Source organism: Salminus brasiliensis, chromosome 15 (assembly GCF_030463535.1).
Source record: "Salminus brasiliensis chromosome 15, fSalBra1.hap2, whole genome shotgun sequence".
NCBI lineage: Eukaryota > Metazoa > Chordata > Actinopteri > Characiformes > Bryconidae > Salminus > Salminus brasiliensis.
Genome location: NC_132892.1, coordinates 7,072,550 through 7,216,728, shown reverse-complemented (window position 1 = coordinate 7,216,728; position 144,179 = coordinate 7,072,550). Strand labels below are relative to the sequence as shown.

Sequence of the window (144,179 nt, the reverse complement as noted above, 5' to 3'; positions counted from 1 at the left end):
CAGCAGCGTTCAGCATGAATACCATGAAAAAAGGAAAGTGACAAAGAACTCTAAGAAACCAGGACTATATAATGATGAAGGCCTGTTTGTAGCTGATTTAATCTTCATTTGTGGCAGCAGAGTACTCAAATTAAATATACAGAGTGAATATAAATGTTTAATTTAATCTGAGCACACCTTCTCTATTCATCTATTATGCTTTCAAAAATGACCTTGAAACACTCGATGATACATTCCAGAACTGGGCTGTCTTTAGCTTTGAAGGTATCACATATAGCATCGTTGTATTTTTCTGTGCCTCACTCTGTTAAAAGGTAAGTCACCACAGTCTACATTCGCTGAGTCACTGCCTCTATTGCCACGGCAACCAGAGCAGGATTTCTATCTGAGATGGATATGGAAATCTCAGGAGCTTCTACAACAGCTAAGACCCAGCTGTGATATTTCTGGCAGCAGCTTTGCATCATTCTCTGTGTTAGATACAGGCTAAATTTAGCAGTCATCCCCATCATGACCTGTTTTATGTCTTTTCTGAATATACTGCAAATATGATTTGCTTTTAATAAAGTGGGCGGTTTCTTTTTTAAGCTTGCACTTGCAAGCAGTAAAAACAGCATGTGTTATGTTTTGGATGCTTTTTTTTGGGACAACCACTGCACTGCCATCCTGGGGGTGACTAGCTAAACAAGCACCAGACCAACACTATACCAGAAAAAATAACATAGACCAGCATAAAGCAGAGCTGAGAGAGGTACAACTGATTTAGTATGAATAGCTGCTCGAAAATGTGCCTACATTGATTAAATGTCGGCTACACTTTACATTTTGTGAAGAAATTAAAAAACTAATGTTATCCTATTTCACTATGGACAAAGCTACCAGGTTTACACTCACAGACTACACCCATCTTTCTTATGAAAATTTAGTGACAAACTGTCACCTTTGTTTACTTTCTTTGCATTTATGACCAGATTTTTCTTTTACATTAAACATAATGCTTCACTTCCAACTTGCAGTGCACTCCTTGCAATTACAACACACAACTGTCTTGAGGGCAGACCATTTATAATGTAAATAGCAGGGGTGGCAAATCAGGCAATGCACTGGATAATTTTTGCTAAACAAGAAAACTCTGTCTGGTTATGCAACTTTCTGACAGTAGGTGGTGCAAATGAATAAATGCAGATTCACTGAGGAAGAATATTGGAGGAAATTGTTGCACTACACTGATGTTTCCCAGCTGTAGTTTATATGCACTGCTTTTACACCAATTTTAAAAGAATGCATACATTATTAAGAAGGTACAGCATTGGGTCAGGTTTGTTTTCATGTTGTATATGGTTTAAATTGGCTAAAAAGTATTATTATTTCAAACAAGAAACATTTGCAGTAGGTCAAATGGGCATGCAAAGCCACAGTCTGTTGATTTGGTAATGGCTTCTGGTGATTATGTTTGCAAGGTTAACATTTGCAATTAACCAAGGCCAGTGTACAGGTTTAAAGAGTAAGAGTAGTGTAACTGAGGAAGTATTTTGTACTTTTTGAGCACTTTTTATTTTCTTACATAAAACTAAGCAAAACAAACAAAGCAATAAAAACAAAACAAGAACTAAAACTCTGCAAACTGCAGTCTTCAACACAACAGTAAGCATGTTCTCAAATAATAATTATATTTTTCCATTGCACACCACAAAACATTCACATTGGATTATATTGCCCACTCTGCATTTGAAATAATATAAACCTGTAAAGTGATGTTAAAAGAAATTTAATGAGAGTAAATGAACTTTGTACATAGTCCTTCTTGAAGAACTGTTTGCGTGTTAAGAGACAAAGGCTCTTAGCTGGTTTGCGGTGAGGTGTGTATTTACAGTAAACTGCATTCCAGCAGTATTAGTAGATGTTTAAGCAACACTTTCTTGTGATCCTAGAGATTGGGAGAATCCATTATCATCAATGGCACCAGCAGGGTATTATATAAAAATGTCTAGCATCATGATATTCACATTGATTGTTACACACATATCACTGTATGTCTGTTCTACCCAGGGTCAATATTTATTTTTTGCATTGTATTAGGAATGCAAATGTGTCACAAAGTAGTAAATGAGATTGTATTAAATATATTATTGTAAATATGGAGATCTGAATGGTTTGGACAATGTCTTTAACTGTTCCTTTACTGTTGTTCATTATCTTTGAGAAGTGTGGAGCCAACTTCTGTAGGCTGAATAGGCATACATACAGTATGTAAAGGAATTTTTCTTGCTCCTGGGTCTGGCCCTACAGGAAGCGTAAGTCATGCTTTTAGCCACTCCTAAAGGATATACTTTACATATGCATTTGTACAAATGCACAAGCTAGAAAAGCTGAGACACTTGGCTCTGAAAGTGGAAGAAGCATTTGGACTGATGCAGTAAAGTAATATTACTTTAACAAGTTGTTTTATGTACCAAGCAACTTGGACTCAGGTTGTTTAGAAGGCAGGGACAAAACAAAATGGTCAAATAACATTCAGTTTTAAAGAATTAAACTTTTCTGGCAATGATTTAATTGTACAAGCTTTAAATGATTAAGCCCCTCTGGCATCTTGCACATTATAAAAGGGATGTGGCTTAAACTGAAAACTTATATTAATAATGATAATTGTTAAAACATTAAGTATTTGAAAATACAATTCGTGTAAAATACAGGTAATCTAATGTAATCTAATCTAACCTACAGGGTACCTTGAAAAAAACAATGTTTTGAAACAGTGCTAATCAAAATGTAAGTTAGATATCAGTCTAACTTATTGGCCCATTGAAAAAACCCAGAAACAATTTGTTAGCAGTTGTACAATGTGTTTTGGAACCTAGACTGTCGTCACAGCACTCTTTAGTAAAGCCTGTTGTAGTGGGCACATTGTAGGGAACACTGTAGCACTGCATCAGATTTTTTAATTCTCTCCCTGGAAAAGCAATCCAATATGTCTTTATTCACTCGGAAGAGCAACTAAATGATTTTAGGGAGTTTTTTCATCAGAAAAGCACCTGTAGGATACATCAGGTTTATCCTATTGTACCGATGCCTATCCTAGGGCATCTGTACAGCACTACTGCATGATAGGAACACAACAGCTAAACACTAAACAGCATTGCATCCCACTTTCTATACTGGAACACTGTCAAGTAGGGGGCAGCACAGAGGGCACTTCAGAATGACCCATAGAAGGGCACCATGCTAGATACATTATAAAATTTTGGTGCACATCATCAAAATTCATTGCAAGAAGCAAGATTTTAAGCAGCCGACAGATTTATTAAACCTTAGCAGACACATGATCATCAGGGCAATTAATATGTCATGTTTGTCTTGTTTTTGCCACTCTAAAGGCAATTGCAATACTTTTAACCCCTTGTCACTGAAAGGAATATTCATTCCATGTGGTTAAATAAATACTGTAGCGGTAAATGAGTGTTAAAGGGCGGCCATGGTTAGACAAGCTGCCTTATGACCAGAAGGTTGCTGGTGCCCCTAACTGACAAGACATGACTGAAGTGCCTTGAGCAAGGCATCTAACCCCCAACTAGTCCTTGGGTGCTGTAGCTAGAGCTGCCCATCACTCCTGGCATGTGTGTGTGTGCTTGTGCTCACTAGTGTGTGTGTATGTGGGTGCTCACGGATAAGTTAACACACAACTATACAGCCATTACACAGCCACAATCTTTATTCTTAAAAATTAAGCTGCCTGTTTTTGATACTGTGTCCTTAAGACCTGATTATTTATTTCTTAAATTATATCTATTCTGACAGGCAATGTTGTTTTGTTTTGGACTAAAATACTCATTATAACATGAATTAGAGAGGCTAATCTACTAAAACAGCTTTAGGCTAAATATACAGTATATATTTTTTATTTATTTATGATTTATTATTATTTATTTATTTGAAATAATTTATATATGTTATTTAAGTTTCTTGTTTCTTATTAGTTTTTATCTTGTTTTATTTCATGACTCCTGACCGCCAGAGGGTAGCAAAGACCGCGACACACACAATCTTTTGGAGCTTGTGCATTTCCTCCAACCCCGCTATTCTCATTTTCTGTGTTCTTCAAAGCAGATACAGACTCCTCTGGACATGCCTTGCTGGCCGGCCAAGCTATGGCTTTGCGTTTCTTCTGTGAGGAGCCTCCTTGCCCTCATCCCACAGGGCAGATCTGCTCCCCCAGCTTTTGCTCGTAGCAGTGTTGTGTTTAGTGTTAAATTTAGCTAATTTTGCTATAAATTATAGTGTAAAAAAACTACATGGGTTTGGACATTGCCCTCTTTTACACCTCTGTTTTACTTGTGTACTTGTATAGGGGACAACAGTGTGTAAAGTTTACAATTTTGCTTACAAATACCAAACTCTCATTACTTAACTATGCTAAGGTAAATCGTTTTTATAACTACCAACTCAATAAATGTTTTCTTTGGCACTTTTTCCACAGTGCTCTGCATTTGAAATGTGGGCTTCACTTACATGTATTTCTGAGTGAAAATAAATGTTCGATTAATACGATTTCTCTAAAGTGTAGACAATCCTTTAGCCTGGAACCAAGAGTAAGACACTCTTCCCAACTTCCAGAAGCCTTCCACACATGGACAGCGAGAATATATGAAAACTGTCACATTTTATACAGTTGTGAATCTCTTAACCATTCTTCCTGAAAGAATAACAGATCAGACCATTGTCTTCAAAATAATGATTTAATGGATAGTTCCTTAAAGAAATGCTTTTGTTATTAACATGTAAGCATAAAGAACCATACACGAGTAGTATAAATGATCTTTACATAATGTAGATAATTACATGACCAGTGCCAATTAAAGATTTTTCCTGGAACTGTACATTCAAGCCAAATACTATTTCAGACCCTTTAATTTACTATGTAGTCTGGCAACATAGGCAGACTACAAGGCATAGACATTTAACAAGTACTTTCCCTAAATCATGTATTCAACACATAGAGTTGATGGAATTGGCCCACTGTTATTATCACTGCAAGCTATACTTGCTTACAATATAACCCATTACTGTGCTGCTTGTGACGTATGCCAGGCAGTCAAGAGTTGCTTCATAACATTTTCATTTTTTTATCAATAATTTCCTTTTAAAAAGAAATGAAGTGAAATCGGACACCAGTTTAAAAAAAAATAAAAAAAAGTATATATATATATATGTGTGTGTGTGTGGTTTAGCACAGTCCAGTAAAACATTAACCATTTATCAAGTAATCACAAACTGAAGTTTCTCTGTTATTAGCCACTGTTGTGTGTAAGTACACACATTTCATATTTATTTGTAAGAGAAGAGTTGGTAGTATAATTGATACATCAACTGATTGGAAAAATGAAAAAAGTAGTGAGAGTTCCAAAACAAAAAAAGTGTAATAATGTGTTGTAATGTAAATAATTCCCATTGTTCAAGGGAGTGGCCAAAATCAACAATTTGCTCATTTTTAAAAATAATGCAACATCATGTCAAGTCATGGAGAGTCTAATGAACGTATGTGTATAACTGTCATGATTTTAAACAGAGGATTTATTTGAATATGCAAACCACAATAACACTCTGACATAGAGGGGTCACATTCATGTTCACCAAAAAAATAAAAATAGATCTTTCAATAAACTTTAGACAGTGTAGCACCACTTTTAACAGTTTTTAACAGTAGATTTTTTTAATTCGAAAATTCATATCCATATTCGTATAAAGTAATAATTGCTGTTTGCTGCAAACCAGTCACAAATTCTGTAAATCAACAACATGCAACGTATTATTTGTTAGTCTTCTTCACAGCCTTCTGACTCTTCTTTTGACATTGTAGGAGTGTTTTATTTTCCACTTGAGCCAGCTAATCTAAAATAATTAGAGTATATTATTTTGCTTGTAAGATCAGTATTTCTTATTTCTAAAAGCTACAGCTTATAGTGATCCTCAAGTGTTGTTAGTAGTCATTCTACTGACCTTTAGTGGTAGTTAGCCTCAAAAGCCTCACTTAAATTTCATTTGCCTGGAAACTGAACAAAAAGTACATGATACAGAACATTTCTAGCCAGTGCCCCTTTTCCCCTTTTCCCTCTTCCTCATCTTTTCATGTGTCTTTGTTGAATGCTGACACTGATGCCCCAAATGTGTATTCTATGCTGCATATTGTAGAAAAATGTCTACATAGTGTTGCCCGTACCCCACCCCTCTTCCGGGGCGCAACACCTTGCGTGTTCGTTTTGTGGAAAGAGTCGCAGACGAGTGGAGTGAAGTTAGAAGCAAACCAAAGTATTTATTTAAGAATGCTGGATCCAGGAGAACAAATGCATTAAAGACAGTGTATCAACCATCCCAAAGCAAAGTTCTGACCCCGTTCTCATCTGACTCCACGTCTATACCCCAAATGACGTGAAACCTGCCGATGAGGCGTTTCTACAGATTAGTCTATGTGAATATGCAAGATGGCACATGTTAGTACTCAGATTCACGTGTCTGACTCCACCATCATGCTTGACCTTGACTATGTTTTGTATTTTCTCAAAGCTGGACAGTGCAGCATTCTCTATGTGTGTGCGAGGCAGCTGCAGGTTAGGGAGTTACCCACACAGAGAGAAGGCCGCTTTGTCCGACCCTATCAGCATCCCCTCTACCCACACAGAGAGAAGGCCGCTCCGTCCGACCCTATCAGCATCCCCTCCATATCACTTCAGTTCAAACAAAGTACACCAGTCCCAATTGGGGCCAACACGATGGTCCATGACAGTGACTTCAGACACATGGAGTGGCCTCACTTGTCATGCTGATGTATAGTTTTAATAACGCAAATGTCTTTAAGCATGAATCACCCGCCTTTACCATAGAACTCCATATGTTACATGTTAATGTGTCTCAGGAGTCCATGTCATGTGAGTTAGTAGGCCATACAATGTAATAAGGTTATAATATGTCTTATGAGTAAATATCATGTAAGTTAGTAAGTGGGTGAGTAATATGCCATGCAAAGTGACTCTATATGTCGCACACCAATACGTGTTACAAGTGGGTATTATGTGGGTTAGAAACAAGCTATACATTGTTAGCTATGTGTGTAAGCCTACATGATATAAGTATCGGATAATCATTTGTATAGATGCATATAAAATACAAGGTTTCACACAATGATTATGTAGTTGTTAATACTAAGTTGAGTAATCATTATTTAAGGATGATTTGTCAACAAACACAAGGTATAATAAACATTTTACTACAACAATATCCACTACAGTACTACTGATCAGAAAGACACAAATATGGTTATTTAGTTCATTATTGGCAGCTGGGACATAGGACACAGCAGCATTCATGATATTACGTTTGTGCGCACACACGCACACGCTCATGCACATACACAAAAACACATGCGTGTACAAAAGTAATACCATGAATGCTGCTTTGTCCTATGTCCCAGCTGCCAATATATATATATATATATATATATATATATATATATATATATATATATATATATATATATATATATGAATACTTCCTGCACAAAATGAGTCATGCTTACTGTGCTCATAAATAAGAACTGATATCTGTGACATCAAGGCACACACTATTTTAAGAATAAAGCTTCATCATTACTCAACAGCTTCACCACACAGATACCGGCACAATGCTCACCTCATATCTCTCAACAACCAGACACTTTTAACGATGGCAATCACTGTGGGAAATGTGTATGTGCTGAGCTGAATCTGCTGCTGCAGCAATATTAAGCTTTGACCTTGAAGCATGAGATGATCAGCCATAGATCATTTGTGTTGCCTGGGAAACAGTATGTCATTGTGCTAGCAGTCTATCTGCACCAAGAAAATCTCTAAAGCAAAACAATAAGCATTCTGTTCCTTAAAAACAAAGTCTTAAGATTATACATTGTGGCGTATATATACAAAATTAGTAAGCAGATATTTCTGTTCATTACAATTACACACATGGACAAAATTGCTGGTACCCCTCTGTTAATGAAAGAAATAACTAGAATCTGACAAAAGCAATAATAAATGCTATGGAAATTAACCAATGAGTCAGAGATTGCTTTTCAATCATGCTTCAACAGAATTATACATAAAAAAAAACTCATTAAACAGGCCTGGACAGAAGTGATGGTACCCTTTATATGGTACCCCTTAATATTTTGTTGCACAACCTTTTGAGACAATCACTGCAATCAAACGATTCCTGTAACTGTCAATGAGACTTCTGCACCTCTCAGCGGGTATTTTGGCCCACTCCTCAAGAACAAACTGCTCCAGTTGTCTCAGGTTTGAAGGGTGCCTTTTCCAGACTGCATGTTTCAGCTCCTTTCAAAGATGCTCAATAGGATTTAGGTCAGGGCTCATAGAAGGCCACTTCAGAACAGTCCAATGTTTTCCTATTAGCTACTCTTAGGTGTTTTTAGCTGTGTGTTTTGGGTCATTATCCTGTTGCAAGACCCATGACCTGTGACTGAGACCAAGCTTTCTGACACTGGGCATTTCTCTCTATAATCCCTTGATAGTCTTGAGATTTCATTGGATCTTAAATTTCTAAATAATATGTGCAACTGTAGTCACAGGAAAATCAAGCTGCTTGGAGATGGTCTTATAACCTTTACATTTAACATGTTGGTCTATAATTTTATTTCTAATCTCCTGAGACAACGCTTTCCTTCACTTTCTCTGGTCCATGTTGAGTGTGGTACACACCATTTCACCAAACAGCACAGTGACTACCTGTAGCCCTATATATAGGCTCACTGACCGATTACAAGATTGTAGACACCTGTGATGCTAATTAGTGGACACACCTTGATTTAACATGTGCCTTTGGTCACATTATTTTCAGGGGTATCATCTTTTTTGTCCAGGCCTGTTTAATGATTTTACTTTTTAAAATAATTCTTTTGAAGCATGGTTCAAAATCAATGTCGGATTTTCATTTGTTCATTTTCATAGAATTCTTATTTATTATTACTTTTGTCAGATTCAAGTTATTTCTGTGACCATTGTGGGGTTTTATTTCATTAACCCAGGGGTACCAACAATTTTGTCCATGTGTGTAACTGCTGCATGCGTGAGTCTATAGATACCAACACAATGCGTCTTGAAATCTGTAGTACCATTTCATATGCAGGTGCAAGACACAGTACGTAAACACCCTTTGGAAATACCTGCATTGATTATTAATAAAATGTGAAAAGTGCAAAAGGTAAGACGATTGCTACAAAGGGAAATGGGGAGAGTCTTCAGGTTATTGAGTTAGAGTTCACAATTTTTCTAGCCTGCACTATATAGGTTTTCTCACAGTTTATTTAAGAGACTTATTTGTCTGGAATTGTGCCTTCAATACAAACCATACTGCTTATTTTAGTAACTAGAGTAAAATCAATACAGTGCAAACTTACTTTTTTTGCAACTGTAAACATGTGTAAATGTTTATGTAAAAAAGTCTGCATTGCCAGTGATCAATTAATTACCTTACTGCAAAATAGGTTGGATGGAAATCATTTGTGCAAAACAAAAACAATGAAATTATTTGCTATGAATAAATTAAGACTTTGTGTGGTTCAACTTGAAATATATATGGAACAGACAGATGTCAAATTAAAAACTTTATTTTTGTTTTGTTTAGCATGTGCATATAACTACAATTTCTGAAAATACATTTAAATATATAATGACTAATTCTTGATATGATATACAACAATATACATTACAGTGCAGTACATTATGAAATATATTGCAATGCATTTAATGTATACCTGATAATTAAAAACTGTTTAAAAATACAACATTCAATTAATGAATTTTTGGATGTCATACTTTAGGTCAAACACTTTAGTATCTCAATTTGGCATTCAGCATGTAACAAAAAAGTAAAACAGTATGGCAACATAAGCTCCCAGAGCCAAAAATTATTTAAATGCATAATTTCTTCTCTAACATTTGGTTACTACACCTGCCGATTTAGCCCAGCAGAACACCACACTGGCAATCACACATTGCAGAATGATAACTTGTGAAATGTTGAACATAAACTCTAGCTGAAAATGAACATGAACTCTCTCAGTGAGTGTAACCCTTACCTCACAACACATTCATTAAAGCAAAGGGACGCGTAACCAAGTATAAGAAAATAAGAAATGAATGCAACTCATTTTTGTAAGTAGCTAGTAAGCAACCAAATTGTCTCTCCTACTCCATATTTTAGTGAATGTATTCTTATTGTTACCAGTTAACCCAGTCAGTAACATTTCTTTTAGGACTGTTGCACTTCATCTTCTTTCAACTTTAACTGTTGATTATACCTGTGACAGATAGAAAGGGTCATTAACATCTTAATCAATTCGGTAAATAATTCTGTGAAGAAAAAAGAAAAAAAAAAAAAGAAAAAAAAGAAAAGTGAATTGCTATAATGACTCATATTGAGTGACTGGTGTTGGAGAAACAGAAAGCTGAATAATTTATTTTTTAGTGGTATTGAGACTATCCCAATTGCTAAGCTAGCCTTAGATTAGCTAACATTTAAGCAGAAACTGTCTCATTTTATCTTTCTATATTTCAGACACCAGGTTTTGCTTTCTCAGACACAAGTTTTTGTCAACACTTGTGTCTGTAGCTCAGCACTTATTCAACAGAGCTATCTGATAGCTGAGCTACAGACACAAGTGTTGAAGACAAAAACTTGTGTCTGAGAAAGCAAAATCTGGTGATTGAAATATAGAAAGGTGAAATGAGACAGGTTCTGCTTAAATGAGGATTTAATGAAGTTGCCTGTTCAGTTACACACAGTGTCAGGGGAAGGTGTCTCTAAAGTTAAAAGTAAAGTAAAAGTAAAGCAATATATGCATGGTCACCTCCAGATTCGGAAGAGCTGAATGGTTCCACACATGCCCAAGAAGAAGTTCACTGCAAAGAGTGCCCAGTTCTTGGGAATGATCACCAAGCAGTACCTTGACCAAATGAAGCCTGAAAGAAAATCACATCAATAAGGACAACAGTTGTTTTACATACCATTTCTAAAAAAAAAAAAAAAAAAAAATAAAAAAAAAAAAAAAAAAAGCAGAGTAAACAATATTTTGCACTTTGTCATAAGAGAAAAGTAGGAAATACATCTGATTTCCAGTGGGGAAATAAAATGAACACACTTGTTCAGAAGAAGGGCACCACTGCTCCAATTTGTCAATATTTTGGTTTTGAGCATTACTTCACTATGAGGCTACCTGGGCCAACCTCAAAGTTACCCTACATGGCGGCATGCAAGTTTCCACAGCCCACCACTGGAGTGACTATATCGTTATAGCCCTCATCATTACAAGCTGTGGCCAAGAACAGAAGAAATCAGTTTGATGAAACTTGACAATTTAACCACTCCAGGTCCTCGTACATAAATGGACATTGAAGATCCATGGTACTATGTGGTTGAGCTATTTATGAGTGCAAGTTGTCAAGTGCATGAACAGAAATACCAAAATGACATACAAAGCAACTGTTCAATGCAGATGCCAAAATAGATCAGCATTGCATTTTGGTTTGCATGACTGCTATCAGGTAAATGTTTTCAGGTATATAAGCAAATCCATATCAAATTAATGGGAACAATGACAGAAAAATAAGTTGTTGTTTTTTAGCATGGTTCACATAACATACCGTATGATAGAGAGAAGGGTGAAAAAGGCCATTGGCAGTCTTGTCTTGCTCATTACTCAGGAGATTTTATTTCTTGGACTCATTTCAAGTTCTTTTTCTGGCCACATGAGCCTCATGTATATGTCTTTAACTGAACAGCAGTAACCTTGGTCAAGCTATAATTATTGAAACTATGACAATAGGATTACATAAGGGTTTAAGTAACCTGGTCTTCTGTTCAAGTGCACATGTATACACACATACATATTATGCAGTCTCAAGCACCCTCAGTCTCCCCCAATGCCCAGAATATATCTTAGTATAATACCTGTGGCTGTAATGACGCATGACTGGGAGAGGCTCAGCTTCTCTGGGGGGCGTGTCATATCAGAAAAACCAGCAACAACTAAGCCCTTCAGAAGGATGAGAAAGGTAAGGATTAGGAAAAAGGAGAGGGTGAAAGTAACGGACAATGCAAAAAAACAAGTATGGAATCACCCAGCATCTACTATGAGAACTTAAATTTTCCTCCTGGTAAACACCTATGCTGTGCCATAAGTGTGCTTAATAAGCTTTGAAGAGAGAAGTAACTGCTCATTTTATTGCTACGTAACCTAACAGATGCCCTTTCAGATTTAAACACAGGTCCCATTATCCACTTGGACTATCCACACTACAATAACAGCAGCAAGCCCTAATGGTATAGCAAGTTGTCCAGCAAAAATATTAAGTATCAAAACCTACAACAACTTAAACCAAACAATCAGTAGCTCTCATACATCATTACCCTCTGAACAACTTCTCCTTATTTTGTAACCCCTGTGGTTTCGCAGAACCCTAAAACTGGCCAGTGTCAGCAGTATGACAGAAAGCACTCTGAATAGTAGGGGGTTTCGACTAGACCCTGGGAGGTATGATACCAGGGTTTATGGCATGGTAAAATTGTAGCCTTCATCTGGCTGAACACTCTGGGAGTTGAAGTGCTGTTGTCACAGACATGAGCATGAAGAGGTGACTGACAGGGTCTCTGACCAGATACTAATTACTTGTTATTGACCACTAATTACTGTGGACCTTGGCCTGCATTTTTGAAAGGCCAGGTTTTTGTTGTAAGCATGTGAAGTTCTTTTAGACTCCACACAACAGTAATTTATTCTCATTTTGCACTAAACCCTTGTACATTACTTTATTAAGGTGGCATTAGCAGCTTTTTCATCTGATGCAAGACCATGTCAGCTGCCTCTTACGCTCCCCATCACACTTCTCAAGTTTCAAGTTTATTTGTCATTTGCGCAACATGTCAGGACAATTTATGCATCAAAATGCTTGTGGTGAGGCTCAGGTTGATACTCTACAGAAGGACAATAATATGTTAAGTATGCATATAGTTAAGTTATATAAAAATTATATTAAATAAATAAATACAAAATACAGAATATACAAAGATATAGAAAGGAGGGATCTGTAGAAATTTTCCGATGTGTACATTTATGAGACAGGTATAGTCTGAGAGAAAGTGGAGCTAAATATAAACATGTATGTTTATGTCTATTCCTGTTGTATAAAGTGACTTAGTGATGTTGTCCATAGCAGTGATATACAAAGTATTAATAATAAAGTATCTGAGTGCAGTGGTGTTGGTAAAAGGTTCACAGCTTGTTCAGGAACCTGATGGCTTGTGGGTAAAAACTGTTCATTAGCCGGTTTGTTCTGGCCTGGATGCTGCGGTACCTCCTGCCTGATGGCAGTAAGGTGAACAGGCCGTGTGCTGGGTGGCTACAGTCCAACTGGATCTTCTGGTTTTTTCTCAGGCAGCGGGACCGGTGGAGGTCCTGCAGGTCTGGAAGTTTGCTGCCTATGATGGACTCCGCTGTCCTCACCACTCTCTGCAGGGCCTTGCGGTCGTAGGCAGTACAGCTGCCGTACCAGACAGTGATGCAGGCCATGAGGATGCTCTCTATGGTGCATCTGTAGAAGTTGGTGAGGATGTCGGGAGGCAGACCAAACTTCCTGAGCCTTCTCAGGCAGAAGAGGCGCCAACGGGCAGACCTCACTGCTTTGTTGGTGTGGAGTGACCAGGAGAGGTCATCGGTGAGGTGTACCCCGAGGAACCCAACACTGCTGACCCTCTCCACTTCAGCTCCATTGATGTATAAGGGAGAGTGACCACCCCTCTGTAGCTTCCTGTAGTCCATGATCATCTTCTTAGTTTTGCTGATGTTGAGACTGAGGTTATTGTGGTGGCACCACTCTGACCTCGTCTCTGTAGGCAGTCTCGACTCCATCTGTGATGAGGCCTAGGATGGTGGTGTCATCAACAAACATGAAGATGATGTTGGATGTGTGTCTGGCTACACAGTCATGTGCAAACAGGAAATACAAGAGGGGGCTGAGGACACAGCCTTGAGGAGCCCCTGTGCTCAGAGTCAGCATGAAAGAGAAGCTGTTTCCTGCTCTCACCACCTGGGGTCTACATGTTATGAAGTCCAGGACCCAGTTGCACAGATGAGAGTTCAAACCAAAGTCTGTGAGCTTGGGGATGAGTTTAGCTGGGATGATTGTGTTGAATGCTGAGCTGTAATGTATGAACAGCATTCTCACATAGGTGTTCTTCCTGTCCAAGTGTGTGAGAGCAGCGTGCACTTCTACCACATTTCCAGCAGATTTTAAACATCATGGAGGTGAAATTGCAAAAACTCTAGAATTTTCTAAATGCTATAACTCCAGGGTCTATCCAACATCAGTGAAGAAAGTATTCAGATAAGAACTAAGCAGGCAGCATTTGACCTCAATCAACATACAATATACATATATTTTGCACAAAGATGAAGAAGATTCAGCTAAGCTTCATATACTGCAGACCTAATATCTGCAAGAGACACTACGATGTTAGCAATGGGACAGCCCTAGAGGAACTCGCTTGGGAAAAGTGGCATCATTGGTTGAAGGACACCTTTGTGACCTGTAGGTTATTCAGAAATGTTGTACATCAGAAGGGCACAGAGACATATCTGCTCGATCATTATTTAAGTAATTTATTAACGTAAGCCCATACTCTGTCAGCTTCTACCAGGAATCTGATTAAAATGAATCAGAGTAATAGTGAGGTAACTTGGATCCCTGCATGTCCATCTAGAGCAGTATTTTCCAATCCATTCCTTATTTTCCAATATTCAAATGCTCCTACAGGGCATTCATTCATTGGATTAGGGTTGAATCTAAACTCTGCAGGGCAGTAGACCAAGACGAGGGTTAGCCAAATGGCCACATATGAATGAACAAAATCCATCCAGCCAGGAACAGGCTTATGGAGTCAGGAATATAGAGATTAAAACAAAGAGAAATATCTAATTTGTCCATATGCTGTCTAAAAAAGTAGTTAGTACACATTAGTAATCACCTCACAGAAGACTTATGAAACGCTACAAAATATCTATGCATTACACAAATCAAATTTTGCCACAAAAAGTAATCACTGGGTAAGTATCACCCTTCACTATGACTACTTTCTACTGGCATCATACCTTGTCCTTTCATAGCCCAGCATGTAAGGAGTAGAGGTTCGCTTAAACGTGTGCAGTTACACTTTAACATTATTATCCAGTCTAAAGTTTGCATGCATGTGAGAAAAGGGAGGAAAAAGAAAGGGACATACACCAACCTGTCAGTTTTCCATTAAACAACAAGTAAGACGCTTACCCATTTAAAAACAGGAGCCCAAAAGAAAACCGTCTTTGGCCCTAAAAGAACACAGCAGACCTTTTCATTAGAACATGTAGGTGGCCACCAAAGTATTTAAACATTTTAACAATTCTCTTCTCAAAATCGTCTATAATAAGAACCTTTTTCATGCACGTGGCCCTTTAGTAATTTACTCTACGTCATATTTGAAGGTTCCTTTGAAGTACTATGTGTTACTGACACATACTGACTATGTGTTAAAGACAACCCTAACATACATATAAGAAAAAGTGAACCCTTTGGAATTGCCTAGATGTCTGCACCAATTACTGACAAAACAGGGTCTGATCATTATCAAAGTCACAAATATACACTAATGCAATCTAACAAAACTAATAACATTGGAAGTGTGAGTTTCACAGATGCTTACTGACAAATCTCCTTTACTCAAGAATGATTGGCTAGGGTGAATCACACTTTATTTCAAACAATTTTCAAAAGATCTCAGAGATGTTTTTGAGACACCCAAAGTTTGAAAAGGCTACAAATTAAAACAAATATTACTTACATAAACCTCGACCAAATTATGTTGGTACAGATTCACATCAAGTCCTGTTTCATATCAAATCAATCAGTTTGTGCACTTCACACAGCAAGGGAAATTACCACAGACACTTTTACAGTTACAGACAGGTCTTAAGGACACGAAATGCAAAGGGGTGGGGTGGGGTGTTAAAGCTGGTGGGAAAAAAAAGCAACAGACGCAGAACAGAAGCAATTCCAGGTTGCAGGAATGATTTGGGGAGAAGACAAGGAGGTAAAGAGCAGTTTGTGTGTGTAAAATGTTATGATTAAATAATGTTAAAATAGAAGTTTTCAATTTCAAGAATTGAAATGCCATTTTTATTATTACACAATCGTAGTGAAGTAAGTAAAGCAGTTAACGGTTGCCTACTAGAGGAACAGAATTATTTTTGCATCATTGAAGATGGGACACACACGAACCTTGGGTTAACTGGCAAGTTTAACCATAACAGTAATGATTCCCCAAATCTTGAGGCAGCACTGCAGTGAAACCATACAGACTAAGCAGCTGTCCGTCATGTGAACCGAGTGTGTGGATAAAACAGTTACAGTTTGTAAACGCTGAGCCACGAGAGCCATAAGGCAACACGGCCACACGTCTTTACATAGATTTACACATGTGGACATTTGGTCTTTATTTTAACAGTACTGAGATATGAAGGTAATAGAACCAAACAAATAAAAACGTCAAATGTCCTTAAAAACTAATCCAGTTATAATTATTATTGGACAAGGTTAAACATGAGAATTAGTCCTTTTAGCATTAAATTGTATTTCTCCTTTTTAAAATAGGAAAATAGGAATTTTGACCAGAGGTGCCTATTTTTGCATGCCACTGCATGTATATGTATCAACATTATTTTTAATGAATATTAATCAGTATATTTGGTGCCAACAAAGAAGTGGGCGTGACCGTGTATTTGGAACCTGCTACATCTCACATGATGAATGAGGTCATTTTGACGTTAGCGACACGACGCCTTTTGATATCCACCTCAGCTGAAACAATAAGCTAACATATGGTAATATAAGCTGATGAAAGCGCGTGCCATAAACAACATGCCAAGAGGTGTAACAGCCGGTGTAAATCTCACTCACAAACTTTCCTAGACGATCTACTTCCGACGGCTCTGAAGAGTTAGCTAGCTAAAGATATAACCTAGCTACAGTTCTTAAGAAAACAGGATGTTTGCGGCTTGCCTTAGTTTATCTCAATTTGCTTTTCATACTGATGCAAAACAAGCTAGCTAAACTACACACCTCAGCCTAGTCAGAAAGCTAGTTAACTGAATAAGCAACGTCGACTTTCCTGCGTTTTAAACGCAGCCAGGTGCGCACATACCTCATAGCTGTTGAAGATGTGGTTAACTTACCTGCAGGGTGATTGTACAGAGGTCTTAGCTTGGGCGGCAACATTAGCTCGATCCTATCCAGCGTCCTGTGATATGTAGCCCTCAAACTGCTGGAATAATACCGGCGCTGGTGCAGTCGGAGGCAGAGTTTAGTGCAACTCATGGCGGTTCTGTCAGTCTAAACGTGCAACACTTTTACCAACTTTCAGTGGAGACAGTCTGCCAGCAGTGCCGGGTCATATCTTCACACCGTCTCCCCACCCTCCGACACAACCTATCACAACGTCCGAAGAGTGCGCGCACGCCCATAAAATCGCCACAATTTCCAAGAGCAACAGCTTAATAAAGGCGAAGTCCCTCAATTTATTATTTCTGCATGATAAAAAAAATCAACTTCAAGTTACACAAATTAACTTAATACTGAAATTGCTTCTGACAGCTAATTTACATAAAACCATGATGTAAAATAAATAAACACAAAAAATACATTGCCTGATGCCTGGAGTTTGTTTTACAACAGTTTTGCGATTCGGGGTTGAACTTTAAATATTTTTTTCCGAAGTTAAACCGCGCTTTTTATTTACAATCAAAATGACATATGAAACAAAGCTTTCACTTTTAAACACATACGATAACGTAAAACAAAATGTTTTGGACCGTTAGCAGCTTGTAACACGTTGCATCTGGACGTTCAGGGAACATTTTCATTTTTAAAACTATTATTTTAAGAATTAATATTATTTTATTAAGAATTCAGTGGATAGTTTCTAGTATAGTGTACTATAGCCCACCAGCAGATGGCGCTGTTGCGCCTAAAACATGCAGCCGTTTTGCTCTTCCGTTTCTGAGTTAGGAGACAGAAGGAAGTGAACTATTCATAAAGTGGTTAAACCGGTGCTTTGGGGAGTCGCTCGACAGGAGTGTCTGTATCAGCGTACTTCGTAACTTTACAGGAGTTGGCCAGGCGCTTCATGGACCGATGTAAGTGCATATTTTATCTGCGTGTTAGAAGTGGTGAAAATAAACTCTTAAGTCCGAAAATGTCATGTCTGCCTTAGTTAAACTAGGACACCGTAATATCTGAATATCTGTTGTGTGAGGTATGGAAGCCAATTGCTATTAGTTAGGGAAAGCAAAAATATATTGTTACTCATATCTAAGTATATACTTTATAGGTTCCCTAAACACAGTGCTACTACTTTAATAATGATAGCTTCTTTTTATGTTTGGTTTACAGGGGAGGACTGGGAATTGTATTACAGTTTTTAAGTCACAGATTGGATATTTGTTCAGCTTAGCAAAAATAGGAGACAAATATTGCTTTTCAATAACAAATGTATGTCAAGAAGAGCTGTGTATTTGCAAGAACCTGGCAATATGATGCAATTACAATACAGGTGTTATAATTCAATATATTGCGATATTGTAAGCAAAGTGAAAAACATGCCATAGTATAAAAACACAAACAAAAATTGTATTTTTATGCCCTGATAAGAGTGGGATCTGAGGACGGAGTACAATCTACACAAAACTGTATATTTGAGAATCAATACAGTATTGCAAAACATATTATTGATCTGTTGCTATTGTCATATATCCCACTATGTCAATTATTGGTCTCATATTTACCTGTTGATACTCAGTGTACTTGGCTTAAATATTTTTGAGAATAGCTTTAGCTTTCAGTATGAACGTTTTTTTTGTTCTACTGCTTCATTTGTATTAGTGCCTTTTATTTTGACATGGACTGTGATTTTGCGGTTGAGTGGAGCAATTGCCTTGCTCACGCTCATTTTTTTTTCTGCACTCACATCAGATTGATGTCTCTGCAGATATGTTGTTGGATGGTTCTTGTGGCGCAATGTTTACAAATCGTAATGGTTTCATCCACACACTCAGGCTGCATGTTTTTGTTTCAGTGTATAATGTATATTAAGTAAAGTAATAAAGTGTATTACTGTATAAAGTAACAGCAGCAGTAAAACTGTATTTCACATTGTTATGGTTAAACTTTGGCAATTAATTCTGTCATATGGAATATAAAATATTATTGGCACTGTAATGTCATGGGTTGTACTGCTGAATGTAGAATCTCTAGCAACGTAGTAACCTTTAACATCCAGGCGATTTTGCTATGACAGTTAAAAGTTTTAAACTTGTACAAGTACTACTTGTACTTGTACCTCTGTCATGGAGATGGTGAACTTTGATATAATGGATGTCTTTTGAACAACTAGCATTGCTGTGGCAGTGATTGCTTTCACTTACTTTCTATGGCAAGAATATCTGGTCAAGCAAGAAATCCCCTGGCATTGCTGTGCCAGTAAAGTCAACTGTGGGAAATATAAGAAGCATGTTTGCTCCTACGAAGTGTAACTTGAATCAAAACGGTGATCAAAAGATAAACATACAGTAAGAATATGAAGCTCCCATCAAAAGACACTTGCATCTTTGCATGCTATTGAGTATTTTGAATAGCCCTAGTGACCAGTCCTGGTGACCAGTCCTGTCACTGATACCACTGCAAAACATGTAGAATATAGAGGCACAGTTGAGTCTGTACAGAAAGTGCTACAGTAATATCAGGATTTGCTAGAAGAAATGGATGGATAATGACAGACCTAGGATTAATCTCCTAGAATGATAGTCACTGTTTATCTGTTTGTGTAGTTCCAGGGATGTCAGGCAGATGCCGAAGTTAGATGTCGAAGTTCCGCCAGCCCCCATGTTGGATTTTTCAGTTTTAAGGAAGGTGGTGCTTTGAATCCTACACATGCAAAGCATATACCTGCCACTTAACCACAAAATACAACACTATAATAACTAAAAAAATTCAAAAACAAAAACAAATCATAAAAATGTTGTGCTGATGATTTGATCCAAAGAGAATTTGATATCTGTATAGTTATATATAGAATATTTAATGTAGTATGTATCTTTTATGTTCCTGTTGACTTCAGTGAGGCCAATCTCTCTGTCTGCCTGTGTATCTTAGGTGTCCAACTGACATTTGATAAAGTAGCATTCCATTTAATTAAGCAATGTTACTAATGTATAAAAAAAGTTGGGTAGGGTTTATGTACCACAGTTTTAGTTCTCTGAATGTGAGTAAAGTGATCTGTACGTCACATTTCCTGTGTCTTTTACAGTAAAAGTAATTGTGTGAAGTACCGTGTATGTTCATTTCCTGTAGAGTCAAATGTGTAAAACTGGGCACTTCCACTGCTGTTCCTGTCTGTCGTGTGGCCAATCTCTAATGGGGGCAACAGTTATGCTCGAAAATGAAGTATGGTAATAGGATGTGGTATTACACAACTTCATGTACTTGTTCATTTTAGGTAATATTACTGGAGTACCTGGAAAGTACTGGGTAGAAACTGAGCTCTCAGACCAAAACAATGACTTTCCAATAAAATTTCCTGAAACTGAGTACTTGTGATAATGACGTGTGAGTGGGGAATACCAGGAAGTCAGCTAGTTTCAGTTTTGCTAAATTAAAGCATGTCAAATCTGCACTAAAGCAGACTATATGATATATCAGCTGCAAAATTCTTCACCTGGGTCATAAATACAAGTTTTCTGATTCTGTAAAAAGCAGCTCAAAGTAGCATCACACAATATGTATGATGGTGCATCTCCCCATAAAAGCTACCAGCAGTAGGTAGATGCCTACATTCATGTGAAACTATGATGTCAGTTTCGATTCTGCAGAATTATTTCCCAAACAAAATAAAAGGGTATTCAGGTTAAAGGTCAAAGCTAAAGTGCAAACTTGTTTGTTGAATGTAGGCATATTTCTTCACATATGCTGACTACAGGGACATTTCTGCAGTGTAGCAGTATTCTGATCCTATAGCAGCCCCTGCTGATGCAGCACAGGATTGAATTACGGTATACAGCTGGAAACAACCAGCTTTTGCATTAAATCTTAACTCTCTAAATAAGGCAATGAAACACGGTTATCCCTTTCCCCTGAATGCTTGGTGCCTGATTCAACGGCTACCTGTCACGCTTACATTATGTCTTATCTCAGATATCATCATAACATAATAACTAAAGCTAAGTCACTGCTTCTTCTTCAAGGCATCATGCAAGGAAAGCAAAACTACTGGCCTCCACCATTGGTGTTTTGTTTTTTTTTAATGTGAAGAATGAAAATATTAAATTAGTTCATGCTTCATGCACATTAGTTCATGCACTTGGATTTTTGCTATTCTTTAATTGTCAACATTTGCCATATTAATGTTGATGGGACAGGGCATATTATTTTTCTGTTCCAACCAATTTGTGTACAATTTTAATTACAGATTTGCTGAACCAAGAAATCTTCAACATATAAAACATACAAAGATTAGAACTGAAAACCCTAGTAGACTAGCAGCCTATTCAAAAGTGGACAATATTAAGTATATTGCATACTGCATTACAAAATGTAAATATTGATAGTAAGTTATTTTTGTAACTTACAAAAAAACGATAAACTCGTTATTTATTCCGTTTGTATGATCTATTATATAATTTAAAAAATGCTTTTAACTGAGTATGTCCTTTAATTCCAATATAAATGGATTATCTCATAATCAAAATTTTATAGATCCAAGTCAACAACAAAAATGTTACTGTTCATGCCACATGGCTGTTGGCCATGCTTTTTCCTCTTATCACTCTAAAAAGCAATGTCGGTTTGCTGGTGGGGTGGAGCTGAGGACCCAGTGTTTCCTCTGATTGTGTCAGCTGCCCGGTGATGTCGCATTTGCAGCAGTTTGAAAAGAGGTGGTGGCTGGCTTCACATGTATTGGAGGACACAAGTTCTTACTCTCCTAGTGTCTGAAACATGGCTAGTGCTAGGGGAGCTAAGAACGGGTGGCTTAATTAAAGAAAAAATTTGATTAAACAAATTTTACAAAAACAAAAAAAGTTACTGTGAAAAAAGAAATGAATTGACAGTTAATAATATTTGACTTCAGACTGAATATTTGTATAATTAATATCTGTAGCTTCAGTAATTCAAAAACCCATTTCACTATCTCTTGTCACAGGTTATTTCCAACTGTGCAAGCAATCATGTGATGAACAGTGAGGCATTTATAAGTGACTAACATGATACAGTAAGTTACTTTTAGGGACAGTTATAATTTGATCCTAAGGCTTTTTCCTGGGTTGCCCCACGCATTTCCAAACCCCCCCAACCCCCCCATCGGTGGGTTAGCTTCTGCCTTTTTGCTTTGTTACTCTACCTATCATAAATGTGCATGTGATTTAACAGTGGAATTGTCAGGGGATCCCCAGTTCTAGTATTTTCACAAACAAAAATAAATAAATAAATGCAAAATGAGATGCATTTATTTTACACAGTAAAAAAACTTTAATTTTAGTTCCAATTTCAGTGTTAGAAAAACAACTGTTCTTATCTGAAAGCTAGGAAAGGATCTGGACTTTAAGATCTAAATGAAATGACAGTAATTTTGTAAGACAAACTGGATACTACTTCTTTTTACTGTGGTCATAATAATGAAGATAATCAATAATGATTTAATATGGTCAATGACATGGCCTACGCAGGGATGGCAGCCAGCACACTTTTATGTCCCATGTATATATTTGTGTCTGATACTTAATATATGTCTCTAATATTCACTGATGATCTTGTTGTGGTAACACTGCAATTTCCCTTGCCATCAATAAAGTTATATCTATGTATCAGTATATCTTTTGTGCTGCACTTTCTAAATCTGTGTGCAGAAACTGGTGTGTGTAGAAAACCTGTATTTCCAACTGTAACAGCTGGGGCATTTTATATAGAAGCTTGATTCTGTCATTCTCAGGGTCTGACTAACTGTTACAAAAGTATTAGTTTAATAATGACGTAGGGCATAATGATTATGGGGGGGTTTTGTAATTATACTATTTTGCCCTTTTTGACAACCATGTATGTATATCGGTTCGTGGTATCAGTGTTTGTGTTTACGGGATTGATTAACTGGCATACGCGTGACTGGGATTTCCCTTGTAATCACCAGGGAACCGTAATTCCAGATGCCTGAAATCACGTTGACTCATCTTTTAGTTTTGCTTTTAGGGTAGCTATATAGACTCCAGCATGGTCTCCCCATGCACTTTAGAAGGAACTGCTCCTCGAGAGATGAACATGATGCTGGATTATACACTTTTCTTTAGCCTGCTTACGCTGGGTATGTAGGCTGTGATTTTATGTGGATCAACCGTATCAAATTCATAGAACTGGCAACCTTTTCTACTTTTTCCTGCTCATTGAAGCCTTTTCATATATTATGGTAGTTAAAGAGTTAACCTGTTATGTGCTGGTTCTGTGTTCAACAGCTTGCTCTGCTGGGATTGTGACTGAAAGCAATGTAAACGCGCGGTTTGGTGAATCTGCGTCTGTCTCCTGCTCGCTGCCCAACGCTGCTGGAGTAAAGCAAGTCACCTGGCAGCGCCTCGGTCAAGACGAATCCGTCCACACAATGGCCACCTTTAGCGACAACTTTAGAAAGCAAGTGGCCGATCAGTACGCGGGTAAAGTGGAGCTGACGTTGGCGATGCTAAATGCTACAACTATCACGATAAGGAACGTAACATTCGCGGACGAGGGCTGCTACATATGTACTTTCAACGTGTATCCGTCCGGAACAGAACGGGAGAAAGCATGTCTCAGTGTTCACGGTAAGCACTTATTGTACTTGTAAGCATAGCTGGTCACTAAGAAAACCAGGATGTGTTGGGCGTTTTGGCTATTATTAAAAGATCTTAGCTTGTGCTTTTTTTGATGCTGGCGTTCTGAATTATTTCTGGTCTAAGCGTGTTTGAACAGGGGGGTTACGCCGTAGGCGTTCTTTTTTTTCCACAATAAAAGTCCTGTCAAAAAAAAAAAAAAAAGTTTGTACTGATGTTTGGACGTATACTGTTGATATATGAAATGGAACATCGAAATAGCATAAATATGCAATCGAAATAGCATAAATTTGCCTAACTGTAGTAGCATTAGGGCATTGTAATGTATTATTAAAGTTAATGGTCATGTTGGTGTAATTTACGATATTGTTTGTTGGAGCGGATGTGACGCATGTGGGCTTTTCCACATATCTATTAAAATCTTTCAGTTTAACACAAAACACAATTTATTTCTGTTATTACTGGTAATTTTATAAAATATCAGATTTAGTGTAGTATATTCAGACTTTTTTTTACATGAGCATGTAGGGGTGTCTTGACAGGGATTAAGCCTAGTCCTGGACTACACAGCACTTTAAATGGAAAGGAAAATGTAGTCAACTATGAAGCTAAATCCTTGTCCTAGAAATCTGCCCATAAAAGCATAAACTGTTGCTCTGCTATGTTGTAAATAACCCTCAATATATTTTCGAGTTTAAATAAAGGTTGATTGATAAATCAAAACTGTATGAAAGAAAGGAAAGGAACGCAAGTGACACAACAGTGATTTTCACTGCACCTGCAGTCGATTGTATGGTCAGATTATAACTGTGGGTCCTCCAGTGGAAAAAGTCTAGGACACATTAATGTATGACTGGAGTGGGCCCTGATGGCTAATTTATGCATTCTAGGGAGAAACACCAGCAGTTATGTGTAGCATTTTTTCATTCCTAAAGAGGAATGAGAGGAACTTTGCTAGAAATTCCTGTTACAGTAGATAAGATGAACTCCTTTATCTCTATCAGAAACATTTGCAAAAGACAGAAACAAATGTTTGCAGTTTGTAATACTATACCTTTTTCTATGCAGGTTTATCAGAAATGACAACATCAAAGGCTGATTCTACTGAGAAGAAAGTGGTCTCATGCATAGCTACTGGTAAACCTGCTCCAGAGGTCCATTGGAAGTGCGCAGGCAAGAACATAAGTGGTTACTCAACTACCACAATGAGTAATAATAATGAGGGCACAGTGACCACTACAAGCAACCTAACATTGGGACCAACACTGTCACAGTGCGATGGGAAACCTGTGGAATGTGTTGCTCAAAGTGGGAATATGGAGAAGCGTCAACACATTTATATAACAGACAAGATATCAAATACTACAGGTACAAGATTTTACAGGTTCACAGTTTTTACTGTGAAAGACTATATTTCATCTAAGCTCACTATTTAAATCCAGTCTATGTAGACACAAAAGTAAGAACTTGGTTTGTTTGTTTTTTTTTCTCAGAGAGTGTGCCATCCAGGCGTTACCTTGCTTCTGGTCTTGCTGTGATCATCGCCATAAGTAGTGCCATTTGCATTGCCATTGTTTTACTTCGGAAGAGAAAGGGTGAGTAGCATGGCTTTTTGGTAAAAAATCTTTAAAAAAGTGTTTTTATTCCTTCTCTCGATAAGCCCATCTAATACAAAGTAGGACAGAGCACAGCTGTAGTCAAGGTATCATAAAATCTTCAATTTATTGTGAAGCCTCTTTTTCAACGAAGCCTTGATGTGTCTAACTTAAAGTAAACTAAATTGACAATAAAGCAGACTTGTAAGAAAAGTGTAATTGGATATCTTAAACATCTGCATGTCAAGGTCACACTTGTAAAGATTGGATAGAGCGGTGATGGCATCAGGCTGTGCGATTGTGTTTAAGATGCTGAAGCAATTTCAAAGCAGCTGTCTTGGCGTTGCGGTGTGGTGCGACAGATAACGCCACTACCTGTCACTTAGTTACAACACCATGTGGGAGACTAGGGTTCGATTCCCGGCCTGGGTGACTGTGCTGCGCTACACCAATAAGAGTCCTTGGGCCAGACTCCTAACACTACATTGGCCCACCTCTGTGATATGAATAACCTTGTATGTCGCTCTGGATAAGAGCGTCTACTAAATGCCGTAAATGTAAATGTAAATGTCTTTGTTGCCCAGAATCATTACTTTCATAACAGCTTCTGCCTAGCCTCATATTCTCTCATCAGTAGTAGTTTGTGTCTGTAAGAAATGATTGCTTCAGAAAGGAATAACTATTTCAATACTATTAGATATCATCAACTGCAGAAATGTTTAATATTATTTTTTAGCAAATATGCTTAGGAAATTACAACCTTTCTAATTCAGTAGTTCAGAATCTTGTATATAAATACATTAAGTTAGTTGACACACTTGGCTCTAGTGACAGTCTAGCTCATATGTTGTCTTTTTCTTGAAAGATCATGTTGGAAGGAAACTGTTCAAAATGTTTTAAGAAACAAGGAAAACGGAACCTGGGTTCTTCAAATCCAGTCCTGGAGGGCAAGTGTCCAGCACTGTTTGCCAATTTCCCCACCTAAACACACCTGGATCAAATTGTTTGTTGTTTGCCAGGAGTAATGGGTTTATCTTAGCAGAGAAATCGGCAAACCACACTGGACACTGGCCCTCCTGGACTGGATTTGAAGAACTCTGCACTAACTCTTTGTTATAGTTATAGTCAGTGTGTAATGTAATGTCAGTGTTTTGCCTTCTTGTTCTGTAATGTAGTAGACAACATTCTAATAGATGTTTTCTTTATGTTTGCAGAATGTGGAAAAGAGAATATTAATACAATGGCCTAACACCCCTGGACCTTTTTGAAGATCTGCATCCTTCATTTGCCATTGCACTTTAACTTGTTAGTTTTTTTTCTAATACAGTTTTATAAGCTATTTTTTTTTAACTGGCTCAGTCACCTTTAGCAAGATTGAGCAGGGTATCGTCAGTAGTCTAATAGCATTCAGTACATTGCATCAATGACATACTTTATGCTTGTTCAATGTCTCTTTTTTTTAATGTACAGTTATATTTTATTTATTAAGAGTAGCCTGTTTTCAATTAGTAACTTATTTTCTTTCCGTATTTATAATTTAATACATGTGTTTTTTGATTTTTTTTAAATAGTCATTTCACATTTCTGCTGTTCTACTAAATGTTTTTGCATTAATGTTCTACATTTTACATACACCTAAATGTAAATGTTTGATGTTTTCTAGAATGTTTATGCACTGATGTATTTAATGTATAAGTGAAGCATGCTTAATTGTGTCCTTTCTTTATTTGAAGTTACTGGCTGTGTTGGTGTGCTGTCTAATTCTGTTGTTACTGATTGATATTGTGTCCTCATTAATTGTTGGTATCCTAAATGAAGATTAGCAAAACAGCTGAAGAGTTGTCTTTTGGTGATGAAACATAATTAAGTGCATGTAATACATGCCACATGTTATGTAAGGCAACCTGTACTGTCCAAAAGAGTTTGTACATCCTCCTTTTGTTTCAAATGTGCAAATCCATCTCAGTTTATTAAGTAGCCAGATAACAGTTTGGACATTGGTGATAAGTTTCAATTACAGAATCTTACAACTTTAAATATGCATTATAATTATATGTTTATTTACACAAACACACACTGTTAACAAACTACTATGCACAGAAAGTTACAGATGCTATGTACTTGCAAATTCTTGAAATTTGTTTCAGGCCATCAGTATTTCTTGGGTGCGTACTCCTCTTCAAATCATGCCACACAATACCTTTATTGGGTTGAAGTCCGTATATGCCCATTCCTGACATGGCCATTCCAAAACGCACATTTTATTGTCATTCAACCATTTTTTAGTTGATTTACTTGTGTGCTTTGGGTCATCTTTTAAAAACATTTAGTATTACTAACTAGTACACATTTGGGACACATCCTTCCTGTTACATTTCCGGTGTTATGCTAGTACTAAGCTAATGGTGGAGACCTTTTTTTTTTCAAAACATGTTTAGTGCATGTAACTTTACATTGTATGATCTAGTTTTCAGTGAATACGTTACTTCATGCCCAAATCTGCATGACGAATTGGTTATTAAAGCAGCATTATGTGACAATTATGTGATAAATGTATAATATATAATTGCTACTGGGCTCCCTGTACAGCTGCGGACTGTAGTTCGCTTTTACACCACTGCTGTGTTCATGGATATTTCACAATAGTCAATGTGCACTGGGGAAACTTTCAGGTTAATGCGACCATTGTTCTGTTGACAAAAAAACTTTTTTTTTTATTTTAGCAAGGAAAATACTTTTTAAAGTAATAATTTTTTCCCCTGGTATTGCTGTAAATGAGCATAATAATAATATGCAATTAATGGGACAGAATTAAATCTAGCTTTGTAGTTAATATGAACCACATTAAGACCACAAGCTGAATGGTCTACACAGCTGGGTTAGATTAATGAAATGAATAGTAGCTCTCTATTACAGCAAAGTTAACTGCTTTAGGCCAGTTTTAATTATAATAAACATATAAAAAATAAGCTCAGCTACCAATTTGATTTTCCATCAGTCTTGTAATTTAATTTAACTTAAGTTTATTTTGTAGCCACATGCATGTGCTCTGTAAGTTTCTTTTTCAGAGTGGTCTGATGAGAGGAAGTGGCCCCTGCGTGACGGAATCATTTGAGTCTGCTATTTCAAGTCACTTGTTGCTTGAAGCAGGCACGCTATGCAGACCTCTTATGCTGTTGCTTTGTTCTTGTTCTTGCTCACTTTCTGTAGAACTTTATCTACAGATCAAGACATAGGTAAGTTCTGCTCATTCACATATTTCCTTTGAATACATTGGACAATAGTATATTTGAAACATGCTCACAAATTAAGGCTCATGTTTGTTTTGTTGTTTGACTATGATTAATTAATTTATTTTGCTCTACTTTAGTGAATGTGAAATATTCAAGAGATCCAGTAAGTGCAATGAAGGGACAGTCTTTGACTCTGAAGTGCACAGTGGAATACAATGAAGATCTGTGTGGAGGCCTCCAAACCATGTGGTGTTTTTTGTCAGAAGACCTTTGTCAGCCACTCATCAACCCTGACAAATACTTGCTTCATGTCAATGAGACTAAAATGCTTGAAAAAACTGGATTCAGACACCAGGATGTATTTATTACATTTAAGCACCTGCTTCCCAACAACACTGGAACTTATCAGTGTAATGGGAAATGTGCACCATCTGGAGCTTCAGCCATGGGACGTTACATGAACATTACTGTAACAGGTATGAACTTTTTAGGGTCACTCTTTTTAGGGTAAATTAGCATAATGTGGGACTTTTTTCACTTTTATTCAGGAATGTATTGCAAATATAAAGTCAATACATTAAATTGATCAGCAAACTGCATCTTCAAATGTGAGACAATTCTGTTCCAAATGTGGGACACTACAAAAAATTATGTTAAAAGATCTAAATCACATTAGTTTATGTAGCAAACTTCAGTTCTTCAGTTTTAACAAGATTAAATGTGAAATTCCATGTTCAGTAGTTTTGCTACAAAAATATTATTACAAAAACTACACTCATAGGTCTGAATGGCACATGTTAAAACGGACAATAAAAGCAGTTTTTATTGTGGCATACATCTTTTTGACTGTTTTTCACATTTTGATAGTTGAATTTGGCAGCTGACCTCAATTAAAAGCTATGTTTTTTTCTTGTCTTAGGTTGCCATTTTGGAATATCTTTGCATGATAGTGTCAACTGTAAAAAACCTCCTTTGTTTACATTCAGTAGCCTTTTCTATCATATATGTCATGCAGAGAAAGCATATTCCATTAGAAGACCTTGTAAATCCATTAGAAATAATAAATTAGAAGACTAAAACTATTAAGACATTTTAAAAATTAGGCAAATTATACTGGGCCACTCAAATCATGGTTCTTTAAAGAACCGTCATTTGAAAGCTTTCTTTAGGCAATCAAAAGTGGTTCCACTATCACTCCAAGGAATCCATTATTTTTTAAGGGTATAACAAAACATTTTATGCAATATATCAGCTGCAATAATCAATATATGTCATATAATTATCAATAATGTCATAATTATTTTAGTATAATTAAAATATATATATATATTTAATATAATTATGCTCAGCCAATCTGCAATGTTTTTCATGTATGTAATTCCTTGAATAATAAAAGTTATGGTGTTACATGTAACTATAGAGCTGTAATTAGAAGTTTATTTTGGTTAATTAGATGATTCATATATCATAATTACATTTAACATTACGTTTGTTTTTTTTTTTTAATGATTTTATTCGAAGTATACTAGACGATATGTAATTTACCATTTATCACAGAAAACAATGCTACAGTAGAATGTAGACTGTAGGAATATGATATGATATATACCCCTGTTTGTGTCATACCTTCAAGTCAGAATAAAAAAACGGTACAGTAATATTTCGGTACAGGTCAAACAACGATTCTTTTTTTATATTCCCTACTTTAGTGATGTGTTATTCTGATAAATATAAGTGTAAGATCTGGTCGTCCGAATCCAGCAAACATGCTCATCATCAGCTTTTCCGCACGTCCTGATTTTGCGAATCGGTCAAATACTTCCATCTATCGGCGAAATATTGCTTTTGCCACGTTTTAAGGTTGACCGGGAAATTCGAATCAGAAACTGGCGAATAAATAGACAATAGGCAAGACACAGAAACACACAGGCACATTTGTTTAGCAACAGAAAGAAAACAGACCATACAGCAGTTCTAGTTTGATCTACGTGGACTGCAATTTTTTTTTTTTACCTTCAAATGTTTCTTTAAATTTGTGGAATCCTCTGACAGAACATTTACAGCTGGTATGCCTAATTTCTACTGGACAGTGATATTGTTTTCATTTTTGCCTGTTATCAGTTGTTTGTTTACTTACTCAGATAAGGCAATGTGTAACAAATGCCATGTCTGCTTCACAGAAAACAACTACTTGAACAACATCAGCCCGAATAGGAGTGGTCGAAGCACTGCAAATATAATTCTTCTGATACTCAGTGGCTTAATTTTTTCCTGAATCCATTAAATGTGACCTCTGCATTGGAGACATCAAGGAAGCTCTTTCTTGCAACACCAAAGACGATTTCATGTTATAGCTACCCAAGAAAAGTACAGATAGAGTACTACGAAATTCACAAAATAACTAATTCTTACTATAAAAACATGGGAAATTGAATGTTCCAGCTGGTGTTTGTTTCTAAATGAACTGTGAATGTGTGTATAATCACAGGGGTTAGCGCACAAGCAATAAACAATGGATCAAGACTTCAGGATCTGTGAAGAGATCTGGATAAAAACGATAAAAATAGTTTTTCATTAAATGTGTACATATACTAGAGTTCAGTTCAAACTAAATCCTTTAGAAATGTCCAATATTTTTATTAACAAATGTATGTATTAAAAATGTCTTTGAAACAGATGATGTCACAAAGCTGCTTTACAGAGATCTATGTCTAAGCCCCAAGTGAAACTCCCTCAGTATGAGAGATAGAAGCCTTGAGAGGAACCAAAACCAAACGGGGAATCCATCCTTATCTGGTCAACACCAGATAGCAAAACAAATAACAGTGAATTCATGAAGTTATCTAATGGGGAATACAGATTAGCTCTATTATGGCCATGTTCATATGAATGTGTAAAGAAGAACTCAGTGTGATTTGGTATGTTAACAGTAATGTATTTTTTTTTACTTGTGAGAGCAGTGGAATGACAGCACTGATCTCAGTTCATGACAGGAGATGAGATCACTCATCTCAGGGACAAGGCCATTTAGTGGATTACATGTCAACAGCAGAGTTTTGTAATCAATACAGAATTTGGCAGCCAATTATTTTTTTTATGAAATGGTAAAACTTTCTAGCTTTTGTAAAGACTGTAGCTGCTGCATTCTGGACTAACTAAAACTTGTTTATCATGCACACTGTGCAATGTTGTTGCTGTTGTTTTTGTGTAGGGCTTTTTACAACAGACAGCTTAAAGAAACAGTAAGAATATCCTTAAGGTGGTATAAAAAGTGACCTTAAGACTTCACAGAGTCGTGCAATTGTAGGCAAAGATTGTTTTTACAAAAGGAAGATTAAAACACAGGCACTGTAGCACAAAAAAGAGGTCCAATAAATAAGCCTGTTAAGTGTTACAAGTAAAGGACAATAAATAATGTTGAACGTATATAGGATGTGACATATGATGAACATGGTAGCAGTGGTAGCTCAGCGGTTAGTGGTGTCTCCGGGCTATTGATGGCAGGGTTGTGGGTTCGATACCCACGCTCGGCAAGCTGCCACTGTTGGGCCCTTGAGCAAGGCTGTTCACCCTCTCTGCTCCCCAGGCACGTGTGCTCACTCTCCACTTTGTGTGAATTTATTTTATTATTATTTTAGTGTTGGTCTGGTGCTGGTTTAGCTTGCCATCCCCAGGATGCCAGTGCTGGTTGTCCAGCATAACAGCATCTAAAGCATAACAGATTTTTCTGGTGACTAGCCATGAAAATAATTTGTAAATAAATGTGACTTCGTTCGCCTGAACCTATCTGTAACAATACTGAGACTCAGGGGTGCATTCCTATGTGTTGTATGTGTGTGCCAAGTACTGGTCGATCACTGCACAGATGGGTTAAAGGCGGCAAAATTCCATCTGTGTCACAAAAATGTCACAAATGGCGTAAATGGTTGTCTTGTCTTGTCAAAAGAAGTCCAGTAAGATATTATTTTCATGGTGGAACATTTAAAAGCATGTAGTTTATGAGAATCCAAGCAGGCTGTGATTGTACACTACTCATTCAATGTCAATAATGTAACAACAAACTTAATTTCAGTTATAATTAATATTAGGCAAGGTTAGAGGAGATTACTAAATGTAGAATTTGGTCATTGTAGCAGGGTGAATGACACGTACAAAAGAAAGTTACAAAGAAAACAAAAAGATTTAGCATGTCATGCACATTTGAGATATACACCTTTATCGAAGTGCAAAAAAACTCTGACCTTCAAAACAGGAAACGTCAAACCACATAACAAAGCACCCCTGAGCGGATGCTGTAAGAATGAGTTTTCCACATTGTCTCAGTTGTTTTGGTACAGATTCGTTCAGGTGAATGAAGTCACCAGGAAAATCGACATATGTTATGCTTTAGATGCTGTTTTGCTGGACAACCAGCACTGGCATCCTGGGGATGGCCAGCTAAACCAGCACCAGACCAACACTTAAATAATAATGAAATAAATACTCACCGAGCCCCTGCAATTATGCTAGCAGATAAGTCATTCAACACAGTGCTGCTCACCTGAAGTTGGGAGCCAAGGTTGCTAAGCCTGAAGCTGCTTCTGCCTGTCCTGGCACAGGGCAGAGGCATTAACAAATTATTTAGTATAAAACAGCTGCTGAAAACCTAAAAGCCTGCATATCAGCTGAAAGAGAAGTTAAATGTGATGGTAGCAGGTTAATTTGCACCATTTACAGATGACACCCACATTTCTCCTGTCTTTGTTTTCTTTCTTTGTATTTCTGGTGACTGGATTTTTCTTTTAAATGCAAAATGATGCTTCACTCCCAACTTCCAGTGCTCTGCTCACAAGTACAGTTTGAACCTCAGTTCATTTAAATAGAAAGAGGGAGGGGAAATCAGGCAGTGCCAAACAAGATGACTTGATGCAAAAGTACTTATTCATTTAGTACTGCTAAAAGTCCCTAAATGTTTTTAACTTGCTAGGGCCTCTAAACTTTCTGTTGGTGATCATGAGACTAGAGCTGGTAGATCACATGAGCCCACAGAAAAAGGCTTTGCTTGACAGCACTCACTGGCCAACACACAGAACAAGGGGAATGTCCAAGGAGCTCAGTGCAGATGTGAGAAGGATTATTGTAGATTTACACAACTGCTGATTTTAAGATCATCATAATTTTACTTAATGGGAGTTCATAGGAGGTGTAAGTCAGGAACAACTAGAGAATGCCCAAAGCACAGACCTACCATAAACTAGAAGCTGCATGGAACACCAGTATCACTATCTACAGTTAATTGAGTTTTACACTGCCATGTGAGTCTGCTGTCCAAGAAAGAAGCCCATGCTTCAGAATTAACACCTTCAAGCTCAACTAAAGTGGATAAAATATTGAAGGAGAAATACTGCCCAAGAATTCTTCAGCATTACAATAACAGTTGTGTCCATGCCAGGAAATAGGAGTACAGCCAGGGATTTTGGGCCCCATGAAAAGATATTACACTGGGCTCCACAACTCTAACAATTCTACAAGCAACTACTCAACGAATTTTAGGGCCCCTGTCACAGGCCCATTCTAACACTCCCTTCCCTACCACCTTCACCCCATAATTCTGCCAGAAGCTTGTTGAAGGCTAACAAATGTGTCTGCCCAACTTGCAACCAAATTATATGTGGGCTATATGTATATTGTCTGTCCTGAGTTGTTTTCAGATTCCATTGGGGTTCCAGTGGCATGGCACTTCATGTCTTGGCTCCCCTCACACAGAATATGTGCTTTTTCCACTCCCATGTAGTGTATGTCTGCTTGGCTTTATCATCAGAGGTTGGAGGTTTGGAGTATAAAGCAGCATACTTGGCCTCACTCTGTCTGAGTGGGCAAGATGGCCCTAATCTCCCCCCATTTCTTGGCACAATGTTAGCTGACTTAACAGCATTGGCAATTTAGTTTCGTTACATTTTAAACTCGCCTTCTGCAGCGCCACTCACAGCTGTTTTTGACAAATGATTTTGTGCTGTGTTTGAAAGATTGTGGGACACTAAGGGTACTGAAGGATACTTCAGTTTAGTTTCTTGAAGGATGCACTTCTTGACTAAATTTAAAGCGTCTGTCAAGTCAAGTCAGATTTATTTGTATAGCACTTTTTACAACTGTTGTCATCACAAAGCAGCTTTACATAAATAGTGGTTAATAAAAGACAGAGACAAAGAAGAAAGAAGAAATAACGTAAGACATGATGACAGGACAATCGCCAGCCTTCCTCTGCTGCTTCTTTGTTGATGGCAAGATGCTGATGACCAGTACTTGTTGTGGTTCTCTCTTTATGTCCAAACAAACATTTCTAACCTCCAACTATTTGTTAATACCATTAGTGATTGTTAATAGTCCTTGTGTACTGCTGATGCACACTGTGAAGGTGATGTAAACAAAATTAGCCTACTTTAGAAATCACACAGCAGGTTGAAAATTGGCATTGACTGTTTCATTTCTGATACATTAATTAGTAGTCACAAAAAGTATAACTTAATTTTCTTCCATAAGCAGTGCATCCAGTAGCTGTCTTTTTTAAAACAATGTTTCTTTAATGCTGAAACTGGTAAATAAATTTATCTGCATTGTACTTTATAAGAAGCAGTTCTTATAAACACACACACTTCCACAGCAACATGAGATATAGTAATTAGAAATTCCACCAGATTTTCTCATAGTGGTAGTAATGGGAACAAGGTATATCCATGCTATTGCCATTTAGAAATATAGGATTAAAGAAACATTAATCAGTATTCAGGAAACACAACCTCTAGCTTTTAAGTAAGTGATCACAACACGCAACACACACGATTTTCTTTACTCTTTCCGTCTTCCATTACCAGCCATGAAGAAAGTAATCAAAGTAATCAGCAAAAGTTTGGAAATTTGAATGACCATCACTGTGCATTAATTTTCAAATCCTAATTTACTTCCATTGCCATAGACTAACTAAAGTTTTTTTTCACCAATCGCTTTGTTCTTTAAAAAATACCATTTGATTATTTTTTTCAGTTTTTAGCGTTTAGTTAAGTTCTTAAAATACATTAAAAGACCGGTAATGTACTGCTGGTTATTAGTTTCAAGACATAAGCTAATTGTGAGTGGCATGGGGTCGAAAAGAAAATAGATACACGGGCTACAATCACGGCATCCAGAGCTCCCTTAACACCATGACAACCGCAGCACCTGCCCGCTGGAATCCATGTCCGCCGCCTCGTTACCACATGCCAGCAAACGGCGTTGCTGCTGCCAGTAGCTTGTAGTCAACAGCGCTTGTGGTCTTCTGAGACAATATGATCTTCCCATCTTTTGAGTGAAGACGCTTGACTTGTTTTTAATCCATGCAGCTCTTGCTCAGAGAAGGTGTAGGCATTTTGTTTGCATTTCTTCTGAAGACATGTGAAAATCGCAGAATGCCAAATAATAATGAGAATGACAAAGGTGTTCTAAGTGGTTGTGCGAGTCATGGGAATTAAACATGAGGGCTGTATCGTGTGTTAAAGGCGCTCTAATACGTCATTATCTTTTGGAGCGAACATCATCTAAAATCCTGTGTGCCACACCAACAGCCCTCTACCCCCTAAACGTCTTCTGTTTGTAAAATGAAATGCATCTAATGTTTTTTTGCCGGTGTTCTGTTTTTTGCTGTTAAGACAATTTCAAGATTAATCGTTACTAATCGTTATTATACAAGAAGACGTAACATGTCGCGCCCGTACTGCTGCGCGTGCACGCGAAAGGGGAGACGGATTCTGGCGGCGAGTCAGAATTCGGCACAACACCTGCGCCTACGAGTATTGGAATTCGATCGCACTAGCGGCAGAACAGAACCGCTGCATCCAACCCAAAAATGAAAATGTGCTTAGCTAATGCGGTCAGCTGAGGCAGGTGATAAATTTAAGTACGAGGACGCTCGTGTGTGTGTGTGTTTGTGTGTGTGCGGGTGCGCGCAAAGCGTATTGTAACGTGTGCATGAGAGAGAGAGAGACAGAGCGAGCGAGCGAGGGAGAAAGAGAGAGAGAGAGAGAGCTAAAGCGTACAGGGCGCTCGCGCTGCATCTCATGGCGCGGATCCATGCGGCAGTATGAGGCTCTTGGACGGACGGTGAATATCAGCATTCCTCATGTAAAATAGAAGCTACTCTTCGCCACACGAGGGAAATTTTGTTTTAAAGAGAAATATCTGAATTGGAAGGCTTCGAGAATAACAGGTAAGGAACCTGCTAATAGACGCGTGGTCACACTCCTTCATCTGAACGTAATTCTGCTTATTTCATCAGTCTCCACCAGCCTGAATGAAATGGAAGATCAGGAAATAATATGAAAGAGGGGCTGCAAAGTTTCCATACAGCAGTTGTTCGTGTGGTAATTCGCTTAGGCTAAATTGTATTCGACAAGGTGAATTGTAATCAGTACCCAGAAGTACTAAAAACATTGTATTGCAAACGAAGATGAATTGGGTTGAAAATTAGTACATTACTTCCTACTAACATCTGATATGGATCATGGATTTGTGTTTATGGATTTTTGTCTACATGCAGGTTTTAGAACTTACACACATGGTGGAGCTTCATCCATTTGCACAGATTGGCTGGAGTTGACTTGGGTAGTGCTGCAGTGGTGATATGAGTTTTCTTCACCTGTGATGGTTATGTAAACAAAGCTCTCCCTGAATCAGCTGTCGAGTTTAGGTGGAGTGTACATCAGACATCCTTCCCTGCAAACCCTGATATCCTGGCATAGCCTCCAGTTGGAGAATTTCCACCTACCTATGCAGACTATGTGTAGGTGAGTGTGTGCAGCTGAAAGAGAAATGCAGATTAGGGAAGGTTGGAGGTTTTGTTTTTTTGGTTTCTGTGTATTATCAGGAGGATAATACACAGGAAGAATAAGTGTGGACAACACTATTAGAATGTGATAAGAGTCTTTCTGCTCTGCGTATCCACTTGGGCATAAATGTGTTTACAGTGTATATAGTACTGCTCAGAGTGGATGTATTTACACATCTCACAGTGTGCCAATGGATCTGCAGCCTAGCTTCTAATAAACAAGGGTTAATGTGGCTTCATGTCTTTGGGGGTTTTAATAAAATCATATTCCTGGTGCTTCATCTCAGTAATGAAAATGTCCTAGAGACATTAAGGCCATGCTGCTGAAGCAGCTGATTACAAGTTGGTGAGTCACAAAAGGAGGGGTATAAGCACTGCAGAGTGAATTCAGAACCACTGCCCATAAACTCTGCAGCAGTAGTTTAGTTTAGCACCTCAGTGTCCTAGGTTAGATTGGACACACAGCCTAATAGAAACCAACTGGCAAGAGCTAAGGCATCCGTCAAGTAATTTCATTAGGGAATTTTGAGTGCGTTTTGCTTTTGTTTTTTTTTTAACACGTTTTTGGGGAAGGGGCATATTGAGACTACTGGCTTTGGTAGTCACCCCATAAGGCAGAGGTGGAAGATAGAAATTAAATCAGCATTGTGCAGAATGTTTAACTTAACATAACAGCTTCAAAAGCATTGTGCTGCTTCGCTGACTTTAATAGGGAGAATAGAATCTCTATCAATGCCACTCAGGGCTAGGCATGCTGCATACAGCACTTTGTAACTTTAGAGAAGCAAGCAGGACAAAGCTTGTGAGCACTGCTGCATAACCATGAGTCAAATTCCGGATATCACCTTCTTTAGAAATGCGTAAGTAAGCTATATCTTTTAGGGTGGCTCAAAAATATTGTACATAGTGATATCAAACAAACTGACAAGACACATACTCTTACTCATTGTGATACAACTAGAGTATCAAAATGTACACCATCCTATACATCCTACGACTACAATTGCATTTGTGTCTATTTGGGTGTATCAAAAAGAGCTGTAAAAAATAATATTTACTCTCTTTTTTCTAACCTCTCCATATTCATTAAAATCAAATAGGATGCATTTGTTACTGTGTCTTTAAGACTGGTATAGGTATTGTAAATGACAGCTGTTTTGATTGACTGCCCTGCATTTTGTCTCAGTCAAAAAATAATCCATGCTAAAAACTCCTGAAAACTTTGGCATTTGTAACTAAAATACTCCCGAGTTGGGTTTTAAGGAAGCTAGTAGCAATGATATAATTCTATTTGTCTCTCGTGCCCCTGAGAGATGCCCTTAAATGCAGAATTTGTTAATCAAAAAGAATTGCAATGGAGAGAAAAGTAATTACATTTTTGCAAAGTAAGAATATTCCTCCTCCAGTACTGCACTAAAACAGGCTGCTAATGAAATAATGATTCAGCAGTGTAATTTGCTTAATAGATTTCCTTCCAGCTGGAGGTGACTGAAAGTAAATCAGCATTCGGAAAAAATTGTGGTTACTGTTGTAAATAAGTATTTGTAATGATTATGTGTCTTTGATGCTTTGGAAGTGATAGTTTTGGATACAGGGTAATTTCTTTTTTCCACTGAGTAGCTATAACCAGTCTGAATAGAAACCTCAAAACTCACCACTTCTATCTCAGCTTAAAGAGTTCTCAATGTACATAGCATACAAACTTTCACATTATCAGGAACACCTTCATTGGCCATCTAGACAGGTGCAAGTTGTTGGTTTGTGACTACCCTCTGTAGTCCATGTGTTGCTGCACAATTTGTGAGCCCCCACCTCCCCTCTTAAAAAGAAACATTCAAAGAGTTTCATTAGATATGCCATAGAAGTACCATTTCTGGACCCATAAAGAACTACATTAAAAAAAACATTTAAAGAGGTCAATCTAAGTCTCTTTACCATTTTAAACATTATTATCACTCGGTGTGGCTTTGCTCAAAGAAGCCAAAGGATCATCAGGAAAAATGACTTTTTCCAGCAGCTACATACATACATACTTTCAACCATAATGAATTGTAGATTTACTGTCAGTCTTGATTTCAACGCTGATGTTCACAGCATTTCACAGGAATTTCACAAACAACAAAAAGATATTTTATCTATTATACCTGTTTTTAGTAAACAAAGTTGTAATCCTAACAGTTCGTAGATGGAACAGAAATGCACTTTCTTTCTTTCTTTCTATCTTTCTTTCTTTCTTTTATAAATAATTTTCATTATACTAAGTGATTTGAGGCAGATTAGAACAGACAGATATTAATGAGAGACCTTTATTGTATGTATGCCTGTTCTCTTGTTTGTTGTGGTAGCACTCATTAGAATGATTGAGAATGCACAAACATGCACACACACACACACACACACACACACACACACACACTCACACACACACACACACACACACACACACTCACACACACACGCACCACACACACACATTGGCAAGCTTTCAATTGGACACATTTTGAAAGCATGTCTTTGAAGTGCTGTCTGGGGAGAAAAAGCACTTAATATGGCAGGTGCATTAAACATGCTGATGAAGACCCCACAGATCTATACCAAGATAACATACTAATTGCTTTTTTTACTAATTATTTTTTTTCAGAACAGCCAATTAAAACAGAGATCATTTACATACATCATGCATCTTAAATGCACAGTTTAATTATAAAGGATAAAGAGAGGTTGGAAGGTGGCCATGTAAAAAATTATTAAAACTACTGTTTTTAGTAGATATGCTTAACACACATGTCAGGAGTGGACTGGATGAGTGTAATAAAATACAAGATGTATGATAATAGACGTATGATAATAAAACATAAAATCTCTTAGAACTGCTCACAGTATGTTATTTTTTCTCCTGGAGCAAACATAATTTACCATCTTTGGAAAAGCTTGTGGAGCAAATCAAGTCAACAGTGCTATATGGATAATGTTTCTCCTGAATAGTCTGTCTTCTGGCTCATTCATGATCTGATCTCTCTTGACAGTATCCACCCATTTATAGCTGGCTGTCCTCGTCCTTGTCCTCTTTTACCTTTATTTTTTACCTTTTTTTCTTTCAACTTTTCTGATCATAATTGTCCTTTTCAGTAAATTGGTTCCTCCCATGACATATGTAAATTAAGATTGTCTGGATTTCAAGTCAGAGGTGAGGCTTGATTTGGTTAAGGACCTATTTGCTTGTTTCCGTTTAATTGATAATTGATTTTCATTTTGTACTGTCTAAAATCAAAGTATTAAATTTTTTTGCTGTTAAATAAACTGTAACAGCAAAAAGATTTTATACTTTGAATTTAGATGTTTAAGTATCTAATAATTAAACATAATGCACCCCATAAAATCATAATTTCCAGCATTTTAAAACTGAGGGAATATCCTGAATCTGGCAACCCGATGGCATCTGGCATGCACGATGACTGGACGCATGATGTAAATGGTGCAGTGTTCTTGATTGCTGTAGCAACCCTGCTACTTTTTTTACGTTTTTCAGCAGTTTCATTATTATGACTGTTACAGCAGTTCCCAAGCATGTTTTTTCTTGTGCTAACTTGCTACCTTTTTAAATCAATGCCCCCCCCTATAATGGTCAATGTGGTTATTAAATATTTTCTCTTGTTTAAGCCTTTTTAGCCTTGCTTCCATATTCTCCCAAAGAAGCCATTGGGTATAGCATTAAAAGGCTTTGACAGTGGACAAGGTGTATGTACATGTTCGGGAATGTTAACAAAATTAAACTGTTATAAAACACACGTCCTTTATGTTTTACTGGTTTTAAACAACTGTATTTCATTGATACTTTGGTTTGATTTTTTAGGGCACCTAGAGTAGTTCTGTTTTACTAAAGACAGTGATTCTATATAGAACCTTGACAACTGAAAGAACCGTATATGATTATTTGATTAAAGATGGTTTTACTATTGTTTAATTCTTTTTTGCACTGTTTAAAAGCCTGCTTCTGGATCGTTAAGGCTATGGCTGAGGCTATGGCCTGACAGCTCATCAGCCAGATTAATGATGAAACTCTTCAACAAATGGCCCGCACAGTTATGTCAGTTAAATATATAGAAAGAAGGAATCCATTTCCATAAGACACAGATGTTAACCTTGATCTCTTGACAGTGCCATCAGTCAAAAATGTACAATAAAAAATGTATTTGTTATAAAGCTTTTACATTATTTAGAGGTTCTTCAAATTTAAAAATGGGACATGGGAAGTGGGGGTGCCGAGGGGGCTGCAAAAACTAGATTCCAGGATTGTTACACTGCATATGCTAGAAATAATGAAAAGCATAATAACCTCAACAAAGTAAAGATCTCTGTGTGCTGATTTTGGGATGGATTTAATGCTGCAAGTTAATGCTGCATTTTCATCACAGTGAGTAATAAAACGCCTCTTTTGCCAACTGCCTGCCGCTTTGGAGGCATGTCCCTAAAACACAAACTGGTATAGTAAACACAAAGTGCATAGTTGTTGGCTATTTCTGTGCCCCAAAGCAGAGTTATGTTGTTTTACAAGCTTAAAATATTCAGCTAATGAAAAAACATAACACATCTTGGAGACATATCCTACATTCATGATGTCTGTACTGAGTACTGAATCTTCAGCATGTAGATGAGAAAATGGACAACACAATCGTTTTGCATGCCATCTATGTGTTTGGTCACAGCTCAGTTAATTTGCATGAAGTTCATTCAGACGCAAGAGCCGTGTGTGCATCAGTAGTTTGATATGTCAGTTGTGTGTATGCTGTCGTCTCTTGAAATTGGATGTTTTTGTACAACAACCACTGCATTATACATTTTGAAATTCCCTTGAGCCACTGTGATTACCTCGTGTTTTACAGAATGTAACTTGTTGACACAGATGAATCTGTCTATATGTGTATAAATCATTCATAAATTTGTTAATCTTTAGTTTGTTTGCAGTTACAGCAATTATGAGACACACAAAGTCCACATTCTGTAGACACTGATAAATCTTGTGATTTTCTTTGACATTTCAGATTTGAATGTCTTGCTGTACAATGTCAGTTTTAACATTTTTTAAGGGCAAAACTTAAATAATATACTATTCTTGCTAAAAATGTTGTTTATTTATAACTTTATTCCTATTGGATGAGTTCATCTTTTCATCATGTACCTGATCTATTAAGGGTAATTTTGATAACCTTTAATGCCATTGTATAGACCGACGAGTGAATCATTTATTAAATTTACCTATCAATTACCTATCAATCAATTATCTATTATGTTTTTATGTTTATTTATGTCTATTTATGTTCAATTTATCTAATTATGTTTTGAGAAACATACTTTTGATCACGTTTGGGAATCAGGTATTTTGAACATCAGTGTAATTTACAAACTTTTTTTAGACTAAGTTTTTGTATGTGGGTGTCTGATTGGCTTTCAGTCCTTCTAAAGCAATTGATAATAATTGATCTTTGGCTCAAGTCTAGCTAAATTTAGCACCTGCTAACAAACTTTTACAGTAATTCCATTCCTCAGACAAAAGTGGGCTTTGGACAGCTAATAACAAGTCCATTAAACAAAGCCAGTTATAGGGATAATTGTTTAAATGGGGCCTGTTCAGCAGAAGATAACAAATGATGTGACATAAAGAGTGTATGTTATTAAATAGGTCTATGTTTTTCTGTTACTATATTTAATGTCTCACTATTTTCTCTCTAATGTGGGCGGTTGAGAAGTATGAATAATGTATGCTACAATCTGTCTATGTCACACCGTATATCATTGTAGTTTAAGGTTGATATGAGTTAAATGGTTTCAGGATGTAAACTTAAAAAAAAATATTATATTATAACATGGGCACACCATGATGTCATTAAAGTTTCATTTTCTTAATATTGAAGTAACAGGGAGGTAACTAGCTTACCAACACTGCTGTGCTTGTGCTGGTAAATTTGATGAGCTGCAATTGGAACTAAACAGAAAGCACAGAGAAATCAGGACCCAAGGCTTATTTTTAACCCTGTTCTAGCCAAGTCTATAATGTTTTTATATAGTTTGGCATTTTAACAATTCTTGGTTGTCAAAACAATTTTTACAAAACAATAGACAACCCTAAATTAAACACTGAACATGATTTTGATTTAAGTTTAGGATTGATCCCATATTTAAGTTATGTTAAGTACAAGATTAGGGTTAGGGTGAGGGCTAGATCAAACTTGAATTAGGGTTAGATTTAGGATTAAAGAGATCTGTTCTGATCTTCATGTCATGTATGTCATGGGTTGGCTGTTTGTCAAAATAAAAGTAAGTTGTCTTCTCTTACCAAAGAAGAGAAGTGTGATAGAGAGGGACCATATGGAGGACAACACCTGGTGTGTGTGCGTGTTCATCTTCTCTTTCGGAGAACAGAAAAAGAGATCAAAGCAAGACACCCCACCAACCTCTAATACCCTCCACTAATTACTAGCTCTCTCTGAGATGCACAGAATGAGCAGAATGTTCATTTTAAGTTTAATTCACAGTAAAGTCCTCTTTTACTGGTATACTGATATTATTGGCTTAACTTGTGTTATTTAATGAATTCAACACCAAAGTGTTTAAAGTGTTCTTGAAGCCCTGCTCCAATCTGTGTGACTAAAAGCATTATTATTGTAGCATAACCAAGATTTATACATATGAATTATAAGTAGCAGCAAAAGGAGAGCAATAAAGTGAGAAATGACAGTAAGATACTTCAATGTAGCTTTATTTTTAGGCCTACAAGTGACTACCAGTATGACAGAATGTTAAACAACTGTGTGGAAACTGTTTTCTTGTATGCACAACAAATTATTCATAACATAAGAGTTGTATTTTAATGATTAAATATACCAGTAGTTAATCTCTCAATGTTGAAATGTTTGGCATGTAATGTCAGTTTGTTAGTAAAGCATTTAAACCATTTGCCACATTTACATGTAGAAATTAACTATAATAAACATTTGTGATGCAGAATTGTATTTATTAAATGAGTATAATTTTGTCTTATACTGTACTTTCTTTTGGCAGTGACTGATATTGTTCACATATGAAAATGATGTACACGTTTTAATCAAGTAAATTCAGTGTATTACATTTTCTAGCTTAGGGAGAAAATGCATACCACATATTAACAAATTGAATGGAATTGACCAGGATGTGGCTTAGAAGTACAAACTGTGTGTTGTGCTTTGATTTTGTTATCAATCACTTTCCATAATTGTTTTTTGTAAAGTGATGTGACATACTTAAAATGATTACTTTAGATAACAGGAACCTAAAAAAACCTAGTCAATCAGTATTTATAAACTACTACACTGTGCACATTTCCAACATTACTGCACTACTCATATTTGCATCTATTTTTGTAATTTCATACCTGTACAGTTCTATTTATTTTTGCAATTCTGTTCATATTGTACTATTTATATCTGTAATTATCTGTAATGTAATGTTTTTCCAACATATGTCGCTCTGTGCAATCATTCCCTTACTGTATGTATGTATAATAATTTATCATTTATTTTTATATACCACTGCATCCACAATAGCCCCTAATTTTTACAGTCTTTTCTATTTTGCACTTTATGTAAATAATACTGTATTTTCACTTCGGGTTGGATGTTAACTGCATTTAATTGGCTTTGTACTCTGCACAATGACAACAAAGTTTAATCTAATTTAATATAGAACTACACAAAGTACATTAATGGGGTCACTCCTGAAAGTAAACAAAAAACAAATTGCACATTTCTGATGGAGCTGTTACAGGGTTGTGAGAACTCGACTCTGTAGTTTCACCTCACTGTTCCCTCATTGTTTAAACTGTTCACGGTCTTCCGGAGCCGAACTGCACAAAATACCATTATGGTTATTAGATGCCAAAACCACCAGGAATGTACAGAAACCAGTGAGAACCAATTGATGGTTTTTTTAAAAGAAAAGGTTTTGACCAGAAAATGATTATTAGAGAATTATTTTTTCATGTTTTCTTGTGTATAGTGGTTTAAGAACAAAGTCAAATGTAAACATTCAGACATAGCTGGTACATAATGTAAAAGACACACTCTTTTCTTTTCTTCCTTTCTCTCTCCATTAGAATTCATCATGAATCCTATGTCCCATCTCTATTACAAAAAGTCCAGTTACTCTCCGTATCGGGACCGGATCCCTCTGCATATCGTCCGGGCAGAGGTTGAGCTCTCTCAGGAAGAGCGGGCGTTCCTTTTGGCTGTGGAGAAGGGCGACTATGCCGGGGTCAAGCATGCGCTGCAGGAAGCAGAGGTCTACTACAATATCGATGTGAACTGTGTGGATCCACTGGGTCGCAGTGCCCTGCTCATTGCAATTGAGAATGAAAACCTGGAAGTGATGGAGCTGCTACTGGACCATGGAGTGAACACTGGAGATGCTCTGCTCTACGCCATTCGGAAAGAAGTGGTGGGAGCGGTGGAGTTACTGTTATCTCACAGAAGACCAAGTGGAGAAAAACAGGTGTGTATGTATGTTAAATGAAATAGGGGAGAGAGAGGTGAGCTGGAAGTGATTTGTCAAATTCTGCCCTTTGATCCTTTCATAATGCGACAAATCTCTTCTTGATTGGATTGCAATGGATTATTTTGTCCCCCAATCTTTCCCTTTCATCCAGTGGCCAGATTATCTAACTGTTCTATTCTCTCTGTAATATTTCTTACTTTGTTAAATTGAAATTGAATTGAAAAGTATGCACTTTATTTCTGAATCACCTATTTAACTATTTGCTATGGTTGTCTTTAAAACATTACCATAGCATTGGATATTTATAGTATATATATATATATATATACACTCAAGTTTAACCTGAGGCTCTGAGAGGCTCTGAGATGGTTGCCTAAATAAAAGAATGAAACATTTCTTTTAATTAAGTCCTCCACTGAGACCCCAAATCTGAATCTGAATTTGATTTAGGTAAAATTTGAGTAAAGCTGTTCATAAATTGCTTCATACAAGTCGAGCTTTAAGTTTTTGTGTTACAGGCGCTAGTCTAAGAGTTTCTGAGGTTGAGCTAAGTTGTGGGCCTCTGGGATGCAAGTCCAAGTCAAATCAAGTCTTCAGTCTCTGTGCGGAGTTCAGTCTTATGACGGCTGTAGTGTAAGTCCATCTCTAGACTGCAAGTTCAAAGCTTGTCCCTGGGGGGCAATTCAGATTGGAGTCTCCAATCTTCAGTTGAGAATTTTAAAAAGGTTTTCAAATGTGAATCTCTGTGTTCCTAAAACCTGTTAGGTTTAACATGATAAGAAGCCTTTATTGAGAGAAAAAATCTACTAGACTGTGTACACTGAAATAAGTCTGTTGTTTGTCATTTTGCTAGCTAGTTAGTGTAATACACTGTAAGGACAAAAGCATTGAGACACCTCCTCAATTATTGCTTCTTCCAGAAAGGTATTAAAACAAGGAATAACTGTTAAAATAACAAGCATCATGCTTTACTGTCTAGAGAAAGCTTTCTGTTTGATTTTGGAGCATTGCGTGAGGATTTGATTGCATTCAGTAACAAAAGCAATAGTAAGTAGTGGGGGCAACTTAAAGTGGCTGAATGCATTTTTTAGAAGTGGTGTCCACAAACAGTTAAACATATAGTGTAGCTGATGTATGTGAAGTTTTATTAACTTTTAAAGGAATGTGATCTGTACGTTTCTAAAACCTCAGCTAGAAACACTGACAACTTTAGTAGGCTCATCTATATTTAGTTTGTCTTCAATATTTACTGCATGATTTTTTCGTTCTGACTGAAGGCTGTCATACAGTACAGCCCCTTATGCGTTGATGTAATCGGCGTAATCAATTATGGAATTACGTTGATTTGCATAAAGTGCGCCGATGCATCGCAAAGATGGCTGTGCCTATTGACTATTTATATATATATATATGTGTCAGAATATTTTGAAAGAAATGAACTAGGCAGCATTACTCAAATTGTATAAAAACATACTGTTTTTTTGTGTAAAACTTAGAGCTCTAGTGTTCCTCCGGGAAGTGACTTGCATTTTACAGTTTTATTTATTTTATTAGATTGTTAAATGTGTTGCACTTTATTTCTTTTACTTGAATTATTTAATCTCTTGTGGTGGAGATGCTATGATTGAGATTGTATGTTTGACTGTAAAACTGTTAACACTAACATATTTTTGTTACAGAATAGTGCCCTTAAGTGCAGACTGTTTGTTTAAGAAAATTTACATTTTCTTCATTATTTTGGAAAAATTAATTTAATTCCTAACACACTCACATTAGAGTAATCTAAAAATAAGTTGTTAGATTAATCGACTAATTGAAAAAAAAGTTTAGATCAAATCCTAGTAAAGTTTGTGCCATTTAATTAAAATGGCTCTTTTTATCATCAGCAATTGTTCACACCTGCAAGATCTGTAGTCTAGTTAAATCGAACCGTGGTTCATTTTCACCCTTAGTGCAGTTTGTTTGGACAGGTGTGAATATAATTGTGGCATTCTTTGAGAAGAGACCCTTGAAAAGAGATGGTTAGTTTGATTCGACCAACTATAAACTATCAATGCAGGTTTGAGCTATATTCCTCCCATATTGCATGGTTTGTTGGGATGCATTTTGGTGTGCTTGAATACTTTGAGTTTACGAATTCAGACCAGAGCAAACAAACTAGGTAATAGGTAATAAAGTTGCCACTTATTGCAGGTGTTTCATTTTGCATCATGGCATTTGCATTTGCCAGGGAAATATTTAATTTCATTTAATTTTTACGTTTGTTAATGTAAAATAAGGGTTTATTCCAAGCAATTTTGGAGCAATTTTATTGGTTTGTTCATCCAGAATTATTTCTACTGTGGACAGATTATCTCTCCAGGGTTCAAACAATAGAGAAAATAAATGACAAAAATAGAGATACATGTTTTTGGTTAGACAGCAGTGATATTCAAATGAATTACATTCAAATTCAAATGTTCATCTTAACAGGATTCCTTAGAGTGAAGTAGTAGCAGAAAAAGATATAGAAAGTGATGAAAGAAAATGTATAAAACAAAAATCTATAAAAAATAAATAAAACAAATGACTTCCCAAAAAATGACTGGTACATTTTTTGACAATTCCTTGAATTGTTTTACATATGGAAGACATAATATTTATAATTAGTTTTCTGTTACACTGGCCTATTACAAGACTAAAAAATAAATACTATAAAGAGCCATTTTCACATCATTAATAATATTTACCTCATGTGCAAAAGGTAAGCTGCTGTCAGTGAAATGCTTAAATGGAAAAATTATGTTGAAATCCATAAAAAGACTCTCTTCTCTTTTCATTTTTTTTTCATGTGCTCCTGCTCCCCTCAATAGGGTACTTAAACCCTGAAAATGCATTTTTCGAAGTAGTCTAGAATGTTGACAGACTGTTGATCAACTAAGCCAGTACATTATTTTCTCTCTGCATTTGAATAAAGTCACAATTTGAAGATCGAGACTCCTGACTCATAAATGCCAAATTTTGAACAGTATAAATATTGTGAGGCCTGAACTGGAGTGCTCATGTAAGCTCTCACAGCCTTGTATACTTTTCATTACTATCACTATAGCAACCGTTGCTGCCACATGGGAGTTCTGAGGGATGGACGCTTGTACTAATGGACGGCTAATAAATCTTAAAATAAAATGCGTTTGCAAACCTAGCTTGTTCAGAATTACAGGTTACAGGCAATGTTACAGACAATGACTCACTACTGGTGAGTATTTGTTTCTGTTCTGCCTTAAGCAAAAGTAAAAGCAAAAGTCACTGTATATGTACATGTGTACTGTTTTTTATTGTTGGGGCAGAGAAGCAGTGAAGTCATGAATTTTATTTTTCGCCCTTTAATTCCTCAAACCAAAATAGAAACTAACATTTTGACCCTTTTCACTTGGCTTTTCTGATGGGTATAGACAGAGAGGCATAGATATGGGGTCTGTAAAAAAATATTTTTGATCTCAGTTTACCTTACTGTTAGATAGCTTTGTACAGCAAAATATTAATTATACACAAACAATCATTAGCCTACCATCCCCTTTTACAACATTGATGTCTAAACAGACTAAACAGACAGAACTTCTGAATTAGTTCTTGTTTTTGTAGAACTCTACAAATATACTACTTGCCATCTTCTTGTGTCTCTGGCATTGTGCATATGACTCAAAATAATCAGTTCTCACATTTGATCTTTTTACAGTGTATATAAAAGTCTACACACCCCTGTTCGGTTTTTGTGATGTAAAAAAAAATGACAGCAAGACAAATAATTTTACAACTTTTTCCACCTTTAATGTGACCTATAACCTGTACAATGCAATTGAAAAACAAACAGAAACCTCTTAGGGAGGTGAAGTAAAAATAAACAACTGAGATAATGTGGTTGCATAAGTGTGCACACGCTTTTATAACTGGGAGTGTGGCTGTATTCAGATTTAACCAATTATATTCAAACTTATGTTCAATTGGAGTCAGCACACACCTGTCACCAATTAAAGTGCTTCTGATCAACCAAAAATAAAGTTCAGCTGAGGCCAACAGCAACACTGAAGGAGCAGCAAGAATTTCTGGCAAGTACTGGCTGTGCACTACATGTGACAACAATCTCCCGTCTTCTTTATATGTCTGGGCTATGGGGTAGGGTGGCAAGACGGAAGCCTTATCTTTCAAAGAAAAACATCCAAGCCCGGCTTAATTTTGCAAAAAGACATCTGAAATCTCCCAAACGCATATGGGAAAATATGTTATGGTCTGATGAAACCAAGGTTGAACTTTTCAAAAGGTATATTTGGCGCAAAAACAACACTGCTCATTACCAAAAGAACACCGTACCTACAGTAAAGCATGGTGGTGGCAGCATCATTCTGTGGGGCTGTTGGTCTTCAGCTGGAACTGGGGCCTTAGTCAGGGTGGACGGAATTATGAACAGTTCCAAATACCAGTCAGTGTTGGCGCAAAACCTCCAGCCTTCTGTTAGAAAGCTGAAGATGAAGAGGAACTTCATCTTTCAGCACGACAATGACCCAAAGCACACATCTAAATCAACAAAAGAATGGCTATACCGGAATAAGATTAAGGCTTTGGAATGACCCAGCCAGAGCCCAGACCTGAATCCTATCGAACATCTGTGGGGTGATCTTAAGATTTATGCAACCAGGTTATTTTAAGTTTTTATTTTATATATTTTTTTGTTTGTTTTTCAATTGCATTGTACAGGTTATAGGTCACATTAAAGGTGGAAAAAGTTGTGAAATTATTTGTCTCGCTGTCATTTTTTTACATCACAAAAACCTGCCATTTGAGCAGGGGTGTGTGGACTTCTTATATCCACTGTAGATCTTTCCTCTTTATGATCAGTCACAGTGCTTATGTTTAACCCTGCTTATGTCAATTTCATGTAAGCTTCATAGTTTCAGGTGCCATAATGTGAATATGTTGCCAAGCACTGTGAAAGGATATTTCTTTATGTTCTTAACAAACATGTTGAACAACATCATTCTGTGAGGAGAAAAAAAGATGTTGAATCCTCCACACTATCACATTGCACCAGTTCTCCCCCGCTAGTAGTATTAGCTTTACTGTTAGTTACAGTATTGTTATATTTGGTGCTAGTTATTCTCTTAGTTCTTAGTTTGAATGGTACTCTTACTTTTAGTGTTAAAACTGCTGTTTTGTGGTAGCTCTACTTTTGGCCTTAGTGTTTGTTCTACTCCTACCTTTGGTGCATGTTGTACTCTTAAGTGTAATGTTACAACACTATCTATTCTTACTACTGCTTTTAACTCTACACTTACTTCTGTTGTTAGCTGTACTGTTGTTCTGTCTTAGCTTGATTGTTGCTCTACTCTTTCCTCTGGTGTTATCTCTATTTTTAGCTCTAGTGTTTTCCCTGCTGGTAGTTCTAGTGTTAACTGTAAGGTGATCATATTTTGGTTTTCAAAAAAAACCAACAGGGACACACAGACCATCTGCAATGGTTTGGATGTTGTGGCCTTTTAGTAGACCTTCAAATGTAGAACCATGTCAGTGTGTATGTGTGAGGGTAGGTAGGTCGGGAGGGTAGGGTAGGTATTATGATATTAGTATAGTATGGCACATTATCATCCTATATCATTTAATACCTGCTGTTCGCAGCACAGAAATGTTTTTTTTTCTGTAGTGGTGGTTCTGTTGCCCAATTGTAACATTTGCTTAGGTAGTTCATCTACAGATGTAACGAGTGCCACACCCATTTCCACCTGTTTTTCCATAAGTCTGTAAGCTTCTACAGTTTCCCTGCTCTGTGTTCTATGAAATGCACATGGGGGAATGAGCTGATATGGCCATTTACTATATGTGTTTAGGCGTTTTTAGGCTGAGGTTAATTATCATCTGCTGTTCCCCTCTGTTCTTTTACCAATAATTACATGCCAGATGAATTTTTCAATCTCAAAAAGATGACGAGAAAAAAGAGGATATATGGTCACCTGTGCTGTTCTGCTCTGGTGTTTGTATTTTATGCACCAGTATTATCCCTGCCTTAGACCCAGTGTTAGTTTAGTAGCTCATGTGATCTGGCTCTGTCATTCATGCCTGAAAATCTACCATTCTAATCAAAAATCACTTGGCTATTTAATTATACAGCATATTATCAAATGTGCTCCTGTATTTCCGGTATTTTTGTTACGCTTTTGTTTACTTTTATGAACATTCAACAATCAGAATGCACATCTTTTCATTCTTGTTCTTGCTTTTCTGTCTCCTTCAGGTACCCTCTTTAATGATGGATGCACAGTTTTCAGAATTTACACCTGATATCACCCCTATCATGCTGGCTGCCCATACTAACAACTATGAGATCATTAAGCTGTTGGTCCAGCACAAAGTGACCATTCCCAGACCACATCAGATCCGCTGTGACTGTGTTGAGTGTGTCTCTAGCTCTGAGGTGGACAGTCTGCGTCACTCCCGCTCTCGTCTCAACATCTACAAAGCTCTGGCCAGTCCTTCGCTGATTGCCCTGTCCAGTGAAGACCCCATCCTCACTGCTTTTAGACTGGGATGGGAACTAAAGGAGCTCAGCAAGGTGGAAAATGAGTTTCGACAAGAGTATGAGGAGCTTTCCCAGCAATGTAAACGCTTTGCCAAAGATCTTCTGGACCAGGCACGAAGCTCCCGTGAACTGGAGACCATCCTTAACCATCGTGATGACCAGAGTGAGGAGCTTGATCCACGAGAATGTCGAGATCTGGCCAAGCTAAAACTGGCTATCAAGTATCATCAGAAAGAGGTGAGGAGGCTAGGTTGCACTGCAGCAGCAATAATGTAGATAATAACTTCTCAGTATAATTCACATTGTCAATATGTCCTTTACCTTATTTACCAAATATTAAACAGAGTCTATAATATATAAATATATAATAAGTCTATAATATATTCAAAGAAATATTCTCTTTTACTTTTCAGATATATATGAATAAATTTTAAATTTCGGTAACCCGGCAACTCGGCTAGTTAGCTAAAACATTAGTTTAAAAAAAAAATGTACACAACGTGACAGTACGTGTTTTCATGTATTGAACTTTCCTAAAAAACCTGTTTAACAACAACAAAAAAAGATGTTTGTCAGAAACAGGTCTTTATGTGGAAGCCACTTATTTTATTCATTTATGTTTTACCAGCTGTTTGGTTAACGTCAAAAACACTTTAAGTCAGTCACGTTGCTCATTTGTAATTCTCAGATGTACCTACAAGATAATACAGCTATAAAAATGTTCTCAGATTTTTGCAGAACACCATGCAAAACTTACACCAGACATTAAATGATTAATACCTATGTATTAATTATACATACTTATAAAAAACAAAGGTGCAAAAAAGCAATACAAGTGTACTGCATCATCTACACTTATGAAGATTTATTCAAACACCAACCCATTATGAAACAGATGCAAAAGTCATAATACGTCATGCTCACACCTTCTGTAGTTGCCCTAGACTTTATACATATTAGACAGCCATCTTTAGCTAAAAAATTATATTGAAACATGTCTCTCTTTCTTTAATCTTTAAAAAACACATTTCTAAAGATCTAAACATGTTGCTCCTAAAGCATTATTTTTTTTAAATTATGAACTCATGCCAATGAAACAGACACATCCACTTTTTTTGGAGACATTTAGGGAGCGAAACCGAGCTATTGAACAAAGAGTAGCTCAACCAGCAAAACTGAACTTGGAGGCTTTCTCATCCTTGTTTGTTGACAAATTAAAGCCTGTAAAATGTCTCTTTTATACTTGTTTTCTAGGCCTTTTGTGGCCTTAGTGCTATGAGAACTAGAATGGAACAGAACAGTACAAACAACTGAAAAACATTTGACTTAAACACTGGAATCATATGACTTTAAACTCTTTTATTCATGCCTCATTTATTTGTATAGTGACACGAAACAAGTTAAATGATTACATTTTTGCAGAACACCATACAAAACCTACACCAGACATTAAATGATTAATACATATGTAAAATATATTAATGCACAATTAAGGTTTGACATGCCCCTTATTTTATTCATTTATGTTTTACCAGCCTTGAAGTATCATGATATGTTTTTTTTATATTATTTTGCCAGATCACTCATTCTTTCTCCTTTCTGAATCCCTGCTTATCCAGTCAACATGTCCTCCTCACAGTATATCTCTTAGTCACTCACTCTCGATCACATGGCTAGAGGGCAGTTGGAGAGCGAAGAACTTTAAGAACAGAAAAGCAACGAAAGCACATCTGACAGAGAACAAATAGTTGTTGAATAATACAACACATCGATTTCTCGCTGCCTGGTGGGCAGGTTGGATTGCTCCCGGGTAACTGAACAGCAGTCTTTTTTCAAAAGCAGGGCGAGTAAAAGGGGAGAGAGAGAGAAACAGAGAGACAGTGAAGTACTCATTTCACAAAGAGTAGTTATTTGAAAAACCCATCGCTCCTACAGCATACCAAAAGAAAAACACAGAACAAACTAGGGATCATGATCATAAAGGAATTGTATCGTTATTGCCTAAAAAAGTATATATTGGCTTTGGACCAAATTTTCTAATTGATTTAAGACATTGTTCTCTAGACGTTCAGGCAACATTGGGCTACTGTGGTAGAATGTCTGCATTTTAGTCATTATATTATATTTGTAATACATATTTAGATTCACACTAATTTAACATTTATTGAATAGCTGTAAGAGTTATTGTATTGTAACTCATAATTGGTTTAACATGTGAAAAGAAAATAAATAACAGGCAAAAAAATATATATTTAGCAAATTTAGTAGCACACAGACAAATATATTTATAAATAAAGGTCCTTTTTCCTTAGTAGACAGTGTCACAACAAGTTTATTGGATCATTCAAAAGAAATCTGATTCTGACCCTAGCTAATATCTGCTAAACTGGTTGCAGACATGTTATCTTCATTAACTATTGTTAATGAATTGTTAGTTTCTCTCGGTTTCTAATTAGTGTAATATATGCATAAAGGTTGCAAGTATGAGCAAAAAGTCACATTTCACAGTTCAATGTTAAAACATTAACCTTTTGACTCTCTATTTTGACATGCAGTAAGATTAACAGGGATTAGGAAGTAAAAAAAATTATGTAATCAACCAAATTGGTTAAAGATGACAAAACTAAAATACCAATGATTTTTGAGAAAGATTAATTCACAATTTGGTTAGAATGTTACATATGCAAATAGTGACAATTTTCAAATACTGGCACTTTGAAAGGTAAACCATGTCCTGGAGTACCCATATACATTCTTAATGTTTAACCCTTTACAAATTACACTAGATTTTACCATGATCTTCCTCAGGCTTTGTGTTCTTACAGATACTCTCACAACCTATTTTAAACTCCAATGTCTATGTTCATCATTCAAATGTAATAACTTCCTGTGAACATTGACCCTGCCCTACTTAACCTGTCACATGGAATTTGGTGTTACACGTGCATGTGATTTTTACATACAATATTAATGTGATCTGTTATTTTAAGTAAGCAGTAGAAGTATAGGGAGGGGTATAAAAGAAAAAAGGAAGGGGAGTTGACGTAAGAAAAAAGGAAGTGAAGGGAAAAGATAAGAGACAAAAAAGGGAACAAAAATGCAGCAAACACTGTTTCAGTGAAACAGAGAGGAAATGAATTCTGACCACAATTGGATCATACTTATCCTCGGCAGCTCGAGAACCACTGTGTGGGAGCTGTTTTCACTCTGTTGCCCATTTGCTTTTACAACAGCATTTTTCTTCCTTGTCATTTATTCATCTTATTCACCCAGCTTGGCAAGAATAGCAAGAGCTGTTTAAATTAAACACTACCCTGGTGGAAACTGACAAAGATGCTTCATCCACAGATGGCACAAACAAAAAAGACAAGAAAGTAAGACTGTCTACTCGAGAAACAATTAATGTTGAATATATATAAGATTTTTCCAGCCCATGGCACTGTAGCTAAACTCTTAGAAGATTGCAATGAAGGATTGTTTGAATGGTGGCTAAAGAAAATAAATCCACTCCAAATTAACCCCTATTGTTGGTACAAGTGGGTTTTCCATTCACCATTTTTTGGAAATGTGCAAACAATCTCAAAAAATAAAATCCCTTCAAATATCACAAAAAAGATGCTTGGACGAGGTGGACAACTTTATGCTAAAGCCAAAATGGAACACTTGGTTCCGAAAGCTGAGTCTCCAAGGTCATAAGTCTTAAAGCAGGACCTACATGTTTATGCTGCATGTTTCTGTTTATGAACTGCTAGAACTATCATGAGTGCAAATGTTCTCATTTGCCCAATAGATGGAGTAACTTTTTTGGAAAAATCTTATTGTGCATTTTATGCTGTGACTATACACTGATACACTTACATGCTCTTAAATGGTATTTTTTATTTTTATGATTCATGATATATCCAGAAAATGCAAAATGACATAATTTTTGCAACAAAGCGTTGCATACCATTGGGTCTCAGCGTTGTAGGCACAATCAAGCTGGAACCAGTGGATCATGGAATCAATGTGGCACTTCTAGAGGTGCATACCTTCAGTAGTGATTGTGATCTGTTGTTTGGAGGGGTTCTGGGTGCTACAGAATTGCCTTGCTGTAGTGAGAGCAGCCAAGGGATCAGTGTGGACTAAGTGAATTAGCATTTAAATCACATCCAACCTGAACTGTGTGAAATGAGATTGAGTTAGCTGAGCTCTTGCATGAAGAATGGCGGATGGTGAAGAGGGTCAAAGGAGAGTAAGATAGAAAGGGAAATTGTCAGAAGAAAATGGCTTGGGGCATCTATTGCAACCATGGCTCGAAATAAATCCTAGCTCTACAGCATTCTCAGGCATGTAAGTGTTGGTGCTAATGCTAATAAGTGTATGTGAAGACGCAGTGCCAATTTGACTGGTCTGAAGATATAAGACTCTCACTCAAAAGAAGTTACTAACAAAGCAGGAGTTGTATAAAATCAAAAACCTATACAGCAGTACTTTCTAGATGAAGATACAGTGTTGTATCCTTAATCTAAATCATAGTTGAAATTTCCTGTAGCTTAGACCAGTAATAGAAATATATTTGGGTAAATCTGTAGTAAAACAAAAATATGTTGTCATAGGTTTCTCCTCTCTCACCATCCCAATGTGATTACCCTGTCAAATCCCTTGTTCCAAATTCCACTGATTCATGTGTGAGAGATTAAATAATCACAAAGCACATGGCGTGGCTGGATTTACAGCACATTCTCTGAAATTATGTCATATGCCACCAAGGTCAGGGTAATATATATATATATATATATATATGTATATATATATATATATATATATATATATATATATATATATATATAATGTCTGTAAATAACATTTATGTCATGTTTACATTTTTTAAATCTGTTTTGGATTTTAGGATTTTTTAGGAGTTTTTCATTTTTTATGAATGGAGCTTGTTGTTATGAAGTAGTTGTGTTATGATCTGTCAGTCTGTGAAATCTTATTAAAATGTTTTTTATTTTATTTCTGCATTATTTAATGGTTTTAAACAGAGTCAATCAGAGTGGTTTGTTGCATTTTGTCTTACACTACCCTGGGAGAAACATTTGGAGCCTATACAATGCAGTGAATGAGCACAAAAAGGAATAAAATGCTGACATATCTTTGGTTTTCCCCCTATCACCCTCTTTCTGTTACAGTTTGTGGCTCAGCCAAACTGTCAGCAGCTGTTGGCGACACTCTGGTACGATGGCTTTCCAGGATGGCGCCGTCGGCACTGGGCTGTGAAGCTGGTCATGTGCATCATCATCGGCCTTCTCTTCCCATTTTTTTCTCTTGTCTACCTGCTGGCTCCTAAAAGCTCACTGGGCCTCTTCATTAAGAAACCCTTCATCAAATTCATCTGCCATACTGCCTCTTACCTCACCTTCCTCTTCCTCCTACTACTCGCTTCCCAGCACATTGCACGCACCAACCTCCACATGCAGGGCCCACCGCCTACTGTAGTGGAGTGGATGATACTTCCCTGGGTGTTAGGTAAATGTGTGTGTATGTGTGTGTGCATGCATGTGTGTGTATGTGTACTGGCTCTCCTCAAATCATGGTTAAGTTGTCCTTAGTCTGATGAATTCAGAAACACACTATATGTTTGAATGTTTGTGGACACCCCTTCTAATGAATGCTTTCAGACATTTTAAGTTACACACATTGGTGACATAGATGTGCTAATGCACACACACAGCTTGTCTAGTCACGGCCTTATTTCCTTGATTTTGGAAGAATATGTAGGTGTGTCCTTTTGTCCATGACTGTTTAATTCCATCACCAGTTTAACTGATCCAACATAAATAATCCCTAAACGCAGAAAGGCTTATTACACACTATGGCACATTATTCAGTAACTACAAGGACCTCTGTAGAAACTGGTGGGGTTATTAATTTGTAATAGAAGGAATAGTAAGGGTACCAAAACAGGTGTTGGTTTAGAACTAAATAATACTATGCTTTACTGATAAGACAAATTGACATAAAACCACTACCTTTTGAATGAATGTTATTTGTATTTATTCTAATGTCCATAAAGAATATGAAGTATATATCTATGACTATGGGTAGGTATAACCAGATATATGTTGCTATACAAATACATATAAATAGATAGATAGTTGGTAGATGGAGCGATGGATGGATGGATATTTTACAAAACAAATATGTATGATGTAGACAATTTGTACAGTACACAGTATGTTGTGCATTAGTGAATGCTAGGTATAAGTAAGTCCAGTGTATGCAGTATGTTTATGCTATGTTGACAGTATTGTTTATGGATAGTATTGTTTTTCAGTGTAGTGTGGAGTTCAGTGGAGGATGGAAAGAAGCTGATCCTGAACTGACTGGTGCTGGCACGTATACCCCTGTATCTCCTCCCTAGTAGGAGGTTGTACAGACTGGGGTTGTCCAGGCCAAATTGGTGTACTTTGTCAGGACACACACAGCACGTCATATTTATATTTTTGCTAAATGTTATTTCTTTTTAAAATTGTTATATAAGAAAAAGTAATATTTGTTATTTAAGCTACAACTACACATCTCTGCTATTAATGAAAATAAGAAACTTAGTTTTTTAGCTCCTACCATTCATGGACAATTTATCCAGCCGTTTACATTAAGATAACGTTTTATAGCCATTGCTTAGCTGTACAACTTTTAGTTTGCGTTCTGTCTTTAAATTGGAAGTGAACACAGAGACTCACACTTTCTCACTTCCTGCCAGTCCAGGGGATTGCAGCAGCAAGGAGGGGATAATTGTATACACATATTGTGTGCACATAGAGGGACCGTTCTTTCCTCAGTTGTATACAAAAAAAAAAAAAAAAAAAAAAAAAAAACAATCAGCAATGCTGCTGTCTATTAAACTTGCACCGGCACAGCATGGCATATACTACCATATAGTTATCACTGCTGTTCTCAGAATCCACCATCCAAATAATATCTGGTTAGTAGTGGACCTATGGTGGTCTCTTTGCATGAACTGGATACAGGAGGAGGCTGATAAGTTGTGCATCAACACATTAGTTCCAGTCATACTTTTATTTAATTTACTCATTTTCTTGCCCTAAATGTAGTGTGTTATGTATGTATATGTTATGATCACAGGGTTTATCTGGGCTGAAATTAAGGAGATGTGGGATGGCGGTTTCACTGAATACGTTCATGACTGGTGGAATCTCATGGACTTCGCTATGAATTCTCTGTACTTGGCTACCATTTCTCTAAAGATGGTTGCTTATGTCAAGGTAAGAATCAAACCATTGATTTGCCATGTTCTGGTGTACTCAGTGGCACACACTCGTGTACACAAAGATTTTATGACCATCTGCAGCTGTGTGAGTCACCACACATGACCAGGCTTGCAAAACCCACACAAGTCTCTGCCGTACTGCAGCCTGTTTGGGTGACATACAAATATACACTATAATTAAGATACATCACATGATTATATAATGTTTTTGTTTGTCGTTTCAAATACTATATTGAACCCATGTCATTTTTTAAACACTTAAGTTAATCAACTAAAGACAAACTTAACTATTTTGGTTTCAGTTTTAGTATTTTTGTTTGTTTGTCACATCCCAATCCCCCGTTATTCATTGATTATATTTTCTTAATCATTTTCAACTTTGAGGAATTAAAACTGTAATTGAATCTGAAAATACTGATTAGTAGTTAATCATTAATCAATCACCACATTATTACACCTACCAGGAATTAAGAGAAAACTCACTGATGCCTTACAATGAGCAGCCACTTCACTTACCCATCTGTCTACTTAAACACAAAAATAAAAAGCAAGTAAGAGAAGCAAGAAAAGTAAGTGTGATTTCACATTGCTGTGAGCATGTGATAAATGGAAGCAAAATGTAAAAGTTGCCAAAGAAAGTGTTCTGGCCAATGGCAAGCTTGACAAAAATTAGAACATGTGAAACTTTTTTATAAGAATCCAAAATATGATTAAGTTCCTTAGATGTAGAAGTGACCTGAAACAGTTAATAAACTGAATTGAAAATACCATTTTGTTAATAATAATATATAGCTGGTTAATTTAACTGGCTTTAAGATTATATTATTCTTTCAGATTATATTACTTTCTCTTTCTAATGCTAATTTATTTAAATATTTGCAATCTATGTGCTTTTAAGAAAAGACTAACTGTGCTTTTAAGGTTAAAGACTTCTGCATTAAACTGTTTTCTCTTTTTAAGGCTGGCATAAATGACTGGCATGTTGATGATGTAAATGACTGCATACATTTTTAAGTGTTAAGTGAACATGTGCAGCCTTAATGTCCTGAAGTATTCTAGAACAGATTTCACATTGTCTCGTGCTATTTTTATCCTCCCCAGCACAGCTGGACAGCATTAGTCTGTAGTTCTACCAATTCATTATTGAATTGCTACCTCAGTATGAGAAGTGGAATTGACAAAGTAATATAATAAAAAATTACAGTAAGTTCTGCACCTTCTCATTAGTATAACAGCTCTCGTCCACGTGAGGAGTGGGAGATGTGGCATCCAACACTGATGGCAGAGGCTTTGTTTGCCATTGCAAACATCTTCAGCTCTCTGCGGCTCATCTCCCTCTTCACTGCCAACTCTCACCTGGGCCCGCTGCAGATCTCTCTCGGGCGCATGCTGCTGGACATCCTCAAGTTTCTCTTCATTTACTGCTTGGTGCTGCTGGCCTTTGCCAACGGTCTTAACCAGCTCTACTTCTACTATGAGACGCAGGCTGTGGACGAACCTAACCACTGCAAAGGGATCCGCTGCGAAAAACAGAACAATGCCTTCTCCACGTGAGTGTGTATGTGTGTTTGTGCGCATGTGTGTGTGTGTATTGTGTTTAAAAGAAATGACCTTAAAAAAAATATGCAGACATCTTCAGCTGATCTGCTGATGCAGATGATAAACAATGTCTTTTTATGACATGTCTAACACAGCTCAGCAGTAAAAACAAAAGATCGGATATGGATTGGGAAAAAGGTAGTAGATCTATCTTTAAAATATGCAGAGATCCGCACTCCCCTACTGGATTGGATCAGGACATCCCTGATATTTTTCGGCCTGATTTCTATTTACCACACCTTTGTCACATGGTCAATTACCATGAACAGTTATTTCCATGCTTTTCCCTGTTTGCTTGAAACACATTTAGAATAGAAGCCAGTGAGCAGGTGCTCAAGCCACGGTGAGACATTTAAGTGCCAATTTTCCATTTCTGACCTGTTCCTATTTCCTCTTTTACTATTCCTGTTTCATCACCTTCTTCTGACTTGCATACACACACACACACCCTGCAGACTCCTTTTGGACTATACTAAACTTGCGCATAAGTGCTGGTGAATATTCATCAGAACATTAATCAGAACCTCTGGACTATTAATTATGTGTTTTTTGACACATTAACATGCACACATGCTTGTTACTGTATGTTACATATGATCAAAACATCTCATGAATAAACAGACTATGATTCAGATAAACCACGCAATTCTACATTTTGCCACGCAACTGTATTCCTAAATATGGTTCATCTGGGCATAATTGGGTTATTGTATGAATTAGTGGATGCTAGGGGTGGAGAGGGAACTGGCACTAGGCAGTAACCTTCATACAGCAATTGATACGCAAAACTAAGTGAACAGGATGTCATGCGTGTGTCAGTAGTAACCAATATGACAGTATTAGATTAAAGTTGGAGCTAAACTTGAGGGTGGTAGATTACCAGGACTTAACACCCCATCATATAATCTTATAATGTTACATGTTTATTAGATTTTACATTAAAATGGAAATTATACCAGAATTGTTGGAGGATATTGCATTTTTTTTTATTAGCAGTATGTTAATATATGCCCTGTGGAAGCTTAGAAGTGATACTCTCTGTGCCATAAATTAGCATAAAATAATTTTGACCCCAAAGATTTCTACAATAAAAAGTTACAGCATGTTGTGTTGGATGTAACTGCAAATCTGATACTTATCATATTTCTTGTTCTTTTTGATGAAACATATGTCATTTGTTTCTGTTTGTAACTGTAGTTGGAAATCAGGGATCAAAATCTTAAGTATCAGTATTTAACCATATAATGACACACAATGACCACATCAAATCCAAGGCGACCTCCATCTTTCCTGTTTATGTATGAAAACAGCACATTAGTTACTCATTGCAAACCATGCACAAATCTGATCTGATCACTTGCAAAAAACAGTGTGTACAGTCATCTCACCAGATCTGATTTGAGAAATGCCTGCAGTCTGAACATAGCCAAAGTATTGGTTGGCGTAGCATAGTCGATAATAACATTTCCTTCTTTGTGGGTGGTTAACTGGGGTTTAATCCTGAGTTAAAATATAACCCACCATGCTACATCAATAAGAGTAATTGGGAGTTACAAGAGTAACACTACATTCTCATACCAACATGCATCCAGACATTAACCTTTCCCCTCTCAATATGTTTTTTTCAGGTTATTTGAGACCCTTCAGTCTCTATTCTGGTCCATTTTTGGCCTACTAAATCTTTATGTCACCAACGTGAAGGCGAGGCATGAGTTCACAGAGTTTGTTGGAGCCACCATGTTTGGCACCTACAACGTCATTTCACTTGTAGTGCTCCTGAACATGCTCATTGCTATGATGAACAACTCATACCAGCTTATTGCTGTGAGTATTGATGGCCTTGGCTCATACTAATATTTATTTACAACATGACTTATTACAACATGTATATACAGCTTATTGAGTTTACAACACAAATAAGTGTGAAATTGTAATTGTTATTATTGACCAGATTGACCATCTACTACAACCAGGGTTTGAAAGTTACTGTGAATTACTGTTAATCAAGTTGCAAAAAGATGTAATTGTGGTCTGCTACACATAAATAAAGATATCCGGTATATTGTCTGGTGTGATTTCAGCAAACAATTGTGTATATATAATTTTGTTTTATAAAACTTTTTTTGTTTTGTTTTTCTTAATGTACCTTGTTGAAATGTGTAATAACTTTACATTTTTCTGAATTTAAAAAGTAAAAGTACAATCATTTATTCTAACATGTAAATGGCTTTAATGTAGTAATACTTCTAAAGACACTTCTAAATACACTATTACACTTCTAAAATAACCTTCCAAACCCTGATTACAATTGATCATTTAGCACCTGGTTTTACTGAAACATATATAGTGACTAGTGGTGAGCAATTATCTTCCTCTCGATTTGCAGAAATGCAAAAAAAAATATTAGCCAGGACTTACTTTAGTTTTATTTTGTTAATTACACCATGCTTAATACATGTGTCTGCTAAATTATGGAAAATATTTTCATGAATAATGCAAAAGTTTGCAATAATTGTCATGACTGATTTGATGCCAGGTCTGTATAGAATTAACCAAATATTGTGTGTATACTGATGTTTTAGGACCATGCAGACATTGAGTGGAAGTTTGCCAGGACCAAACTCTGGATGAGTTATTTTGATGAGGGTGGCACACTTCCACCACCGTTCAACATCGTTCCCAGCCCAAAGTCAGCCTGGTACCTCTGCTTTTGGCTGCACAGGTGGCTGTGCAGGCAAGGCGACGCTCCACATAATGAGAAACATGAAAACCTCAAGGATTTAACAGTAAGAGAGAAAAGTACACGTAATAACGATTGATTAGCCTTAATACAGTCACATACAGTGGAATGAAAATGTTTGGGCACACCTGGTGAAACTATCTGTGAGTAAAAGATGACCAGATTTCTAAAAGGCAAAAGTTCTAGATAACACATTTCTTCAAAATTGTTAACAAGACCACTTTTATTTCCATCTCTTACCGTTTCAGAATAACAATAAAGCAACAGGGGCCTAAAGTGAAAGTTTGGGCACCCTGCATGGTCAGAAACACACTCCCTGGCAAGTGTAATAGCTTGTAAACAGTTTTTGTAGCTGGTAGAGTCTTTCAATTCTTATTTGGGGGGATTTCCATCCATTCATCCTTGTAAAAGTCTTATATTTGTGAGATACTTTGGCTTTTGGCTGCCGTGTGACCTCTGATGACTCTTCAGTAAAGTCAGTATTCGTGTAGGTGTTGCAGTAGAACAGTTCCAGAGTTCCAGAGTTCTAGATCTTTTGTAGACACACTGGTGTTTTGATTAGCCTTTTTTTCAATTCTATAAACAGTTTTCTCTTGGTCTTCCACTGCTATTTCTTAATTACATCAGAAACTCAGAAAATGGCTACCTGCTACCTACCTGCTCTTTATAGCCTTTTTCTGTTTTGTGGGAAGTTATTAAAATTTTCTGAGAACTGTATGCCTCTTTCACAGTAACAGAAATTTTGACCAGGGGTACTAAAACATGTTCAAACATGGTTTTGTTCAGTTTGTCAGATTTTCATCTTTATAGTTTGCCATTATTGTTATGTTGTGGGCCATGCTTAACATTCCTAACAACTACATTGTGAAGCCAAGTTGAACAATTATTGCTCATATTAGGATGCTCTAAATGCTTCAAAATATGTGGTAACAGGCTCTAACAGTGCACATGTTTCTACTTGTAGGCCTATAGTTTAGCTTATATTAAATTTGTTTGTGGTTTCATTTTATTATTACATTAAATCCTCATGTATCCTGTATGGATAGTGTACATGCCAGTGTGATATCACTGTTGAACCTAAAAAAAATTCAGAATTGAAGGACTGTACAATTCAAACATAACTCTCTGTTTTCTTACTAATTTCATCAGATGCTGCCTGAGATTGTTAGATTGCTGTTCCTGCTTTTAGGTTTACATGTAGGCAGTTTTATATAACTCTAGAGATTTGATCTCAGCATTGTGCTGCCTGCATGTGTGTGGGTGTGCGTATGTGTGAGAGTGAGGGGTGGGGGCAGTTTGGATGAGAGAAAAAATGTTCTGGACTGCAATGTGATACAATGATAATAGAATCACACTTCATATTCACATTTTTTATTATGAGTCTTCAGTAAAGCCATACAAGGGCCTGGTGGTTCACCTCTTCTCAGATGGGTGAAACTGTAGATTTTACGAGGCTTGAGGAGATCTCTGGCAAGCTATCATATTATCAAGTTATCAGTTCTGTATGGGAAGTTTTTAAGGCAATGGTTCCCAGATATTTGTGATAACTGAATGATTGTGTCTTAAGATTTGTAAACAAATGACATTCAAATATTATTCTTTGACTTATGGTACACACATACAAATAAAGTGCCCAGAAGGGTTCTTTGGAGAAAATCTATAAAAAACACTTTTGGTCCCCTAAAGCACCTTTAATGGATAACTCTTTAAAGACCCCATGGGCTCCAACTGACCCAGCAGTCTAATGCGCTACCGCTGTGACCCAGGGGTCGGGAGTTCGAATCGTGAATCGCCTTGCCATCAGCGGATGGCAGAATACAAAAAAAGCACAATTGGTTGTGCTCTCCTCTGGTGGGTAGATGGCGCTCTCTCCCCTCATTACTTTTGCTTTCAAAAGTAATGAGGGGAGAGAGCGCCATCTACAAATACAAATGGACAAATACACATGTTGGATGGCAATGTATATACAAATACAATGTTGGATGGCAGAGAAATCTGTTAGCTGGATTGGCTTTGCATGTATCGGAGGTGTCCAGAAGGTTCAATTCTTTTTCCCTAAAAAGTAGACATTTTTTTTATTTTATTTAATATATTCTCCTTTTCTCTCTTCACTGTAAGTGTGAACACAAGCAGATTGCATATTCATTACCATTTTTTGATTGACAGCCCCTTCATTAAATTGTTAGTTTCTTTACAAATGTGGTGCAGGGACATCATGCTAATTCACATTGTTCTGTATATATCCAAGCAGATTACTAACACAAAGCATATGCTTGATTAAATGATCTTAATTATCTCATATACAGATATATGAACTCATCTTACAGGTAAAAAAGCTTTAAACTATACAAACACTATCTAAAACATTTTTATTAAGCTCAGCAGACTTATAATAATCTGGCAAACTAACACCTGTGATATATATCAGGAAAAACGCATACGCTTATTGGAATATGCTTTATTTTTTGTTCGGGGCATGCTGCTGAAATAATAAATAAAAATGATAAATCCCAGAAGTAAAAAAAGAAAAACAAAGAAATATGAACCTGAGATCTTGAATTGCTGTAATGAAGTAGTGCACAATATAAAGTGTGTTTATGCAGCCTTGCTACTTTGTTAGGATTTTGAGTAAGAGGGGAAAAAATATGCTTTGCATTTGAAGATATGCCTTTATGTCTAATGTCTTTACTTAGAACTGTATGTTGAAAAGCAAGAACAATTTAGCAACCGTTATTTTTAAGAATGTGTCTGTTGTGTCTGTTGCGACTCCTCAGTTTCTTCTCCAGTGAAGTTCTGCTTATCCAAGCACATCTATATGGCTTATTGGTACAAGATTAACAACAGAAATATCCTCAGCACTCTTCAGAGCAGGGTTTTCTTTTGGCATTTTTCTATGCACCACTTATTACTCTTAAAGGCGACCTTGGCCAGAACACGCATCTGGTAGCTGATGTGGCAGAGCTGGTGGGTTAATTGGACCAGAACCAAAGGAAAAGGGGATAATTTGACAAAATAGGAGAGAGGAAAAGGCATGATTCACCATCATAATACATCTTTATGCACCCTCCCCTTGTAAGTATGTCGTATACTTAAAAGGTGAAGTATTTATTAAAACAAAGTAGGATAGGTAGGTAATCCTCTAGAATTCAACATGTAAAAGTGACCTGGATTGTCTTTTAATTGTTTTATTAAAATGGAGCAAATTGCTGTTCTTTGAGCAAATTGAATCATCTTCTTTTCTTTTTTAGGAAAAGCATGCTGACAGAATTATTCAGAATAAGCACTATCAGGTATGTAGGAAGAGAGTTAAAAAGTGGGTAAACAACATATATATTGAGAGACAAATCCTTGATTTAACATTTAAGGGTCCAGCCCATTTCCAGATGAATCCCCTCCTGCCATCATCTCTCTTTTCTTTCACAGGAGGTGATTCGTAATCTAGTGAAGAGGTATGTAGCAGCTATGATCCGCAGCGCAAAGACAAACGAAGGATTGACGGAGGAGAACTTTAAGGTAAACTTAATTCTCATGCACAAGTGTCCAATTACTTTTTTTATTCAAGGCCATACTTAGTAAGTTACCTCAAGTGTCAAAACCTAAACCTAAGCCTTACCGTGATCATAAACACAAGCCTGGTCCTTCCCCTAACCCTAGGACTGTTGAGAATCAGTAGGTAGATTGTTTGAATAACTGTAGGTAATCTATAGTGTTCTATCCAAAGTGAGACAAAACATAAAATTAATTAAATAAAATGTTTGGTTCACCACCCAAATAATATCAGGTCAGCAGTAGTGTTGTGTTAGTCTTGGTCCATTTTAATTGATGAACTAGGGGCGAATTGTTCAGAAACAGATGGGCTACAGTCAATAACTATAAGCAACAAAATGCACAAGTTTGATAGAGGTATCAAAATAACTGACAACTGTTTGTTTATTTAAGTCTTTTATTTGAAAACTGATAGTGTATTTATTGAACTGTGTGTGAAAAGCTGAATAAAAATTGTGATTGGATTTAGGAGCTGAAGCAGGACATTTCTAGTTTTCGTTATGAAGTTATGGACCTTCTTGGGAACCGAAAACCACCACGACGTACTTACTCTTCAAGTAGTGAGGCTACGCTTCGTGATGAGGCTAGCGATGATGGCCATGGTGACAGTGATGGTAACAAAGCCAAGGTTTTAAAAACAGCTCCATCTGCAGGTTCCTCATATGGAGTTTCAGCTCTCTTTCACTCCCTCTCTGGAATGGAGTTCCCCACATCGACAACAGCAATAAGTACATTAAACAGAGAGGACAGACCAAAGATCAACGGGCTGAGGAAAAACCCCTCACCCTGCTCTTCCACTTCCTCAGCGACTGCGGCCGGGCCTGCACTCTCTAGAACGTGGAGCAGGTTCACACGCTTCTCTGGTTCTAAGAAGAACTCCTTCAGACGACTGGGGCTGCTGTTCTCCCGTATGGGCAGTCACCTTCCTCAGCCTGCTGGTGTTACTTCTGCTACCTACACAATCTCAGATGGACTGCTCCAGCCTCCAGGAGCCTGGCGAGACCTGGGCATCTCCCATAGTGATGGTCCGGTGACACGCAGCGAGACTAGCCTCAATCATGCAGATGCACCCCCCACCGCTGACTGCAGCAGTGTTCCCACAACAACAGACAGACAGAGAACCAATGGGAGGGACATTCTTTTGACTTTAGGGCCCCTGGGCCCACCGCCTTCCCTGCACTGTGCTTCCAGTTTATCTGCCTCCAGTTCTCGTCTCCTGGACTCAAATGAGGACGTATTTCAGGGATTAGTTGGACCTTATGATGGACACACACCAGAAGCCTCAAACTTGGAGGCAGAGCATGACGACTCCGTGACCACACAGCTATAGTATTGCAAGCATGCACTGTGGTATCTGCACTTTAATTACTACAATAATATTTGATGATAACAATAACCTTTCTATTAACAAAAGAATCTTTTTTATTTGATCTGCTGGAAATATTTTATTTTTCATTTTCAGTCAGATTCAAAGTAAATGCAGGTTATATCTAAAGACATTTTGAAAATATATATGCGTGGCTTGTGAAAAAGTGAATACATTTTTAGTAAACTGCATTATTCTTCTATCAAATAAGAACAGCTTGAATATTCAAAGATTACAGACAGTTTAAGATAATTGGGGGGGACAAAGAATGTTACAGCCAGAAGACTTTAAACTGTTAACAATAACTGTGTGAACAACCCTGTCGTATTACAAGCACTTCTTGCAAGTAATAAAGCACTGAATGTTACTTTTTTAATTGTTTAAATTCTTTCACTCACATTGTAACACACACACAAACACTCATACGTAAACATATGTACTGCATGTCTTCTTAACTTTCATTACAAAAATCAACAGTCACAGCTAAAAAAGTAACAAGATTTGTGAAACATTTAAATCCCATTTTGTTCTGGCTATTCTTTTATTTCACCGTTCTTTTTCTAAGCCATCCTGCAGTTCTAATTTAATAGACAAACCAGTAGACAAAATGTGGTTGTTACCACTAGTGCCATCCTTTTGTATGCCACCTAAAAGCTGTTTATGCTTTAACATGACCAGTGATATAATATAATTAAAATTTATAGTATTTAAATTAGTACATTCTGGATTCCATGGTAATTGCTTAATCATGTTTAATAAATAAAGAAATATTGTTAATATGATGAAAATATCTATCCATCTGTCTTCTTGGGTATTTATTGTCTGATTTAACAATTTGAAAAATGTTATATAATGTATGAATTTTGCCATTGCTGAAATATTAAACTAAGCAAAAACAAAAACAACAATTATGAGTTAGAGGACCTGAACTTATTTTCACTTATTAAATAAACACATAGTTTGCCAGCTTTGATGTACCATGGGCACCAAAAACATATCTCTATATGATCTGAAAGTTGCATAAAGGTGTGTCTTGGAATTCTATAGTATTGCAAGAAAGGTTGGGTATCAGAGATGGAGGCATTCAGTTTAGTCTTTGTGGCCTGGGGAAAGAAATGTTGCAGAGTCTGGCAGTAACTTTGCTAACTTTGCTATCATACCTGCATAAATATAGACATTTCCCAGATGACTAACGTGCCTTAATGACATAATAATCTCTTTATTGTACTGGTTATGAATATCCAAATGTAAAAATATTAGTGAGAATCAGTATAACTAGTACCAAACAACAAATTGTGAGCCACAGTGTCTGTCAGTGACTGGCCCCTGCTGGACAAATGTGTCAGTTGTCAAGTCAAGTCAAGTCAAATTTATTTGTATAGCGCTTTTTACAACTGTTGTCGTCACAAAGCAGCTTTACATAATTAGTACTAGTACTAGTACTAGTACTTTGATCCTTTGTCAGTTGCATTTGTAAATTTCAAACACATACAGAAATGTGTCCATACACCACACTTTCCACTTTATTTTGCATTGAAATGCTTTCAAGTGTACTTTTCTTAAACAGATTCTCATTTTCAGCCAACACATACATACAAACTTTAGGTAATTACAAAAGGTTCAAAACATTTTAGAACGCTTCTATTTGGAACTATAGTTCTCAAAACTATTTATTAAAATACTATTTATTAAATTATTTTGTTTTACTATTACAAATAAATTCTGTCATCTTTTTCATCTCATATTTCCTGATATATCAATATAATAGAAACTGGATGACCAGTTGATTTTCAACTTATTTTGTTTAGTTCAAATGTATTTATGTAATGATTCTTACAAATACAAATGTCACAAATCAGCTTTAGGATTAATCCATGTTTACTGTGTAGTCGTGTTGGCATAAACAGATGAAGATGGTTAGACCAAAGGTTAGGGGCCTTGTGGCCAGAATGTCGCTCGTTGGATCCCTTGAACTGGCAGGACATGACTGAAGTACCCTTGAGGAAGGTACTTAAACCCAAACACTAGTTGTCAATTACTTGTCAAAACATTAAAATGATTACTCAATTCCTAATATTATCAATACTAATGGTTCTTCTTCAGCTATTTTTGACAGAATCAACAGAAACTATGTATCATGGGTTTCACTTTTGTCATCCATTGTGGACAACATATACCTGATTGAAATGAAAAGAAGAGCCCAGAATATCTTTCATGGAACAACCTAGATTAAGTCCAGGAATTAGAACCCTTCACTGGCTATAGCTCAGCAGGCAACTACATCAGCTTCACAGGCTATACAAGACAGCCTTCTGGCCTTTTAGACAGTGCAGCATTTATAAAAGGTGGCTGGGCCTTGAATATTAAAAGCTGCTGGAAACTCACTCACACCAATCTGAATTTGCTGTTTGATTCCCACCACCCACTTTACTGCAAGCAGTGAGTAACAGACCTCTGTACAAACGGACTGAGAGTGTTCCAATCAGCCTAAAGAAAGAGAAAAGGAAAATGTGAACAGTTACCTGCAGCACAGGCTTGTACATCTTGACAAATTTTACTTCATTCCTTTTTGCAAAACTACTCAAGGTTTTGCAAGGGGGTTGAGCATGAACAGCCATTTTCAAGTCCAACCACAAATTCACCTTCCTGGGCCTGTTGCATAGTAGGGATGGAGGGTTTGTGATGATGCACAGTGGTTGGTGTCCGTCAAACATAGCGTCTAGTCTGATAGACAAAAGGCTCCATTTTGGTCACAGCAGACCAAAGTCCAGTTAACCTTGGAGTCTTCCACATGCCTTCAGGAGAATTATAGTTTTAATTCTGCCACTCTCCAATAAAATCTTGAAAAACCCATCTCAGCTGCTGATGCTTTTAACAGAGTGCTTTTAACAGAGTAATATGTGTTTTGGTTGGCCTCCCTCACAGGTTATTCTTCTAGCATAACCTTTTCTTGAAGTTGACTGGAGTGTTTTTAGTTTGTATGGTGTATTTGTAGCCAGGAATACTGATTAACCAGTGACTGGACCTTCTAGACAGGTGGATACTAAAATGACTCGAGACACATTAATTGCACTTGGGTGATCTCCATTTCACTGTGAATATACTAGTCACAATCACTTTATACATATTTTTATTTAATTGACATTGCTTTGTTCAATTTTTAGTTAATTGACATGATCTGTTTTCATCTTGGCAGTCAATGTTTGTTTTTGTAAATTCTTGTAAAAAAAAAAAAAGTTATATTCCATTTATTCCAAGTTATGTTCCAATAATAAAAGCAATAAAAGGGGAAAACATGCAGGGTGATTTTTTTTTACAAGCAATGTACATGCACCTCTTTGTCCTAGTCTCTCAGGCAGAAGCAGCATATTTAGAAAAAAAGTATGTAATAAATTTCAGTAAAGGAGCTTTTATAGACATTAAGCTTTTAGTACTTCTCTCAACACCACTGTGAACAATTCCAACACAGTAGGCTTTTCTAGAATGGAGTACCAAATCACTTTAAAAGACTTTATTAACATTGTAACCATGTAATGACGCAGACATTCTGATACAATGATGGAATTCCCTGGTAAGCCCTTGTAGGTAAGGGCTGCCTGTGGTTGTGTCCATGTCATTTTTTTTTTTTTTTCTGGGTACTGCTACTTCAGTATCATACAGATTAAGTGTGTACAGATGTGGGAATTTTGGATCTATTTTTTTGGGTGTGCCAGTGCCAATAAGGATACCTATACATAAACGTGTATTAAATGTAGATCCACATGGAATAGCATTTCTAATACATACTATAGGTTAATTTCTTCAAAAGTCCCACCTACTGGCGCATTTAGTGGAGGCAGTCCTGAAATGAAAAACAAATCCACAAAATTATGGTTGATATTACAGATGAGAAGGATATTAAATCCTTCTTGACAGGTGCATATACAGTTTCCAGATGCCTGTAGCTAAGTGGAAATCCCCTTTAAATTTAATGAGATGCAGAGCTTTTTGACATATTCACGCGCCGCTCCGAGCTCCTCCCCTATTTTCCCATTGGCTCTCCCCTGCCACTTCGTCGTCTCTGATTGGTCAGACTTGTGGGCGGTCTGCGTTTGTGAGGGCTTCTGCGGAAGTGAAACATTCAGAAACAGAGGCTGTTGAAAGCTAGCTGCAGCTTTCTTCTTTATCGTGTTTTTATTTCAAGCGTGTTTCTTCTTCTTTTTTTATAATTAAATCGAAGCCACTCTGTAAAATGAAAGTGTTATTGCTTATGGCATTCGTCTTTGTAAGTACTCGAGCTCATAAAGCAGAGGACGATGAGTGGGTGCATTTACCAAACAAATGTGAAGGTAGGTTTCTTCAGTTCAGTGCTTCTCTTTCATTTAGTCACGTAATCATCATGAATTAATTTGCTAATCTACTACATGCTTTTAACATTAACTCAGCTCTGGTTGTTATTCCTAAAATGTAGAGATGCGTCATTATCGTCACAGAATGAATGGCGCTACGTTAGCTTGTGTGTTAGGGAGAACAGATACAGTGATTGACAGGAGTGTTATTTAGAAGCAGAAGTGGGACCACAACTGGACTTATCAAGGCTGGGGGGGTTTCCTGCCGTAACGGAAATTGCGAGTTATTTATATCAGTCGCCATTAATGTTCCCTGTTTAAATTGTTTTGTCACTAGTGTGCAAGTTTGTGAGCATTGAAATGAAATCTGCACTGGAAGAAACTGGCAAGACGAAGGAAGTCATTGAGACCAATTACCGTTTCTTGGATGATAAAGGAGCACCTCCAATTAAATATGTAAAATCGTAAGTGTGAGATTTTCCTCATGTGGCTCTGCTCATTGTAGTACCACTGCCATTATATGACCATTACATTATGTGGATAAATAAAGGCATTTGAAACAATGTATTACGTGCGTGTGTGTTTCTAGTGACATTCGTTTTATCGAAGTGATGGAGAGTGTATGTTCAAGGATCCTGAAGTACAATCTACACAAGGAGAGAGATGGCAGCAACCGCTTTGCAAAGGTGAGACCTAAAGCCTGATTCAACCTATCATTTAAAATACACTATTCTTGTTTTTCTCCCCCTTAGTCTTCCATCAAATCTGTCAAAGCCATGGTCACATCTGGCATTTACATATAGTATAGCCCACATATCACAATGGATGACTGCCAGAAACATAAAGTAGATCTAGTGGGTATCTAAAATTATATTTATTATTATATTCTTTTATTTGTTAAGCCGGATAAGCCGGATCTCATAGTTGTAATTATTTATCCTTTTTCATTTACTTGTATTTTGTTCTCACATCTTGGCTCCACTCTCTGAGGATGCAAGGAATAGATATAAGGATAACATGCAAGGGTGGAGAAACCAATGCTAGGCATCTTAGCAAATCAAGATGTTTGTCATTCAATTGTCACCTTCATCAACCTGTTACAAAGCTTAATGGATCTGCTGATAATAAATACCTGCTGTACATTCTGCTATCTTCTAATTATTTTTTTTGAATGAGCACACTTTATTGAAATTCAGCTACATAAATTATTAATTAACTTCCATCATCCTTGCACATCACCCTCCCATTTGTATAATCATCCAATAAGATGCAAAATGTCTTCTGCATAGGATTCATTTGCCCTTGCTTTAACAGTCTCCTTCCTCCTTGGTTTTTCAAAGTGCATGTAAATAACTGGTATGTCTGATGTCCTGAGAAAGTAATCAAAGACATCAGATCTACTTTTAAAATCCACCTTGAATGTGTTCTGATTTTTTTTTATCAATATGCACCAGTGGAGAGAGAAAAATCATTACTTCTTTCATTCAATGGAGGGGGGTTAACATACTTAGACCAAGGTCTCATTTACAATGGGGCCATGTAAAACAAACAGTAAGAGACAATTACAGTTATTACTAAAAACAAGTAATTAAACAATGCTGAAGTTTCACACTTGAATCAATCAAAATTATAACAGAGCATTGCATAAATAATTTCATCAAATTTTGTGGATGAGAATGATGCATTCATAACAGCCAATCATTAATTTGCTAATTCAGACCACGCCTTCGGCTGATGATGATTACAGAGATAACAACTTGGAGCAAGTAATGATAGATGACTAGACTAGATGGTTAGAAAGGAGGTGACAGGGTGGTGTACAGTTGTGCAGATTTGTCATAGACATGTCAAGGTAGGTATAGCGTGCAGTGCAACTTGCACATAATATTTAGTTATTCCTAATAGTCCCTGCACCCATGCTGTTTGTGTTTCTGATTCATATTTACTGTATGTACATGTAACATGTAAGACGTTGTACATTTGCTGTAAACTTTCTGAGTCATTGTTGGTTGTACTTACATGTTAATAATCTCAATAGCCAGTTAATAATCTCAATATACAGTTTATCTCCGTCCTGTTAGTGTCAATGTCATGCCAACACACAGTTAACTTTTACCAGCTAGAAAACCTGTTTGTTTGTCATTTTGCCACAATGAAAATGAAGTATACATATTTAGGAAAAAGCAGAGAACACCAGCCTTAGTTCATATATTTAACCAACAAAAATATGTAACTTGTCAAATGTATAGGCCTATCTTTTTAGTTTTAACTCCTCTTTCCTTATGCACAGGGTATGTCTGAGACGTTTTCCACCTTGCATAACCTGGTCCATAAAGGAGTAAAGGTTGTCATGGACATACCTTATGAGCTGTGGAATGAGACCAGTGCAGAGGTGGCTGATCTCAAGAAACAGGTATAAATGAAGCAAATATGCTTTTGAGTGAATGTAATGCCTCTGTTAGGTAATGCATATATATGTAACTTTGATGGAAACAAATAATTTGATTTCAGATTTTAGACAGGAAAAAGGGTGTTTTGTAGAGAAACTTAACAATATCATGTAATAGGATGCCATCATATATGGTAATAGGAACCAATGGCGTAATGACGTGCCTGCAACATGACTATAACCATTTGATTTGCTATCCCAATCCAGCACTTTTTATTTGTTGATGAAGATCAAGTAGTTTAAACAAACATTTTTGTAGGGACTGTTTTGCCTTGCAACACCCTGTACCTTTATGGTTTAGACTATATTTCAAAACTATTGTAAAAATAAGTGTCATGCATGTATTTACAGTGCCCTCCATAATTATTGGCACCCCTGGTTAAGATGTGTTCTTTAGCTTCTAATAAATTGAGTTTTTTTTCTGAATAATATAGGACCACGATGGAAAAAAGAGTAAAATCCAACCTTTAACTCAAGTGAATTTATTCAGTAGAAAAAAAAATCCCACATTAAGAAATAATTGTTTAACATCAAATCATGTGTGCCACAATTATTGGCACCCTTGATGTTAATACTTTGTACAACCCCCTTTTGCCAACAAAACAGCACCTAATCTTCTCTTGTTTCATGTTTCACAAGATGGGAGAATACAGATAGAGGGATCTTTGACCATTCCTCTTTGCACAATCTCTCTAAATCATCCAGCGACCTGGGTCCTCTCCTCTGCACTCTCCTCTTCAGCTCACCCCACAGGTTTTCAATGGGGTTGAGGTCTGGGGACTGAGATGGCCATGGGATGAGCTTGATTCTGTGTGTGGTGAACCATTTCTGTGTAGATTTGGTGGTTGGTGTGGCGCAACAGATAACACCACTACCTGCCACGGAGCTACCACACCATGTGGGTGACTGGGGTTCGATTCCCGGTCTGGGTGACTATGCTGTGCTACACCAATAAGAGTCCTTGGGCATGTTTTCTAACATTACATTGGCCCACCTCTGTAATACGAGTCACCTTGTAAGTCGCTCTGGATAAGGGCGTCAGCTAAATGCCATAAATGTAAATGTAAAATGTAAATGTAGATTTGGCCGTATGTTTTGGGTCATTATCTTGCTGAAAGACCCAGTGATGACCCATCTTCAGCTTTTGGGCAGAAGCCACCAGATTTCTTTTTTAAATGTCCTGGTATTTCAAAGCATTCATGATGCCATGCACCCTAACAAGGCTCCCAGGGCCTTTAGAAGAGAAACAGGCCCACAGCATCACTGATCCTCCCCTATATTTCACAGTGGGCATGAGGTGCTTTTCTGCATACTCAGCTCTTGTGTTACACCAGACCCACTTAGAGCATTTGTTGCCAAAAAGCTCTATCTTAGTTTCATCTGACAAAAGCACACGGTCCCAATTGAAGTTCCAGTACTGCTTAGCAAACTCCAAACATTTGCGTTTATGATTGTGAGTGAGAAAAGGTTTTTTCCGTGCATGCCTCCCAAACAGCTTGTTGGCATGCAGATAGCGCCTGATGGTTGTTTTAGAGACTTTGTGACCCCAAGAAGCTACCATTTGTTGCAATTCTGTAACAGTGAGCTTTGGAGACCTTTTTATTTCTCTTATCATTCTCCTCACTGTGCGTGGTGGCAAAATAAACTTGCGTCCTCGTCCAGGCTTGTTTACCACTGTTCCAGTTGTTTTAAACTTCTTAATAATTCCTCTGACAGTAGATATGGACAGGTGTAGGTGAGTGGCTATTTTCTTGTAGCCATTGCCTGACTTGTGGAGGTCAACACACATCTGCCTTACTTGAATGGTATGTTCCTTTGTCTTTCCCATGTTGAAGAGAAATGGCCTCTGTGTTACGTCATATTTATACCCCAGGGAAACAATAAGTTGTGAATTACTAATGAAATGTTCCTACATACTCTGATCAACTTCGTAAACTACTGTAGAATTGACAGAAATACTTTAATTACATTTATTTCCTAAGAAATGTTAGGGGTGCCAATAATTGTGGAACAGGTGATTTTATAAAGAATAATTATTTCTTAGTCAGGGATTTTTTTCTCCCCATTCACTTGAGTTAAAGGTTGGATTTTACTCTTTTTTTTTCCATCGTGGTCCTATATTATTTAGAAAAAAAAGCTAAAGAACACATCTTAACCAGGGGTGCCAATAATTATGGAGGGCACTGTATATATTTAAATAATATCTGTGTTAAAGTAACCCGAGTTCGGTCAATTTATGTGATCAACAGCTGGCTACTGTTGTGTAAAACAATTACATTTGAGTTACATGTACCAAGTGTACATAATAAATAAAACTGTAGATCTAAACAAAATGACCCAGTAGGCTCAACATGGAGTTATGTAATAACTTAAAGTTTGGGAGAAGGACCACGCCCCAACTCATCTTTTTCATTACTATGCACTATATAGCTGCTCCTCTCCCCTCATCTTCTTGTGACGAAACCTTTCTAACACCCCAGCTCCTCTTGATGGTCTAATTTTATCCATCATCTGCCTGGCAAGGGGAATCTGGCTTCGGGTCCCATCAGCTCAAAGCCCCCCCAGAATTCCAGCCCAAATTTCTCAAGTTCTCTTCCTTGCCTCAGTCAAGCGTGGTCCGCACTTTGCAAATCAGCTTTTAGAAGCATTAAACTCTGTCAAAACTTTTGACATCCAGTTACTGTCACCACTGCTGTTAACAATTCTGTAGGTTTTTCTAGAATTTTCCATCTGACCACTCTGAGAAGATTTTTTATAAGACATGCAAAGTGAGATGGTATTTCTGGCTCTCTGTCTTTTTACATCTTGTTTTCTTCCCCAGTGTGATGTGCTGATTGAGCAGTATGAGGAGGTTATTGAAGACTGGTATAAAGGCAACCAGGAGGAAGACCTTACAACATACCTATGTGAAAAACATGTCCTGAAAGGACAAGACACAAGTATGTTGCATCAAATACGTAATTTTTTTATTCATATATGTAATGATTTTCGAATGTGAAATGTCAAACAGACTGGAATTTTTCTTAGTTTTAAGCAGCAGTGCCAAATATTCAAGTGTGTGTTGTCAGTTATCAGAATGTTTACCCTTAAAATTTATCCTGAGATGTTTAGGTAAGTGACACCTGTCAGATTCACATCTGCAGTAATGTACAGAGTTTCCCAACTGAACGTTGGCGAGAGAATCACACTCTGTCCACCAGCTTGTTTTCTTCCCACATTCTGCTCTTGGTATAATCACTCCGGTCTTCATGACTGCCTTTTTTCCTGCATCCAACATGTTAATTATAAGTACTGACTATTGGGTTGCTGTCTAATACGTTTGTTGTGAAGTTGCAAGAGTATATTTTGTATATTGTATGTATAAAAAAACCCCTTAATTTACACATATTTTATGCATTTTTGTCCTCACATGTAGATTGCCTAAAAGAAGAGTGGGTTGGTAAAAAAGGAGACACTGCAGCTATTGCAGAAGACAAAAAGAAAAAGAAAAACAAAAAGAAGGTTAGAGATGCTGAAGATGGCCAGAAGAAAGAGAAGAAAGGGAAGAAGAAAAAGAAAAAGAGTAAGCTGTCTGAGGATGATGGTGGCAAGCTGAAAAAGCAGGAGGGGCATGCATCAGACAAGGACATTCAAAACAATGTTCCACTGCAGAAAACTGAGCTCTGACAAAACATCTGAACATTTTAGTGTACTTTTGGTCCTACCTCCTTACCCCTTCTGAACACCCAATAGTACATTCTTAAAAATAAAGGTACCAAAAGGGTTTAGTTGGGAGATGCCATAGAAGAATCATTTTGGGTTTCCTAAACAAAATCTTGTTTCATATTTTTGTCCAATTGAGTTTGAATGGTTCTTTACGGCATCATACCAAAAAATCCTCTTGGCCCTTTAAAATTCCATAAATAACTATTAAAGAAGTACATTGTGAGTACAACATATTCAGATTCTATAATGTATAATGTTCACAGTTGATCTGAGTAAAGCTGTAAAGTACAAATTGAGTAAAACTTGAATGCAACCGCAAATGAACAGAAAAACTGCTATCTCTCTCCAGTGCCTCAGACTGGAGGGATCGTAGCTATGACATTTTACATTCTGCAAGTATTGTTTTCTTCACAATTAGCAAAGAGAACTTAATTTCACTGTATGAAAAATGGGAACTGGTTTTGTTTTGACTAAATATACTTCGATTGTCACAGTCACAGTATTACAAAGAAACCCAACTCTTACTTATGGCTAAATTGTCAGTTAATGAAATTTATTTAAATAATTAAATTTGAATGAAATAATGAAGTTTATGTATGTTTTATTTGTTGTGAATGTTTTGTTACATTTTGTTACAAGTCTTTTAAGCTTCTTGCGAAAGTGGATCTTGATTTGAATTTAGTTTAGATCAATGGATTATTTTAGTCAGTATTTATAAGGATCTGCTCTCGTACTGTGGACGAATAATGATAGTAACTGAAAATTATGAAGCAATGTGATAACAATTTCAGGACTGCTTTTAAAAAGCATCTTAGCTCAGATGATTCTTTGAACAGTCAGGCAAGAATCATTCCAATAACTCTTTCTTCTGGTTAAAATGATCTTGACTCCACGATGCTTTTGGGCCCAGATCATCATGTCATTAATATTTTGAAGTTTGTCTGGTATGTGTGTGTTTTTTTTTTTTTTTATTGATAAGCCTGTTTATTGTGCTTTCTAAAATCAGCTGCTACTCTTCAAACAAAGAAATTGGCTAATTATAGATTGTGTGTGTGTGTGTGTATGTTTTAACTTTTTTAGTGTACAAGTGCAAACATTTTATTTTAGCATACATTATGCAAGTTATTCTGCTCCATGTGATCCCCACAGACCTTATAGACATTGTGTGTGTTTGATATGCAATTAAAGTTGTAGCTGTTTATTAGATAATAAAAAACAATGTTATGGGCTTTGTTTGTTGTTTAGTCACTGTCTAGTCATTGATTTTTCTGCCATAAAACATATATTTTACAGAAAGGTACATAGAAGCCTTGACAACTAAATATATTATCAAATGTTTTAATTTATGTCCACCCTTTGCCTTTATAAAAACACCCATTTTATTCAGGGTTCACTTTTAAATAAATGAAGAGATGTACTGTATGGAACTTGGGTTTTCTAAAAAAATGTTTTCACTGATAATAGTCCTTATTAGTAACCCATATTTAAAATAATACATAACTTGTCAATAATGTTATAGTATTTTAGTAATATGGGATATATATATATTTTTTTTTTTAATTTTTTTTTTACAAATATAAAAATACACTTTTAAGTATAAAACTTAAACGCTCATCTAAGTTATAACTACACAAAATGTCATCACTTGACCCAGTCATCCCTTAGACTGATGTAACACAATTGTTACAACAAAAGTTCAGATGTCTAGGAGTTTTTTTAAAATTTATGCTACACTGAAATACTGACAATAGACAAGTCTAAGTAGCTAGCCTATTCATCAAGTAGACTCCACTTTTGTTGTGTTGACTGCAATTCATGTAAAAATGTGAATCCTTGCAAACAAAACCCACACAAAGAGAACTGGTTTAAGTGACAGTGAACTATGTAAAAACTCAAGCAACACCCTTTTCTAATGCACTTATACCAGCAACACACACACTACCATTTCCTGCCAACATATCTAAAAAAAACATTGAGGTCTCAGTCTCTTTCCATTGATATGTGGAGTGGAGGAAAAAAATCTATTTTGATCTTGTCATCAGCCTGTTCCCATGACATCTTTCACCAGTAAAACATTTGCCCCTCTTTAGACAGGGCTTCTAATTCCACTGGGAATTAAGTAAAAATACACAGATTTTATTTACTTATTTTTTATAGTTATATAAAACAGGATTATTATACTAAGACTTAGAGTGTCATCCCTTAACTAGCACCACCCAGAATACAGCCCTTTAATACATAGTCAGAATTAATAAAAATAAATAAAATAAAAATGATCTCATCAGTTCATTCATTACAGCATTGCATAACACATAACACATAACACCCTGCTACATAACATTGACATAATCATGCCAAACACAAGGATGTGTTTAGTTTAATTGCCTCTTTAAAACTATTCAAAGCAATGTTGCACCATTTTAAAGAAATGTTCCACAACTAGGGACATAATGCAACTCGAATATGGTTTGTAAAAACTCATAGTTGCTGAAGTAAACAGTGTAAGCAATATTTACTTGTATCATAAAGTTTTTGAACTATTTGTGTATGCCCCAAATGTTTATATATACATATATATATATATATATATATATATATATATATATATATATATACGCTGAAGTATCTGTATAACAGGTTATTTCACTGGATCACTGAAAAATCTAAACATTTTGACTATTTCTTAAATGTAGTGGATTGACCTGAATATGATTAGTTTTGGACATCCCCTTAATTGTTGTGCTCATGTAAAATGACAATTCTGATGCAACTACTGCTTGTCGCTTCAGTGTGTCTATCAATGTGTCTATCACACTTTAGACAAAAAAACATGTCTTGCTCCAACCAACAGTTATGTTTGGGGTTAGAGGAAACCATTTCTTTAATTATGCAATGAAAAAACATGCAACCATGAAATTAGACTTTAACATTCCAGCAAAACTGAAACACTCTGCAAAGGGCATGCAGAAATATACTAAGGACTATTCAAATATAGAAATGTGTACTTGCAAGAAGTGACAACATACACTGTAGGTAAATTGTAAGGCGGAAATGACTTTCAACTTGTTTCAGAAACACAATTTGGTCCTCCGGTGTGGAGTAAGAATAAGAAGGTTGTGCCCCATCACTGGGACTGTCTATAACAACATGGTTGACTTCCATTACATCAGCTCACCCTGATTCCTGTCATGAAGTAAAGTGAGTGACTGGTTAATTACCAACTTTGTGTCTATGCATGTGACTGTCAATAGCCTTTTAAGGCAAACAAACATTACATTTCTAAACAAAACAATGATTTAAAGAAATTATTTAATTAAAATCCTGCATATAAGAAGTATGAGACACAAAGAAGAAACAGATCACTGAATATAAAAAAGCATTGTCAGACATTATTGTTTTTTCGTCCATGTAATGTGCCTTGTAATGTGTGATGTAATGTCTTAAGTAAAACGTTCTCTATTGTTTTTTATTTCACTTTGAAATTATTTTATAATGTAGGGGAGTGAAATGTCCAAGCACTGTGATGAGGACAGCCGCTTCAAATTCCCAATTGCGCCTCTCTTCATTTCTCTGTACTTTCTGTGTTCTTTTTACAGACATTTGTCTCTGTGAAGCACAATTACAAGAGGAAACAATGTTAAACAAATACATTATAATAATAATTTATTGTATATATTATATTATTATTATATTATATGATATATTATTATATTAACTAAAAAAGAAAGGTTTGGTCAACAACAACAGAAACAAAGCAATTAATGGTATGGAAGGTTGAAAGGTTTAAAGGTATCTTTAAATAGAAAGGACAGTGATATACATTTACATACTCATCACCATATGTTATATTTCTCATTATTATTTGTCCTCTGTGGCCCTATTCAAATCCATAACCCAACCGCTTGTTGGCATTTCTTATTTTAAAATTTCCCCTAACTTTTATTTTACTGACTTCTTTAAAATGGTCAATAAATAAGTCAGTTAGTGTTCTGTTTGCTACCTTGTAATGTGTGATTCTCCTCTGGGGCTCTGATGTGCTCCACTTCCACATCCATACCAACTGCATCTATGTGGTCTGCTTTAAAAATAATACATCTGTGTTAACAGATTACATGTACTCTACTCCAAAAAACTATTTCCTCTCCACTGGGATGTGTAAGTATGCACATCTCACCATGTGGGAATATGTGTGAGGCAGAGTGCTGAAAGGCTTGCTCCACTTGCTCTCTTCTCCTAAACTCAAACTGCAGGGCTTCCTGCAGCCTCCTTTTCTCCTTCTTCTCCTTTTTTAGACGTCGCTGAATAGTGGCTGGGAATGAGTAAAGTAAAGGAGAATTATCAAACATATTTAAACATAAAATGGACCTGAGGGGCCATCTCATTTAAAGACGAAATATTTCAGTATAATTGCAAATTATAATATAGCAAATACACAAACTTTTAGCTGTTTGCAATAAACGAATCAAACACGAACATAGCTCATAAATCAACACAACTAACAAGTTTCCTAACAAGCTCTTTGGCAAAACAGGGGGGCTAAGGCTGGGACAAGAATAAACAAAATAGAATCAGAATACCAGGGCAAACAAAAAAAATGAGAATACCAGATACTAGATCAGACAGGAAATGCCAAGATCAGAATACTTTCTCCTTTAGTAGTTTTTATGTCTCTAAAACACTTAAGTTTAAATCGAAAGTATGAAATAAAAAATTAGCACGAAACAAAAGGGTGGTTTACACACTCTGCAAACGATGCACAAGTACCTGAAGAGAAAACACATGCGTAATTCAAGACGATTGGCCGCCAAAAACATCAAAACTCCCATGACTGTTGTGTATTCATGTTAAAGGCTGGTTAATACCAAGTGCGCAACTGTGTACTTGGCGCCATTTTGTCCGCAATTATGTCACATTGGCTTCACGTCTAGAACAGGTATGGAGCAGCCTTTCTTAATCATTAGTAGGGATGCTTTGTAAACCTGTAGTTCTTATAGACACTATATGTACTTGGCATTAAGGTGATATATTCGTCTGCCTGCTATCTTAGAATTTCCAGTGAATACGTGACAAAGAGAAGATGTTTAAACTGTGAGGGGGCAAAGCTGCATGGCTCGCCTAGGTTGCATAACAACAATACCAGAGCATTTCTAGAGGCCCTATTTAGAACTACACCAAATACACACCTCGACTATGTAGTTCAGTGGTGAGCTGTCTCTCCAAGTTCTCCCTTATCTCCCGTTCTCTGTAGAGCTCCAACTTCAGATCTCTTCTTTCCTGCTGGAGCTGATTCTCCTGCACTCGGGCATTCTCCAGAGCCACCTTTAGCAAGCCCTAATTCACACACAGAGATACAAGATAAAAAAGGTGCAGATGTTTTTTTAATAAGTGTTTTCATGTAGGCTTATCCGTCACTCTACCTGGATGTTTGTAAGAAGTGTCTCCACAGACAAGCTGTCAGTGTATAGGAACGCAGCAGGGAATCCAGTGACCAATGCTTGAACTGAATTTTTCTCAACTAAACACAGAAAGACAGACAATAAAAGAGAAAAAGACACTTATTAGACACTTAGTTCACAAGCTACAGAAAAAAATCAACTCCCCTACTTTAACCATATGCTAAAATGTTGTAATGTAAAACTATTTTATATGGAGTGTATCTAATAACTGTCTAGTTACATATAAACAGTCCATGTAAAGTACATATAGTGTAAAACTACAGGTTGTGTTGGCACTCTTACAGATTTATTACAGCAGTACAGCTAACATGTGAATCATGTCGGTTTTACATGAATTGCCACAAGTGTATTTCAATAGCTGTAACAAAAGCTGTCCTACTTTTTATATGATTAAACATGTGTAAAAAGATGAGAGGAATTGTATTCATAAATGCTGCGAAAAGGCTCACAGACAGTATATTAAAACAAAACGAAGTTTTCAGTATCCAGGTGCTATTGGATCATCTTGATTTAAAGAGGGAAAAAAGTAGTACTACTGAGTTTTAACATCTACCTTGGTTAAAGACTGTTAAACTCACACAATTAAAAACTTTTGGTGTTAAGACACGCCAAAGAAGTAAACCACCAACAACGTGACAACTGACAAAGTGGTAATATTATGTACAATGACTTACTATGTGAAGTGCAAATAACATGCACATGTAATTTACTCTGCAGGAAAACATTAAGAGATTGACAAAATCTATGGCTTTGGCTGGAACAGAATGGTGTTTATATAAACGTTCAAATATATTCCATTTATCTGAGTATGTTGTATTTTTATGTCTCTCTGGTCTCTGGGGATATCTGTTCTCATGGATCTGCTTTTGACTGTTTGAACTCCCTGATGGACGACTATGAGAAAACACCAAGGGACTAACAGGTTCAGACTACTTAGAAAATAAAGTTTTTGCAAAAGAATAAAATGGGCAGGATTCAGGCACATATTGTGTAGCTTCCAAAAATATTCAAAACCAAAGAAAGTGTTAAAAAGCTATTAAAGGTGTTTTCACTTAAATAACAAATAACACTTTTAATTTCCGAAATATTTTCAAAATGTTTTAAAGCAGTTTATATTTATAACACATTAATATCTGTTGCACAGTGCAAGACAACTTATATTCATTTTATAGTTTTAGATTCATAATGCTAGTATTCCATCTAGCTGCTCAGAGTAACACCAGATTTACAATTCAGAATCACCGCCTAGGTTCCTCCACTGTCCTACATAGGATTTCTTTTCATTATTATAAGCCATAGTACTGTCATCTTGACTGTCCAGGTTCCCCATGGATTTTCTCTTGGGAGAACAACATTCTAGAAGATTTAATAACATTATCTCTAAGATCCTGGCAATGGCACTAATGTCTCTGTGTTTAATAATCCACTAGAGATCAGGAGCTTCCATTTATCTCATGGGTTGTGTTACCAATTTTTCCTGTGGTTGAAGTCTTCAGAAGTAATGTCTGGTTAGACTGTACTCATGTAGAAATGCCAACATCCATAACCTTGTGATTATGCACTATAACGTAATATTGCAAAAACTGTGCTTTTGTTGAATAGTATTTAATTATAGGTTTCAGCTTTGCGTACCTGCATCCATAGAAAATCTGGTGCAACCTGATTCCCTCTCTCTTTGCTCCTCAGAAGTGTTCAGTGCTGTAGATAAACAGGCATGAGTATTTTAGAAGGGTGTTTTAGGCATGTGTGTAACTCAACTAAATTCAGTTTTTAGGAGATTCGTTGGAGCAACATGGAATTTACAATTTCACCAAAATGTAGTTCAATTTCATACTTTGGAAAAAGTGTATAAGGATATGTTCATATTTTGAATATTTATATTAAAATACACAATATAGTTATTATTTGCATATTGCTTTCGTTTTCTTGTAGTATAAAAGCACACTTGTGAAATGTATTTAATACATTGTAAAATGGATGCAGATCACCACCTACAGATTTATTTTTTACATCCTTATTAGTTAGTAGTGACTCACATGCGCTTTGTGGAGAATGTATGTATGTATATTTCGGGCTGCTGGAAGGACTGCTTTTCTGTTTGTGTGAATAATTAATTCTGGATACAGTCATTCCATCCACAATGGACGCCACAGATGGCTTGTCCTCAGAACACTCCTTCTGTTGCAAAAGGACAAAAGCCTAGAAAATGTTAAATTCATTAATACATTTATTTCTGTCAAAATAAAGTTCTTCAAGTTTAGACTAAATTTAACAATGTTAATGCCAATGGAAACCAAGTGAAACAAGTAGATACAGAAAAGATACAGATAAATGGGACTTCTAATGATCTTGCAAGGCCTGGTACACCACTGAAAATGCTCGCTTTCAGCTGTGTAAGACTTAAAGAAATAAGCATTTGCTTTATTTAAATGTGTTTGGCGTGACTTAGATGGCCAGAAGTACCTTAAGCCAAGTCCCTGAAAGAAATTGAAGCTGTAACAAGGGTAAAGGGTGGACACTAGGGATGTCATGGTATGTGTATTAATACAAACTGCCATAGTACATAAGTCATGGTTTGGTGCACGCAGAAGCACATACAATAGGTAGTACGCACTATTAGTGTAAATATGATCATTTCAAGGGGGGCTATACGGCAACAGAAGGAGCAAACTGTATTATAAAGTAATATGAAGTTAAAATTATATTATGGTGATCTAACACCACTGTGAGAATGTGTGAGCCCTACCTTGATTACAGACATAGGTTTAGAGTTTGAATTCTGCAGCCGTGAACTGTTGACCATGTTGGCCATTGTGTTCAAGTGGTTCATCACCAAGGCAACAGGGGTCCGAGGGAGGTTAACAGGAAGTAGGGAATGAGACATCATCTTGAAAGGTAGATCTGATAAAGTGATAAAGAAGGAGACATATATTTGTGTTGTCAAACTGTCTTGGATCTAATTATTAAAATTCACTGAAGCACTTGTAATCACCTTTAGATAGTGATTCCTTTGTTGTTGTTTTTTGATATTTCAAAAATATTAAGGTTGCTGTTCTTGTGCTATTCCTCTAAATTACTTTTAGTGTCCAATTTGATTTTTAAACAAACTGTATTACACCAAAAGGGTACCTTCAGGAGCAAAACAATATAATTAAAAAAAAAAAAGCAATATAAATTCTCACATAATTATGCTTTACAATAATGCAATTATCCAGACCTACAGTCATGGTCAAAAAGTGGGAAATAATGTAGAGAATTTGAAAATGATTATGACGCTAGACAAGCTATTTAATGTTATTATTGTGAATTTGTGGAGTGGAAACAGTACAAAAGCAAGTCAAGTGAACAATTAAATAAATAAAAAAAAATGAGTCATTATGAACATTCACAAGTGAGGTGAACAACACTGATTCTCTTGAAACAACGGCTTTGGATATATTAGACTGTAATCAAACGTTTGTATGGATGTAAAAAAATAATCCAACACCAACTGTGTACCTGTCCCCATTGTAAATCATCATCCTTATCTACTGTAACTTCATTGCTTTAGTCAGTGCTACAGCTTAGACAAATGTCTGTAATGTTTCTAAATGGAAAATGCTAAAATAAATCTACATGATGGGATCTCTCACTTAATGGTTTTAATAAAAATATAATTTGTATCATAAAATCAGTAATTAAGTCAGATAAGACCAAGTCAGAAAAGCCCAAATTAAGGTGATACACATCAGACTAGAGATGGAAACATGGAAACAACTTTTTATTTATACACCAAAACTTACAACATAGCTGTGTAGGCATTATCACATTTTTTAATCAACCGCCCCACCACAACAACAGTTAGCCAAACCAAGTGCTCTATCCTTGGTTGCCTTGGATACCTGCACTGTGGTATTGATTAGCGACTTAGAAGACTGCTCATTCTCTCTCTCCGTAGGGACAACCCTCTGTGTTCCCTCCAAATTCAGACGTGTCTACCTGCTGACTGATTTCTTTTTACAAGGTCACCTTTCCCCAACACACAATACCAGTGCATTCTTCCAGGAAGGTATGTATAGAAAAAGGTAAGCTGACTCACCTCACTGTTAACCTTTAAGTATATACAGTGTCCAGATATACCATCTGCATGTATTTGAGATATTCAAGTAAACCTTAGACCTCTGAATTGAGCAAATTAAAATGACAAACCAAATGCTTGTTACACAGGTAGTGTAATTTAGAATTTCCAACTTCAATTCAATATTTTGAAAAGTATTGTCTATTATATCCAGTATAATTACAAAGGGGGGAACAAGTTTAAACAAGGGACCATGTCAAATGGAATATTTGACGGAACAGCAAGCATTCATTTAAATTTAATTTACTCATTTAAATACACACTGGGGCTCACCAGACAGTGTGGTTTTCCTGGTGTCTAAGCAGGTTCCTAGGAAATGTCTGCATGGCATTTGTGTATATATGTGCCGAATGTCATGTCTCAATAAAAGGGGTTATTATTAGGAGTGCAAAAGAGTTAACTTCAGGTAGATTTGGGAGGAGTCAAGACATTGAGATTGCACTGGACTACAGAAGACAAAGGATATTATAATTTTGTAAAACCATCTAGATATCGCAGTAAACTTTTTCTGAATTCTGAAACCGCAGTTGTAAAAATTGGCATCTTGTGTTGAATTTGGAGAAAACACTTCTTAATTGTGTTGTTTGTGTCTGTTGGTTTGGTTTATTGGAAACAGACAAAAGTTAATGTGAGGTCTTTGATATTTTTTCTGACCCAATATAAACTTTGACATGGGCCACAAAAGTCTGCCACATCATCACAGCACTCATCACTCTGTAAATATAATCATCTACATTTCAAATACAATGACAATATCGAGTTTGGTTTTAGTGAGAACAGTGATCAGGTCTATCTATGCTTGTAAACTAAAACAACTACATCATATTGTACATAAGGCATTTATTTTATCAGTACCTTTTGGTGGTAGCACGGCTGCAGGGAGAAGGCCAGGAGATCTTTGTAGAATCTGGGAACTTTTCTGCATGTTGGTTCTATAAGCGCGTTTCGGAGGCCGACCTGGACGAGAGCTGTAGCAGGAACAAACACCAAAATTCTAATCGACTACACAGAGCATAAAATCAGCTTCTTCGTTTAATATATCATAACATTTTATTAAAGATTACAGCACACTGTATACTTTTTAGCTGAAATCTAAATAAACCTCCCTATTCCTCATGAACAAAACACAGTACAGTCATGTGATTAAAATGGGACATTTAATCTTTCTAATAATTTAAGAAATATGAAAAATGTGGTTTGGTTTTAACTGTTACATTTAGTGGCATTACCATGACAAGTTCCAAAGAGCTCACTAAGGCATTCAGAAAGGAGATTGTAGATGCAGATCTGAGAAGGGATTTAAAAATCTCAAAAACATTCAAATCAGGCATTCCATTGTCCAAAAAAAAAAATTACGTCCGCAACTGCTAGCAGTTTAGGCTGTCAAGTTCAGCACAATAATCTTAAAATGTCATCACAGGTAGCTCTTTCCACAGTTGATGTCAAATGACATGCATTTCCCATCAGAGACTGTGGGAATGTCAAAGACTGGTAGTACAAAAAACAAAGTTATAAAAATGTGTGTAAAGGGGGAAATACTAGCTATTGGTATGAGCATACAGTGTCCTAAATATTGCAATCACATTTTACAATTAATTTTTAAAACACAGTTCTTTAGTTGATTTATTAACTCAATCTCTCAATGAAGATCAAACGGTCATTATCATATGTTTAGAAAATATCCTATAATTAAAGAATACTGAACCTATGATGTATGTCCACTGCAGTTACTGGTTACAGTTACTGGTACTATATCTCTGGACACAAAAGCTTAATTCCTTAATTCAGTTATTGAACTATTTTGATCTAAATGTACTTTCTAATACCTGAAAGTTGACATTAATGAATGTGAATATCATACCTACTCTCATCCTCCTCTATGAACGATGGATATGCACACAAGATAATGGTGGGTACTGAACATGATGTGCTCTTTCTGATCAGCACAAGGATACTCCCTTTCATTCTCCTGTACTCCAGTCTTCTCTCTCATGCATGACAACACAACCCATAACTTATGCACATTTTCAGCCTGTCTTCCACTCTCCGTCCTCTCCTTTGACAAACAGAGGACACCACGGCAATCTAATAAACAACCGTGTGTTCCTGAGTCCCTGGGGCGATACAGAAGTGCTATGTCAGCAGAGTCAAGGATGACACCTTGCAAATGGACAGGGGAACACAAGCAGAATTCTTAAATGGTAGATTGGAGGCATGAACAAGATGATGAGCGGAAAAGGAGAATGTCACTGAATGACTGGAACAGGCAAAGATTTTAAAATATGTTCTACCATGAAACAGGCACAGTGAATATTATTTTTATATGAACTTTTTAAGCAGCACAGAAATAAAATATGTAAGTTAAGTATTATTGTATTAAATATAATTATAGTCATTGTACAACAATAGCATTTTTTTGCCTATGCCAGCTTAGAAAGCCAGGGTCACAGGGTCAGCGATGCTATGGTACTGAACGAGCAACCTTGTGATCAGCAATAATTTCTTTAATTAAACTCAGCTAATTCAACTCCTCAGCTAACTACCTGTGTGGCCTGTGCTTTTTACTGCACAATCGCGTTTCTCAGCCATTTCCAAGCTATGCTGGTCGCCTACCTTATAGACAAGTCAATCATTTAAGCACGTTTTCTAGTTAAGCAAATAATGACAAAAAGAAATGTTCCCTTTTAGAAGACTGTCTACAAAGCGAGAACAGGTGAGGATGTGATACTTTAAACATAAAATATTCAAAATATCCCTGTAAAAACTTATATCTATATCTATATATATCTAAGTCATCTAAGATATCATCCTGGTGTCAGATAACATTTGATGATACATCTTAATTTCATTTTTCTGTCTTCCTGCAAATTAAACCAGATCAGCTTCTTTCAACAAAGGTAAAATGTATTTAGTTAATTTGCCTTAATTAGTTTCATTTACTAAAATCAGCTTTACAGAAATCTGTGTGCACACTCATGTGAGCAAGTTAATGCCTACAGTGGCAAGAAATTATCCTCTGGTCAACAGAGGATGGCAAAACATTAACACAACAAAAGTAACAGTAAAAGTATCAAAAGCTACAGTAATTACTGAAGTTAAAGGTCTATTAGAGGTTCTCAAATGGATGAGAGTTAAATTTGATAGCCATATTATTTAAACAGCTAGGAATTGACAATGATCTGTTCACTCCACAACATTGAGTCGAGGCTTTCAAATGCACATTTATTAAAGGGATGTTTGTGCGAAATATATAATATATGCAATTGTCTATATATGCCAAATGTACTTGACCAGTCTAGATAAACTTGATGTCCAAATTTACTTTTAGTTTACCATGATGGCTATAAGGCTAATATTGCTAATAAACACTAATTGTCACCCAATGCTTTTCCAGAAATGTGGCCCTAAAACTTCCCTTGATCCACAAGGGATCCACAACAACTACTTCATTAAGAATGTGCAGACTTGTTAACAGGAGTGCACCTAGACCCTGGACACTGGGCTGCTGCCCCAGGTCCTTTTTTAAAAAAGATTGCAGACGGTAAAAAGTAAAAAATAAACTTGAATGAGGTAAATTTGCTTGAATTAAAATTGAAATATATATATAAAAAACATCTAAGCATATATTTTAAGTAATATTTTAAATATATATTTAACATTATTGTTTTTTATATACTGGTATTTTTAGATTAACTTTTTTTCATTTACCATTGTTTTACCAGTTTAACTTATATATTAACAACTACATTTTGCTTACATTTTGTGAACTGTTGACCTTCAAACACCCTAAAAAAATTGACAACACTAAAAGTACTGCAGCAAACAAAATCTTTCCTATGTCCCCTGGCACCTTCTATTTACATCTGGGCCTGTCCTCCAGTTACTGTCGTTCACCAACGTCCATGTGCTGGCATTTACCCAGGGCTACCTTCTCATAGGTGTCATGGTTAACTGCCTTGCTTAAGTGTTGCTGGTTGTAAGAGCAAGTTACCTTCTCTGTGTTGCTGAGTATAATTATGTGCTGGCTGTGTCCTGTGCCTGTGTCCACTTTTATGCTACCACAGAATTATTTTGTAGTAGACCAGAGAGATCAGCGGAGTTGCAGAGATTTCCATGCTTCCCATCAGATTAGACTCCTATGACACACACTTTCTTACCCCAAACATCCAGCTTGTGTTCATAAACATGAACCTATTGGCACCATGCCTGTAGGGCTAAAGCGGTATAAAGCCACCCAGCCTTCAGAAGAAATAATAAACAGGGAGGTGTCCATAATAGCTGGAATAAAACTTTTTGGATATTTGGTTCCCATCAGCACCATCTTAAACACCTCTAAGGTTTCTCATCAAACCTCTCTAACTGAATTTGTTTTAGTTCTTAGCCATTTAGTTCTGAAAAGTCCAGTTGAAGACCATTTTTTGCAAGTAGCTGGTTTTAGATGGTCTAAGCTGGTCGATGGTGCTCAATGTGGCTGAAAAGCTGGTTCTCAGGCAAAAACACACCTTATACTGGTAAGCAAGTTGGTTAAGCTGGTTGAGCAGCACATATTATTTTTTCATTTGAGTTTGATGGTTAAGCTGGCCCATCAGCATGACCAACTTGACCAAGATGGCTGACCAGTCATACTGGGCAACCACCTTGGTCATGCTGGATGAGCAGCATATTTTTGATTCATGTTCATGATTCTTCATAGATTTACGATAATGACGCTAGTGACGTAATATTATATCTCTGTGACTAGAGATATAATATTGTCACTGGTGCACAACACTGCCTGTAGTATTCGTACACTGAACAGAAGGGGTCTCAATAAGCAGTGTACTGACCTCGCGCTGGTGCAGTCGTTATAAAGTGCCTCGAAATCAGTCCGTGAAATGAGTTTGCAGCGGTTAACCCCTGGCTGGATGGCGCCCACCCCACGCAGCACGCGCACCTGCTCTACGGTGCAGACCACGGGGCGCGCGCGCAGCCGCTTCAGTTTGGTGTAGACGGTATGCAGCCCGCCGACCAGGTGCTTTAGGAAGAGCTCGAACACCTGCGGGAGGCAGATGAGCTCCTGTCCATCCACGCTGAACGACGCGACTTTCAGCCCGCGCACCTCCACCAGTTTGCACTCTGTCGCCGTCGCGCAGTTTGGAGAGCCGGCGGGCGCTCGCGAAGGCGAAACGGGCGGACTGAAGCAAAAGGGGTCTGACCGAAACGGCGTCGCGGAAAGTGGACAAACCGGGGAGATCATCGGAAGAATTGCGGAGACTTCCATGCTTCACATCACATCGCATTAGACCCTTGAGACACGCACTTTCTCACCACGAACATTTGATTTTGCTCAGATGCCGCTCTGGTGTGCACGCGAGGCATGGTGCATGCGTTATTTTCCCCGCCTCTATTCCACAAAGCCCCGCCCCCGATACTGAGATTGGCTAGTATTGTCCCAGTGGAAGTTTTGGGATACGCTCAGAAGCAGCTGAGAATTTGTCTTTACTATCACATTGTGACTTAATGGGTCTTTATAAAACCTTAGGACAGTTAATTCCCCACTGTCTGCTCTGTGTAAATGACTGAGTAACTTTAGCTTTACCACTGCAGCACACCAGTTCCAAATATCTCATGTTGGAGAGCACAGTCTCGTGTATTATTGCTTAAATGTGCTGTGGTTTCAGCATAAAACTACAGTGTACCATTTTATCAGCAAATGCAACCTTCGTACAAACATCTGCTGTTCACATCGCTAATTATCCATTACTTCCTAAGTCAGGGTGTTCAATCTGCATAGGGCTGCTTTTGCTGCTGGTTTTTATTCCAGACAACCATGATCAGATGTGAAATTGAGACCAACTAATTAAACTTGTGAAATCAGATGTGCTCTGGAGTGATTGAACTAAAAACCAGCAGCCACACCAGCCCTTTGTGGGTAAGTTTGTGGATAAGATGCATGTATATCTAGCTGTAGACTGTGCAACAGTCTGTAAGATATTATTCCACTCTGTGGAAGATATTATTTAAATGATGGTCTTGTAGTACTCTATGTAGGTCACAGTGGGCAAATTGAAACATTTACATTTATAGCATTTAACCGATGCTCTTATCCAGAGCGACTTACAAGGTTACTCATGTTACAGAGATGGGCCAATGCAGTGTTAGGAGTTAGGAGTCTTGCCCAAGGATTCTTATTGGTATAGCGCAGCATAGTCACCCAGACCATGAATCGAACCCTGGTCTCCCACATGGTGTGGTAGCTCACTGGCAGGTAGTGATGTTATCTGTTGCGCCACACCAACCCCCTGCTGTGTTCCCTGACCAAAGGCGGTGCTGTTCTTGCTGTGTATAAAGCTTTTTGAACTGTATTTTGCTATTTTGAAATCTCTGATTGTGGTGTCTGTTTCTGTGCTGTCCTGGAGGATTGTTTAAGCAGCCATCGTGAACGGAAGCATGATGCATCACAGCTGATATGCACTGCCTGGCCAAAAAAAAGGTTGCACACTAATATTTCATTGTGGCACAATTTCCACAAGCTTATGCAATGTAACAACATTTATTTTTGTCCAGAGTTGCATTCATTTCTTCCCCAAGATCTTGTATTGGTGATGGGAGTTTTGGATCAGTGCAAGTCTTCTTCAGCACATCCCAAAGATTTTCAGTGGGGTTTAGGTCTGGACTCTGGTGTCCAATCCATGTGTGAAAATGAATTCTCATGCTCCCTGAACCACTCTTTCATAATTTGAGCCAGATGAATCATGGCATTGTCATCTTGGAATATGCCAGTGCCATCAGAGGAGAAGAAATTCATGTCAAGTTATATATATATATTTTTTTACTGTTGTCACAAAGCAGCTTTACATAATCAGTAATTAGTAAAAGACAGACAAATAAATAACATAAAAAGACATGAAAAATCTAAGACCCCCCAGTGGGCAAGCCAACGGCAACAGTGGCAAGAAAAAACTCTGCTGGTCGGAGTGATAGGTGGCAGCAGGTCTGATGCAGGTAGAAGGGGCCTCAGCAGGCAGTCTTCCAGCAGGTTGGGCTGTGTGACCTATAATCGGATAAGATAAAGAGACAGTTAGTTCTGAATGGATGAATGGAAGTTGAGCAGTATCAGAGTGTGTCTGACGACACCGGCAGGTCTGACTATAACAGCCTAGTTAAAAGGAGAGCGCCAGAAGGTAACAGACAAGGGAGCACCCTGAAACGCTAGCGTCCATCTGCTCCACCATACACAAACCTGAGTGATCGCATGCAAGCAGCAAGACAACAGCTCCAGCATCTCAGTATACTACAATTCACTGTGTGTACAATTCCCTAGGTTTCAGCCTAGATTTAAAGATTGAGACTTTTCCTGAGTCCCAAACATTATCTGGAAGGTTATTCCAGAGTTGGGTGGCTTTATAAGAAAAGACTCTTCCCCCTGCTGAGTTATTTGGAATTTTGGGAACTACTAAGGTAGCCATCACTCTGAGATCTAAGTATTCTTGATGGTTCCTAATATGTAATAAGATCTCGCAGGTACTGAGGAGCAAGGTCATGTAGGGCTGTGTATGTTAATAGAAGATTTTTCTTTTTTTGTTGGCCAGGCAGTGTATATTGTTTTTAATCACACCGTGCTTAAAGCTATAAATTCTAGTACAAGAATGTGCTGTATTTTGAAGCAAGCATTTAGCGCAGATCCAAATCCCAAAGAACTTAAATACCTGTCCAACAGCTCCTTTAGTGACAGGCTGCTTCACCCCAAGTGTGTGAAGGAGCGGTATCGCAGGTCCTTCCTTCCTGCTGCCGTCAGACTCCACAACCAGCACTGCTCCCAGCGGACCACATACACACACACTTAACTACACACACATGTTCATGTTCAGGGAATACTATGTGCAATCCCCCCCCCCATGTGCAATTAAGAGTCATTTGCTGTAAATAATATTGTTATTGCTTTTTTAATTCTTATTTATATTGTGTATATAGTGTAAATTATTTATCTAAATTTTTGTTCTTGCTATCCCTTTCTGCTGTGACACTGAGAATTTCCCCACTGCGGGACTAATAAAGGACTATCTTATCTTATCTTATCTTATCTTAACATAAACACAAATTTGGACTTCAAAAAGTTTACTTTACAGGGGTAAATGTGGTACTATTTTCTGAAATGTACCTTTTTCTAGGTACACAATTAGATTTTAAAAGGAATGGTCATGCTTTTAAGGGGACATTTACATGGCTTGAAATGGATCTGTCTTGTAACATGCATGCTAACAGTGAGCTCCAACAATGACTTTTCAATATCTGCAGGATCTTATTGATGCTCCCATCAATGTACAAGAAGAGTTGGCAAAGGAGGTGATGAAGATTTAGCTGCTGCGGAACCAAGAAGGGTCAAATGAAGGTCGTACTGTTGTAGGAATTGTGATTGAGGGCAGTCTCCTCAGCAGTCTTGAGGATCTTTACAGAGCTTGTTTAATTCAATGTTTTTATAACATGGACTTTGCTACATATGCCAATGTTAACCTGTGTACACTTGCTTCATTTACAAAGGTAAATACAGTTTAAAAGCTACAAACATTCAAATTAAATGGCAAGCAATAGTTTATGAACATTTAGTACATGCAGCATATTTGTTGGTGTTTTAAATTGATGTTTGGATGATATATTTTTTCAGTCAAATTCTAATGAATTTGGTCCTTATTATGTGTCCTTGGCTAAATTTGACCAAATATGGAAAAAAATAAAATGAATGAAATGAAAAATTAATTTAAAAATACAAAATGTAACTTTTCATGCATTAATAAACTCCTGTCACATCACCGCCAGTCCTGTCACACAGGGCGTTATGATATAAAAATTAATCATTTGAGAACAGAGATGAATTAATCTCCTTAACTGTGCAATCAAGGTTGGGGTATATGCACACCATTACATGTTTGTTGTTTGTAGGAATATATGTTTGTACATACAACAGACTTTATTTCAGTTCAAACTGCTTCCTTTGAGTGATTAGTTTTTTAGTTGTTTTACAGATATTTATGTTTCCATGTCCTTGTCAGGCAAATTATAGTTTGTGACAGCAAACAAATTCTAAAAAACAAAAAGTAAAAAAATTGAAATGCTCAGTTTCCTTTTAAAAACGTTATAAAATATACAGAAAATTCCAACTACATTCTCAGAGGGTCATTACACTATTCAGCTTGTTGGAAGTACAAAGTCAAAAGAGTAAAGTGAGGTGGAGGATGGGAAACATATTAAGGACACTTTGACCCAAATTTTCATTTGACTATGCAATGTAATTATAAAAAAGACATTGGCTAACAAGACAGAAGCTTAATCCACGGTAATCCAATTTGTAGTGCTTAACTAGATTGCTTATTCCTCCCTTTATGTGTCATGTGTATGTAAAGTGGTAACAAAAAGTATCTACTGCATATCTTTCTTTTTTTTTATCTTATTTTATCAGAATTACTATTCTCAATTTAGTTAATGATCTCAACACTATTACCATCATTTTTCCCTTCACACAGTGAAATCCAATTTTGTTCAATTGTGATGGCAATCCGTGTACTAAACGTACAGTAGCCTTTCATAATTAGTGAAATCCCTCTTTCATTTTTGAATTTTGATTTTGATTTTGTTTATTATTTGCAACAGCTAACATAGTTATTAGAATGCATGTCCATGAGCTAAAGCTGAAGTGCAGTTGGGTCATCAAACAAGAGAGTGATCCAAAGCACACAAGCAGGTCTACTTTACAGTGTTTAAACCACGTCGGATCTTTGGCCCAGTCAGAGTTCCAGACAAAAGGTGTTAAGGTGTAATATCATTCAGTGCTAGAAATGGTTTGTTATAGTATTCAATATTAAATAGTTATAGTGGCAGGTGCAACTTGCTATAATGTTTGAATAATAATAATAATAATAATAATAATAAATAATAATAAACATGTTTGGTGGGATTTGAAGAAGGTGGCTGCAACACAGACCCATTAATATGAGTCTGCGTTGCAGTCTAAGAATATGGGCTTAGATTTCTCAGGTACACTGCCAGAAGCTGTTGTTTGGTTATGCATCACATTTGCAGGAGGTAAAACTGCTAAAGATGCTTGGCATGAAAGGGTTTAATAATTCTGAAACTGCAGTGCTCGTTAATAGTTGTGTTGAGGTATTCGAATTGTTTTTGCCTTTATAAAATGAATGTTATCAGTGTCTGATATAGTACCATATGAATGCTACCAGATGCTTGCTTGCTTTGCGATGACTTGTAGAAAATGTTTGTAACATGACATAAACATAATTAGGAAACTGTGGCTGAAATTCACATTCCTTTGTTCTGTTAGGAATGGCCTCTTTCCACTTTTTCCTTTGACATCTTCCACATGTTGGCCCGTAGAAGCTTTCCACTGCAATATTTCCTACTGGTCTCTCATTCTCTCTTTTATGTTTCCCATGAGATGGAGAGATTCTCTTCTTTCTTGTCAGAAGAATCATTCCTTCACTGTCTTCTTCCATCCCTCTGGTTTTCCTGGCAAGATGTATTGACCACTGGTGTGTGTGTATGTGTGCATACACGTACACAGAACACTTTAAATCACTTTTGTGCTGTTTTTAACTTTCCTTTTACTTCTAACACAAACAGGATTTTGATGGGCAAGACATTGCTGTTTTAAATGACTTTCCATTTACTCTCAATGAAAACCCAAGAAAAATATTTACATATTGTGTTGTAAATATTATTTGGCAAAGGAGTGAAAAGCATTAGATTTTTTTTCATGCATTTTTGTGCATATTTGGCATGTTTAAGGTCTCATTGGGTAAAAGATTTATTAAAAAATGCAATTATGTGAAAATTCTTCAGGCCCGTTTTGAAATCACTTCACAGATATATACAAACCGGATTCCAAAAAAGTTGGGACACTAAACAAATTGTGAATAAAAACTGAATGCAATGATGTGGAGGTGCCAACATCTAATATTTTATTCAGAATAGAACACAAATCACAGATCAAAAGTTTAAGCTGAGAGAATGTATCATTTTAAGGGAAAAATATGTTGTTTCAAAATTTCATGGCGTCAACAAATCCCCTAAAAGTTGGGACAAGGCCATTTTTACCACTGTGTGGCATCCCCCCTTCTTCTTACAACACTCAACAGACGTCTGGGGACAGAGGAGACAAGTTTCTCAAGTTTAGAAATAGGAATGCTCTCCCATTCATGTCTAATACAGGCCTCTAACTGTTCAATCGTCTTGGGCCTTCTTTGTCGCACCTTCCTCTTTATGATGCGCCAAATGTTCTCTATAGGTGAAAGATCTGGACTGCAGGCTGGCCATTTCAGTACCCGGATCCTTCTCCTACGTAGCCATGATGTTGTGATTGCTGCAGAATGTGGTCTGGCATTATCTTGTTGAAAAATGCAGGGTCTTCCCTGAAAGAGATGACATCTAGATGGGAGCATATGTTGTTCTAGAACCTGAACATAGTTCTCTGCATTAATGGTGCCTTTCCAGACATGCAAGCTGCCCATGCCACAAGCACTCATGCAACCCCATACCATCAGTGATGCAGGCTTCTGAACGGAGCGTTGATAACAACTTGGGTTATCCTTGTCCTCTCTGGTCCGGATGACATGGCGTCCCAGTGTTCCATAAAGAACTTCAAATCGTGACTCATCTGACCACAGAACAGTCTTCCATTTTGCCACACTCCATTTTAAAAGACCCCTGGCCCAGTGCAAACGTCTGAGCTTGTGGAGCTTGCTTAGAAATTGCTTCCTCTTTGCACTGTAGAGTTTCAGCTGGCAACGGCGGATGGCACGGTGGATTGTGTTCACTGACAATGATTTCTGGCAGTATTCCTGAGCCCATTCTGTTATTTCTTTGACAGTGGCATTCCTGTTTGAGGTGCAGTGACAATTAAGGGCCCGGAGATCACAAGCATCCAGTAGAGTTTTACGGCCTTGACCCTTACGCACAACGATTGTTTCAGATTCTCTGAATCTTTTGATGATCTTATGCACGGTTGATGATAATAACTTAAAAGTCTTTGCTATTTTACGCTGGGTAACACCATTCTGGTATTGCTGCACTATCTTTCTGCGCAACAATGGTGGAATTGGTGATCCTCTTATCATCTTGGCTTCAGAGAGACACTGACACTCTGAGAAGCTCTTTTTATACCCAATCATGTTGTCAATTGACCTAATTAGTGTTAATTGGTCTTCCAGCTGTTCGTTATATGCTCAACCTTTTTCCAGCCACTTATTGCTACTTGTTCCAACTTTTTTGGGATTTGTTGACACTGTGAAATTTTGAATCAACATATTTCTCCTTTAAAATGTTACATTTACTCAGATTAAACTTTTGATCTGTCATCTATGTTCTATTACGAATAAAATATTGACATTTGCCATCTCCACATCATTGCATTCAGTTTTTATTCACAATTTGTTTAGTGTCCCAACTTTTTTGGAATCCGGTTTGTACATTAGGGGGTCCAGAACCTGTCTGGAATCAATGGGTGCAAGGCAGGAATACCTCCTGGACAGAGTGCCACTTCATTTCAGGGTACCACACAAAACCATATTTTTAGGGAGGTGGGAGGAAACCCATGCAGGCTTGTGGAGAACATACCAAACTCAAAAATGCATCAGGCGGAGTCTGAATTGTACTCTTTCTGTGTCAATCTGCACATTATATTTATCATCACATATTTTTAACCGTGGTGTACATTAACCCAAAAGCCAATGCCAAATATGTTGCTGACACAATTTACAAAGTTACACATAAGCTTTAGACTCTCACCTGTTGCTTCATAATATAAGATTTTAAACCATGTAATATGCAAATGTCTTTTAGCAACTTCCAGCAATATATCACCTGCCTAACGAGAGGAAATTACAATCCAGGATCATTGTTGTGGGACATTCAGGAAAGCCCCACTGGGTGCATCTCACCACCCTACTATCCACCTGGTTCCAGCATAAAGACCACTTTTAAAGAAAAATAAAATACAGTCCAAAATGTTTAGGACATGTTTAGGAAAATTTTATGGTTTGGACTGATGTTGCGATGTTAAAAGTGATTGTGTATCTAAACAGAAAGCCATGGGTCACAAAGAATATCAAAATGCTGCTTATTAAGAAACATACAATATACGTATCTCAATGGTACAGAAATAGAATGTAAAGAATGAAGATGAAAATAGGTTCGGATAGAAGATCTATGAGCGGTTACAAAAGGAGGGATATCAGGATGATTCCATTCCATTTCTCCAAGGTCCAACTCAAATACCCCGTTGTTCATTGTAGGTGTTTCTGCGGTAGACAGGTCTTAAAATGAGCACTCTAACCAGTCTCTGACTACACAGCCCCATGTACAACAGGGCAAGATTTCCTGTGTGTTGTGATAAAATACACTTCCATCACAGTTTGCCATTTCAAATTCATTGTGGTGATGGCAAAATTACAAAAAGATGTCACAGTTCAAAGTCTTATGTTCAATGTCTCATTGGGTAAAAGATTTATTCAGAAATGCGGTTATGTGAAAATTCTTCTGATCCATTTTAAAATCACTTCACAGATATATACATTAGGTCCAACACAAACAAATCATTTAGCATTTTAGTCTACTGTTTATCAGCAATTTGTATGCCAAATTAACTACTTTCTACACAGTCTTTACTGCTGTCAATAAATATTTTACAATGGTTGGATTTTTCTTCTCCGAACACTTCTCAACATCTCAATCTCAATTGTATCTTCTTTTCACAGGCCTTATAGTCAGCAGAATAGAAATCAACTAGAAACTAGAAAACTCAATTCTGCTGCAGAAAATAAATAATGAGTCGACTACTCTATTTACACTATTTTATATTTAACTTTATTGCTCAGGCAATCTGTAGCACTAACTCCATTCAAAAAAAGCAAGAAGATACCAGATGTAATATCTGTCTGGAATTCTATAGTAGTAAATGTATTGAAGTATGTTCACAATAACATCTAAAATAGCTACCCTCAGTGTGTCATCTCTTTAAGTGTGCCATGTAATCTAATTGTGTTTCAAAGACAATAGAAAGAAGAGCTTGAAATAATTAAAAATGAATGGATAATCCATATGTATGCCTGCTTCACAGAATGAAACACATCCTAAAGGTAATTTAGTGTGGATAATGGGATACACTCTATCTCTCCCTTTCTGCCCACTTCCTTCATACCCAAAGACAGAATTTAATTTAATATTGCTGATGCTTTTAATAAGCTGTGGGTTTGCCCTTGTTAGTGACATTGGTTGGTTACAGAGAGAGAGAGTAAAAGGAAGGGACTAGAACCGTGTGATCAATTCTTCTTAACCCTGTGAAAAAAAAGTTATGACCTTAAAGACTGTCTTACACGATTCAAAGTAATACCTAAAGGCATGTGCAAACATTTATTATAAATATAATATAGATTCTGAAAATGGCTATTAAAAGTGTTACAGGTATTGTGAACCTAACATTATTGGTCCATGTTGGCATGATCGCAACACACAGTGACACCTGCAGAGGTTTCAGGTGCACTTTTATGCTGTGAATTTCCCTTTCCACCACATCTCAAAGGTGTTCTATTTAATTCAGAACTGATGACTGGGAAGCCACTAAAGAACAATGTGAATGTGTAAAAGTGGTGGAAGGACAGCACCAAATACTATTCCAATGTTTTATTTTATTTATTCATTTTTTTCATTGTTTTGTTTGTATATTATTTCGCATTATGCGTTATGATTTGCTAACAATATTATGTTTGATTAACTTCAAAATCTGAGAGAAAAGTAACAGCATACCAATGTATTTTGGTGTTTTTGAATGTATAATTTGAAAGACTTCCTTTAATTCTACAGAATCTCCTTGGTGTTGTTTCATACAGCACTGACGTTTTCCTGGATATTGTTTTTATTGTTCCTGGGGTTCTACAAAGATAGAAACAAAAGATTTTCCAGCACATAAAACACACCTGCTCATACCGTTTTCTTTTTTCTTAAAAAAAAGGACAACACATCTAGTTACTTAAAGCTGCTTACATCAGCACATGCACACACACACACATCTGGATTCAAATGCACCATAAAGATGGGGGAAAAACAGACAGGTGCAGACGATTCTCCGCATGGAAAATCAAACAGGCATGATGATACGTGATGGAACAGCAGCTGGTGAGCAGAACACACACCTCCTCCTGTTACCAGAGACTACGCTCCTCTGTAACAAAGAAAGCGATCATGTTCACCTGCGGAGGAAAATGGCAAGGGCATAAAAGGTGAAGATGGAAGAAAGGAGAGAGAAAGAGGCAGTTAATCCTTCCTACAATGTGTGCTAGTCATTAAAAAAAGATATCTGTAGCAGCCCAGCATGTAAGTGTATCTGCATACACTTCTGTGTTTATATAAGATTATCTGTCAGATTACTCGAATGACCAAAATCATCTTGGTTAAGTACAGTAGTGTTCAAAATAATGGCTGTCCAATATGACTAACCAGATAAATCACTGTTTTTGGTATAAATTATATTACCACATGACAAACAATTTACCAGTTGGTGCAGCAGATTCTTGGCAGATTTATTAAAGGGTGAAGCCAGCACATGTTGTACATGCCTATCACCTTGAAAGCCTGAGAAATATGATTCGGTCGAGACATTTTTAGAAGAACAGAGTACTTTAAAAAGTTAAAAAGTTAAAAAAAGTTAAAAAGAGGGTAAAACTTGTAAAGAAGTGCAGACAATGATAGGCTGTTCAGCTAAAATGATCTCCAATACTTTAAAATGGCAAGCAAAACCAAAGAGACATGGAAGAAAACGGAAGACTACCATTCAAAGGGATCAAGGAATAGCCAGAATGGCAAAGGCTCAGCCAATGATCAGCTCCAGGATAATCAAAGAGTCTCAAGTTACCTGTGAGTACTGTGACAGTTAGAAGACACCTGTGTGAAGCTAATCTATTAGCACGAAGTCCCCGCAAAGTCCCACTGTTAAAAAAAGACATGTAATTAAGCAGATACAATTTGCCAAAGAACACTGCCTATAGCTGCCTATTCCTCACTGGCAGACTAATGCTAGCACAGAGTTATCCAGATTAGATATGGCAGCAAATGTGTGACTTTGTTTATCCAGCCTTGAATGTTTGTTTGCATTTTTCCTTCTAAAGATCAGTGTTTATAAACTTTCAAGACTGCTTAAGACTGTTTATTGTTTTGCACAATAAAAAATCACTTCCAGTCATTCAAAATCAAGCAATAATTAATAAATATACTGTGAAACTGTCAAAACCTTAAAGAAATACTGTAATACTCATACTTTTTGGTCTTATCACACATCCCAAGTCTGAAAAAGGAAAGGCTGTGTTACCCACTACGCTACACAGAGAACTACAGTTGTGACAATTGTAACCATGACTATAAATCTCTATTTGTAACCATTTCATGTTGTAATTTTGTGTGAAGTAGCTTTTAGTCTACAAACCGGATTCCAAAAAAGTTGGGACACTAAACAAATTGTGAATAAAAACTGAATGCAATGATGTGGAGGTGCCAACATCTAATATTTTATTCAGAATAGAACACAAATCACAGATCAAAAGTTTAAACTGAGAGAATGTATCATTTTAAGGGAAAAATATGTTGTTTCAAAATTTCATGGCGTCAACAAATCCCCTAAAAGTTGGGACAAGGCCATTTTTACCACTGTGTGGCATCCCCCCTTCTTCTTACAACACTCAACAGACGTCTGGGGACAGAGGAGACAAGGTTCTCAAGTTTAGAAATAGGAATGCTCTCCCATTCATGTCTAATACAGGCCTCTAACTGTTCAATCGTCTTGGGCCTTCTTTGTCGCACCTTCCTCTTTATGATGCGCCAAATGTTCTCTATAGGTGAAAGATCTGGACTGCAGGCTGGCCATTTCAGTACCCGGATCCTTCTCCTACGTAGCCATGATGTTGTGATTGCTGCAGAATGTGGTCTGGCATTATCTTGTTGAAAAATGCAGGGTCTTCCCTGAAAGAGATGACGTCTAGATGGGAGCATATGTTGTTCTAGAACCTGAACATAGTTCTCTGCATTAATGGTGCCTTTCCAGACATGCAAGCTGCCCATGCCACAAGCACTCATGCAACCCCATACCATCAGTGATGCAGGCTTCTGAACGGAGCGCTGATAACAACTTGGGTTATCCTTGTCCTCTCTGGTCCGGATGACATGGTGTCCCAGTGTTCCATAAAGAACTTCAAATCGTGACTCATCTGACCACAGAACAGTCTTCCATTTTGCCACACTCCATTTTAAAAGACCCCTGGCCCAGTGCAAACGTCTGAGCTTGTGGAGCTTGTGGAGCTTGCTCAGAAATGGCTTCCTCTTTGCACTGTAGAGTTTCAGCTGGCAACAGCGGATGGCACGGTGGATTGTGTTCACTGACAATGATTTCTGGCAGTATTCCTGAGCCCATTCTGTTATTTCCTTGACAGTGGCATTCCTGTTTGAGGTGCAGTGACAATTAAGGGCCCGGAGATCACAAGCATCCAGTAGAGTTTTACGGCCTTGACCCTTACGCACAACGATTGTTCCAGATTCTCTGAATCTTTTGATGATGTTAAGCACGGTTGATGATGATAACTTAAAAGTCTTTGCTATTTTACGCTGGGTAACACCATTCTGGTATTGCTGCACATCTTTCTGCGCAACAATGGTGGAATTGGTGATCCTCTTAACATCTTGGCTTCAGAGAGACACTGACACTCTGAGAAGCTCTTTTTATACCCAATCATGTTGTTTTGGGATTTGTTGACACTCTGAAATTTTGAATCTACATATTTCTCCTTTAAAATGTTACATTTACTCAGATTAAACTTTTGATCTGTCATCTATGTTCTATTACGAATAAAATATTTTTTATGGACATTTGCCATCTCCACATCATTGCATTCAGTTTTTATTCACAATTTGTTTAGTGTCCCAACTTTTTTGGAATCCGGTTTGTAGTTCCCATTACTACCACTGTGAAGAACTTGTTTGTCTCTTACATTTCACATCAGCACTTCTTCCTTTAAATTCTGGGCAGGGAAATCTACCTCTGAGATTGATCAGGGATACTGATCAACCAGTGACTCGTGTCTGTACTACAATTACTTAAGACACATTCACTGACAATCACTTTAAAGGCAGATATTTACGCAATCACTTATTTTACATTATATATTAATTGAATATATACATTATATATGGATTTGACCTTACTTTGTAGAAATCTGTTTTCTGTTGACATTAAATAGGATTTTGTCAAAAAAAGCCAAATATTTTGACCATAATTCTATTTATAAAAGCAATAAAAGGAAACAAAACTCCACCCCATGACAAATGCCACTGTAGATGAATACAGTCAGTGTTTTTCACTTCACCTGTTAGTGATAATAATATTAGGGCTGATCTGTATATATTTTATGGGCCATGCATGTATGAAAATAGGTTTCATATATAGTTTGCAGGAATATGTACGTGTTTTTACTTCATATGGCCATATATTTCATGTTTACAAATTCCTTATATGTTTTACATTTGCGTATGGGGTACCCTCAACCGCAGCGAACGTGGTTAATGTTTCAGCTACTACTCCTCTTATGAAATAGCGCCGCCTTGTGGTGTCAAGCTGTAAATTCGGTTATGCTGTCTGTGTTTAACAGGAATTCCTTGTTTATGGAATTTAATTATTTATTTATTTATTTTTGCCATTTTAAAGATACAATATGAGGAATGACAGCCACATGTAGGACTCTTCTGAAATTAACACAGGATGGAAATTATACATACGGAGTTAAAAATATATGTGTATGACACTTTTGGTAAAATATCCCTTAGCACCTAAAAACTTAACTTGTTTACTGACAAGCTTTTCAACTAAACTAAACTAAACAAGCTTGTTGACCAACATGAACAAACTGTATGACCAGTATGACCGGCATGACCAAACCAATCTGTCTAATCATGCTGAGAAACCAGATAGCTTAAAAAAAAAAAAAAAAAAAAAAAAAACAAGAGAGATGTCCAAATTTTGGCCACTTTTCACACCAGGTATTTTGAATCGAACCAAACTGAAAAGTTTAAAGCTTTTAAACCAAACAAGGTAGGTGTGAAAGTATCCTTAATGAGAGTCCAGTTCTGAGTCTTTGGTTTAACGGTTCACGGTGCCATCCAGTGGTGCCACAATGCCATCAAAGCGCTATTAACGGACATTATAGCCCAGCCAGCAGCACTGGGCATGGCACATTCACCCACCAGTTGCTATACATCAATAGTCGACAAACAACAGATATCAGTCTACACACACACACACAAAGTGTTTTGACTGAAGTGTTTTACAGGAACTGGGAGTTAAATGGTCAGGGAGGTGACACTGGATTCTAAAATATGAATTACACTATAAAACATTTGTTTTAAGAAAAGTTGCTGTCATGGTGTGTAGATGTGAACATCACCGGCACCAACGTGTGGAGGATCAATTTCTGGCATAGAGTAACAGTCAGGAAGCTCCTTAAGTGTTCCCAGTCCCAGGTGAAACACATGAACATGAATCGAACACAAATGAACCGGAAACAAGGCAGAAGTCCTTATATGGGCCTGTGGGCGGCGGCTCGGGATCGCCCCGAGGGAGGGCACGATAAGGAGGGTCTTGTCAGGTGATCCCCGAGCTGCCGCCCACAGGCCCATATAAGGACTTCCTGGTTGTTTGTGTTCATTCACTGTACATGAGTTGCACCTGGGACTGGGAGCATTTAAGGAGCTCCACAAAGACCACTCCTTGCTGTGAATTGAATCTCATTATTTGATCATTGATTCTATCTCTGCGAGTGTTCATCCCTCCTTGTCTAGCCATGCACGCCATGATATTCAACTTATTGAATTATATATATATATATATATATATATATATATATATATATATATATATATATATATATATAAATGCAGTAATAAATAAAGTGGTTTTACTTCAGTATTTATTTGCGGCACATCTCTTGCACTATGTCCTATTTTGTATCGGAGACTTATCCTAACAGTGTTTTGTACAACCTTGTATTATTATGACAAATTAAAAGGAATTATCTAAACTGTGTGGCTGTATTATTTATACAAATACAAAGATCTAATCATATCGGAATTGTCTGATATCAGCTTTAAGAGACTCGGATAGGATCAGGGGGCAAAATAACCTGATCAGGACATCCGTAGAAAACACACTGTCCTGGTCAAGAGCTAAGCTTAACCAGCTTACTCACCAACATAGGGTATGTTTTTACCTCGATGACCAGCTGTATCAAGAACCAGCCTGGACCGTGTGAAACCAACTACTAACAAGAGCTGGTCTTGACTGGAGGTTTTAGCAGGGTATATTTGCTGTCACGCCACTAAAAAATCGGTTTGTTTCCGTACAACAAAACATTTTTACATTAAACTAGAAAATCTGTTTTACATCTCAAAGACTAAATATAAAAAAAAAATAATAAGTCTGGTGCAGTAGTTTATATCTGCTCCTGCATGTAACACACTGTCTTCCACTGCCTCACTCATTTTCCTGTTTAACTCTACATTCGCGGGGGTGGTTAAAGCAGAACGGTGCGACCACTGATGGCCCCCGGGCACCTCTGGCCCATGCGCACGAGAGGAGCGAGACCCCAGAAACACAGGAAAGTGGACAGACTGATAGATCTGCTTCTGAGATGTAGACGTCAGTCCCGGCGCATCACTTTCTTTCTTTGCCCTGCTTGCCTAGAAGAAAAATCTTCTGCGTTTCATCGCTCTGGCAAAAGCACTAAAATGACTGACAGGGATTCGCGTTAAGCAGAAGTATGTAGGGGTCTTCCTCGTGACGTGAGCACGCGCAACTAGAAAGCATGACTGCACAGGACTGAAGCTTTTTGACCGAGTAAGGCTTTAGCGGCTTTATTAATGAAATGGGGGACAGGTTCGAGCTGCTGAAGACGGCAAAACGGAGCGCTCAGCGCCAGAAGGCGAGAGAGGGGAAAGTGCGGCTGAGGGTCATCTTTCTGGACGACAGCGAGCGGGTTTTCGAGGTCGAGGTACAAAAACAAACTATTTGTATCTTCCAGCACTTCGGTTTACGCTTTTAATAATGCACAGATTTCCTCCGGCAATCTTTATGAATCCATTCTAAATATCTAATGCTTGTCATTTTCAGAGGTTTGTAATGATGTCTTACGATCATTGATGTAATATTTAGATATATTTAGCTTCTTTTAAGGACTGTTACGTAGTTAAAGTGTATTTCACTGGCAGAGAGATTTGTCCTTTTAAGCACTGTTTCTAGAAAAAAGCCATATTATTATTATTAATAATAATAATAATAATAATAATAATAATAATAATAACAATAATAATAATAATAATCGAACCAATTCAAATGACTTGATATCAAATATACTTAAAACAACTTAAATGTGTAGAAGTAACAAAAATGTATATAAAATATACTATATATATATATATATATATATATATATATATATATATATATATATATATATATATATGAAGCTAACATTAGCATTAAGCCAGTCAGTCAGTCAGTTTAGGCTCAGCTGTGTTTTCCTTGTAAAGTAGTAGCATTACGTCTCCAATTATCCGGGGGGGTGGTGTGTGTGTGTGTGTGTGTGTGTGCCTATGTGCAGTAAGATGCCTTGGAGTATCTTTCACATCTACACAGAGGCAAAGAGGGACATGACAGAAAAAAATAAGTCTTGTTGTTAGAGAGGCTGAGAGGATGCAGAGGAGGTGGAGGAATGGGAGGAGGAGGGGAGACAAAGGGAGAGTAGCCATTAGGCATGTGGTTGAATAGGGGTAAATATCTAGGCCTGTGCTGGACACAAGCTCAGCTTGGCCCTGTTCCAGATTCTATGTCAGCCCTACTCTGCTGCCTCTGGCAAAAGAACCAATTAGCAAATGAACAGAGAGAAGGATGAGATGAAAGGTACATTTTATATATATATATATATATATATATATATATATATATATATATATATAAATCTATCTCGAGAGATATCCATGGAAAGAAAAAGAGATGTCCATAGAAAAAGAACTTTCTCGCCCCCAAATCTATAGAGCTCTCTCACACAAGTTTCTTAAAAGTCCTCAGGTTTCAGTGAAAGCATGTATAAGAAAAGAAAGTACCACAGAGCAATGTAGATCATTTTCAGCACTGCAGGGACGCTGACATGGTGATGGCGTGTTAGCATGTGTTGCACGTTCAATGAAACATGTGGATCAGACACAGCAGTGCTGCTGGAATTTATAAACACCACAGCATCACTGCTGGACTGCAAATAGTCCACCAACCAGAAATATCCACCCCACAGCATCCTGTGAGCAGCATCCTATGACTACTAATAAAGTACTAGAGGATGACCAACACAAACTGTGCAGCAACAGATAACCCTCTGAATTTACATCTGCATGATGGACCAACAAGGTAGGAGTGTCTAATAGAGTGGGTAGTGAATTGACACAGTGTTTGAAAATTCCAGAAGCACTGCTGTATCTTATACACTCATAGCAGTGCAACACACACTAACATGCTGCCACCACATCAGTGTCACTGCAGTTCTGAGAATGATCCACTACTGAAATAATACCTGTTCTGTGGTGGTCTGGTGGGGTCCTGACCATTTAAGGACAGGGTGAAAGGGGGATAACAAAGTACACTGAGAAACAAATGGACTACAGTCTGTGATTATAGAACTACAGAGTGCCCTTATATAGTTACATTAAGTATAGAACAACTGAAACAGCCCTAAAACATGGCTTTGATAGACTTTGATGCCCTAGGTGCCCTAGGTTTAAGATTTATCATTTATCTTGATTGAAGAGAAAATTGTGCTTCCAGTTTTCAGTGAAACTGAGCTTCATTGCAATCCCCGGTGCCAAATGCTTTATCAGCTATGAATGTGTAACAGGCAAAGTTCAATAAAACCCACTACAGTACTACCTATTTAACTTGTTTAACCTATTTAACTTTAGTTGTGATAGTTATTTTTTCAGAAATCAAATATAGGTAACCAGCTAGACATGCTTTTGCAAATGGCATACCTAATTAATCAGCAGCATCCCTCAGATAGGCAACTAGACTTTTAATGTGTGTTTTGTTGCACAAAAAGGAAAATACTGAATAATAGAGTGGAGAGTAACACTGCTTAAAATGTCATTAATCTGCTTTCTTGGATCACTAAACGTAGCATGAATTTACCAAGGAATATTTTTCATGGCTGTGGAGTTCAGGCAGTGCATAATAAATGTTTATATATATATTCATATGTGCTCACTAGACCCTTTCACATATTTTGAGTCTGATTACTCAGTTAATGGTGCCTAGTTGCTAGGAGTAAAAAGTAGTGTTATTATCTTGCATTTTTAACCAGTTTAGATAAAGCAAAGCCCCAGAGAAACATGTGTGAAACTTTAGTAATGATGATTGTGCACGTGTTCCCAGAAGTAGCTGTGATATAAAACAAATAGAACTACTTAAGTTACTTCTGCTTTATATTAACTCACTTTATGTTATATAAATATATAAATATATATTAATTCACTGTGATTTAGTTTTTTTTCTCCTTAATCTGACCTGACTCATCTTCTCTACTTCTAGCTCAAGTCTCTTTTTCCATCTCTGTCTCTAATTTGGCCTGTGACAAGATAATATCAATGATCTGTTCCATGCAGTGACAGTAAATATGGGGTTCAGGAATGTCTCCTCTTTTTTTTGCTCTCTCACACTCACACTCACACACAAACACATACACTCACACTCATCAGATAACAACCCTATATTTAAAAGGGTTTGAGCATCACACTTGATTGCGTGTGGGCTTGACTGTCGACTTGGTTACGTGAGAAGGATCAAAGGCAAAGCTTTACTACTTAAAGTACATCTGAATTTTGTAAAGGATCTAAACATCATGCGAATGTTTTGGCATGTATTTATGCATACACTCTACATTACATTCAAACAGTAGTACTGTTAATGTCTTTGATTCAGCACAAGTAAATTACCTATATAAGAGCTAATTAGCAAAAGATGTTTCAATTAAGGAGTAGGAATTGGGAGTGTGGAATAAGTTAAGTCAAGTCAAGTCAAATTTATTTGTATAGCGCTTTTTACAATTGTTGTCGTCACAAAGCAGCTTTACATTATTAGTATTATTACATTATTAGCAATAACGTAAAGTGGCAGTGGTGGCTCAGCGGTTAGAGCGCCGGGATATCGATAACAGGGTTGTGGCTTCGATTCCCGGGCTCGGCAAGCTGCCACTGTTGGGCCCTTGAGCAAGGCCCTTTACCCTCTCTGCTCCCCGGGCGCTGGAGTTGGCTGCCCACCGCTCTGGGTGTGTGTGTGTACTCACTGCCCCTAACACATGTGTGTGTGTGAGTGTGTGTTCACTACCAGATGGGTTAAATGCGGAGGACACATTTCGCTGTACAGTCCACACTGTACAGTGACAAATACGTGCACCTTTATCCTTTTTTAATAGTAAAAGACAGAGACAAAAAAAAAGAAATAACGTAAGACATGAAGGATCAAAGACCCCCAGTGAGCCCCAACGGCGACAGTAGAAGGAAAAACTCCCTCAGAGCTGGAGGAAGAAACCTTGGGAGGAACCAAGACTCACAAGGGGGACCCAACCTCCTCTGGTCAGAACTATTTAAACAATATTGTTAAAAAATGACCAAACCAGATACAACAGATAGTTAATAGTGGTGATATTAATAGTGGCAGATAGTTACGAGTTCATTTTGGTTTTAACATGGTCATTAAACAGGTAGCAATGGTAGGAGGGTGTGCCGCTGGTCTGGTATGGGTGTTGGTGGGTGGGGGGCCTGATGGTTGGACTGGTAGGTGGCAGCTTGTCTAACGCAGGTAGAGGGGACCTCAGCGGGCAATCTTCCAGCAGGTCGGGCTGCGTGGCCATTTATTCGGAGAAGGTAAAAAGAGAGAGTTAGTTCTGAGAGGATTTTATGGAGAGCAGAGAATGTTGAGCAGTATCAGTATCAGCAGTAGTGTTTTGGACGACTCCGGCAGGTCTGACTATAACAGCCTAATTAAAAGGAGAAAGCCAGAAGGTAACACAGACACAGGAGCACCCTGAAACTACATCTGATCCATAGTCCACAAACCTGAGTGATCGTGTGTAAGCAGCGAGACGACAGGTCCAGCATCTCAGTGTACTACAATTCCCTGTGTCCGCAAACCCCTGGACCTGCAACCCTTATCTAAGGGGAAACATTAATTACCAAAAGTTAAACTAAACAGATGAGTTTTTAGCTTAGATTTAAAGATTGAGACTGTGTCTGAGTCCCAAACATTATCTGGAAGGGGGGTTGGGGGGCTTTATAAGAAAAGGCTCTTCCCCCTGCTGAGGTTTTCTGAATTTTGGGAATGAGTAAGAAGCCAGCACCCTGAGATCTAAGTAATCTTGATGATTCGTAATATGTAATAAGATCCCGCAGGGTACTCAGGAGCGAGGCCATGTAGGGCTTTATATGTTAATAGAAGAATTTTGTATTCAATACGGAATTTAACTGGGAGCCAATGAAGTGCTAATAGAACTGGATTGATATGGTCAATTTTTCTAGTTTTAGTAAGGACCCTGGCTGCAGCATTTTGAACCAGCTGAAGTTTATTGAGGTTCCTGCTGGAACAACCTGACAAAAATGCAGTACAGTAATCTAGCCTTGAGGTAATAAAAGCATGTACTAGCTTTTCTGCTTCCTGTAGAAATAAGGAGTTTCTTAGTTTGGAGATGTTCCTAAGCTGCATAAAGGCTGTCCTACTAATATTTTTATATCCTTTACACAGTCCTCCATTTTCTGTAATCTAAATTTATCGTCAGGTTTGGCTAATATAAAGAGCTGTGTGTCATCCGCATAACAATGGAAATTAACGCCATGTCTGCTTATAATAGAGCCCAGTGGTAACATGTATAATGTAAATAATAGCGGAAGCCTTGCGGAACTCCATAACTCCAAATCTTGCTCCTGTGATTCCAACCATTTTCTCTAATCTTTCTAGTAATATAGTATGATCTATTGTATCAAAGGCTGCACTAAGGTCTAGTAGGACTAATAAAGATACATAGCCTTGATCAGAGGCAAGAAGGAGATCATTTGTAATCTTCACTAGGGCTGTCTCTGTGCTGTGATTGGGTCTGAATCCAGATTGGAATTTCTCATACATGTCATTTTTACTCAGGTATAAGCGTTGAGGGAGGTATAAGAGTTGTTGGGCCACAGCTTTTTCTAATATCTTGGATACATGCCCTAAGCTAAGGGATGAATTTACAATTGTTAAAAGAGGTCTGATTATCATTGGGAGTATTTCTTTTAGCAATTTAGAGGGAATTGGGTCAAGTGTACAGGTTGTACAATTTGCTGAGAAAATATTTATTAAAAAAGAATTTTTTTCTAGTTCTGGCTGTGGAAGTGGGTAGAAGGCTTCCAGCCTTTGTTCTACAACTAAGTTATGTTCTAAAGCAGTGACCATCATGTGACGGCCATGTTTGATCTAATAATCAGAGTAGGATTTGTTGTCTAATATTTTCTATTTTATTATTAAAATAGTCCATAAAAACATTACTGGTTAAAGATGTTGGAATCTGGGGTTGAGAATCTGCCTGGCTTTTAGTAAGTTTAGAGATCTCACTAAAAGAATTCTGTGATTCTTGTTTTTCTCAATTAGTGAGGCCAAATACGCTGAGCGAGCTTTAGTGAGTGCCTTTCTATATTGATCAAAGCTGTCCTTCCAGCTTTTTACTTTTAAACGGTGCTACTTTGTCTAAGGTTGATCGAAGGGTATTTTCTAGATCGTTTGTTAATTTAACCTGCTCCGTTTGGTCTGACGATGTGTAAGCTAAGGTCGATAGGGGTGGGAGGTTTTCAGTAAACTGTACTGCTGTCATTGGGGTTATTGCACGCTTTAGACAGTGTTGGGGGGACAAATTAACATTTTGCCCAAGATGTAGCTCAAAGGAGATTAGATAATGGTCTGGTATTACTGAGCTTTGAGGTAGAATATTTAGATGATCAATGCTAACACCCAGGGTCAGGACTAAATCTAGGGTATGGTTACATTAATGTGTGGGTCCAGTTACTTTTTGTGTGATGCCGACAGAATCTAAGATTGATACAAATGCCTTTGTTAATGGGTCGTCTGCTTTTTCAAAATAATTATTAAAGTCTCCTACTATTATAACTTTGTCACTGCACACTGCCAAGTCTGCAGCAAAATCACTAAATTCTTTTAAAAAATCAGAATAGGGCCCTGGAGGCCTATAAATATTAATTAGTGTGAATGTATTTTTATTTGTGGCTGGATTTGATATATTAGTGTAGATAATCCCAAAAGAAGTGAAGGTGATAGAGTGTTTTTGAATAATATCTAGTGTATTCTGGTAGATTATGCATACTCCACCTCCTCTGCCTGATAATCTAGGGCTATGTACATATTTATAACCTGCGGGGATGGCTTCATTTAGTGCTATACAGTGGGGAAAAAAAGTATTTAGTCAGTGACCAATTGTGCAAGTTCTCCCACTTAAGAAAATGAGAGAGGCCTGTAATTGACATCGTAGGTAGACCTCAACTATGAGAGACAAAATGAGAAAAAAAATTCTGAAAATCACATTGTCGGATTTTTAAAGAATTTATTTGCAAATAATGGTGGAAAATAAGTATTTGGTCACCTACAAACAAGCAAGATTTCTCGCTGTCACAGACCTGTAACTTCTTCTTTAAGAGGCTTCTCTGTCCTCCACTCATTACCTGTATTAATGGCACTTGTTTGAACTCGTTAACAGTATAAAAGACACCTGCCCACAACCTCAAACAGTCACACTCCAAACTCCACTATGGTGAAGACTAAAGAGCTGTCGAAGGACACCAGAAACACCTGCACCAGGCTGGGAAGACTGAATCTGCAATAGGCAAGCAGCTTGGTGTGAAGAAATCTACTGTGGGAGCAATAATCAGAAAATGGGAGACCTACAAGACCACTGCTAATCTCCACGCAAGATCTCAGCCCGTGGGGTCAAAATGATCACAAGAACGGTGAGCAAAAATCCCAGAACCACACAGGGGGACCTAGTGAATGACCTGCAGAAAGCTGGGACCAACGTTACAAAGGCTACCGTCAGTAACACACTACGCCGCCCGGGACTCAGATCTTGCAGTGCCAGACGTGTTCCCCTGCTTAAGCCAGTACATATCCGGGCGCGTCTGAAGTTTGCTAGAGAGCATTTGGTGGTTCCGGAAGAGTATTGGGAGAATGTCTTATGGTCAGATGAAACCAAAGTAGAACTGTTTGGTACAAACACAACTCGTTGTGTTTGGAGTAGAGTGAATGCTGAGTTGCATCCAAAGAACACCATACCAACTGTGAAGCATGGGGGTGGCAACATCATGCTTTGGGGCTGTTTCTCTGCAAAGGGACTAGGATGACTGGTCCGTGTACATGAAAGAATGAATGGGGCCATGTATTGTGAGACTTTGAGTGCAAACCTCCTTCCATCAGCAAGGGCATTAAAGATGAAACATGGCTGGGTCTTTCAGCATGACAATGATCCCAAGCACACTGTCAGGGCAACAAAGGAGTGGCTTCGTAAGAAGCATTTCAAGGTCCTGGAGTGGCCTAGCCAGTCTCCAGATCTCAACCCCATAGAAAACCTTTGGAGGGAGTTGAAAGTCTGTGTTGCCCGCTGACCGCCCCAAAACAACACTGCTCAAGAGGAGCTCTGCATGGAGGAATGGGCCAACATACCAGCAACGGTGTGTGCCAACCTTGTGAAGACTTACAGAAAATGTTTGACCTCTGTCATTGCCAATAAAGGATATATAAATAAGTATTGAGATGAACTTTTGTTATTGACCAAATACTTATTTTCCACCATTATTTGCAAATAAATTCTTTAAAAATCAGACAATGTGATTTTCTCTTTTTTTTTTTTTATCTCATTTTGTCTTTCATAGTTGAGGTCTACCTATGATGTCAATTACAGGCCTCTCTCATCTTTTTAAGTGGGAGAACTTGCACAATTGGTGACTGACTAAATACTTTTTTTTTCCCCCACTGTACATTGATCAGGTCTAATCCCGGTTTCAGTGAGACAGAAAACGTCTAGTTTCTGATCACATATAATTTCATTTACGATGACTGCTTTCGAGGATAATGATCTAATATTAAGTAGACTGAGCTTTAGGTCTAAGGTGGTGCTGTTATCATTTGAATCTGTGAATTTAACACTGATTAAATTAAAATGATCAGATTTTCATATTCTATGATTGGCTTTAATTCGGGGCACAGACACAGTCTCAATGCGGTAAAACCTGAGTGACGCCTCAAAGCAGCTCGCAGATGGTCGGTTTAGCCTGTCTGTCTGTGGCCTGGTCCCGGCTCTGGATTGTCAGCAGCCTTTTATACTACTCTGAATAAGCAGCTTCTTTTCTTAACTGTGCCACCTAAGACCACTTGTATATTTTTTGCCCCACTGTATATGTTCTGACTGCATGGTTTTCTTTCCTGTTGTCAACACATTGCAGCAAAAGATTCAGGGTTGTGATTTCTTCAACAAAGTGTGTGGTCATCTAAAGCTTCTGGAGAAAGAATACTTTGGTCTGGAATTCCGCCACCACAATGGCAGCTATGTAAGTCCTGCATATAACATCTCACATTGTATTGTATTGTGTTGCCTAATGACCATGTTAAAACCTAAATGGACTCTTAACTATCTGTCACTATTAATATTACCACTATTAACTATCATTACTCTCATTACTCTTACCATCACTGCCATGACTATATTTGTTAAGTTATACTACACCATGATTTCTATATTATGATTACGATCAGAGCAGTTAACTTTTATCAATGTATATATTTGCAAATAGTTCTGACCGGAGGAGGATGGGTCCCCCTTGTGAGTCTTGGTTCCTCCCAAGGTTTCTTTTACTAATTACTGATTATGTAAAGCTGCTTTGTGACAACAACAGTTGTAAAAAGCACTATACAAATAAATTTGACTTGACTATTACTTCATTGTGTTCAAATGCATTACAGACTGGACTGTGGCTGTGGTGTGATTATGTACTCATTGTTTAAAAATATTATCCAAATTCTAACCCATGTGATAATCTTAGTGGCATGCTTAAAGGTCTCTATTTTTATTGTTTTAAGTGTTCAGTTATCCTGGATAATTCTACTTGGTACTATGTGTAGACTACATTAATGTCCAGCTCTAACATGCTGTAAATAGTGCAGTGTGTTCAGAGTACTATCAACTATTCAAAAAGTTGACACAAAAAAAGTGAGATTTTGACTAGTTTTAACTTTCCAGGTGTGGCTGGAACTTCTGAAGCCACTGGCTAAACAGATCAAGCGTGAGTATGCTGTATGTTTTGTCTGCAAGGAATCAGATTGATTTGCACTGTATGATATGTGTCATGTGAATAAAGCAAATTCCAACTACTTGCATATTACAAATTGTGATAAAAAATGCATTACATGAACTTCGAAAGTAATATATGACCATATGTTATGAGCAGAGGTACGGGTCAACTGGTGAGATAATTGTCGCTCTGTGTTTCTTACTGTCAGAAACAAGCGATCTGGCATTCCATTTTATTGTGAAGTTTTTCCCACCAGACCCAGGTCAGCTGCAAAAAGGCTTGACAAGGTAATTAAGCAGAGCTACATACAGCACAATGAGTAAGTTCGAGAAAGTAATAAGAGTAGAATCATAAGTGTCTGATTGTTTGTGTGTGTTTTGTTTTGAGAGCATCAGTCTAAGGCTGAAAATATTAAAGCCTGCCTCTTGATGACAGTGAATGTTTGAATATGAACCATAATCACTACTGAAATGTTTACAATCACTTGTTGTATTACCAAATTTGTTATTTTATACACTGTGATGTATAAAATGCATACAAGGGGCATGCGAGTGTCATAACTTAACCATGTAGCAGTGGAATAAGTTTGCCTGGTTTGAGGAATCTTTCCTTTTTTCTTTTACATCATGTGGACAGCTGGGTAAATGTGCACCACTTTTCCTGGGAAAGTGATGGCTCCAGGATGCACTGTGGGAAAAAGACAAGCCGGTGGAGGTCTAGACAATGTGCCTCATTCCCCAACTATATTTTAAGAACATTTTTCCACCAAGTTTTTGTATTCTTCAGTATAAAAACACATTTTGTTAAGACTTTTCTCAAAAGCGAATTTAAGAAAATTCTTAAGAGATCTAAGTAAATCTACATTTCTACAATCTAAGTTTGTAGATGTTTGTGTGTATGAGACATTCATGTAGCAAAAGTGATTTATATTGTTGCATATGTGGTGTATTTGTAATCATCAAAGACACTGAGAAATCACTGAAGACATTTTGCTGTGTTACAAAGAATAGCGTATTTTATTTTCCACAAAAATACCCTGTAAGTTTCAACTACAATTATTTTATTTAATTGTATGACATCTCAAGTGGCTTCACACAAATAAGCAAAATTACAGTAATAAAACATTACAATGTGTTTCTTGTTTAAGCATAACTACATTTGTGAAGAATAATTTTCTATACATAATAAAGTTAATTTATTACACTGCATAGCTTTTAAGAGTGATGGTCTGCTGCTTATCATTGTGCTACTTTTCTACAGGTATCTTTTTGCTCTGCAGATAAAACAGGATTTGTCCAATGGTAGCCTCACCTGTAATGATAACAGCGCTGCCCTGCTGGTCTCTCATATACTGCAGGGTATGTCATTAGAACTCTTTCACACTCAATTAAAATGATATTATAAACCTAGGAAAATATGTTTCAAACCTAGGAAAATATGTTTGTGAATATACTCATTCACACATGCAACTTCTTGGTAAATCTCATCTCATTTTCCATTCCTCTGTCTTTTGTCTCTGTAGCAGAAATTGGGGATTATGATGAAGAGTTGGATGCTCATCACTTAGAGAACAAGCAATATGTGCCAAACCAGGAGTACCTGGACCACAAGATTATTCGCTTTCATAAGAAACACAGGTGCATATTATCACTCACACTGACAAGCAGATATACTTTATCTGATGTCTGCTGTAATTAAGCAAAGCTGACATTCCGACCTGCCATAAAGCACATGATCAGATTACTTTTAGATACTTAAATTGCTGTAATTGAGTAAAACATGTAAAACAGATGCTCAGATTGTTGTAACTGAGCTAAACATATACTTAACTTGCTGTAACTAAGATCATAGGTTCATGGATATCTGTTTCAGAGAGTCCTATTCTATTGGCAGTACTACAAGGAGTAGACAAGCTGCGCGTGTGTGCATTTGCACATCTGTGTCTGCAATGGGTACAACTTAAAGCAGCTAAATGCAACTTTTTTGTTTAATCAGAGGTCACACTCCTGCCCAGTCAGACGTTCATTTGCTGGAGGTTGCTCGGAAGTTAGATATGTATGGCATTCGACCGCATCCTGCCCATGACGGAGAAGGCATGAGGATCAACCTAGCTGTCACTCACATGGGCGTGCTTGTGTTTCAGGTACCAAGCATAAATGCACATGCATGCCTAATTACTGCAGCTGATGTTAGATACTATATAGTTGCACCTTGTTCCCAGGGTAACACAAAGATCAACACCTTCAGCTGGGCCAAGATCCGCAAGTTAAGCTTCAAGAGGAGGCACTTCCTTATCAAACTCCACACTGAAGCTGGGGTGAGGTTCAAAGGATAAATTTAAATTTCGGTTTTGCATGCTTCCATTCACCCAAGACTCTTATCTTTATGGCAATACAGTTAACCATACAAAGTTTTTAATATACAGTGTTTGATCCCTGGTGACTCCAGCATTAGCTTATTTCATTTGTTGACAAAGTAGTCCCTTAACCTCAGTCTTATTATTCAGTATGCGTAAACATTATAAGTATTTAATTACTGGAGTAAATTAGCTGTTTAGATCCAATGCTTTCCAGTAAGTTTGTTGATTTTATAAGTTAATTGTATAAGACTTTTGAAATGTTCTTAATCTGGTGTATACATTTCTCTCTGTGTTACAGCCTTCACGGAGGGACATGGTCGAGTTCACTATGGCGAGCAGAGACATTTGCAAGACATTCTGGAAGATGTGTGTGGAGTACCATGCCTTCTTTCGTCTGTCCGAAGAGCCCAAGCCACATCAAAAGTCCCTTCTCTCTAGCAAGGGATCTAGCTTTAGATACAGGTACAGTAAACGAGAAAAATACAGACAGAAAATAAGGTAAGTGAGTATATAAGTATATTTTGAGATTTTAACATTCCATGGGTGCTAAGCTGTAGCCTCTTTGTGCAGGCCCATGTTGTTGCAGACATCAGCAAACTATGCATTAATCACATGATTTGTATTTTGAAAAGAGATAAAACTGAGATTTCAAACTTTTTTTGTTTTCAACAAAGTGATGTCAACAATGTAGAAACAATATTGTTATTTCTGTTCTATTATATGACAGCACTAATATCATAAAAATGTGATTTAGTATTCCTTGTTTATAAGTTTTAACATTAAAATGGTATTTAAAGGTATTTTCTAAAACAAGTAATTTCCCCAACACAGTGCTGGGTCAGTACATAACAAAACACATGCTGGGTTAACCCACCATTACTGAGTTATATGAAAAACACAACACTCTATGTCACAAGCGTTACCCAAATGGTTACTTTGACCCACCATGTTTTTAAGGTTTGATGAGTTTTGTGTTTGTTTTTATATTCTAAAAAAGTTAGGATGTACTAAAAATGACAAAAAAGTACTGTTTAATTAAAATCATATCTTTATTAATATTTCTGCTTATTCACATTTGTTTCAACCTATAAATACAGTTTTACAGACAAACTAACAGACAAAAATTAAACATTTTGCACTCAAAAACAACTCTTTATCAAAAAAGAATGCTAGTAGGCTAATGTTAGATTACAATAAAAGTATTAACACACTGATTACATTAATGTCTAACTAAAATTGTTTTATATTCAACTACAAATGGATAAATATTATAAACATGTCTACAACTACCACTGCATCTACAACCGCCATTTTGCTGAAAAAAAAATGAGAAAACAATAATTTATAGCAAGCTCAGATTATTTTAGCTATTACTATCACCAACACATGAATAGCTCAGATACATACAATTTATAATATCATTTTAATTGAAATAAAACACATCTTAATTATTTTCACTTAATAGCTATTGGAAAAGTATCTACCAATTACTATGCTGCTGCTAATGAGAATCTGTTCAGCTAAGTTGTTCTGGTGTTGTAAATTATTCTGACTTCTTCAGGTTCTGTTTGTGAATAAAAAAAAAGAACACACTAGGTGCTAGGTGCACGTATTTGTCACTGTACAGTGTACACTGTACAGCGAAATGTGTCCTCCGCATTTAACCCATCTGGTAGTGAACACACACTCACACGCACACATGTGTTAGGGGCAGTGAGTACACACACACACACCCAGAGCGGTGGGCAGCCAACTCCAGCGCCCGGGGAGCAGAGAGGGTAGATTACTGGGTTATTACTGTGACACATTGAATAACCCAACAGTAAACTGCTATCTCCCTAAAACACTGCTATTCCTAAAGGCAACAATGGTGGTAAAGAGTTTTTTCAAGATCTCAAGAAAATGGCTCTATTATTTCAGGAACATGTCATAATAATAATATGTACATATACTGATGTTGTCAAAATGATTAATACATATTATTTTTTATCTCTGAGGGCTTTTTTTATTGCCACAAGCCTTAGGCTTGTGTCTTTGTTATTTTTTCATAATAAGGGCTTCTATAGTCAAGAAGACATATACAATGTCAATATAAAAAAGGGCTCCCCTGCTGGTAGGAGCCCACAGCACAAGTTATAGTTACAGAGTATAGTTCCACAAATAAATTTGACTATTACATGCAACACCATGTCAAAACATTATGAGTCAGTTTTATGTTGTTAAGCATTGCATCTTTTTTAGTCTGGAATATCAGTTTATTCTCAACTATGCCTGACTTTCAGTGGAAGGACACAGAAGCAACTCTTAGAGTGTGTAGGAACTGGAGACCACAAAAATTTACCATTTGACAGGTAAGCAATACAGTTTTGTTTGAGCAAAATTTTGGTTTCAGCAAAGCCTTTTTTAGTTTAGCATACAAATGACTGTGTGCCTTTTTCGTTTGTGTATTTATTCATATCTTTGTGTATATATTCATTTCAGGTCACATTGTAAGTCTGGCCATGAATCTCGCCATTGCAAATCATCACCTGACTTACTCACTGATGTTTCCAAACAGGTATGATACGAAAGAGCATAAAGTCTTTTATAAACTCACAATCTTTTTATAATTCATATGTGTGTTAAAAACATTTGTGGTATCCAGTTTTATCTGACAGTAAGGCCTTGATCAGTTCAAGTCTTGAATTGAGGGTTAGGAACCATATGTTTTGTGCTTAGACACATCTTCTTTTGTCTAAGAACTTTTATCCAGTTTTATCTGACAGTAAGGCCTTGATCAGTTCAAGTCTTGAATTGAGGGTTAGGAACCATATGTTTTGTGCTTAGACACATCTTCTTTTGTCTAAGAACTTTTATGTGTGTTTCTGCAGATCTATGAGCAGACCTATCCATTCCACTTTGCCGTTTCTGAGCAACAAGTAGACGTATTTTCTGATGAGCTTGAACGATCTCGGCCCTTGTCGAGAAACCCCGCCTTCTCAAGTAAGTCTGCATCTCCAAAGCTCCGTTCCATGTCCACATCTGGAGCAGAGCGACAAGGCAGGGGGTCCCAAAGGCCACGGGCAAAGAGACGTCAGTCACCCAGTGCCCAGCACCTGGTACTCCTCTATCCCAACAACCCCCACTTGCAATTCCATCCAGTGCTACCTACCTTCCCTCTTCCAACGTACCCTTACCTGCTACAAGACCACACTTCTTCTTCTCTGGATCGCCTAACCCAGGCTCATCAGAGTTTGACTCCTCTGAAGCATTTGTCCAGGCAGACTGGCCTCTCTTCTTCACCTTCTTCTTTGTCACCACCACGGCGGCAGCAGCATCTTGAAAGACTCCGCCTTTCTGGGTTGGGATTGGCCGGATCGAGGCCTTACCCCCTGTCAGGAGGGGATCAGGGAGTGGGTTTGAACAGAAGGCTCAACATGGGAAGGTTGCAAGCTGGGCACTATAGTGATGACTCCACCTTTCAAACTGGATTACCTCACCGGGCCTCGAGCCAGCCAAATGTAAAATTTCAGAGACCTACCCTTGCTTCCTCAGCTGCTGCCCACGCTTCGGAGTTCCGGCCTCTAGGCTATTACCCCCACCTTTCACGTCACCAGGTCCCTGCTAGGCCAACCTACCTCCCTCTAAGCACCACCCCCCTGCCAGAAAGGCCCACCTCTTTGTGCATGCTCGGCACAGGGAATTACAGTGACTCAGACTCTGACCCCTTCTATCCTTACTACTGCCCTGCTTTGGGAAAAGTTGTACACTCCGGCCCCATAGCTCGCATGCGCTTCTCTTCTGGAAGCCTCCAACTAGATGAGGAGGAAGGGGAGGAGGATGAAGAAGTGGACAATCAGAGTGAGGGGGAGAACAGTGCTCTTACTTCTGTTAAGGTAATGAAACTGTAGCTCCACACATATTAAGACACAAGCGATGTAAAAAAGGGAAGCGTTTGGTAAAAAAGAAAACTTTAAACACACTCTCGCAAACATGAAAATGTAAGATGAAATAAAGCTGGGCTACATATAGAGACAGTTTTGGAAATTGTTGATGAAGTCGTGTTAAGTCATATGTATGCTTATGCAATGAGCAAAAAAACACATTAAAAAAAACAACAAACAACAACATCGAATCAACTTGACTCAACTTTTCAATATGCAGTCCATCAGTCAAAATATTGGTTGTTTGTTTAGTATCTGAAGTTTGCTTTTGTATGAGGACTATTGTATTGGCATTAATAAATACTGGACTCCGCTCTTAATGCCCCTCATCCCACTCAAAATGCACCCAGATCAAATGTGGTGTATACAGAACAATTCTAAAATGTGGAGCGGTATGTGGATAATGTAGGTCCAACAGTAGTCTATGTCCTGTGTAACAGTAGTCTAGCATCTCCCATTGTAAGCTAAAGAATCATGTCCATATATTTACACAGATTTTGGCTGATTAAGTGAATCTGGGGAAAACAATAAATTAAATGAATTATCAAACAATTAGGCAACCAATTTTTGTCAAACTATTTCTTTACAGGGAAAATACCTAAAAATGATGTGTAGTTGAATCATTTAGATGTAAACAGTCATTTGGAGTGAATTTCTTTATATATGTATGTGTATGTATTTTATTTTATTTTTTTGATCTTATTCATTTTTTTTATTTCTGATACAGTTGCAATTGAAATTTTGACCCCTTATTTAGGTTTATTGGTAAAAGTTACAAGCTTTTACAAACTTTTAACTTTCACTTAAATTTAAACAATCAAACAAGAACAACTTAAATAGCTGCACTAACTAATATAACAAGTGGATGTGTGCAAATGTAACAAAAATTCCACTTTTAATGACTACTGCAATTATTCAACCCCTTAATGACAAATGTCTTTACTTGGTAGAGCACCCTTTTGCTGTTATTGATCTGCTGCATAGTCAGACACCAACTTTTGGCAACATTCATGAAGAATCTTAACCTTTTCTCCATGGGCAATGGCCTCCCATTCACTGATATTCTTCAGTTTGCATGCAGTTTCTTTAAATCTATTTAAATCTATTTTTTCTATGTGATTCAAGTCAGGTGACTGTGTTCATCACAGAACAAAATCCCAAATCTCCTGTGACTTACCTATGGTCTTTTGGGTCAGTAGAGGTGTATGGGCATGAAGTCCTTCAGCTTTTAGTATGCGCCTTACTGTGCTTTGCTGTAGGTCTTTTGCAGTCCCTTAAAGGTTTTGGCCCTCCAACTGTCTCTCGAGGAACATTCAATGCCTTTGCTCTTTTTGTATCTTTTTCCTTATTTGTGCAAAGCAATGATATCTTCTCTGAAGATATCATTCTGAAGAGATCTATTTTCTCTTTTGGAGATTTATAGACTTGTGGAGCACTTGTTATATTAGTTGTGTTGAGCTGTGTAAATTGTTATTGTTTGATAAGTTTATTTCAAATAGCTGAAAGGTTGTACATTTCGATAATAAACCTAATTTGCAATGAGGGTTAAATATTTTGACTGCAACTGTATATTCTGTGATATATATGAGGTATTTAAACACATTTTGACATCTGGTTCATGTGTTTTGAATCTATTAGTTTCTCAAGGATAGAACATTTTACACCAAACCACTGTGGATGACTTGCTTTACATCCTAACTATTTAATTATGCAGAAATGCGTGAAATTCCCCTTTAGTAGGTCCAATGGCAGGAGTCTCTTGTCTCTAGTTTGTTTTGTTAGCAGAAAATTGGATCTTTCCCCACATGAGGGTGTATTGTGTTGTAGTGCCATTATTAGGTATAAGCAATTCTATCTCTTGTTGTTACTGCCAGTCCAAACATTATTTTGTATTCTAAAATAAATAACTATAAAATGTTTCTAGCAATATAATGAGTTATTTTGCCATAGTATTCTCATTACAGTTGAACCCTGGTCAAAATATCTGTTACAATGATTAGTTGAGTACAAGATGAACTGATCTCTAAAAGGCATTCATTAATGCATTATTTCTGTTTTGTACAATTTGCTATGTAAATGTTTCCCCAAGAGATCTGAACTCTCAGAACTTTCACCAGAGTTTCAGTTTAAACTATGGCTTGTTTAGAATCATCTGTAATGCAAATTCAAACTTAAACCTTTTCCCAACAATGAACACAATCAACAGCCATGAGCTCCTTTAAACAGCTAATAATTAAACATTTAATAATAATAAATAATTAAAAGTAAATCTTTGATGCCTGAAATGCAGGATAAGGCTATAGGAAAATGTTTCCCCGGTTCATAATGTAATTAAGAAATAGCAGTAACAGGAATGGTGGAGGTTTTTGCATTTTTGACTAGAAGACCAAGAAATTCATTTTAGAGAATCACTTATACGATTGCTTCAAAGGCCAATTAAAAACCCTGTTTCACTGCAAAACGTTACGTGTTACAATGCAGCGGCACTTGCACAAATATGACCTTTAGGGAAGCGCCATTAGACAAAAAACTTGCTTCACTACACAATTCAGTGTCCGACCTTTGGGACCTCTAAACAAGCTTGACGCAACTGTTTTTGAACATTTTATTAGTAGAAGGAATAATCTATTCAATTAAATACCATAAATTTAGGAAACAAACATCACACTGTCTGTAACACAAGCTGAAGATGTAAGGAGGACTGCTTCAACAGCAGGGTAATGGTCCTAAACACATCTCAAAATTCACAATGGACTACCTCAAGGGGTGCAAGCTAAGGGAAACTAACGAAAATCTGTGGATAGACTTTAAAAGAGTAGTGTATTTAAGACCGCTCACACTTTTGCTTCAGGCTATTTTCTTTTTGTTGTTGTTGTTGTTGTTGTTGTTGTTATTTTGAACCTATAAAAAAAAAGGAAACCAAAAAAATCTTTCATAACATTTTATAGAAATGATCTTTTGAAAATCATGTCATCTTGTTAATTACAATTACAAATTTTGAACAGGAGTGCCCAAACATTTTGACACTGCTGTACATTAAACTAAAAAGATCTGAACAAGTGTTCAGACTTTTGTCTCAATGTAACTGTTTTTTTTTCCACTGCAGTAGAAGCAATGCTGTATATTCAGTACAAGATCGGGTGTTTTATCACACGTGCCTTATCTGAATATTGCCATATTCTATTATAAGCTGATATTAGCATGATTAGAGACCTAGCCAGTGTAAAAAAGTGTTTGTGATTTGTTTAACTTAATACTTGATTGAAACTCATTTGGAATTTTAACATGTTGATGTTTTGTTTTTTTTTGCATTCTTAATGGGGTTTGTTAAAAGAGTTTTTTTTAAAGAGCACATTCCTTGGTTTTCTTGAACATACATCAGATCTCTCAAATCACTGAATGAGTACAGGCCCCAGGCTGTACTGAGCCATTAATGCACAGCAACTAACATGACTTATTGAAAAGCTGAAATCTGTCTAAGCCAACCCACTGTGGGACTGACAAGTTGTAAACTAGACATCAATAAAATTTATTCAAACAAATAATTATTGTTAAACACACAACTGTGCAAAATTTTAAACTTTGTTTTAAAATGGACTTAATTCTTGAAAATTGAATTAAGTTAATATTAGGGTTTGTTTAATGTCTAGTTAACAGCTCAGTTTAGTTGTTGTTTAAGCAGTTTATGTTTTAATGTTTGAGGAGCCACAAAGAATCCAGTGTAGCAAAGTTTAAAAATTGATAACTAAAGTTGGATCACAGCTTTGAAATTTTGCATTGTTGCCTGAATGTTTTGACAGAAATCCACAGTATGGTCTTAACAAATAAAGTAGTTTATTGATATTTGTATTTCTATAGTGATAGATTTGTACTTTTTTCTCATATGTATGTTTATTTAAAGTTAATAAATTATTTGTGATTATAAATCTGCCCTTTTCAAGTGTATCATTTATGTTTTATTGACAAGAAAACATCACTAATACCAATTACCATGTTAATGTGCACTGTTTGTGCCAGCAAGTTGTTACTAACAGGTGTAGAATCAGGGGGGAAGGAGGGAACGTGTGTCCCAGTGTTTGGAGAAGAGTGATATTGCCACTATACCACTAAAATTAAATCGGACTGAACTACTTCAACTGTTTTATGTTCCAGAATGACATGGATGAAAGAGGTGAGATAACAACTAGCTAGCTATTTAATAGGTCTAGCAGATTTCCCTACCATTGATGGATCTACCAAATTTGTTTAGCTAAACCCTAAATAAGTACTTGTGTGTCAGATTGGACACACATACTTATGTAAGTACTTGGACAGTATATTGGCACTTACAAGCTAAAACCTCGTGTCTCCATTTTCTCAGATTGTTTTTAGATCTGTATTGATGTATTGATTGTCTCTTTTTATCTGTGGACCCCCAATGGAAAAATTGACCGGTTTGTTGGGTAAAAGTACATTGTGTACAAAGCCAACCTGTATAATATTGAATGTGAATGTAAATTGCAGATACCTGCAACAGCAGTACAGAGAATTCAGCCTTCTTGGACAAAAGTGGTTAAAAATGTGTTATTTTAAGCACACCTAATGCAACTATTTAAGGGCTTCATTAGATGCTTCAGGTGTGCTTGAGATAAAACACATCAAATACCTGTGCTGGGTGGGGTTTAATGAGTGTGCCAAAAACTATAATATGCTCAAAATCATATTTTGGGCATATGGATCAATGATATGTCTGGAGAAAGACGAATCAAGCAAATATGCCATATGCCATTGTACATCACAAAAACAGTCATTGAAAACAATTAATCAAACTCGTTCCAGAGTTTTTACTGATCTGGGAATCTGCTTTTAACTACAGTACAGTGCTGGAATTTACTACATGAAAGTCTTAAAGCTCGGCTCGCTGTTGTCACTCAATTGTTTTAAACTCTTAGTCTCTAACCACCTTCACACAGTCTGTAACTGTTTTATTGGATTTTAGTTAACATTCTATATGATTGTTTTCTGATTTAGGTTATTTTACTTTCTTTTTAAATTTGAGTTTAAATAAAAGGTTGAATTTAATTGAATCGAAACTGTACCTTAAATAAATTAATCCTTTTCCACATACATTTCTTAGAACAAAGGTTTAGGTTTATTAAAAGTGTTAAGTCACAAAAGAATGTACAAAAACAATCAACAACAAATTAACATCGAGCAGAGTAGATTCTGTTAGTCACACAGTAAAATGTGGTGCATCACTTGCAATTTTATTTGCAATATAAAAATGCACAGTATTTTTGCACGGCATGTAAACATATCACCACATCATCGTCATTATAATAAAAAATGTTTTTTGGTTGCCTCTGCAGTTTTGTGTCTGTTAGAGACTGTAGTGTACATGACATTATGTTCCAGTTTGGAAAAAAACATAAACAAACAAACAAAGACCCTTGAGACTTTTTTGTTAAAGTGATTACATTGTGACAGACTGACTGACTGATTGAGGTCTAAAAATATTAACATTTCACAACAAATAACATAGTCCCATCTTATGTATATTAGAATATGGAACAAAAAAAAGAAGTCAGATACTTCTAATTTTAGCTACTTCTTTAGCATGTTATTCATTTTACTATGGAACTATGATCCACTCAATCTTTATGTGTATTTGAAAAAAGAAATGGAATTATTTCTCTTGAAATATTTTCTTCATATAACATAAAATCTGACAAGTGGCATGTGCTTTGGTACCCAAGCTTCATAAAAAGATTTAGAAGGAGGTCATTATTGACTTGCAAAACATTTCTGTGTGATTTCCTTTGACTTTTCCCCCTCCTTTCAATAGTCTGAGAACACTTTAAAACATTTGAAAATTAGCGTGTTTCCTTTGTCTGTTTGCAACAACTTAAATAGGGATGTCCTCCCTGATCTAGAATATTTTAGGCCAATCCAGACATATCTGAAATTAGCTAGGAACTATGCTTTCGGTATAATTTAATCGTTGAGTCATAAAGTGTTGTGATGTCTACAATGAATAATCATTTCATTTATGTTTTTATGTAATGTTGATGGTAAATAAATAAGTTTTGTCTGGATACTATTAGTCCTTATAACAGCATTGTGTGTACCCCTCTATCATGTAAAGAAAGGTTTCAAGCTTATCATAAACTCATCATAAAACAATGTCTCAGGCCTCAGGCAGCATATTTATAAGCATTTCAAGTAATAACTTTGTTATGTTACTGTTAAAGGCATTAAAGGCCTCGACAGCAGGTGCCCATCACCACTACTGATTCTCTCATGTAAAACACAACATAAAACACATCACGTGTGTTGTCTGTTACCAATGGAAACTAAGCTGAACAGAGCAAATCTAAAAATATATAGTTTATTATTTTGTAAAAAGATATTTTGATAATTTGTAAAAAAAAAAACACCAGTACATTCAAATATGCCTTGTTGTTGCCTGCTCATCTAAAGCTTTGCTTGTTCAAAAGGGTTTCATTAATATGTGCTTATTCAAACTAATTTGAAATGCTGAAATGAAAAATACCAGTGAATATATGTTTAATGTTGACAAAACCTTTTTGTCATGTTGATAAAACCATTTTTCCATTTTTTTCCCAACATACATGACAGTGTAAATATTTGTGCTCATTTACCCTTGCAATTGAACAGTAAAATCGGTACCAATGATCAAATGGTAATTATTGCTTTAAAATGCACTGGTTTACACCAGAGGCATATGTCTCATAGACATATAGCTAGCTAAATAGACAGACATGCAAGATAAATTTTTTTATTATTTAATCTGTCTCAGTTTCACTACGGTAAAAATTTAATGGGAATATTACATTTGGAATTTCACCCTGCCAGAATTAAACAGAGACAGATGTAATAGTTCATTTTATATCGACCCCCCCCCAAGTAATATTGTAAAGGATGTGTATGTTAACAAAATAAACAAGATAATGTAAGTTTCTCTTAATAACGAATTTGCAATAGGTACATGTAAAAATGTAATTTGACATTTGTGCTTTGGTGTTTGGTCCTGTTCCCCCACTTTTTAACTTGCAAGTAAGTGTTAAAGCAAAACTGTTGCCCACTGAACTTAATAAATGCATTGATCATATACATTAATATCAATGTACTGAGATCTTAACATGGTGTCTGATTTTGGAATTTAGATGCAGAAAGATCATTTTAAATAAACCACTTTATGTTTTGGACAAGCTAGAGAGAAAAAGGAACTGTCTTTCAACTTCTATAAGACTTTATAACCATTTAATTAGCATTAAAAAAATTCTATATATATATATCTATATCCCAAATTATGCCATTATGCCAGCAATAAAGTGTCCAAAGTGTCCTTCCATAAATCTTCATTTTTTGTTACCTTTTTTTGTTTCTCTGTTTATCTGTAGTTGTGCAGTGGTTCGCTGATCTTCAGGCAGGCCCAATGTAATGCTCTGACCAGACTGATTAGAACTAGGAGAATGAAAAAGGCCCACAGCACATACAGCTTTTGGTTATGTTGTGCCTTCCACCATGTACCAGCCTAGAGAGAGCAAGAGAGAAAGGGTTGCTCTTAAAGACATGGTGATGGTTTTGCATGCTGCGTCCCTATAATAATAATAATAAGCTGTGTTAGTATATAATAGTGTACAGTTAAAAGTGGACCATAAATAAGGTTCTGAACAAAAAATGACAGTGACAAAGTCACCTAGCTTGTTTAAGGTGGTAGTTACTTCAGGCCCCTGCAGATGCACCTGTGCAACAGGTTTCCTAGATTGAGGTGGTACAGTGTAGGGACACTGTACCACCTCAATCTAGGAAACCTGTTGCACACCGCAGGTGTCTAGAGCCCAATCATCCTTAAACAGCGCCATCTGCAGGGGCCTGAAGTAACTACCACCTTAAACAAGCTAGGTGACTTTGGCACTGTAATTTTTTGTTCAGAACCTTATTTATGGTCCACTTTTAACTGTACACTATTATATACTAACACAGCTTATTATTATTATTATTATTAATATTATTATTATCATACTAAATGTGTTGCTTTGGTAACACTTACCATTAGTCCAGCAGTTGCACTGGTGAAGAGCAAACAACAGACAAACCAGATCAAGCTTTGCTTCCTTGGGTACCTCTGGCCAATTGATGAGCTATAAAGTTGCCAGGGGTGAGGGGTTGGACAGGGTAGAGAAAGGGTTTATATTTCATGTCAGGTGTGCAGTACATAATATGAATTACTAAATAATAGAAACGTCCATTAACTTTGACTTTCCACTATAATCATTTTAATCAAACTTATAGTCAGCCATTCAAGTTAAAACATTGGTATTCATATATATTTATACTTACACCTTTCTGCAGTGGGGGCAGCGGGCTAATGTTCGGTTTGTAAACTCTGTCCACTAGAACAAACCAGAACTTATTTTAAATGACGTAATATAATATAAATACGTATATATATATAAATGGGATCATCCCACACAAACGTGGGACCATTTACTCATGTTCCTATGTATCATTTACACATTGTAGTTCCTATATTCTTTGTAGTTCTTAAGAATCCAGTCCACATTTTTCTCATGAATGTCTAAACAAGAATATCCATGTTAAAACAACCAAGGAAACCAAGTGAAATGTTACATCCATAAGATTATGGTTCATTCAGTCAATAATAATCAAAAAGGTGATCATGATTACCAGAAAAGTGTTTCCACAGTGGCCACAGGACACCCTTGCTCCAGTAGGCTGAAGAGTTGGACTCCCTACACCAGGATGGACTGGACCTAAATTAATAATGCGCTTACTGCGCCAAAGTACACAGAGTTTGTGAGTAGGAACATTTTTTCTTTTTCAATCCAGCTTCACAAGATCATTGGCAAGGTTTGTGACTTGACATCTTGATTTGACATTCTCTCACCAGTAAGGCCGAGGGCAAGCGATCCTCTGTGAGGTGACTTTGCAGATCAGGAGACAGTTGCAAGGACAGCGCACATATTTCTTGCCAGCAGGGGCGTTTTTAATGGGCTGGTGGGAGAGAAAGAGAAAGGCAAGCTTTTGAGTATTGTTCTCTGTATCTGACTGAAGATAATAGTGTCGATTCTTAAGTAAATCACATGTGGGACATCCACCTGCACTTAAATATCATAGGCTGTTGATATCATAGGCTGCTGAATGTCCCAGGTTTATTTATGAAATGGTCCAAATCTGGTTGCAACCGAATTTCTAATCGAAATCTAATCTGACACACTTGTAGCATACAGACAAAAACCAAAGACAGTATTTTGGCCATCTTTGATTCCTTGTCCTTGAGCTGAGAAAAATGTTCTTTCAGGCATGGGACTTTCCACAGGGAGGAATTTGTGATAACTCGAGCACTGACTGTGGTTAAAGTTTTACGGTCATTTATCTGATCACACAGAGACATTAGACAATCTTAGGGACAGGAAAAGTAACCAGAATTTCTTCTGTATTGCATTGCTTCACTGTTCGAAGGGTGAATAAGAACCTATCTGTGGTAAAGGATTATCTTATATCATGCTTATACTAAGACCTGTATTGTAAAATCAACAGTGTGGCTTTCATATTGTATTGTAGTAGCAAGCCAAAAAGGCAGGTATAGTGTTGCTTTAATGTGCATGTGTTTTTCTATCAGGTGACCTACTGTAGCCTCGCTGCAGACACCACACTTGACTACATGTTGGTGCATCTTTCCCTCCACGCTGATGAGGGACTGGCACACTCTGCAGCTAATGACAGGGGCACTGCTGCTTTCAGGAGAGGCCAGTGGGGAGTACGGTGGTGGGGCCTCACCCAGCAACCCAGGCAGGGGTGGCGCACTGGCAAACGTTGGGAAACCTTGGGAATGGGTGAGAGGGTGAAGAGAGTGAAACAGAATGTGAACAGGAGAACAGAAGAGCTTTAAAAGTGCAACGACCACTTTTTTACATTATGAAATTGCTTACTAAAAACTTCCAGAACTATTAAGTAGGCTTAACATAACAAGCAGGAGCTTATAGTGCCTATATGTGAGACTAACAGGCTCAACGAGCCTGGGACTGAAGTGAGTGGTAGCTTTTGGTTTTTAATGGCACAGGTCTGAGTGAAGCTTACTGAGGGTAGTTTTGCCTGCAGTCTGTGCAGTTAAACTAGTCATGCGCTCTTACCGTGGGCTCTCTTGGACTCATCTCCTACAGCTGACAGCCCGTTCAACCCATTCACATCCGACAGCAACGGCGACCTCTCTCCGTCCGCCATACCGTGGACGATGCGGCCGGAGGGTCTCGTCGAGGGTCGTGGCGTTTCTCCTAGACAGAAATGTGCTCACGAGTAGCGATGCGAGAAAACACACCAGGAAGCGCCACACAGATCACATGAATTGTGGCAGCAGGAAATGGGAAACAAAAATAACAACATGGTCACGTGACCATGACACCGTCGTTCACTGGATTACTGGATTACCTCAGTAGTCCAAGTAAAATTTCACTTCTACATCAGAAAACAGTCTTTTCTCTTTTGAAAATCTAAGGGCCACGATGGTGTTTTGCTCAGATTATCTTTACCATGGCATACAAGTACACAAGTACACCCCATGAATCAACAGCATGTAGAAGCAGACATAACTAAAATAATCTTCTAATTTAAATACTTTCTAAAGTAACCTTAAATAACTTAAATAATCAAATTAAAGTTATTGTCATATACATGGTCATACACGGTACAACTAGCAGTGAAATGCTTTGACTGCCCGATTGCATGAAACAAACATGAAGGACAAAGCAAAGATGTCAAATAACCTAAAATAATAAAAAGTATGTAATGAAGTAATGGTTTGTTGTATGACTATCAGTCTCTCACATTGTTCTGGAGGAATTCTAGTCCACTCACTCAATTTGAGAAAAAAGAGTTTCGTGCACAACTCTATTATGGTTCTGCCACAGGATTTTATTTGGGTTGAGGTCTGGTCAGTATATTGTAGATTTGCTGGTGTGCTGGGGATCATTGTTCTGTCACATGACCCAATTTTGGCCAAGCTTTGGCTATTGGATTGATGGCCTCACATTTGACAGTAAAATACTTTGATATACACTGCTCAAAAAAATAAAGGGAACACTCAAATAACACATCCTAGATCTGAATGAAGTTAAATGTGCTGAGAACAAAATCACACAAAAATCATCAATGGAAATCAAATTTATTAACCAATGGAAGCCTGGATTTGGAGTCACACACAAAATTAAACACACTACAGGCTGATCCAACTTTGATGTAATGTCCTTAAAACAAGTCAAAATGAGGCTCAGTATTGTGTGAGGCCTCCACGTGCCTACAACGCCTGGGCATGCTCCTGATGGGGTAGCGAAGGTCTCCTGAGGGATCTCCTCCCAGACCTGGACTAAAGCATCCGCCAACTCCTGGACAGTCTGTGGTGCAACGTGATGTTGGTGGATGGAACGAGACATGATGTCCCAGATGTGCTCAATCGGATTCAGGTCTGGGGAACGGGCGGGCCAGTCCATAGCTTCAATGCCTTCATCTTGCAGGAACTGCTGACACACTCCAGCCACATGAGGTCTATCATTGTCCTGCATTGGGAGGAACCCAGGGCCAACCGCACCAGCATATGGTCTCACAAGGGGTCTGAGGATCTAATCTCGGTATCTAATGGCAGTCAGGCTACCTCTGGCGAGCACATGGAGGGCTGTGCAGCCCTCCAAAGAAATGCCACCCCACACCATTACTGACCCACTGCCAAACCGGTCATGCTGAAGGATGTTAAGATCATCCTCTCTGACTCTGTCACGTCTGTCACATGTGCTCAGTGTGAACCTGCTTTCATCTGTGAAGAGCACACCCTCCACCGCCATGCTTGACAGTTGGTATGACGTGTTTGTGCTGATTTGCTAGGTTTGGTTTTATAACCCTTTCCAGATTCATGGGCAGCAACAACTGCTTCTCTAACATCATTGCTTATATGTTTCATCCTCGACATTGTCCAGACCATCATCCTGCCAAAACCTCTGCTTTTATAAAGGTGGTTATACTTGCTATTGATTAATTGCCCCTGAAATGAAATGAAAATGGCCACTGTTACCAATTTGCAAGCAAGATGTTTTTTTAATCAATATTATTTTAATTATTAGAGAACAAGTTTATAATGTTTATAGCCTTACATTGTTTTCTTGATTTAGCATGTTTTTATTACACTGCCAATTAAATTCCCTCCTTACAAAGAAACAAAGCACCATCATGTTAAAAGATGTCCTTTACTTCACAAGTCAGAGCAGCATTTTGACAGTTTCACAGAGAAAGTACAATAAATATCAATGTAAACATCAGACATTATTAGCTATATACACACATCCTTCAAGCTGTCAACAAAGCAAAGCAAATTCATAATAAATTAACAAAAGTAAAACAAAGCCTGTACCCTGAAAATGTTGCACCACGTTCTCTGCAATGAATGCTTATAAAATATGTATTTATGTACAGTTAAAATATGTATATAAAGTCTATGCATTCAAAAAACAACAGCAACACACAACAAATAAATCAATAAATGAAAAATAATATTTTCATTTGGGGGAAAAAGTAACACCTTCAGTGCAAGTCAGGCAATGCATCTAGTACTGTACATGTGTGTGTCAAGCCTTCAGCATGTCAATGTTAAAAGCCCAACAGGAATTGCCAAATACGCCTTAAGACCAGCTCAGAGTGTACATAGTTGTAGATACTGCACAGTAGTTCAGGGACTACACTATTATGACTGACTTATAACACAGATTGTGCAGTTAACAGCAATTACACTGTATTTCAATATATAACTAGCATACTCTGAGGTAGTCAATGGACACACATTAGGACAGCATTTACCCTGCAACATTTACCTTTTAAGAGATGCTTAGACTTCATTCAAGTGGGGGCGGAAACAGTGCATTTTCAAGGTAGTCATTAACCAAAATAAGGTAAAACACAAGAACATGAACATAAACTGGCCTTTTCATTTGTTTGAGAGACACTCAATTAGGACCAGTTCTCTCAATTCCATACTGTGCCATGTGCAGCTGTCAAATGACTTCAGTGTGCCTAGATTATATTACTCAGTACCTGTGGCCAGTCTGGGCTAGCTGACTGGTAATTATTTAATTACTGATATAAATTAATATTTTATATAATTAGTGCATGAGTAATACAGAACCTCTTAATGAGAGTGAATACAAACACAAAGACAGTACGAAAGAAAGAAGGAAGGAAGAAAAAAAAGTAAGAAAGACACAGTAACATTTCCTGCACAGTAGCTCTTACCACTTTAGTACACTGTGTAAATAAGTGGCACGTACACAGATTATGGTACGTTCCAGAACTTTAACACGTCCATTTGTCGTCAGTGTAACACTTTGCTAGAGCTCATTAATACAGTAATCTGTCCATCACTCAAACCGTAACACTGAAGCTCTAGACATCGTAATCAGGAACAGCTGAGTAACTGATTCCTCCAGCAGAGGGGGGAGAGGAGTGGAGCGGAAACAGCCAACACAGCACTGAGCCTGCAAATAAAGGAGCGATTTAACAAACATGTATACTGAGCTGCCAGTTGTTTTTAGGTACACTGGAGTTAATCTTCACTGCTGACCATTTTATAAGACACAAATACATCCAGTGTGTTGCAGTGTGTCATCAGATTTAGCTGGATTTCAAATGACACTGATATTAATATTGTGGGCTCTGTCATTTACTGTTTCAAAACTCTTTCAAATGAATTAATTTATGGTTATACTGGTTTTATGTAAGAAAAGAAATGGCGACAAACTACTACCTGAAAAATGCTCACTTTTTCTAGATAAGAGCCACAGGTCATGGTATGAACACCAGGGAGCATTCATAAGTAAATAAAGTATAAAAAATATATGTAAAGATATTAAAGTATTAAAAATATGAAAGTATTAAAAGACTATTTTTTAATATCTAAATGGTTGGATATCCCAGTGAGCAATGAATTGATCAGTTGTGAGAAAAGAGAAGCTACGTCATACTACCCAGGCACTGCCTAGAAAAGGATGTCCAACAATCACTGAAGAAGGTACAGAATTTAGTGGCTGAGACTGGAGTGAAGGTGCACCAGTTAGTGACAAGAGCGCTGCATAAAATTAGCTTGGATGGGTGAGTGGCAAGAAAGAGGCCATTACTGAATACAAAAAAATACATCAAAACACTTCTGAGATTTGACAGAAAGCTTTGTGCTCAAATGAGACAAAATTGGGCAAAAATCCAAAATGCTATGTGGGGCATGTGTCTAACACTGCACATTTTTCCAATAGCGAGGCATGTAGGTGAAAGCACTGTGTTGAGGAGATGCCTTTTCAGGAGGGACTGGCCATCATGGATGGAGCAAAATAGCTACTGTAGGGAAATCCGCTGCAATCAGTTAAAAAAAGAAACTTGGGATAAATTTTAGCTTTTAAGGTGGATAATTATCCTTGTTAAGGATGATGGGACTTCCTCCCCTCCTAGTGAGTGTGCTGGTTGCACTATTTGGTGGCTGGCTTCACATGTGCTAATCTTAACCCTCCTAGTGTTGGGGGAGTTGCTAGTGATAGGGGGTTCACATGAATGGGGATTGAAAATTTGGCCTTCCAAATGTAGTAGAAAATGGGGTAACATTAGAAAAAAAACACAGGTACAACTTAGTAGCTGAATGCATTCATTAGAAGGGTTGTACACAAACATTTCGACATACAATATAGTTTTGCTTTTGTAAGGCATTTTGCAAGTCCTGTCCTGTTTTACAATTTATCAAACAGCCTCTAGCCCATCTGCCAATAGAAAATATCCACATAACCCACAGTGATCAGCTTCCATTTGGGTGGTGGACTCAATATAACATTTACACAGATAACAGAAATGAAGATTTTGAACTTACCTCGTCCAAACACTTCACGTAGCAGTGCAATTTTGGGCTTTCGTGTATGTGTGATATGGGTCAGCTGTCCGCTGTTTGGTCTGTCCTTCATAAGTCTGTTTTTCATTTGCTCAATGGGTGTCTCATCTGTTATAATAGACACCAGCTGAAGCAGAAAGAAGATGGCATTTGTATTAATTACTGTGTTTTAGATGTGTATGTGTGTGCATTTTCATTGGCCATGCGAGGAAATAAAGCAAAGTACAAACCTGGTCATAAAATATCACCAAGACGAAAACACCAAATAGTATGGATTCGACTAACAGAATGATGTAGTGTGCCCTAGATACAATAAAAAAAGGAGAGAAACACAGTGAAACATCCTACCTATCACAGAAAAAACATGGAAATTATGTGTTGTAAGCTTCAACAATTCTGTAGTACAGTCAATGTTCTGGTCAAAGGTCAAGGTAGAGCCATCTAATAAGTCAGTGTATGGAATAGTCTATTCTACATATTACCAATGCCTTCTTTGGCTATCCCAGGAAACACTTATGCTACACACCTGTATTAAGTCCTAGATTACAACTTTAACATGAATGTGGCTAAACTGCTGTAGGCAAAATATGCAAAGGTGTTGGCTAATGTGCCACAAAAAAAATATATACATTGGAAAGTGAATGGTATGTTTTAAACCTTTAAGTATTCATGTACTACATAAAACACTTACTTTTAAAATGTGAGGAAAATGATGAGGATCTTATGATATGGGATACAGACATTATCTGTGCAGATTTGGTGTTCATGCTTACACAATCAGATGCTTGCTAGGAGTTTCTTCTCCTTCTTTTTCTCCATCCCCTTCTCTTTCACTGCGTATCCTCCACACCCATGCAGACACCACAAGAGCCATGGAGTACAAACTGGCCATACCTATAAAAAAAAAAGGGGGGGGGGGCAATTATGAATCCTAACTAGCTGTACTAGTTCCACAGAAACACTGAATGGCAAATTCTTTACAGACAATACTGCACTTGTATTTCTGTACTTTCAAAAAGTGCAATATTTCACAGTATAGCGCTGTTGATATATTACCAACATTTGTAATTAATTTAATATAATATTTCAATAGTATTATTATAATCATAATGGTAAAGTCTAATAATGCAGTCTAACAAATTATTAGTTTGAATTTCATTTTAAACTCATTTTGGTTAACTAAAGATCAAAAAGCTCTCCATACTCACCAGTATAAAAGAGAAACTGGATGAAATATTTCTGGTTCAGCTCCCCAACACAGTTGTTGATCCTGCAATGTGTCAAAGTACACATTCACACAGACAAGTCAGTTTGATAGAGAAGATGAAAATTATATAGTTATATGACATGAGATATTCATGGATGGATTAATACATCCGAACTCTCTACATACAGAATTTTGGGACACCTGCTCATTCACTGTTTCTTCCAAAATTAAGGGTATTAAAAAGAGTTTAAACTGCATTTGTGGGCGTAACTGTCCCTACTGTCCAGGGAAGGCTTTCTACTAGATTTAAATTTTGAAGGTCAGGATATGGGATGATCACCACCGCACCTCAACCCCAACTCCCTGACTCATGCCAAACGTATTGGATGGAGCACCATTATTTCAGATAACACAGTTTCACTACTCCACAGCTCAATACAGGGGACGTACTACCCCTCTAGCACACACCTGGCATGGTTATCTGTTATCAGTTATCTGCTCCAGAGAGTTCTATTCAATTGCCAATATTCCTCTACATCTACTACTGTACTGTGCTGACAAGCTGTGCGTGTGCATTTGCAGCAATGGTCAGCAATGGGTTCAACTTAAAGTAGCTGAAGACATTCATTAGAAGACCTAAATCCACCCTATCAAAGCCTAAGCAACATGTTCACTGTGTGAACATGTTCACAGAAGGCCTGTTTGGTAATCCATCCCTGGAAACATTGGGGTTAACAGAAGTCAGATAAGAGACTGAATTCAGAAGACTGACCATGGGCAGTGATGGTCCATACGCCTGATGCAGCGCTGACACACTCGGCAGTGATGTGCTCGGGGGGGCCGATAGGTTTCACAGCGACTGCAGACAGTCCAGCCCTCGCAGCCCTGCTAACAAAGGTGCCTCTTAGAATAAACACAAACAGCATGGTGGAGAGGTGGATTGCTTTTAAAGGAATAGCTAGGTAAAAAATCTAATTACCATGACTAACCACTTACCCCAGACGTAGTCAATATGCCAAAATATAATGTTTGCTTCTTTAGTTTAGAATATGAAATGCTAAGTTAACACTGCTAACAAACACTGGACAATCACCAATCTCGTCTTCATTAATACACCCAAAAACGTTTCCCTCCAGCTGAATGGTAGGGCAGCCACTTTGTGCATTCCTATTTTACCATAAATGTTTACAAAAGGTTTATTCATGACATTTACTAAATACATTTATTTTACTTGTTTATGTAGCCAATTGATATTGAAGCTAAATACATTGTCAAGATTTGTAAAGATTATGTTTGTAAGTCTCACATTTTCCATTCTAAACTAAAGATAAATTTCTTTTGCATCTTGTGTAAACGATCTATCATGTTAGTTAAATTTTTGGTCAAACTATTTATTTAGCTCTTACAGAAAGAGATGTCTAGACCAGCTCTGTATATAATTAGAAATACTTATAGCTTCTTGCAAAGCTCAAAAAGCCCTATATGTCAGAGAATTGAGATAAACATTTAATAAAAAAATATTTCTAATAAATAATTAATTTCTAAAAATAATATAGAAATGTTGAAGAATTGTTAATTAACATACAACACTAAAACTTGTGGACTCACCCTGTCATTCATACGGTTGGACTGAGACCTCAGGTCTGAAAAGTCAATGGCTGTCTCAGGGAGAGGCACCATACCTGCAAAACATAAAAAACGCTTTACCCACTTATGCACATGCAGTTACATTTGTTTTTTTGCTTATGCGTTATATCAGTGATTTATTTGTTGTTCTTAATCATCATTGTCAGTGACACTAATATTTGTTAGTTATGTAACGATCTTACCCAGAGGCCCACAATTTTGCTCATGTTACAGAAGCAGGTAGTAATCTTGGTATATCATAGTGGATGGGAATTCTGCCACATTTTCAAAATTTCATTATTCAATCATTAAAATGTAAACAAATACATTCAGAGTTTGGTGTGAAATGCTTGAAAAACATCACAGAAGGTTATCGCATGCAAAAGCTACAGATCTCTATG

General features: G+C 37.1%; 8 protein-coding genes across 14 annotated transcripts in view; 4 read left to right on the top strand and 4 right to left on the bottom strand.

The window, feature by feature from the left end:
• Window positions 1-9,636: 9,636 nt before the first annotated feature.
• Window positions 9,637-17,534, bottom strand: mpc2a (mitochondrial pyruvate carrier 2a). Its single transcript, XM_072657454.1, has 5 exons — window positions 17,306-17,534; window positions 15,366-15,406; window positions 11,995-12,079; window positions 10,895-11,006; window positions 9,637-10,345 (listed from the first exon to the last, which is right to left on the bottom strand). The coding sequence occupies exons 1-5, from the start codon at window positions 17,445-17,447 to the stop codon at window positions 10,297-10,299; spliced, it is 429 nt and encodes a 142-aa protein (XP_072513555.1). The 5' UTR covers window positions 17,448-17,534; the 3' UTR covers window positions 9,637-10,296.
• A 619-nt stretch (window positions 17,535-18,153) lies between these two features.
• On the top strand, window positions 18,154-29,030 carry LOC140536024 (OX-2 membrane glycoprotein-like). Of its 2 annotated transcripts, none has more exons than XM_072657639.1 (5): window positions 18,154-18,265; window positions 23,624-23,965; window positions 25,043-25,342; window positions 25,468-25,569; window positions 26,784-29,030. In XM_072657639.1, exons 1-5 carry the CDS (start codon window positions 18,256-18,258, stop codon window positions 26,816-26,818), a joined length of 789 nt encoding a protein of 262 aa, XP_072513740.1. In that variant the 5' UTR covers window positions 18,154-18,255; the 3' UTR covers window positions 26,819-29,030. The 2 variants fall into 2 exon arrangements, with proteins under 2 accessions (XP_072513740.1, XP_072513739.1); XM_072657638.1 differs by lacking the exon at window positions 18,154-18,265 and adding an exon at window positions 23,297-23,475.
• A 7,532-nt stretch (window positions 29,031-36,562) lies between these two features.
• trpc5a (transient receptor potential cation channel, subfamily C, member 5a) lies at window positions 36,563-70,026 on the top strand. 2 transcript variants are annotated; one of them, XM_072656690.1, is made up of 11 exons: window positions 36,563-37,020; window positions 45,767-46,161; window positions 52,427-52,948; window positions 57,886-58,222; window positions 59,843-59,982; window positions 61,359-61,537; window positions 63,215-63,410; window positions 64,169-64,372; window positions 67,575-67,616; window positions 67,750-67,839; window positions 68,342-70,026. In XM_072656690.1, the coding sequence occupies exons 2-11, from the start codon at window positions 45,775-45,777 to the stop codon at window positions 69,200-69,202; spliced, it is 2,958 nt and encodes a 985-aa protein (XP_072512791.1). In that variant the 5' UTR covers window positions 36,563-37,020; window positions 45,767-45,774; the 3' UTR covers window positions 69,203-70,026. The 2 variants fall into 2 exon arrangements, with proteins under 2 accessions (XP_072512791.1, XP_072512790.1); XM_072656689.1 differs by having other exon boundaries at window positions 61,215-61,537.
• Window positions 70,027-73,340: 3,314 nt separating this feature from the next.
• On the top strand, window positions 73,341-80,949 carry cnpy3 (canopy FGF signaling regulator 3). Its single transcript, XM_072657697.1, has 6 exons — window positions 73,341-73,566; window positions 73,904-74,030; window positions 74,156-74,252; window positions 75,857-75,979; window positions 78,837-78,954; window positions 79,431-80,949. Exons 1-6 carry the CDS (start codon window positions 73,470-73,472, stop codon window positions 79,679-79,681), a joined length of 813 nt encoding a protein of 270 aa, XP_072513798.1. The 5' UTR covers window positions 73,341-73,469; the 3' UTR covers window positions 79,682-80,949.
• Window positions 80,950-81,922: 973 nt separating this feature from the next.
• Window positions 81,923-94,593, bottom strand: dachb (dachshund b). 4 transcript variants are annotated; one of them, XM_072657334.1, is made up of 10 exons: window positions 94,120-94,593; window positions 90,149-90,261; window positions 87,923-88,077; window positions 87,213-87,375; window positions 86,809-86,874; window positions 85,138-85,235; window positions 84,904-85,051; window positions 83,895-84,029; window positions 83,721-83,798; window positions 81,923-83,326 (listed from the first exon to the last, which is right to left on the bottom strand). In XM_072657334.1, exons 1-10 carry the CDS (start codon window positions 94,551-94,553, stop codon window positions 83,283-83,285), a joined length of 1,434 nt encoding a protein of 477 aa, XP_072513435.1. In that variant the 5' UTR covers window positions 94,554-94,593; the 3' UTR covers window positions 81,923-83,282. The 4 variants fall into 4 exon arrangements, with proteins under 4 accessions (XP_072513435.1, XP_072513436.1, XP_072513437.1 ...); XM_072657335.1 differs by having other exon boundaries at window positions 83,721-83,795; XM_072657336.1 differs by having other exon boundaries at window positions 87,213-87,354.
• A 15,436-nt stretch (window positions 94,594-110,029) lies between these two features.
• LOC140535803 (FERM domain-containing protein 7) lies at window positions 110,030-126,740 on the top strand. The gene is made up of 12 exons (XM_072657315.1): window positions 110,030-110,361; window positions 118,886-118,990; window positions 119,680-119,722; window positions 119,940-120,018; window positions 120,992-121,089; window positions 121,254-121,368; window positions 121,727-121,874; window positions 121,953-122,048; window positions 122,389-122,552; window positions 124,373-124,441; window positions 124,572-124,647; window positions 124,961-126,740. The coding sequence occupies exons 1-12, from the start codon at window positions 110,236-110,238 to the stop codon at window positions 125,978-125,980; spliced, it is 2,139 nt and encodes a 712-aa protein (XP_072513416.1). The 5' UTR covers window positions 110,030-110,235; the 3' UTR covers window positions 125,981-126,740.
• A 4,498-nt stretch (window positions 126,741-131,238) lies between these two features.
• pip4p1b (phosphatidylinositol-4,5-bisphosphate 4-phosphatase 1b) lies at window positions 131,239-136,397 on the bottom strand. Its single transcript, XM_072656895.1, has 7 exons — window positions 136,174-136,397; window positions 135,672-135,865; window positions 134,928-135,034; window positions 134,708-134,813; window positions 134,360-134,412; window positions 134,070-134,160; window positions 131,239-133,550 (listed from the first exon to the last, which is right to left on the bottom strand). Exons 1-7 carry the CDS (start codon window positions 136,262-136,264, stop codon window positions 133,407-133,409), a joined length of 786 nt encoding a protein of 261 aa, XP_072512996.1. The 5' UTR covers window positions 136,265-136,397; the 3' UTR covers window positions 131,239-133,406.
• A 1,857-nt stretch (window positions 136,398-138,254) lies between these two features.
• LOC140536140 (palmitoyltransferase ZDHHC3) overlaps window positions 138,255-144,179 on the bottom strand; it is a 9,436-nt gene continuing 3,511 nt past the window's right edge. Inside the window, exons 3-9 of one of the 2 annotated variants that reach the window (XM_072657794.1) lie at window positions 143,761-143,834; window positions 142,925-143,040; window positions 142,154-142,215; window positions 141,719-141,839; window positions 141,176-141,248; window positions 140,928-141,072; window positions 138,255-139,554 (exon numbers count right to left, since the gene is read on the bottom strand). In XM_072657794.1, the coding sequence (XP_072513895.1) occupies window positions 139,463-139,554; window positions 140,928-141,072; window positions 141,176-141,248; window positions 141,719-141,839; window positions 142,154-142,215; window positions 142,925-143,040; window positions 143,761-143,834 (683 nt within the window). In that variant the 3' untranslated portion in view covers window positions 138,255-139,462. The remainder of the gene's footprint in view (window positions 139,555-140,927; window positions 141,073-141,175; window positions 141,249-141,718; window positions 141,840-142,153; window positions 142,216-142,924; window positions 143,041-143,760; window positions 143,835-144,179) is intronic. The other variant, XM_072657795.1, reaches the window with a different exon arrangement.

Excerpts from the sequence above, each read along its gene's own strand:
- dachb (XM_072657334.1), bottom strand. The coding sequence starts at position 94,553 with ATGGAAGTCTCCGCAATTCTTCCGATGATCTCCCCGGTTTGTCCACTT. Across the intron at positions 86,875-87,212 it reads ACATTCTCCACAAAGCGCAT|CACTGAACACTTCTGAGGAG; the intron begins GTGAGTCACTAC and ends GTTTATCTACAG. Across the intron at positions 84,030-84,903 it reads CACTGAACTACATAGTCGAG|CCACTATTCAGCGACGTCTA; the intron begins GTGTGTATTTGG and ends ACTCATTCCCAG.
- pip4p1b (XM_072656895.1), bottom strand. The coding sequence starts at position 136,264 with ATGGCGGACGGAGAGAGGTCGCCGTTGCTGTCGGATGTGAATGGGTTG. Across the intron at positions 135,035-135,671 it reads GTGTCTGCAGCGAGGCTACA|CCCATTAAAAACGCCCCTGC; the intron begins GTAGGTCACCTG and ends CTCTCCCACCAG. Across the intron at positions 134,161-134,359 it reads TGCCCCCACTGCAGAAAGGT|CTCATCAATTGGCCAGAGGT; the intron begins GTAAGTATAAAT and ends GCAACTTTATAG.
- trpc5a (XM_072656689.1), top strand. The coding sequence starts at position 45,775 with ATGAATCCTATGTCCCATCTCTATTACAAAAAGTCCAGTTACTCTCCG. Across the intron at positions 46,162-52,426 it reads GACCAAGTGGAGAAAAACAG|GTACCCTCTTTAATGATGGA; the intron begins GTGTGTATGTAT and ends TGTCTCCTTCAG. Across the intron at positions 67,840-68,341 it reads TGACGGAGGAGAACTTTAAG|GAGCTGAAGCAGGACATTTC; the intron begins GTAAACTTAATT and ends GATTGGATTTAG.
- LOC140536024 (XM_072657638.1), top strand. The coding sequence starts at position 23,385 with ATGGTCTCCCCATGCACTTTAGAAGGAACTGCTCCTCGAGAGATGAAC. Across the intron at positions 23,966-25,042 it reads AGCATGTCTCAGTGTTCACG|GTTTATCAGAAATGACAACA; the intron begins GTAAGCACTTAT and ends TTTTCTATGCAG. Across the intron at positions 25,570-26,783 it reads TTTACTTCGGAAGAGAAAGG|AATGTGGAAAAGAGAATATT; the intron begins GTGAGTAGCATG and ends TTATGTTTGCAG.
- LOC140535803 (XM_072657315.1), top strand. The coding sequence starts at position 110,236 with ATGGGGGACAGGTTCGAGCTGCTGAAGACGGCAAAACGGAGCGCTCAG. Across the intron at positions 121,369-121,726 it reads CGCTTTCATAAGAAACACAG|AGGTCACACTCCTGCCCAGT; the intron begins GTGCATATTATC and ends TTGTTTAATCAG. Across the intron at positions 121,875-121,952 it reads TGGGCGTGCTTGTGTTTCAG|GGTAACACAAAGATCAACAC; the intron begins GTACCAAGCATA and ends CCTTGTTCCCAG.
- mpc2a (XM_072657454.1), bottom strand. The coding sequence starts at position 17,447 with ATGAGTTGCACTAAACTCTGCCTCCGACTGCACCAGCGCCGGTATTAT. Across the intron at positions 12,080-15,365 it reads GGGCTCCTGTTTTTAAATGG|GGCTTAGTTGTTGCTGGTTT; the intron begins GTAAGCGTCTTA and ends ATCCTTCTGAAG. Across the intron at positions 11,007-11,994 it reads ATGCGTCATTACAGCCACAG|GCTTCATTTGGTCAAGGTAC; the intron begins GTATTATACTAA and ends ATTTTCTTTCAG.
- cnpy3 (XM_072657697.1), top strand. The coding sequence starts at position 73,470 with ATGAAAGTGTTATTGCTTATGGCATTCGTCTTTGTAAGTACTCGAGCT. Across the intron at positions 74,031-74,155 it reads CCAATTAAATATGTAAAATC|TGACATTCGTTTTATCGAAG; the intron begins GTAAGTGTGAGA and ends GTGTGTTTCTAG. Across the intron at positions 75,980-78,836 it reads TGGCTGATCTCAAGAAACAG|TGTGATGTGCTGATTGAGCA; the intron begins GTATAAATGAAG and ends TTTCTTCCCCAG.